General features: G+C 41.7%; 2 protein-coding genes across 2 annotated transcripts; both read right to left on the bottom strand.

The window, feature by feature from the left end:
* Window positions 1-68,391: 68,391 nt before the first annotated feature.
* PSAT1 (phosphoserine aminotransferase 1) lies at window positions 68,392-88,467 on the bottom strand (the record flags this gene model as incomplete). The annotated part of the gene is made up of 9 exons (XM_084278410.1): window positions 68,392-70,067; window positions 71,116-71,253; window positions 73,808-73,936; window positions 76,749-76,918; window positions 77,749-77,921; window positions 79,528-79,733; window positions 82,056-82,116; window positions 83,956-84,511; window positions 88,333-88,467. The coding sequence occupies 9 exons, from the start codon at window positions 88,465-88,467 to the stop codon at window positions 69,962-69,964; spliced, it is 1,674 nt and encodes a 557-aa protein (XP_084134536.1). The 3' UTR covers window positions 68,392-69,961.
* Window positions 88,468-91,625: 3,158 nt separating this feature from the next.
* CEP78 (centrosomal protein 78) lies at window positions 91,626-116,208 on the bottom strand (the record flags this gene model as incomplete). Its single annotated transcript, XM_084278553.1, has 16 exons — window positions 91,626-92,365; window positions 93,897-94,050; window positions 95,490-95,656; window positions 97,419-97,496; window positions 106,757-106,900; window positions 107,927-107,972; window positions 108,916-109,051; window positions 110,012-110,029; window positions 110,657-110,765; window positions 111,467-111,531; window positions 111,776-111,889; window positions 113,362-113,536; window positions 114,305-114,408; window positions 114,858-114,930; window positions 115,564-115,739; window positions 115,956-116,208. The coding sequence occupies 16 exons, from the start codon at window positions 116,206-116,208 to the stop codon at window positions 91,841-91,843; spliced, it is 2,337 nt and encodes a 778-aa protein (XP_084134679.1). The 3' UTR covers window positions 91,626-91,840.
* Between the last annotated feature and the right edge of the window lie 27,971 nt (window positions 116,209-144,179).

Genomic DNA, 144,179 nt, shown 5'->3' with positions numbered 1-144,179 from the left:
ATCAGAGTTTTTCCTAATTCATATCCCAAGCAACAGCCAGAGCTCTGCCTGCATCTACACATATATCTCCAGCAGACTTCCTGCTCCCACCAGGCACAAGCCTGTTAGGCTGGTAGCAGCTTTACTACTTTCTTGGCAGCAGTCCTAGTTTTCTTGCTTTATTCCTTATTAAGTGTACTTTGGGCAAGAGAGTAGGATGAAATAAAAACATGGGGACTTTTCGTCTTCCTTTATGTTTTATCCCACCATTTTCACATGCTAATTCTGGTCTCTAAATCAAACATTATGGAGTCTTGCCATTTTGTTTAATCACACCTGGACATTCATAGCCAAGGAGTCCTTGACCAGCCAGTTCCAGAGGCTATTATGTCTTTCAGTGAAGAGAAATTTCACTTGCCTGATGACTATTTTTATTATTATTAATATTAATTATATTATTGTTGTTGTTGGCATTACATACCTTTTACAGGCAGAGAGCCTGCCTTACTCTGCCTCATCCAGAGCTGATAATCCAACACTCTGTGTGTGTAGATATGCATATATGTATGCAGTGTGTACACATAGACAAATAAACTGAGTCCATAGCCTTGGAACCTTTAGAGGCAGCTAACTGCCAGCAGCACCAATTTCCTCTCAAAAGGGAAGAGAAAAATACAGGTGCAGAGTAATTTTGTGTGAGTGAAGAGCATGGTAAGAAAACTCAGAGGAAGACTGACCTGAGAGCCACAACAGAAGGGTACCTGGACCCACCAACGCCTCCCGAATATCCCAGCAAACACATTCTACTGCCTCAAACCATCTTCCCAGGTGAGAGGCACAAAGTGGCTTCTCAAGCACTGCAGCAAGCAATATTACCGGCTCCGTTACACAGACAGAAAATTAACATGCGTGCTCCCCAACCAGCTCTGGGCGAATAAACCTGCCGCCTGTCAGCTCGCATCCTCGCAGGCAGGAGGTAGCAGCTGGGGCAGCCACCAGTACACGCTGTCTGACAGCACCCTCTCCAGAGGCCTGATATTATTACAGCCCTCACCTCTCCCTCCACGCGTTGAATTAACTTGTTCTGACTGTGTGACAGCTCTGACGACTGCCTGCGTGGATGCAAGAAGCCGGGGTCACATGCTGCTGCATGCATGGGCTGTCACCAACAGTGCCACTAAAACCAGACAAAACCTTGTCAAGGGAGATAAACTCCTCCAGAGGCAGAGGTAAGCGACTCAACTCATGGCACTGCTTGTGAGGGTTTTGTTCAGTTCAAGGACAGTATCCGCTGACAGGGGAGCTGGATGCAGGTGGAAAGGCGCGCACACATGCTCGGACACGGGCGCTCGTGCACACGCGCGGAGTGAGAAATGCAGACAGAAGCAAAGGCAGGAAAGCTGGCAGGGGCTCAGCTCGCTGTCAGCAGCCACATGATAAAACGGGCAAAGAAAATAAACTACCAATTCTCCCCACAAGCCTGTATCAGAAGGAAAAGAAAAAAAGAAAACAAAAAAAAAGAAACAAAGGCAGAGGAAAACATATCTTCCTACCTTGAGGTTATGTTCTGTATGTGACCAGAAATGAAGCTAGTGAGCAAGGCAAAGGGTTTCCAAAGGAAAACACCCTTCTGAACTAGGCAGTTGGCACTTGCCGCAGCCTGTGGTCCACCTGGCACAGCCAAACCTAGCAGCAAAACTGCTTATTAGTTATTTTTTCTTTCTTGACCTCCATTCATGAACCTACATCCTAAACATGAAACCTACAGGTCATTGTGCTGTGACAACACTTTCAAAGAGAGTTCCTATGGAGTACGCCCTGCCTTGGCTCTTAGCTGTGCTCCATGGGGGAGAGAGTGGTTTGGCTAAAAAAAAATCTGTTGTCTCCTTTTGATTTGAATTACAGAAAGTTTCCAGTCTGCTCACTGTCTACCCTAAAACTAAAATACCAAGGAAATTAGTTTACTCCCTGTCTTACTTGCCACTGAAGCACTATGTGACAGAGAGATACAGCTTTTTTACCTGCTCGAATGAAAACATTCAGCTTACCAAGCATGTTTGATCAGGATATATTGAAAGCACTTACTGGAAATTATGTACACTTTGGAAGGTATATTTAATCCAAATACGGTCTGGCTGCTTCATATTCTTGCCATGACTCAAAGAAGCTTTCCCACAAGCTAAACACCATGTAAATGGAAGTTACAGCTGCTATACAGTACCATCATCACACAAAACAGCTGGAGTACACTGCTTTGGCCCACTGACTTGGTTGACATAGGGAAAAGAAAGGATATGCTTAAGACAGGTAGCAAGTGATTTTACAAAAAAGACATTTTTATGAGCTTTGCAAACAAAACTTACCAATGCAAAGGGTTCTAGTTCCATCCAGAGTAAATTAAGTGTTATTTTATATCTTTATTGCATCAGTAATAAAGATGAGTTTAAATGGACACGAATGAGCATGTGTTAAAAAAATGTCAGGGAAAATGTATCACTCAGAGAAAACTGATAATAAGAGGGGATTTCTGTATCTCTGACCCTAAGCAAGCAGTGACCAAATATTATCCTTTCTCTATATAGCTCCTGTATGGAAACAATTAGTGTTCTTAATTAAAAGATCCAAACCAAATAAAGAAAACAGAATAGGAAAACTGGCTGCAGTTGGCGCACGTTCTAGCATTTCCTGGAAAGGATTCAAAGTCTCAACAAGTTCCTGACCCCAATTTGACCCTAAGAGCAGTGCTAGTGGGATGGAATGGACCTGTTTAACTTCCGCTTGTGCCATACTCTGTTCTGAAAAGCTCAGAAATAAGAGGGCTTCCAAAGCTTTATCTTCCACGAAATACCAAAATATCAGTGAACGAATAATGAGCCTATTTCTGCTTATTTTAAAGACCATAAACTGACAAGTGATGCGAATGTGACACCCATCCATAAGAAAGATTGTAAGGAAGATCTGGTGAGCTACAGGCCTGTTAGCCTGACCTCAGTGCCAGGTAAGATTATAGGCAATCGCAGAGCAAATATGTGACAAACAGAGGATCAGGCCCAGCCAGCATGGGTTCATGGAGGGCAAGTCCTGCCTGACCAACCTCATCTCCTTCTATGAACAGGTGACCTGCCTGGTGGATGAGGGAAAGGCTGTTGGCATAGTCTACCTCAACTTCAGCAAAGTCTTTGACACAGTCTCCCACAGTATTCTCCTGGAGAAGCTGTAAGCCTATGACTTGGACAGGTACACTCTTTGCTGGGTTAAAAACTGGCTGGATGTCCAGGCCCAGAGAGTGGTGGTGAATGGAATTAAATCCAGTTGGCAACCAATCACAAGTGGTGTTTCCCAGAGGTCGGTACTGGGGCCCATTTCTTTAATGTCTTATCTTTATTGATGATTTGGATGAGGGAATTGAGTGCAGTCTCAGTAAGTTTGCAAATGACACCAAGTTGGGGAGCAGTATTTATCTGCTGGAGGGTAGGAAAGACCTCCAGAGGAAGCTGGACAGGTTGAATTGATGGGCAGAGGCCAGTGGGATGAAATTCAACATGGTGAAGTGTCAGGTCCTGCACTTTGGTCATAACAACCCCAGGCAACACCATAGCCTTGGGGACAGGGTGGCTCAAAAGTTGTACAGAGGAAAAGGATCTGGAGACGTTGTTTGACATTTGCTTGAACATGAGCCAGCAGTGTGCCCAGGTGGCAAAGAAAGCCAATGTCATCCTGGCCTGCATCAGGGATAGCGTAGTCAGCAGGACCAGGGAGGTGATCACCCCCCTATACACAGCTCTGGTGAGGCCACACCTTGAATACTGTGTTCAGTTTTGGGCCCCTTACTACAAGAAAGACATCAAGGCCCTGTGGCATGTCCAGAGAACAGCAACAAAGCTGGTGAAGGGTCTGGAACACAAGTTTTATGAGGAGCGGCTGAGGGAACTGCAACGGTTTAGCCTGGAGAAGAGGAGGCTGAGAGGAGACCTTATTCCTCTCCGCAGCTGCTTGAAAGGAGGTTGTGGTGGGGTGGGGGTCAGCCTCTTCTAGCACATAAGTAGTGATAGGACAAGAGGAAATGGCTGCAGGTTGCACCAGGGGAGGTTCAGGTTAGAAATTAAGAGAAATTTCTTCTCAGAAAGAGTGGTTAGGCATTGGAACAGGTTGCCCAGGGAGGTGGTGGAGTCATCATCCCTCAGGGTGTTCAAGGAAAAATTGGATTAAGTACTTAGGGACATGGTTTATCTAGTAATACAGTGGTAGGGGAACAATTGGAGTAGATGATCTCGGAATGATTCTGTGATTCTGTGAACATTAGCATCCTTTTCCACAAAATCATTTGGAGTAAAATATTTTCAGGATAGAACAACAGATAGTAGTGCAGGTACTTCTAACAGCAACAGGTACAAACAAAAAATGCAAAGCCAAACATCCGAAAGACTTGAAGGGTTGTTTGGGGGATTTCTTTCCTGTGTTGGAGCTCTATACATGTGTCGTCTTCCAGAAAAATATCTCAAGAGAACAATCTTCCGTTGCATAGCAAGATGTGACCTTAGGTTAGTGGCCTTCCCTAACTTATAATGAAAGAAAAGAAAATGAGAATTAAGCTACCACATACATCAATTCATTCTATTCATTCACAGGAAACCTTTCATTTTCAGAGGAAAATCTGATGTGCAGTGAGTCAGGAGCTTCTGAAGTTGAGGATCCTGTTAGAATTATTTTATTTTTTTACTTCTTACTTGGTATTTTGTTCTATAAGCTTAATGAATTGTCATTCACATTCTTGAGTCATCTCTCACTCATCATACCTACCAAACAGAAAAGGTATTCTTTTCCATTGACCCCCTCAATTTTGATAATATTCAGCCTTCTTCTAGAGTATAATAATCCTTTTTATTTGATGGAAAAAATAATCAATTTTATGTCTATCCCTTAGGAACATGTAATGAAAACCCTATAAAGCACTGGGATGTACACATATCTGACTGAGAACAGAATGTGACCAAATCCGACTCACCAACTTTTTCTGTCAGTGTACCAATTACAAATAATTGGGATACTCCTGATCCTTATTTAGCACTGAGGTAGTACAGAGTGCTTGGTCTGTAGGAAAGCTTGTTTCATTCAGACCAGCATGTACTCTGAGCCTTGTACCTTTTCCATCTCTGTGAGCCAGCAGTGGAGAATTGTTTCTTTTTATGCTTCAGATTCAAAAATAACTTCACATTCTAACTCTCCGAGACAACAGCCTCCCTATCCATTGAACAGCAATCAATCTTCAGGTTAGCATGATTTTTAACTGCCCGCAATCAATAAAAGATGTAATTATTTTATAGTCTTAGTGCATAATGCCAGTAGTATGATAGAGCTCCTTCATCAGCAACTGCCTCCTGCCTACCACGGCTTCGATGAGGAATTATACCTCTTGCATTTTTGTGTTTTCCACTTTGGACACTACTGTTGACTGAAGCAATTGAAGACTGCAGTAGTGACAGCACAGTGCAACACATTGTGAGTTCAAGTATTGTATGCCAGCAGTTGTGAGTGGTTACATTGTTGTGAGCAGCTGATAACAACAGTTCAGTGCATTTGAAAACTTCAGCTTCTCTTTCCTTACTATGCAGAAGTTGGAACAGAAACATATTGCAAAAGGAGATCGACACTTAAAAAAAGGTTTTTAGGATGCTAGTGAGAATGCCACTACCACCCAGGCTCTCCGCTTTCTGCTGGGGGCTGCTGGGTCTCTTCTAAGAATGTGACTGCTCTGTTCAGCATTCCAGATACTCTCTAGGAGGAACTTACCAAAAGTACTTCAGCTGTGTTTCTATGTCCTCAAACACCGCAGCCTTAGTGTTAGTCCTGTGAACATGTTTTGTAACACGGCTTCCGCATCAAACCATGTCCATCCTGGAAATAAATTTCACATAAAATTGCTTTCTTTGTTATTGTCAGATTCACCTCATCCAGGTAACAACAATTAACAACAATTAAAGTGTTAGGAGTGTGCAAGTGACAGCGTCTCTAGTTGACCACAGCAAGGGTGGGCTGCTCCGTGTCAGTTGCTCAGCATGAACATCTCTCCATGACAGTTTTAGAGACAGTGGAACAGTACTTGCAGAATAAAGTTCCTATTCTTGCTGTTATGGACAGCTGCCTAAGGATTTAGCCAGAAAAAGTCCTAAAGTTGCTAAAAGAGGGCAAACAAGATAAATAGTTACATTACCTGCTCAGCTGTTAGCATTTTCCACATAGAAAACCTCTGGGTTACTTTACCCTATTAACTTTTTAGCCCTTCAAATCTTCTGACCTGAGAGGGTGCTTCCCAGGTGCCCTATTAAAAGAACATCACAAGACTTCTGCTGCTCTGGTTTCACCAGGTGTTTCATTTCATTTGGGGGGAGGGCAATCTCACCTAGGGTTAATTCTGTTATCTCACGGAGCCTTAACCTGAAAACCCCTGACAGCGTGCCCACAGCTGCAGGATCTTGATGATCATGCCTTTTAGCGTATTTACAGTAGGGACATTTTGTATAGATATATGCAACAACTGCGTTGCAATCTGCATTAACCCCATCAATGTGGCTGTAGCTCATATTGAAGTAATTTTGTGATTGCACTTGGCAACATGTGGTTTTATGATCATACACTATAAAACAATTAGAAAACATATAAAAATAATACTTTAGACATTTTTACTCATAGATAAGGACTCCTAAACATCTATGTTTCATTGGATTATGTTACAAGCTTAAATATTTCAGGGTTCTCAGCAGGACACCTGAATCCAAAAAATTGCTGTAATTTAATTACATGTCTTAATGAGATTCTCTAGACTTTCATCAGCCTGGAGCTTTATGGTGAACTTCTGAATGTCAAAACTCCTTTTGCATAGCTGAATCTTGTTCAGAATCTGGCCTTGATGAAACTCATTTCAGTAAATTAGGCTGAGATAAGCTATGCAAATTTTAGATCATTAAAGGGAGAAAGAATCTTGTGAAAGAAAGTAATTGTTACACCATTAAATAATACCATAAAGAATTCCTAGCATTAAATACGTAAATTTACAGAAAAAGTCCACAATGTCCGTGTGAACTTACTGTTTGGTGGCATCCTAGCTATTTGAGGCTCAGTGACTATCAGTGCAATCTTATGATAATAAAATAAATGGTTAAACAATTCCAGTTTGTCTTTTATGTTTGCAAAATCACATTTTTTCCTATCAAAACCAAGAAAGAACAAAAGCAAACCGTAACGTACACACACACACACACACACACACACTTCCTATTCAAAACAGATACGTGCCAGTATTATCTTCCTATCTGTACAGGGTATTCAACTTTCTGCCAATTTTGAGGTACTCCCTAACCAGTACCAGTACACCTCTTACGTACTGGAGACTTCTGCCCTTTTTCACATATTCCCAGAACCTTACACTGCTTACATTGTTTTGAAGCTATGTATTGTAGAAAGCGGCAAAGTCCACTCTCCTCCTGTGTTTATACTCTTATGTGTATGCAATTCATAAAATATTTATATGTGTCTCCTCTCTTTTTCTTTTGGAAAGCAAAATAAAGCTATACATTAATTTCCCTTCTCAAAGGCATGTGTGTGCGTGAACACGTATGTGGGGTGGTGTAATTAATTTACCTTGGGCCACCTTGGTAGTGGTGACACTCTCACTACATCTTGATTATGCCTGCAATTATCCAATTCCAAAAGCTACTTCCATCACCTTCCCACTGCTTCTCTTTCCTCCTTCTGTCTCTCTCTCTCTCTCTCTCCTTTGCCTTTTACAGATTATAACCATTTCCTGTTGCATACTGGCTGAGAAAGCTCTCTCAAATCCCAAGTGCAAATCAATAAGTTATAGTGATTCATAAAAATAAGACTGTCATCATTATTGTTCAATTATTGCTGGGTCTGTGGAAAGATTCTTCAAGAGCTGGAGGTTTCTTCACTAATATTTATAATCTGCACCGAACAGTGTTAATGAATGAGTGGGTGTACATTAGGCTGAAATGCAGTGGTATTTGATTTATACTAAGTCCAGGTCTGATTGTTAATGTTAAATCCATTAAAGTGTCTCTTAGATCTACCTTAATGTACTTCCCTGCACACAATAGCATTTAAACATTCCCATTTACTTAGCTTTTCATTACTGGTTGAATATTTGTCTTTATTACATCATCCTATGATAAACTGGACTTTGGATATTTTGAAAAATAGCCCTTTATTAAATCTTCACTTGTCAGAAGCATGTTTTATAAAAAATAATCAGCTAATGCTAAAAATATAAGAAGAAATGCAAAATAGTCAACCTTCGTTCATAAAAGCAAGATGCTCAAGGAATAAATCAACATTTCATCTTGGGAAAAAGAAATTCAGTTTTCATTTGGAAGAATAAAAGATACTATATTTACCTAAGCTGTCACCTCCTGCGTGTCTCAGAGGGGGGAATTCTTCTCTCTAGATCAAAATTGCTTTCCCATGAAAAAAGCCATTAGACAAAAGTGTAAATAGGGGAAAAAAAATGGGTAGGGAGAACATGCAGGAAATCATCAACTTCCAGCTCAGGTCAGGCATTTCACAGCAATTCCTCAAAGGCCATCAAGTATTAAATACACAGGCTGACTATAGCTTTTCTTCTCATCTACAAGAGTTTTCCATAAGCCCAGGACTGCCAAGTCAGCCTGGAGTGTATTTCTAATGTTGTATCCATGCGATAACCCTTTTTTTCTTACCTGAATACTTCTACTGTTGACTAGAATCAGTTAGTCTGTCACTATCTATCTATTATTTCCATCCCCTTTTGCTGCAGGCTTGATTTTATCTTAAGAGGAGTGATAGCTAATTTTATAGAATGCAGATCATTTACAAGTAAAAAGTTATCCTTTTCTGGTGCAGGAGGCATTAAATAACATCCTTTTTTTCCTCACATTACCATAGTACTTCTACCCAAATATTTACCTTCCAAAATTTCTCTCAAGTCAGCAGCCCCATCTTCGTCACTCTTCTGAAGCACCCTTGGGCTCTGATATTCCAGTTGTCTCCTCTCACCCCTGCATTTTCTTGCCTAAACTGATATCCAACAGACATTCTCCATCCAAATACCAAATACCAAACGCCAAATACCAACTACCAAACACCACATAGCAAATACCAAACACCAAATACCAAATAAATACCACATACCAAATAGTTTTGTGCAGCCTTTTGTTCGTGTCGGAATACATCCTTAGCTGACTGCCACACACATTAAATGAAAATCAACAGCTGATTTTATCAGTCCGAGTAATGCCACTGCTGTGCAGCGTATGTTAGAGTTAGATTCAGAGCTGTGCCTTTCCAGCAATGCAAAAATCCCTGGAAGCGCACTTTAACAGCTCCCTGAGGGTTTCTTCTCGCTAAGGATATACAAAACACACAGGGTGCATAGAGCTGCATAGATATAAGGTGTCAATCTCTGACAATAAAGATCAGCCTAGAAGTCCCAAGCACTTGACCAACCCTGACCAAATGTCAAAGGGCAGTTTCCATGCCTCGGAAAGGACAACTCACAACTGCCCACAAAGGACCACACAAGCAAGAGTGTTTCCTAGATGGCTTTAGACTCTTGAGCAGTTGTTGCATCGTCCCTCACTCAGAGCTCTGTCTAGAAATACAGTACAGATCCAAAAGTAAAAGTTGTTGTGAATTAGTCCAATGTATTTGGAGGAGACTTCCAAAAGTTCCAACAATAAATACCCCCTTTTAAATGTATATAACAATCTAAATAGCTGCTGAGATTATCACTGTTTGTATTAGGTTTTCAAAGTTTTCCTTGTTTTGTATCCTTAAATTCTGATCTCTTTGGAGTCTTAGAACTAAACTCAGTTTTTCAAAAGTAGTTCTGCCAGCACAGGGAGCCCAGATTTCTTTGCCTGCGTCACTCTAAACTCGAGCGACTTGGAAATTTGTCCATTTGGTCTGGTAAAAACCTCTGGATATATCTGAGCATAGTTAACAGGGAGTTTCCTTTAAATCAGCGCCTCAGAATGAAATTATTTTGTCTTTCTTGCTACATAGAGATTTTTCATCTTTTTAGTATGTTTCTTCCCTTAGGCTGGAAAAAATATGTCCTTCTTCAAAGAGGGCATCTGCTTTCCCCAGCCACAACAGGCTTCACTGGCTCCCACAACTTGCAGGCAAAAAGAATTTGCAAGGGATGCAGTCTCACAACTCCAAGTAGGAGATTCACTTGCAGATGAGTGTTGGTTCATGATAGTACCGTGGATCCTGCGGCAATCTGTCTCCCAGATAAGACTCCAAATTGTGCAAAATGTTGCAGTCTCTGCTTAGTGGCAATTTAGCAACTAGACAGCACTGATAAGAAATCCATGTAGATCCCTGAAGATCAGTTCTGGTCACACAATGGGTATTTGTTAGAGTCTGAATATGTCAGAAAATCCCATTAAAACATCACACTCTCCTGTTGTTGTTGGGTGTTTTTTATTCCAAGGAATTATACTTTCTGAGCTCATTCCAGTTAGGATGGTAGGGAGAAAGGGTATGTCCATGTTACATGAAAACCACAGCGGTTGCTGGCATCCTTAAACACAGCCATAGCAGAGGAGCTGAAAGAGAATGGACTTTTGGAAACAAAACAATCTTCTCCCTGCTTGGTCTGATGGCTGAGTTTTCGCATCTTGCTTTTCAGAAGTTAGCATAGAAATTTCATACCAAAGGTGCCAGGGAATTTTGATGTTTCTGAGCTGTATTTGTCCCCTGATGACACTGGCCCAAAAGTCAGATCGACTCAAAGACTAATTAAGCAGTCATTAAGTTACACTGCCACCCCAACCCACCCACAGTCCCCAGATCATCTGTCAGTGGGTGTATGTTTAGGGAATCCTCTCCTAACCATTTTAGAGTTTCCACCATCACAACCTAATTCCCAACATAAGATTATTACTTTCCCCAGTAAAGAGTTGTCTGTATATATTCTCTTTCAGACAAAGCAGTAGCCAGTGCCTTGTATGAGAAAAATCAGGTATGTCTTGTTACAGGATTGGTGATAGCACTTCCTAAACAAATTATACCTTTATGAATTTAATTTCTTCTTATTACTAACAATAATTCAGATCTGTTTGCAGTAATGTGAATGGAGAAAAGCCAAAGCACAGATGACAAGACATAAAATCTGAGCCAAAGCACGATATAAAACCTCAACTATTTTCTCACCCTCGTGGAAGTTCCTTCCAAGGGAATGCCGATTCATTAATAAGGCCGTGGAGGAAACTTGCTATGACAAGTTACTTTGCCCACAATTAACTTGCACAGGGAGCAGTGTTTGGCTTTGGCTCTGCTAATTCGCAGTTATCAATCTGCTGCTCCCACCTAGTGTGCTTCTAGAAGGTCCTTTGGTGTCACAGGCATAAACACGCTCATGTTTCTGTATCTGGGAGGTATTTAGAAAAGAGAAGTGGCTTTCTGTTAGGTATGCACTCTCTAGCTGAACAGATACTTGCCTTCTTACGACTTGATCCGGTTTCCAGTGAACACAATATCCTTCCCATTTATCTTGGTGGTAGGCAGATCAGAGATATAATTATCTTTCTGTGGCAAGGAAAACACTCGGGGCTAGTGAGTGATAGGGACACCTCCTACTTCTGTGTGCACTAGAACTCCCACCACAGTAAATCCTCATTGTTTGTGGTCCCTCATGGTAAAGCTCTGCATAGCAGTAAGTTTCGTTGCTTGGTGCAACTGTGCACTTTAAGGGTCTGGACTGGACCCAGAGCTAAGAACAGTATTGAAACAGCATAGGTAGAAACAATAGGCTAGGGAATTCTCCCACTAAAATATGTTCTGAAAGCCCAGATTTCAGTGATAATAATGCTCATTTTAGTTGAATAACTATTTATAATTCATCATTTTGTTAACAAAAGAGAATGGTAAATTTGCCCAAAAGTTGCACTTCTCAGCCTGGGTAGGGGAAAAAAAAAAAAGGTGATTCATTTATTAAAGAGCAAAAACAAACTTGGAGGAAAAGACAGACTTAGAGAAATAAACAGACTGTGACAGGAAGCAGCATTTGTGTCATGGTTCAGCCCCAGAGAGCAGCTAAGCACCACGTGGCCACTTGCTCACTCTTCCCATTCCGGTGGAACTAGGAAGACAATCAGAAGAAAAGTGTAAAACTCATGAAAGGAAGAGGAGAATAACAACATTGCTAATAAAAGAACATACAGAGCAGGTGATACAAAATGCAGTATCCTCACCACTCAGAATGTGATGCCCAGCCTGTCTCCAATCAGTGATCCCTCTTGCCTCGGCAGCTCCCTTATACTGTTGAATTAATTTAATCCATGACTTTGGGATCCACCTGTAATAACAGTCTTTCAGGGCAGGAAAGATGGTGTATGCTGTTGGGTTGCTATATGCTGCATCTGAAACTCATGTCTGGCTTATCTGCCATAGCCCATGCCTCTGGTCTCACAGCCTGCGGGATGAAAAGGGACATTTCGAAGATATTGAAAACACTGCTCTGTTTCCATCATTGCTGCACTTCGCTCAGCTTCATCAAAGTTCATTCTTCATTAATGTGGGTGATTCTTACAATAATACTGCTGATTCAGACTATAGCAATTGTAGCAATCAGGACATACAATGGCAGGGTTAATTAGCAATTAACATCATACAATTTGATTTATTGGCTATTCTCACCCAAAATCAAATACCTTGAGGTATACATCAGACTTCTCCATTTTTCCACATCACCTACCAAATGCACCCAGGTCCTTCAGAAAAAGCAGTCCCATGGATGGGTTTGTCTTTGTCTGAAGCAAGGCTAACCCAGACTGTCTGCCCCAATATTCTGTATGTCTATGGGGACTTTATTTCCTTCTACATTGCATGGAAGTTTTGATTGGGCGGGGTCAGCTTGATTTGTAGAACCTTCACATGTTAGTTAACCATGTGGCCTTTACTAAATGTGTATCCCAATGTTTTAAGGTCCCACCACCCATTGCTCCCAGTGTAGCCTTTTGCAGCCCATTGTATCATTCAATTTTCCCAGAGGTTGGTGTATGATAAGGAATGTGACACACCCACTCCATGCCATGGTCTTTGGCCCAGGTGTCTATGAGGGTGTTTCAGAAATGAGTCGTGTCATCTGATTCAAATTGTTTTTCAAAACCCAGAATATTGTTCCGAGAAGTGACCTGGGCATGGTACATGTTTCCAGCCATCCAGTGGGTGCTTCCACCATTGTAATCACATAGTGCTTGCTGTGTCAAGTTTGTTGGAGTGTGATATAATCAATCTACCAGCCCCCCTCGTATTTATATTTCAGACTTCATCCTCTATACTACTGAGGCTTTATCTGCTTCAATTTCTTGATTGCAGTGTCTCACATTCATAGGTGACCCGTGAGATAGTGTCCACGGTCAAGTTCACCCCTCAGTGAAAAAACATCTATATGTTGCATCTCTTCCTTGGTGGCCTGAGGTGTCATGGGCCAAACAAGCTACAAATAATTCACTCTTATGTTGCAAGCCCAGATCTACCTGAGCCACTGCAATCTTAGGAGCGTGATTCACCTGCTGCTTGTTCTGATGTTCCTCAGTGGCCGCACTCTTGGTACATGTGCACCTATATGACATACTTTTACAACCAGGTTGTCTAGCTGGGCAGCAATATCTTGCCACAGTGAGGCAGCCCAGATGGGGTTGCCTCTGCAATGCCAGTTGTTCTGCTTCCATTGCTGCATGGTAGCCACCATCCGTGGGTCAGGATGGAGGTAGAGCATAGGCAAATTTTCTCATTCAGCAATGTCTAGAGCCAGCTGGATGGCTTTCACCTCTGCACACTGGCTGATTCACCTTCTCCTTCAGTGATTTCTGTGACAACTTGTGTAGGAATCCATACTGCAGCCTTCTACCTCCAGTGCCTTCCTAAAATGTGACAGGACCATTCAGTGAACAAGGCATATGGCTTCTCAATTTCTAGCAGGTTATTATACATTCTGCCTCTTCGGCACACATCACCTCCTCCTCTGGGGATATTTAAAAATCTTTTCCTTCTGGACAGTCCATGATCACTTCCAAAATATCTGGGCAAATGGGGTTCCTATTTGAGTTCACTGTGCAATCACTGTGACCCACTTTCTCCACGTGGCATCAGTGTCATGGTGTGTGGAAGGGGCTTTCCCTTTGAACATCCAGCTCAGCACCAGCAGTCAGGGTTCCAGGAGGAGCTGGGCTTCAGTACCAGTCACTTCTGAAGCGGACGAAACCCCTTCATATGCTGCCAGTATTTCCTTTTCCATTGGAGGGTAACGGGCCTCTGTATCCCTGACTCCAAAACCCCATGGACTGACCTTGAGTTTCCCTCGGTGCTTTCTGACAGAGACTCCAGGTAGGGCCATTCTCCCCGGTTGCAGTGTAGAGCGCATTTTTAATATTGGGTCCTGTCTGGACTGGTCCAAGGGCTACTGCATCAACCAGTTCATGTAAAATTTGTTCAAAGGTTTGTTGCTGCTCAGGGCCCCATTTTAAATGATTCTTCTTCTGGGTCTGACATGCCAGGCCATTGTATCCACACAGTCCAATAAACTCAGCTGTCCTTTTCCTCCACCTGTCTGGAGGCAGGGCACCTCTAATCCTGTTGATCTTATTGGCTCCTCACTTCTTGTAAAAAGGACTTCGAGTCCCTTTAAGAGTATCATAAGTATGATCAATCCTTCCACTCTGTCTAATGAACTGCCAGCTTGAAGCTGGAGTGGCATTTTCCTGGAAAAATAAATACCATTTTGTAACTGGTTTACCTTGTAACTCGTACTCATGACTGTAGGTTTGCAGTATTTTTTCCATCCCACTTTCTCATGTCCTCACTGTGGTCACACAGGGTGTCTCATGACGTGTACCCTCTATATCCTCTCTCTTGAGCAGAGGAATGCTTACTCCTAACAGCTGTGACTGATACTGGTACTTATGGGTGGGGAGTAGGATATACCCCCTTCAAGTTGGTGGATCTTCCAGGACAATCTATCCACAGCCACAAGGGAGAAGGATGGCAGATTTTCTTCATATTGACAGAGCAAGCCATTCATTTCATCCAGCACTGGTGTGTCTTTACCTTTCCAGTCCATTACTGCCAGTGAGTTGATGTATGAAAACAGTGCACTACATACAAACTTCTGCTACATGGGTATGTCCATTGGATTTCATTGGGATCTGTGGCTAGCCGTGCATTGTCTGTGTCATAATAAAACATCTCCCATGTGATGTGAAAAAAACCACCTCTCCATGTGAAAATACAAAGTGCCATTGTGACCAGAGACTATTTAACTAATATAAAAAATAACAAATTTGCTTTCACATACTCTGGTCAGATTTTTTGTCATCTCAACCCTTCATGCCCCACGTTGGGACCTAAGAAGAACTGCCATGGTTCTTCAGAAGAAGAAGGTAGTAAAACTCATGGGTTGGGATAAGGATAGTTTACTGGGACAGCAAAGGGTGAGGAAAATAACAATACTTATAACAGAATATATAAAACAGGTGATACCTGATGCAATTTGCTCACCACCCAGAGCCTAATGGCCAGCTTGTCCTTAAGCAGTGATTCCTCCTATCCCACCGGCTTCCCTTTTATATACTGAGCATGATGTCATATAGTATTAAATTTCCTTTGGCTAGTTTGGATCAGCTATCCCAGCTATGTTCCCTCCCAACTGCTTGTTTAAATTAACCCAGTTGAAAGCAAGGACAATTTATCATATTTAAAAAGAAGTACATCCTCTGGAAAATAATGATATCCTAGTTACCTATTTCTATTCTGTGACATGCTTTAAGGACAGAAAAGGAGCTCTCAAAAATATATGCTTTCTCACCAATGCCACATTGTTTAGAAACAAAGCCCTAACAGAAGGAACATCTGGCAGAGAATAACTGTTTAATGGGGAATGCTGTTCTGCAGAGACTTCTCAGGAAAGTAAATCGGGACTTGACCGAATGTTTCCTATTATGCTTTTCCCAGTAAAGCAACGAGTTCCTCAAAGATTGGTTTTCTTGTCACAGAATCAAAAAATTGTAGGGGTTGGAAGGGACCTTGAGAGATGATCGAGTCCAACCCCCCTGCCAAAGCAAGTTCTCTAGGACAGGTCACACAGACAGGCATCCAGACAGGTCTTGAACATCTCCAGAGAAGGAGACACCATCCACAACCCCCCTGGGCATCCTGTTCCAGAGCTCTGTCACTCTCACTGTGTTCTTCAGCATGTCGGTGTAGAACTTCCTGTGCTCCAACTTGAAGCCATTGCTGAACTCAGTCCCACAAATCCAATGGCTTTCAAGAAAAACTCAATCCTAAACATGCCAAGGGAAAAACTTTGTCATGTAGCCTGTGAAGTCAGTAGGACCAATAAAAGTACGCAAAGATACACATCATTAATAGTCTCACCCTATTTACTTCTCAACGTATGCCTTGAGTTTTATGGGCATTAGCTGTGTAACTTTACAACAAAACAAGTAGTTTGCCACCAAAAGTAATTTCTGATTATATAGGCAGTCATTTTGCTTTTAGCAGTGTTTTATCAGGATTGTACAACTCTCCCCATTCACTGCTTTAATAATTTAATATGTTGTCCATTAGATTGGGAAAATATTCATTAGAAGTGTCTACAAGTATTATATCCAAATGTGAAAAATAGATCTGAATTTACATTCCCTGTGTGTTGGTTTCTTGCATACCATCTAACAAATAGACCTAGCTCTATTCTCCATTATATTTTATCTTGGTGTAACTCAGCTAATTTAATTAGTTAATGTAACATCTTTTAGTATGTGTAGAGTTAAACATTAATTTTTCCTCAGAGGTACATAATGCGTTTGGGCAAGAGATCAGACTCTCTGAAACAGTAAGTTCCTAGGGACATATAGGACACCACCTCCAAAAATATACAGATTTCTAGTTCCTGCTAAGCCCCTAAATCCTGACAGTTTCAGTTAAAGTTGGCCAAACACTTTTATGGCTTGGGGCCACCTCAGCAAGGGCATGCAAACATCCACTACTGTCTGCTAAGATGTCTTAGCCCGCTTCCTGTAAAACCTGTCCTAATAACTGCTTTTAAATATGCATGATGAAATAAACTTTGTACATGTGCACATTTGCATATATGCAAAGGCTTCTGCATATGAGTATAAATATGAGTGTGCGTGTGTGCGTACAGATATATATATACACACACACACACACACAAAGAAGTATCTAAATACGGATGGATGTCCTGGCTTTTACTTTAATTAACCTTAGCCTGTGACATACAGTATGCATGTGAGACACAGGACTGATATGAACAGATGAAAGTAAGGTTTAATTTTAAAAAAGTTTCATCTGTGATTAATATTGCATCCAAAATGATAAAACTTTGAATGGTTCATCTATCTAGTGGTGTTATTGGCAGGATTATACACAGAGCAGCATATTTTAAGAAAATAATGCAGTGAACTTGCAGGAAGCTGACTTTAAACTTGCAAAGAAAGCCCTGCTCCAAGAACTGTATTATCCTCTCAGCCATATCACCATTTTTCACAATATGGCATGAGATATTGCAGGTGCTTTGAATACATCCTGCATTAACAAAAAAAAAAAAAAAAAAACCAAACCAAACCAAAACAAACCCCCTCAAAAAAAAAAAAAAAAACCCTAAAACAACCCAACCAACAACCCAAGAAAACAGCTGTCATTAACTTACGGTTGACCAGGAATTTGAAGCGAAATGTTGAAACCATAAGGTGCTTCTGGATGTCTGTAGTATATGACAGAAGTAGTTTGACAGGCAACCCCTACAACTGTCAGGCAGGCCCCCAAAGCAACAAAGCAGAAAATAAAAGTGCTCCCAAACACGTTTAAAATGATTCATCTCACTGTTTCACTTTGAAACGAGGAACAAAAATGGAAGCATTCCTATTCCCTATTGAAAGTAATCACAGTTTTATATCCCGCAGTATTTACATAGAGAGAGCTGTTTATTTAGAATCCTTGGTGATAAGGACACGGCAAGCTCATAACTTATTATATATTCTCTTTTCATTTTGTCTTTTTTGGGGCGAGAATTATGTATATTTTATGATAACCCAAAATGACTTATACATAAAAAATACAGACTTTAAAGATAAAAAGGATTAGTATCAGGTAATGCATTTTCCATGAGTGGCTATAGGGCTCTCAGTTCCAGAATGCACCGGCTGCATACAAATGAATTGATAAAAGTCTGAGGCTGCGGATGGGTAGAAAGGCTCATGCTTTGCTGGAGATGATTCTTAAAGTTACAATAAATCAGACAGACAGTGTCGGCCTTTGAGGATAAACCTGTGATGGCTTGTTGTGCCTCTTTGAATCGCCTCAGAGGCCCAGGGACTAAAAAGTGCCTAGATGTCACATTAAATCTACCGGGAGGATGGAGCACTTCAAAGAGGAACGCAATCAGATCTGATGGAAAATACATTTTCTGAAAGCTACTGACAAAAAAGTAATCTTTGATGTGGATGTTGAATAACAATTGATATTGTCTTTCCTGACATTTTTCATTATTGCTGTCTTATACAGCCTACTTCATGTATTAAAGCAATATTAACTGTTTGACAGGGACAAATCCTCAAACTATCACATAAGCAATTGTTTCTGAATTGTCTTAGCCCACTGCCTGTAAAACCTGTCCCAATAACTGCTTTTAAATATGATGGTATACTCTTTCCTTGACTAGCTAGACAGTGTCTGAGCCTTGGCATAATACAATAGAGTCTAGGGGATATTAAAAGTGGTTAGGTGGTTATGAGGTGTCATTTGATTATAAGCAAGGCACAGCAGTGTTTTCTGAAGGTGACTTTTAATGAGAGAGATCTATAAAAACTTAGTCCTTATTATTCCAAATCTACAATACACATTTATAGCAAGTATATCTACAGAGAAATTTTGAATCTTCTGCAGTTTGTGCAGCTTAAAACAAGAAAAAAAAAGCATACAGGAGATCTTTGTTATTTATGCAAAGAAATAAAGCAATCTGTAGCTGTACAAAATGCTATAAAATATACTGTAGATAAATCCCCCAGTTGTTACTGGAGAAAAATTCAAGGAGATCTAGAAGCTATGTGTCATTTCAAAGGACTGGATCCCTCCTGAGGTTTGATGTCTTAACTCTCTACTGTAACAATGTGCTGCTTTACCAAAAATCTTTATATATCCAGAACCCCTGATTACTAGATGACCTCAAACTACTGAGCAGATAGGTGGAAAGGTAGCTCTAGGTCTAATCAGTCTGGTATACAGGGGTTAACTGCACCAGCACCAGGGAAAGGCACGTCTACTGAGAGCCCAAGCCCGGGAGTAAATTGCAACTGCGAGATAATCTACTGCTCTCAGGCTCTCACAAGTTACTGGCATTTCTGTTGTGCTATATAACAGTGAAGCTGTGGCTATCCTGTTTACTTCCAATTTCCTTGACAGCCTTCAGTTTTTCACACTCCTGGAAGATGGTTTAACCAGCGTTTTCTCCCTTATCAGGACTACCACTACCAGAGCCACCACCAGGAGCCTTCTGCAATCACTCACTTTTTTTCAGATGATTGCTCCCTTTTATGGAAGAGTCCCTCAGCAAGGTTTCCTGTAGAGTCCCTCCCAAGAGACAATGTTTAATGGTGTACAGTTAACCTGTTGTATAGCATGAACCGAGAACAATTCACTTAAAAGGCTCCATAGAGTAACTGAGAGTAAGCAGCATCGCTGTCTGGCTGCACACCACATTAGATGTTTTCATTAATAAGTACAAGAATTTGAAAGACAGCATTCAGGTACACCTCTAATGCCCTCCAACTGGGAGGAAAAAGCCACGCTTCTGCATCACCCTTTGCTCCACCTGGGTGTCTTCTTGAAGGCAGTCATCCCAGGAGGATGAGGGTAAGTGGCAGTGCCACTAGCATTTCCACAAAACCCAGCCCATGTGTAGCTAGTGTCAGGTTGTCTGATTCCCTACAGACTGGGCATTCAAACATCCTCTGTTTCTGCCCAGAAGGCAGTTGCTGTCTTTCCATGAAGTGGAGACAATGAAACCTTCTTATCTTGGCTGATTTGCAATTGGTAAATTGCTCTACCCCTGCCCTTGCCCCACCCAACCCCCCCCTCCCCCCCCCCCCCCAAAAAAAAGAGAGGAAAGAAAAGACATCAGCTACATTCTCAGAAGCTTCAAAGGTTATTCTTTGTTATCTCCCACCCCTGACTGTTGCTTTCTTATTTTAGAGTTGGCTGAGGCCAAATACATCCCATATATACTTCAGTCTAAAGTTCACATTGGCCCCTTCAGGACTCCAGCTCCTTGACACTTCAACCTCAGTTCCACCAGGAGGGATTTATTTTCTTTCATGCTCTCCACTGCTCTATCCCTAGTGGGATCTCATCCACTCCCAGGTTTTCTAACACCTTCCTTCCGAGTTATTGAAATGAAGCTGCTTGGCCAGCTGAAACTTCTTTGAAGTCTGGTTATATTTCAGATGTCAAGTCATGAGATTTCCTCTCTCTTTATTTTAGACTGTTGCCTGTGCTTGTAAAAATCTATGAATTACTAAGTATTAAAACCCCATATACAGTGAACTGCTGGTACTGATTTTGCAACCCCACTGTTATGTGGAGGACGGGAAAACCACAGAAATTACCATAATGCATCCTCTGTGGAAATATTAGAAGGATTATTGTTGCTGGGGGATGGGGAAATAAAGATCCATTAGTTGGCAAAAGATGTGTAAAAAGCTTTTAGTTATGTTTTTATGCCACTGAGGTCACACTAACGATCCTGTCTCGGCTCAGGCCATGGATTGACAGTAGAGGAAGTCTGGCTAGTACCACATCAGAAACGTTCCAGCCCTGTGATGCAAAGTAGTCAACCCTTATGAACCCACACCAGTACTTCAAATTTGTCCGAAGTTTTCTGATGGGTTAATACTGTGCATGCAGGCGTTGTGACAGGGTCGTCCTTGCCTGTCTTCCTACAGCCAGCAAGCGTTTCATCCCATGGGCTGCAGCTTGGGCTGAAGTGCTAGCACATGCCCTCACCTGACTGGTGCTGCTGCTGGCTCTGGTGGGGGTCTGGCAGCACATGGTTCTTACGGGAAACACGGGGCAGCTCCCCCCCTCTGCTTTGGGGATGAATTACATAAAGCACAGAGATAAAGTGTGCGACTGCAAAGTCCAGCAAATCAAAGTAGGAAGCAATCGGCACGTCAGTGTGCAGAAGAAATGCGGTCTTGCACTAATGAGAACAAAGCTGAAGTTTGGCAGCAACTTCAGCTGAACGGTCACCACTTGGTACACAGGGGGAAGGAGAAAGGGGGGAAGGGGCCGAGCCATGACTCTTCCCATGGTTTTCACAAGTGCAGACCTGCTGCAGAAGGGACCAAGTTGATCCTACTGGTTAGCCAAGGTCCAGTACAGCATTAGCAAGTGAGGGCCATGACATTTTGCAGGCTTTGAATCACTGCTACCAGAAAGAAGGAGCCAAAATTTACCACTTAATTTTGCTCATGTCTCTTTGCAGCCTCTGTGCACACCTCTGCACATCGAGCTGGGCTTAGAGATTCACAGCTTTCCTGAGCAGAGCTGTGAAAGGATGCAAATTGCTCCGTAATTACTCAGATGCCTTACAGAGGCCTGTGCTACTCAATGTCCAATTTATAACCAATCAGCCCTGTACAACAAGCAGCTCCATGTACAATAACAGCTGATTCTGGCTGGCTCTTGGCTCTCAGAAGTTACATCCCTGCAGGATATAACAAGACAGTTTTATAAAGCTGTGTGGGTAAAAAGAATCATCAAGGTCACCATTTTCAAAAGCACCTAGAGCTGAAATGCAAGGCTAAGCAGATGGTGTGTGGCACAGAGTCAAACCTTTCCTAACAGTGGTCCTTTTTTTCCAAGCTCCTCTGCATGTGTTACTTGTTACATAAACTCAGCTCTGATTTCAATATTTTGCCTTAAGACCATTAAGCTGCAATGTTTTCAGTGACCATTTTATGAGCATATAATCCTACCTTTAAACAGGTAAGTGCTTATAGGTATGTAGAATTTGTATGGCAGCATGTACTAGCACTCAGAATTCTGCATTTCCCATCTCTTCTTGAAATACACTGATTTGCAAAGTAGAGCTACTGCAGGAACATGGAATATCACCTTCATGCTGGTTAGCCCAGGACACTGTGGACCAGTATCCTTAAGCAATTTTTTCTTTTTCATCACTAATTTACACCTAGATGTCTTTTTGGCTTTGCGGATTTTATTCATACTGTAAATATAAGGACATGTGCAATTAGCAGTTAATTAATCACATAAATCCCCTACATAAATGTAGTGGGTTGACTCTGTCCAGCAGGCAAGCACCTTCCCAGCAGCTCCATCACGCCCTCTCCTGTGGGGTGGGAAAGGCAAGAGGACTCATGCACAAAGACGTACTTCAACAGGGGAAGCAAAAGCAGCGCTTGCAGGCAAAGCAGAGCAGGTCCAGCATGCATGATGGGTGCTTGGGAAGGTAGACACCATAACCCCAAACGTGCCACTTCCTCCTCCTGTCCTTGAGCTTTCACTGCTGAGCACAATGTTGTATGGCATGGGGTAACCCTTTGTCCCGTCGGGGTCAGCTGTCTGGGCTGTGTCCCCTCCAGGCTCTTGCCTTTCTACTCGCAGCCTACTCACTTTGGGGGGCCTGGGTGACAGTAAGAAACAGAGAAAGCCTTGGCACCGTGCAAGCACCCTTCACCGACAGCCAGAACATGGGTGTGTTATCAGGACTGTTTTGGGCACAGATGCAAACCACAGTACTGTAAGGGCTGCTCTGAAGAAAATGAACTCACTCCATCCATCCATCCATCCATCCATCCATCCATCCATCCATCCATCCATCCATCCATCCATCCATCCATCCACCCACCCACCTCGGGGTTTGGATTCCTCAGGCTCAAAGGAGCAGCCATGTTCTTAGGAGAGACCCAGCAGCCCCCAGCAGACAGCGGAGAGCCTGGGTAGTAGTGGCATTCTCACTGGCATTCAGAAAGGGCATGTTCCTTTATGCCTAGAGTCTAATGCAAGCATTTCTCCATTGCTGACCCATTTCAAAGGTTACTCCCCTCAGCCTATTTTCTTGAGGTTGCTGCCTTCCCCATAGGGCCTTCCTCCCAAGTGATACCTCATCAGGGAATGATGACCTGCCTCAAACCTGCCTGAGAAGGTCTCCAATGAAACTCCAGTTTGAGGCGTCCAGTGCCAGTCTGACTGAACTACAGAAGATGCTACCTAGCTGTACAAAAAGCTGTTTCTTTTCTCTTCCTGGGGCAACAAGACTTGTGACCCAACATCCTGACATCTGTCAGCTGAGGGAATGTAAGACCCAGCTTTAATTTTTTTTTTTTATTTCAGATTCATGCAAATGGATCTTCTGCCCTATAATTAATTTGCTGCTAATTACACAATTACTCTCATTTATAGTATCATTTAAAAATGAATTGATGTTAGCCCAGCCTAATTTGTAAAATAAATTAAGCAAATTGTTACTTGATTTTAAATCAAGTAAATCAACCCCTCTATTCAGCTTGCCTGCGTGATGCCGCAGCTGTCTGTGATGCTGCTGGATGTGGTCGGTGTTCATGTGGCCAGTGCAATGGCCAGGACCCTCACCCTAGTACAGCAAGGGAAAGATTAGGGGCTGTCAGTGTCTCTGGTTGTGTGGTATTATGCTTTTCCTGGACTCCTGTTTAAGCTGCCCACTTTGGTCTTGCTCATTATGAAGATTTATACCATCATCTAGTGGAACTCCCCTTAAACCACAACCCATTAACTCTCCTAGTCTGCACTTTGCTTGCAGCCTGAGATGGAGAGAGTAGGCAATGAGGTTCTTGAATTCAGGTTACTAAATATAGGAGGATTTTTGACATCTCCCAGAGCAGGAAAATTTGCCATAACCACTGTAATTAAAATCTTGCTCAATATTTGCCTAATGTCACATTAAATCTATGTAATGCTGCTGCTTGTCTCCCCCATCCCACCCATCTCTCAGTGTTATTTTTCAGTATCTGGAGAAACAGCTGCAGCAGCAGCCACAGCTAAGTTGTATTACATGGAGAGGGGGAAAAAAAACCCACCTTACTTACAGAAGCACATTATAAACCAAGAGAATAAACAGGCATCCTATGCTCTCCACCTAGGATGATAAACCATGCCTGAATAAAAGAGGTATTTCATCTTAATTTCTCATCACAGTGGAATAGACAGCATTTCCTCTTGTCTTGTTACAATCACTCTTGTCTAGTAATACACGTATGCTTTTATCAGGCATAGAAATGAGTTACAGTTCTCACAGTTAATTCTCTCCACTCTGCCAAACAGCATCAAAGATCTTTCCTTGCTTAATCCAGGAGTCCCTCCAGACATCTTCCAAATGAATTTGTTCTTCTTAATCCAGAAAAAGCTGGGGAATCACCTGTAGTCCCACACTCCATCAGGGCTTCCAGAGGAGCTTCACAAAACTCTGAATCAGCAGAAGGGGCACACACACACACACACACACAGAGCTTCTATGCCACGGAGCTGATTAAGAAACTAAATCAGAGGCAGCACTGACTTTAGATGCGCACATCAGTCAGAAGGAGTACTTCCTGTTCAGGGCTCACTCCTCACATACTGACTTCTGGCTCTGTATGGGCTTCTGAAGCCATTGATCGAATGCAATCAGACACCTCCCGCCAAACCCATTCAGCTGGGGAACAAGCCATGCACCTTCCCATCCCGCTCCCCCCGATACGCTCCTCTCCCCCAGGTGTGCTCATCAAGCACACCCAATGATGTGCACACAGCCTGCTTCCACACCACTGCTCGTTTCCCATGTATACGTGGCTGTTGGACCCACGGGGTACCTGCAATGACTACCCCAACATGGGTGGCCCATGAGGTCGATGTACCCCTTGTACCCAGGATCTGTACCAGGTATCCTCTTCCTGTTTCCGTTTTGTGATGGTGCCCAGTGCGCAGCTTCCATCAGTGCTGACACCACTACCTCAGAGCTGGAAAGTCACCTTCTACTTCTCTTTGATACGTGCAGTTATTTTACCACAAGATGTTTTTTCCTCCCTTCTACCACCCCAGCAGTAACCACCCTGTGCTGCGGGGAGCCCTTCTGGGGAAAAGTGCTGACCGTGCATCCGCGCTGTGGATTAGTTTGCTTTTACTCTGATTTAACACTAACATAATTTTCTGTGACCAAATGGCTGATGCCTCACTCCCCCCAAGGGCACGATTATACCCCTTCAAGCCCCAGCATACGAATTTCAGAACAGTCAAAAGACAATGTAAAGGAGAATAGTAATCCAGTATAACAGCACTTGCTTTTTAATAAAGTGTGCTACAGAGCTACGGTGCAGCTGTTTCATCTAATCTGAAGCATCTGCAGTCCATATTAATAGTTAATTTAGCCTGCTTTTAAATCACAGAAACCTGAACAACAACAAAAAGGCATGACCTGTCTCTCCTGGAGGAGCCGAGTCACGTTCCTCCTCAACTTCTCCATGTGACAGAGCACTGCTACAATTAAAGCACAATAATTTGCTTGCTATTCAAGTCAGGCATTAGTTCTAGTAATGGGGTGCTTGGTGGCGAGATGGATTTCCTTGTTAGGAGCTAAGCACAGGATTAGCTGAATTCTCCATGGAGAAATCTTGATTTGTTCAAGGTCTTTCATGTTTTCTACAGAGAAGGGATTATGTCTACTTAAAGAGGGGGCTTGCTTAAAAAGCTACAAAGTATAAGAAAAGGATTTAGGGCAGTTGGGCCTGTGGTTAAGTAGCTGAGGGGTAGAGGGAGTTTTAGAGCAGAGGATTATTTAAAGCCATAAAGTTCAAAAAATAATTGGTTTAGCACTACTGGGTCAATGCAGAGTAACATGCTGGAAAGGCAGTTAAGCATAAGCTAATATTCATTTTACTTTGGCTAATTATTGCAAGGATTCAGAGTAGAGGGTGAATGAAGAAATGTTCTAGCTCTTTCCTTTGGGGTCCAACCATACAGCACATTTCTGTGCTTCTTTGCTTTTCTATATATATCTGTTGTGACATATATTACCAGCCCGGTGCAAGAATCGCAGAGGGCTCTTTTTAAAGCTCTGACATTGTTCGCTTAATGAGGCCATGAAGTAGACCATTAAAAGCCTTTCAGAAGAGTTGTAGAAATCACAGTCCTCCTGCCGCATCCTATCTCCAAGGCAGCTATGCTCCTTCTCCCCCTCCTTTCAAGGCACTGCCAATTTTACGAGTCCAGTTTGACTCCACGCAGGTTCTGGCAATCATTACAGCCTGTGACAAACCTAAAGGGAGGAGTCCTGCCCTCCCCTTTGTGCAGGGCAGTTGCACAGCACAGGGCGGGCCTCGCGGAGAGCCTGCTGACTCAGGAGGCATGGCGACCACCACCAGGCCTCAGTACACAACATCCCTTGGCTAGAGGGAAGAGGTGCAAGGCTGCGTTTCACCCCGCGCTCTCACCTTAGTCACACTACACATTGATGGCTGACATCGCAGGCCAAGGGAGTTCAAATCATCCCACCACAGCTGGAGAGCCTGGTAGACTGAGCATGGGTTTTTCCAAGAGAAATAAGCCATGCCTGATGGATTAAGAGGCTATAAAGGGGAGATATTTCCAGAGGTGGAACAGCAGGATGAATCATTACGATCCAAGCACAACACGCACTCGCAAAGAACTTGTTGTGTCGGGTGGATGGTCTGAAAAGGCTGCTGAAAGCTGTTCAGGCTGGGCAGCAGCTCATCAGCTAGGGCGCAGGGAGAGGGAAGGCTTCTTCAGCCATTCACTGATGCTAGCTCAGTGGGTTGGGTGATCACTAGCAAACAGAAACAAGCATTCATTAGCGTGGTGGGAGATAAACTCTCCAGGCAGAAATGCTCAGAGCTTGTTGAGCAGGATGGAGGAAGGGTAGGAGGTGGCAATGCTGTGTTTAGGATATTACAAAGCAGCAAAAAGAAGCGAAGCACTTGGATTTGTGTGTCACGTGGTGCAACTGGAATGGATTTGTCCTCTCTCATATATTCACATACAGTGTGTTGCATTCAACCCACAGCCCAAAGATACTGTCAGATGGGGGAGGGGGGTAGTGGGTGGGGAAAGGGAGGGAGTTTACATTAGAGCCCCCCAAAAATTTGAGGTCCACGGGTGAATAATGAGGCAAGATTACTGGAGGTAATTCTACATGATAGCTTGGCTAAGTGACAATTCAGTGCATGGTGGGGAGACATAATAGGAGATGTCAAATATTTGAAAGGTATAAAAACAAAGGCAATAAAAGGAGTTATTTGGAGCAATGCATAAGGTATAATGACAGGTGTGGAAATAGAATCAAGAAGACGTGCAGACTGTCAGAAAATTTACTGGGATAACAAATAGTCTCCGTGTAAATTTAAATATTCTGGAAAATTAAAACTTGTATAGACATAAGGCTAAGAAGCATACATTAGGGAAAGACCACAGGTGGGACAAAGGAGATAAATCTTTCTATTTCATATACATATGAGTCAAGATACATGGGAACCTGGACAAAGCAGGTAAGACACTCAGGCCAAACACGTAACAGTGCTTATTGCTGCAGATTCAACTAAGCGCCTGAAATCCATTAATATCCCCATGTTCATCTATGCAGGGATCTCTGCAAGGTAAGAGGACACAATTATTCCCATCCTGTGGGTCTCAAGCTAACACAGAAACTGAGAGAGAAACTCCCAGGGAGCTCTGGCTTTCCCATGCTCATGTTGACAAACTTGACCTAGCTGAAGCCAAGGGTTGTACTTACCAATATAGTTAACATCTGTCAAATAATGTTTACCTTTATTTCACTCTCAGTAAAGAAACACCAACAGTCAGCTGGTGACTTTGCATACTCTGCCATGACCAGTAGACTGTTTTCTTTACAGATTTGTCCTTGGCATGATTTCATTTCCCAAGTCCCGCAAATAAGGCATTTGTCTTATGATAATCCAGGTACTATTCCTGACACTTAGCACAGGTTACCTATGTCAGACTTTGGAGAAACCACTGTTTCTCATTTTCTCTTGACCTACTCCACCTTGAAACTGAAATATCAACATTTGCAAACACCATACCATGAGGGAAAACTAATTTATTCATTTTTTTGCAAAGTGCTTTGGATGAAAGGCACTATAAAATTCAAAATATTGTTTTTGTCTTGCAAGATTCATGCTACTGAATGGGTGAAAAGGTTCCTTTGAATAAAAGCTGATGATTTATCTACCTTTTAGTGGCTTCCTTTGTTCCCTGAAGCTGCATATTTAAACTTTGCTAGGCAGGAATTTATTATAGATACAGGAGAATAGAGCAGTCTTTTTAAAACTCAGCTGCTCTGCTCACACCAAAGTTCTGGGATGAAGTAAAATTCAATATACTGTCATTATAGACATTAGCTTTTTCTGTTTCAAGATATTTATGGATTAAAACCAAAAGATATTTATGGAAATATATTTGTGGAGAAAAAACAAAACCTCAAAACAAAGCCAAAAAAATTCCCCCTACAGTCAAAGTCATTAAGACTGAGGTAAGAGCATCTAGCCCCCGTTTATTATCTCTTCACAGATTATTCTGTGAGTATTTGATGAAACTCTTTAAAATCCTACTTTACTAGCCTCACACAGTAATTTGCCATGACTGCCTTCTAGCATCATCCATGGCATCCCTTCTGCATGAATACCCAGCAGCCATACTAGAGATGCCAGTGAATTGTCATTACTGGCACAACAAAGAAGCATTTGGCTGTGTCATAACTCCCAGTTCTCAAACCAGGCATCCTTTTTTCACATGCTGATTCCTCTTCAGAAGTGGAAGTGACTGTGTGAGGGACTGCAAACAAGAAAAAAGCGTCCATACTAGTAATGGATTATAACTAATCTGATGGATGGGTAGTTTTGTGATAAATTGAAAATTGTGCAGTAGTGGTGTTTATTATTAATTTTGCTTCTTCATTTTTCTTAACTATAAATCAGAATAGGACTGGAAGGAACAGCTCAGGTCATATACCTGCAGGAATGTACAAATTACCCACTCTACACAACACAAGGCACAAAGCACTTTTGGAGTCCTTTAACAAACTAATGCATCCTGAAACAGAACACAAATAGTCCCCCAAAAGAGAAGGCAGCAGCACAGCATGCCAAGCAAACCAAACCAGACTTATTTTCAAGCACAGCCTTTCCTGTACCCAGGGAGGTGTCTGAACGAGGAAACACCTGTAGCCTCCTCATCAGGTGCCTGGATGTGTTGCTGCCAGCCCGTCTCAGGAGCGGTGTGATGCCTGCCCCACAGAAACCTCACAGCCCTGCAATCCTTCTCACTGGAAAAACAGCTTGAAGGGACAGCCAGAACAAATCATGTGTAGCCATGGTGACTAAATGCAGCTGGTATCTATCGGAGAGTTCATCCCCTTTCCCCTACACATATAAGCATGCAGCCCGTGTAATACATTTGACACACCTAGGTATTCCTGTCCTTACGATTTTATCCTTCCTGGTCTAAACTCTCTTGGTTCTTGTGTAGCCTTTTGTTACTTAATTAACATTTAGAGTTTCCAGAGGAGTATCTCCATCATCCCAGGTACACGGAGAGGGACAGCAAAGGAACAGGGCATTAGGAGAGTGTTTGAAGCAGGAAGACTAAAATTTAAATCTGAGCACCATTCAGCTGAGTTAAAGAAATAGAAGCAAACAAAATTCGCTCTGCTAGAGATTTGTGTTTTCCTACACCTGTGAAGAACAACTACCATCTAAATAATAATAAGAAAAGGAACTTCCTTGTTTGAAAGAATGAATTGGATTGTACTGTACCACATAGATGTCTGCATTTCATAGCATACCCAGTGAGACATCCATCTCAAGTCTGTCTCATCATTTCAAATACTTCCGTGTCCAAATTGCCTTCTTTAAGTAGGCTTTTGTGCCAGATATATATATTTTAACTGGACTTGTATGGCACAGTAGAGACATCCAGTGGTTTGTTACATTATTGAAATCATGACTGTCACTGAAGATATAGTACAGAGCTATTTCCATTAGATAATGGTAATTTTAATTTGACCTCAGACACAAATTTAAGATTTGATATTAAGCAGCACTAATTCAGGAACTTGCAGTAATTTGACATCAGATATTTAATTTAATTTGCCATGCATCTAACTACTTTCTCATGATTTATGTGAAACACAAGCTCCTTTTATACTGTGGGGTAAATCTTCCATTGCCATAAGTCAAAGTAACTTTGCTGAAGTTAATGGAGTTTTGTCAAGTTACTGTCAGAGGACACGGCCCTATCTATTTTTGAGAATTGGGAAGGCATGTCTATTAGGAGTTTCAGATTCCTTAGCAGAAAATTCTGTTTTGGCTTGTATTTATCATGCTATCCATTTAAGAATGCTGGGAGACAGAATATGAGTGTCAGTTCACCCATCTTGGGCATCTCATTAAGTAGCAGCAAATACATTATGGCACTTGAGGAGGGACAGAAGATTGCTGGAAGCAAGAAAAGCTCTGGCAGTTGAGAGGAATAAGGCAGCCCAATAGAGAGAGACAGAGATTTAGCAGCTGAGTGATGGGACCAGAGCTCTGGAAACATAGAAATAAGAGAGAAATGCAATTTTGAAGGAAGGGGAGGGGAGGAAGAGACAAGCTAGCATGACAGTGAACCTCGGATCAGAAAAAGAGAACATCAGAGAATCGGAGTCAGTTCTGACTTGCAGTCTGTAAAAGTCCATTTACAGTCAGTGGGGCTGTACAGAATAAAAGCCAGGGTTACTTGGGAGGACTAAAACCCTTAAAAAGACAAAGAAAACCCTAAAGCTAGCAGGCCATAGAGAAACAGAAAGGTATGCAGCCTGTCAAAAAGGTTGCAAGGCTGTAATTTATTAAAGTGTTGCCTTTGCTACAAGCTTGAACCACAGCATGTTTAACCCAGTAAGAATCTTCTGATGGACTTTGGATCAGGCTCTGAAGCAGCAACGCTCGACCAGCTGATAAAGTAAGTAAGAGCACACATATCTCTTCTATTCACAAAAGCAAGGAGGAGGTTTTGAATGGCTTTGTTTCAGACGAGCTATTTACAAACAAAAAACAGGAGCTGATGCACGCGCAGTGCCTTGTTAGAAGGAGGTTGAGGGGAGTTAACACTAATCAGTGTTAATTAGCAGTTGGCATGAATACCACCAAAAATTTAAATGAAACACTGAATATATTCACTAGTCTCAGTGGTTTTTCACCCTTTTAATAGATATACATGCCTGTAAGAGGGGAAGTGAGTACTCCTTTAAACCAAGGGTCTGTCAAGCCTAATGTCCTGTTTCTGGTGATGATGATAAGTGTACAGTCAGTGGGGAGTAACAAAAGGACAAATAGGTCCTTACCTCCCGCTCTGCTGTATACTTGCTGGTCACTACATATCCACACCCGAAACAATTTTTGATTCTGCAGGCAAAATACAGGAGGAAATAAGCAGCACAGTATAGGGCAACATAAAGCTGTATACTCCCTAGGGCCAAGAGCTTTTTTCAGTCTGACCCTTTTCCTCTAGTTAGACCTCCAAGTAGATCACTCAAGACCCTCTTACTCTGTGGATGAAGCAAAATTGCAAAGCTTTTTCATCCCGTGCTTTGGAAAGCTACATATTAGGGGGAAGCTGTAAAGCATCCCTGCAATGAAAGAATTTGGCTTCTGTCTTGGCCATGATTTGGTACTGTACAATTATCTGCAAGTCTTTCATTTCTGCACCACACTGAATTCCTTAATCCTAGCACTTTTCATTCAGACTTGTTAGCATAAGCCAAGAATTTTTCCACCCCCTATCAGAGGTGCGTTCATAGTCCCAATTTTGAGGGCAGGTAAATGGGGAGATACTTTGTTCGACTGAACAAAAGAGCTCTGCCTGCAGTAATACTTTTTAATGTCTTCAAAGCGAGATCCTAGGCTGAACTTCAATAGTTGACAGAGTGCTCTGTTGACAGAGGTGACAGGGCAACAATTTCATTTTTTATTGAACTGTGTCTCAAAAATGCAGTAAGGGCACAAATGATAAACAAACATTCACAGTGAAAAATAGATCACCAGGTTTCCAGGACAATTAGCACCTAACACATTCTTCTCAGGAGACAACTGAAATAGTACAGGTGACATTCAGCACTAGTTTTTCTTTAGTGTCTAGCAGTGCTGGTGAAAATTGCTGGCTTGACATAGGTCAAGAGTCTACAGCATTATTTTTTTTTTCAAACTTTTGATCAGACAAGAAACAAAACAAAAATACAGCCTTCCCCAAACCGCCTACTGTCCCCCTGCATCAGCTTGGCAAAGTAAGAGCAGTTTTAGAGATAAACAAATTAATATTCGGTCTCTATGCTTTTTAATATATTCCCCATCCTGTTGATCCCATGATCACAAACTATTCACTTTTCTAACAGTGTCATTTTTGTGGGGAAAAGAACTGCCTTGTGTATGCAACCTCATTTTGCACAGACATCAAATTAAATGGTGTTCAAGTAGATACCAGTGAAGAAATCACTTGCACCTTTGTTAAAAGTTATCAGAATCCGATAGTGCAGGTGTGTGCATATGCAGCTAGCTTTGTACATGGTCAGTCCTCGGACCCTACATAGCTCACAGAGTTTCATCACCATGTGTAGTTGTGTAAAGACCAAAAACTCTGAATATGTTTCTTTTAAGACCTCTCCTTGTACTTTGTCGACCAGAACAGAAAAATTGAGTTACTTCATGGGCTGGACCTTTAGTCCATGCATGGACCTTCCCGTTCTCTTAGATTCCCATATATGCTGCTCAAAAGAAACTCAGAATTCAATAATAAAAATAGGTATCAAAATTTGAGTTAAATTTGAATATATTCAACTATTCTTATCTCTTGGGAACTGAAAATCTATTACTCGTTACAAATACCAGAAGATTTAAGGCATAATTGTATTCCTGATGGGCTCTAACCCACAAAACCAAAGACAGATACAGTGACTTGACCAAGGGAACTTCTACCTCAGGCCGAGAGCATGTTTTTTATCCCATTTTTCATCCTTTTAATGTAAAATTAGTAAGAGATTTCTTTTAGAGCTTCTCAGGAAAAAAAAATTTTGGACACATTTTCTTTGTTTTGATGTCTCAGCAAAAAGACAAACTCTATCACTATTGTTATATGTCTTGGGTTAATAAAGACTTTATTAACATTAGAGACCATTTAAAAGTAAATTGTCATATTTCAGAGAGTAGAAAGCTTGCTGTAATCTGTGCACTTCTCATGAAAACCTCAGAAGAGAAACATAACGCTTTTAAATAGAGGTCTTTTCATTGTATACTGGCTACAGAAAACAGTAATGAAAGAAAAACAACAGCTGAATACATAAGAAATACCATTCCTTTCTCACATTCAGGCTGCAGGGCAGCCCAGGGTACAGTCAAGGCAGCAGGAGATTGCAACTGGCCTCTCTTCTGAACTCGTGGGAAGCTTCTAATACCCAGGGCTTTGAACCCAATTGTTCTATCTGTCAAAAGACTGTCTTTAACCACCTCTGTTTGTGACTGTCAGCCCTGTCACATGAGATGACTCTCCAGATACTTACTTAGACCCTGTAAATTATCTGTAGCAAGGTAGGTGGTATGCGAAAATTGTATTGTTTACACATTGGACCCCAAAAAGCACAAAGCGGGTTAAAGACAACCAGCATATATCTGACTGCCTTTCATCAGCTCAGATGCTGAATGCTCACTGTCATTAGTGGTGCAGAACCCTTAAAGGAAAGAGAAATTCTTCTTCCTTTGCAAATGAGGACCCTTAAGCAGAAGAGAGGGTAAGTGATTTCCCCAGGTCATGGGGAAGCATGACAGTCTGACAAGAACTCTCTCTGGATCTCCTTAGGTTTCAGCTCAGGGCATGGAGGTCGTCCCCGATATCCTCCTAATAGCCACCTCTCTGGGACACCTGCAGTCTTTCTGGGTTTTGCTTCGTTACTAGTGACTAGTTAAGGAAAAGGCTAAAGGATTTTTCAGCAAAGTAAATCTGCAGCATATCCAGTCCTTTTAAAAAGTCTGCTTTGAGTGGACTGGACAGCTACATTAGAAGAGCTGTGATATGATGAATAGAAAAATGCAGGGCTCAGATGAAGTCTTGATTAACTTGTCATCCTAATCGCCTCTGGAAACAGAGGGAAGAGGATATTTTATTTTTAAATTTTCATCTAGGTGACATCTAGTGCAGCAGAAGAACATTTGCATTGTTTTCCACTAAATGTGTGAGTGGGAGAAAATGAATGTGAGACTTCTTGGTGTTTTCTGTGTGACAGGAAAAGACAGAATCAGAAAAGTGGTTTTTGAATCTGTATGCGGGAGATCAGGCATTTATCGCAGGAATTATGTTTTGAAATTGATTTAGAAGAACAAGCGCTGGCTGGAACCTTTCCTTAAAACCAAACCTAATTTTGAGATTTGAAAGAATCCTGTCTACTTCAGAAGGATAGAGAAAAAACAAGAACCTTCCTTGTTCCTTTCTGCTCCTGAATTGGTCTATATTAGCAATTACTTTCTGTTTTACCAGCTTTCTCAGAATTTTCAGGCCCATGTTTCAGAATCAAGAATTTCACGTGGTTATGGGGCTTACCTGAATTGGTTCAAAGCTTAAAAGACAGATACAAGGAGGGAAACTTGATACCTGTGACAGAACACTGAAGAAAGTTTAAAAAAAAAAAAAACATTGAATGGGAGAGAAACCTGGAGCAATTAAACAGTAGTTACCAAGAAAATCTTATGCCTGCCTTTTCTCTGCCTAAAAGTAACCAAGAAATTTGGGCTATGACAGCTACTTAACTTTTTACTTACGGCACCATAAAGTAGTGTCAAGTAATACAATTAATTTCAAACTCACGCCGCATGAGCATCAAAGCAGTAGCATTGGCAGCAGATGCAGTTACAAAATAATCAGTTACCTGCCTGGTGCTGGAATGATGATGGTTTTATTGCATAGCTGCCTGCTAAACTGGTAGCCTTTGTCAGCAATACTTGTTATAAAGAACTGTCATAAATATGTTTATATCAGTAGTCAGTTATACCCAACTTTTCTGCCTCACTGCACGGACACATCCTTCTGCCATGGACCGAACCCTTTCACAATCCACTTAAGCCCCTCATGTTTCCATATACAACCACTGCCATTTGAGCATGGTACTTTACTAAACCACATTCTGCAAGGAAAAAACTAAATTTAAACCCATCCCAGGTGCAGAAATGCATCACTTGAAGGGAACTTTATGCACTATTTCCCTGCTCACAAATGTGAAGACGTCTGTCCTCCTCTGCCTGTACTCATTCCCACCAGCTAGCCACAGCTGCCAGAGAAAACCTGCCTGCTCTGTGAACAGAAAGGGAAACTGGTCTCCAGCCAGCCCCTCCCTATCATTGTGTTAACAGCCATATCCCTGTTCGTCCTCCATACCCATCTGTGTTGCGTGGCTTGGAAGGTCCTTGGTAAATGCATAGCACTGGGTGACCAGACTTTTGTTATACTTAAAAAAAAAAATGATCAGAATGTTATCCTCAATCCATGCATAACAGATAATTTAAGGAAAAGGAGGAGTAACATTATACAAAGCCGCCGGTCACCTGCAAACCACAGGATGAGTCAGGAGAGGCTACCCCCTACCTGCTGCTCTTCTGTTTTGAGGGGTGAGAAAGAAATGGAGGATCTTACTCTCCCTCCAGTAGCCAAGGGTTGGTCTGAACAGCCTTAACTTGCTGGAGGGCTGTGAGTCCAAAGTATTTCAGAGGCCCTAAAGTCACTCAAGGGGTACAGTAAAACAGTAAGACTGAAGACAATCTTTTGAAGGAAAACTGTGGAATCCATGGAGGAATTGCATGTTTTCCCTGAAAAAAAAAAAAAAAAAGAGAGAGAGAGATTGTGACTGTTTTTAGGGATCAGTGAGTGTGAGAAAAGCAAGGAAGTATGTTCTACCTATAGCGACTATCTTTAGTGCCAAGCATAAGTGTGGTGGAGTGATTAGATTCAGGGGTATTCATTGTGCCCACTGCCATAGTGGTGTATAAGCCTTAGGTAAATAAAATTTACAGCACCTTAGAACCACAGTTTTAACAACATTTTACATTGCAACTCTTTCAGTGTAGCCAAAGGTCAGAGTGACTTTCTCAAGGCACTGACTGTGAATCACTGGAAACTCTCAGGATGACACCCTGATTTCCATCATTCCAAAGGATCACTTTTGTGATTCAAAAACAAGAAAGGAAAATACTTTTTTTCTCTCTCTGATTCTGACAAAGTGAGCCAGTTTTAATGTCCTCTTACTATTTCTGAAATCTGGATATGTCCCAAAATACGCAAAGGCAATCAGATGAAATACAAAAATCACAAACACGCATTTGTCTTGATATAACCATAGGAATCTGTCACTGAACAAAGGAATCAGAAAAGAGAAAATAAAAGGGGTGGAAAAAAAAAGACAGTCCACAATGTTGGAAGAAAAGAAATGTTGATGCAGACACACAAACCAATAAAAGCAAGGAAGTTCTGAATCCAGGTCACTGCGGAGTCCTAAACACAGGCCTATTGTGTTTTGATGCAGCAGCAGCCCATATGGTCTTCCATTAGAGGGTCTCAAAGCAGTGGGCAGTTACCATACCATATGTGCTGACTGGAACAACTGCAATGATTTATGTTAGCACACATAAGGACTTTTTTCCCTTCCCATTTTGTTTCTTGTTCTGTTAGTTGAAGCCTCAGAATGGACAACCTTGTCATTACCTGTTTCTAGCATTAATACTAAATTTGTCTCTGAAAAAAACTGAGCAAAACTATTCTAAGGCCAACAGTGCAGGAATACGTGCTTAAAGGCGAGGTCTCTAACCTGGAACTGCATTTTTCCACCACATAAAAGATCCCAGTTTCTACTTTGGCTTCACACTGCTTCTAATCAATTCCCTGCTAGGAAGCAACAAAAAGGCAATGGCCAAAAATGAACCTGATGGAAATCTACCTCTCAGAAACTGAACTTCACAATGCATGTTTGTTTCTCAATTTCCCCTTTTAAAACAAAGCAACTGACAATAAAATCAAACAAACATTTAAAATTATATCAGTGAGTAAAAAGGTCTGCTTTCTGCAAGCAAGAAACAGTAACGTAGCGGAAAAAAGGCAGCATCTTCTCTCATTTACCCAGGAGCACAAAACAGAGCTTATCAATGACTTTGCTACCACGAGTCTGTGTATAAAAATCACCACACAACATCCAACAAATGTACCATTGAGTCCTACATCCTGTTTCTGTGAGCACTGCATACTTTATAGAAAGATCATAAAAAGGACAAAACAGCCCTGTCAACAGAGGAACAGATACCTTTTTTTCCTTTCCATGCTGTTCCTCCAGCTCTACTACCCCATCAAATGTCTTAATCAAGCGTAAGAACTGCAAGGTGAGGTTTCAGGTTGTTATTTACAGAATAAACCAGTTGAATAATTAATTCAGCTGACAGTAGTTGAGTTTCCATATTTATAAAACGTAAAGAAAAAAAAAATGGCTTAGAAGGAGATTTCAACAGCACAAAGACAAGAGGTACTCAATCCCACATAACATCTTGGACAACTGCCAACGAGCCATATCAGTTGCTCTCCTTCAACTCTTATAATCTTCTGATTTAATTTTCCCTACATTTTTTTCTGACTCTCAGAGGAAAGCTAGGTGGTCCAAAATCAGGTAGTGTTCTAGGCTGTTGATCTAGAACACATACACACCAGACACAAAATTGAGGTAACTCAACAAGTTGTGTGTACATACGTAGATGTGTACAGGTGTATACTGTGTGTACACACACTGATGTGACATACACAATGTACCAGTAGTGTCACAGATTATTTCTTTATCAGCAGCACATTTTGCCATTGCCCATGCACAGAGGAAATTAAATCAGAATTAAACTGTTCAGATCTTTCAGAGAATTGGATGCCTAAAGTAACAGAAGTCTCTGCCTAAAAGCCAACTCCAAGAAGGAGCTGGTCTATGAACCCAATGAAAATTGCAAGAGTTTCTGTTAGAAGCAGGTGAACTGAAGCTGGACAAAGCAGAAAAGACAGAGGATAAAAAGAGGATAAGCCCTAAAAGAAGTGTTCACCCAGGAAAGTATGTAAGAAGGAAGTATGACTTTCTATGGCTAGAAAGACAGCCTGCTTACCGCAAGCAAAGAAGCAGACTTGCTTCATCCAGTGAAATAACTTCATATGCCTTCCATGTAAATGTCATTCCAACTGAGTAACCCTGAACCTACCAACTACTGCTTTTAGCAGAAACATTAATCAGTTGTGTTTTGAAGTTGTCTAAATCTCAACCATATGGTCTTCAAAGCACCAGATTTCAGGAAGCACAGAGCTCTGCTTTGGGGGAGTGGAGGACAGGGCCAGATGAATGCAATGAACTCAACAGAAATATCAGAGCACAGCTCCATGACTCGTTGAGCAAGTCCTTCATTTGGCTATGAAATAGGCAGGGTCAGTGCAGCCACAAAATACTTCTTTCATCCATTTTCATATTATGACAGAATGCCTCACAGGGAGGCCTAAATAACTTAATTTCATCAGCTCTTAAAATGCAGTCAAATGTCATGCAGAAGTTGATGAACTTGGAAAAGAACAGCAGTAATCACCCTGGAAAGAAAAAAAAATATATTTTTTAATCCCTTTTTATTTGATCCTAATCACTCTGTGCTATCGTCGGTCAGTAAACACAGGATTGGAAGATAAATAAATGCACCCTGGCAGTTGCCTCAGCTGCCACTGTGGTGCTTTCTGACACATAATTAGAAAACAAATGGCAGATTAGCTTAATAATATTCATTAGCATCTAATGAAACTGAGAGTGTTTCCTGTTTAAAGCATGTTGGGCTGTTAGTTGAATTTAAGTAAATTCTGTATTTCCACCCTTTAGCTATGAGAAGAAGACTGGGGGATGGGGGGGAGAAAGCATACGGTTAACCCCTTCTCTCTTGGTCACGTTCTGAATTGATGATGTTTTTCCCCGGATTCTTTCTCCTAGTTCTCAGGGAAGGAATGGTTAACAGAAAAGCAGGGCCTCCTGTCAGGCATTGTTGTTCTTCCGCACCCCCTCCCTCCTTTTTTTTCAAATTATCCTAAGGATTTTAATGATATTCAGAAATCATAGCTGTCTTGCTGAATCGCTGTAGGACTGACCTCCCTTGACAGTTCTTAAATTATTCAGCTATCAAGGGCCTGCTAAACATTAAATTAAGCATCCTCTCTCCCCTGTCCTAAACCATTAAGTTATGCAAATGCACAGATAATGGGGCATATGACAGCTGGAGGCATTAATCAGGCAGCTCTGTCTCTGGGCTGTTGTTATGTAGAAACCGCATCTGCCAACAGACAGAAGAGACACAATTAGATCTCACTTAATGGAATGAGAAGAAACTACTGAGCTCTCTACACTCCTGTTAGGTTGTAGACCTGGGAGGGAATAAGACACTTGGGAAATCTCACTCGCTCTCTGTTTCTCTCGCTCTCCTTTTTTTTTTTTTTAGTACCTGTTCTTCCAATTGAAATGAAAAATTACCTGTAATTGTTATCATTTGCAAACAGAGCCTGTCAGAAGACCCACCCGCTGTTTACAATGGATGTTTTTCTTGTTCCCTGCTAAGGTTCTTTGGGGAATTTTCCTTCATTTGTTTTTTTAACTAATGCTCTGTCTTCAGGCGGGGGGGGGGGGGGGGGGGAAGAAGCAAACAAACAGATCTCCCTTTACACCATTCGAATTACTGCTTTAAAAATGAACTTGCATGCTCAATCACAGCAAAGAAGCATATTGCCGAGGCATGAGTCGGTTTGCCATTTGTACCGATGTGATGATTTCTTTCCTATTACGTGATAATTATTGAAGACAAGTGTTTGCACGCAGGCTCTTCCATCCCATCACTTCTAACACATTTCTCCCCTCTAATGGCTTCTCCCCCATTACAGGGGACGTAGTGGGTGTGTGGCCAGAAATTGTGGGGTGTCCTGTGAGTTTCCTAAGGAGGTTTAGAAAGCAGCCTGAATAATTTAACGTAGCTTACTTGAGGAGTGGCTTTAAGAGTCCTTGTTCAGAATTTTGGTGGCAGTGGAAAACGGGGAACAAACACTAAGCTGGGGTAAGTACGCAAACATGAGGTGCTGCATTGAAGCAGAACCTCTTCCCTATACAGACTGATCCCATGTCGTCTGCTGAAATTTCTGGAAAACTGCATTAATTAATAAAGTATCTTATAGAATTTTCTTATCACAAAGTTTTTCTTTAACCCATGTTAAACATCCCCCTTCTCCCTGAAGGAATACCCACTAAAATGACTTTGTTAAATCCTTTAGACAAAATCTTTAATATAGGCATTTTCCTGTGGAGAGGCTGTGCTTTTAATTCAGATGATGTGTTAATTTGTTTAATAAACACAAAGAAAATCTATCTTGTCTCATACCAAATTTGTCTTTTTGGAAAGCAGGTTTGTTTTTTTTTTCTGGGCCTTATGTGAAGACAAAAATGTTTGTAAAGTACTGGAGCAGATTAGTGAGCATATATCAGCTTGTATACTGCCCTTCAAATAAGCCCAATATGTGCTACACGCAGTCAGTAGTACAAATCTTTTTCTTGCCCAGCTGCTGTGATCAGAACTCCTGCCAAAGGTTTCACAATCCAAACTGTTATCTAAACATATTGGTTGAACCTTTAAAATTGATCTCTACCCCTCCACACACCCTCCAAAAACAATCATTGCTGCTTTCACCACTGAAAGTCAAAGACCTGAAGCTTAACTGTCACCTACAGGTGAGCAAAACTACGGGAGGAAAACAAATCCCAGAGCCCCAAAATACTAGGTTTTCCTCAGCCATCTGCGGTGAAAAAGAGAAAGCACTAGGACAGACATCCCAGATGTTCACAGCTGCCAGATTTCCACATTTAGAGGAAGCAGGAATGATAGGAAAGACGAGCTCCTTCTACTACTTCTGTGACTGTGACTGAGAAAGGCAGCGAGCGATCTAAAACCTTAAGACCATAGATCATAAAAAGTCGTAAAGCAGTATTAAAGTAATGACACAGGTCTTCTAATTACTTAAGGTTCATCCTACTTTTCTCTGTTCATATTACCTTGTGTGTACTGGGAATTTGCCTAATGGGTATACTTCATCCCTGTCCCCACCTTTCAGTCAAAATACAACTTTTTCTATTGGTCCAATAATCTTCACGTTAGGAAAATGTAAGCTAGACATAACATGACACCCCATAATCATCTTAATTTCATTTTATTTTCTGACAACCACGATGTTTCAGACACAACTTCAACAGCGCGGATTTTGTGATGTGTGTGTTCCCCATGATCATACTGACACAGTTATGATTTCTCTTATTTCCAAAGTGCTCTTTGAGGTCTGGAATATGAAGGTCTTCAAAAAACTTCTCAACAGCAGAGATCACATGCAAGCTATATGCTGCTTTGTTCATTGTTGAGTTATTGGATGTCTTCTCATTTGGGTTGACAAACCTTCTACTGACGAGTTTTACTTTAAAAACAAGTGGTATCTAGAAGTATTGTGGCAAACAGCAAAATATTCTATAAATAGCATAAATAATTTTCTATAAATAGCATAAATTCCTGAAACTTACACTAGAGAGGATGGGACAGATGCAGATAATCAAATCCACTCTTTTGTGACATTTGACTGCTTTCTAGTGCCAATTTTGAAATTGTGCTCTCTTTGAAGCGGCCATCCTTTAACAACAAATCCATTTATTTGTCAAGTTCCTCCATGGCAATACATACTAGGGCTTTATAACCATTCATCAGTTTTTCAGTTGTACGTTTTCAGAAAAAGCTAGAGGAGTTGACCCATCTGAGCACTTGTTCTGGGCGAGAAAAGGTATACTTGGCATTGTAATTAAATACCTCTATAAAAATACCTAATGAAGGCATACGTAGAGAGAAATTGCAACCATTCAGAAATGTGCCTTAAGCAATCTTAGCCTTCAGAACTGCTTACACCCTGATGTGATATGTAAACCACAAAGGTATAATAAGTTATTCTCCTTTTCTGGTCACTGGTTATATGTTACCTAATATTTGGAACAATGTATGTGGGAATGATTTCCTGGGTGAACTTCATGTTGAAGATAAACTGCAGACACATGTTTTGGATTATATTAGAAAAATATTAAGCAGATCAAGAGATAAAATATTTCATGAGGCAAATATACGTTTTCGTACACACTGGCCTGTGGCGGTTTGGCCCTGGCTGGAGGCCAGATGCCCACCAAAGCTGTCACACCCCTTTTCATGTAGACAGGGGAGAATATATATTGAGAGGCTCGGGAGTCGAGATAAGGAGACATCATTCTGCAATTAGTGTCATGGGCAAAACAGACTCAACACAGAATAAGAAAAAAAGAAATCTATGTAATTTACTACACTACACATAGAGAGAAACCAGACTAGGAAGATGAGAAATAAAACCAAATCTTACAAAACCTCCTCTCACCCCTCCCTTGTTTGTGAAGTCAACTTTATTCATGATTTGTCTCCCTTCCTCCCCCCCGCAGTGGCACAGGGGAGATGGGAATGGGGGTTTCACTTAGTTCCTCATGAGCTGTTTTCCTTTTTAGCCAGGGAACATTCCTCACACCCTTCCCCTGCTCCAGCGTGGGGTCCCACCCTCAGGAGACAGTCCTCCAAGAACTTCTCCAAGAGTCCTTTTTCCACGGGCCTTCAGCTCCTCACCAGCTGCCCCAGCGTGGGTCACTGCTATGGGGTGCAGTCATAAATCATAGACTGTCTCTCAGTCTCTCGGTCCCAGACTGCTCCAGCCTGGTCCCCCATGGAGTCACAAGTACCCCCGCAGAAAACCTGCTCCAATGTGGGCCTCTGTCTCCATAGGCTGCAGGTCCTGCCACGAGCTTGCTTCAACAGAGGTCACAGCATCTTCCATATGTCTCCATTTGCTGCAGTGTGGGGCCTCTCCATGAACTGGAGGTGGGGTCTCTGCTCCCCATCCTCTTCCATGGCCTACAGAGGGACAACCTGCTCCACCATGGCTTTCTCCACAGGCTGCAGGGCAATCTCTCTCTCCGGCAGCTGGGGTGCTTCATCCTCACCTTCTTCACTGACCTTGGTGTCTGCAGAGTTTCTTACATCTTCTCACTCCCTTCTCTGGCACCAAAAACCATTCACTTGCATTTCTTTTCCTCTTAAATGTGATTCCCAGAGGTGCTGTGCCTGTCACTGATGGGCTCAGCCTTGGTTAGCAGTGCATCCAGCCTTGAGCCTGCTGGTGTTTGCTCTGTCAGGCCTGGGGGAAGTTTCTAGCAGCTTCTTGCAGAAGCCACTTCTGCAGCCCCCACTCCTCCACCAGAACCCAGCCATGCAAAACCACAACAGGCCCCATACAGAAGCTAGAGATCACAGCATACATCTGTGTTTTAAAAAGGAAAGTGCTGCTCATAATGGTAATTACCAATTTTAAACAATAGGAAGTATTAAAAAGGACTAAAGGTTGCAGTAGCCTAAGAGAAGTGTTCAAGTAGTCACCTTGGTGTTAATTTCTCACTGACAGACTTGTAACCATGCCATGCTCTCAGACTGCTTTAGAAAGGAGCACGATAGTGTTATCTTTACAGGCTTTCTCAGAGAAGAGTATGTGTTCAGCAAGACTTCCTTAGATGAGACTAAACAGTGAACAGAGTAACACTGAAATTTTTGACTTGACCACTCTTGTTCAAGAAAGCCTTCCCTCAACGATTTTAAATCATTTTCTATTGACAAGCATCAGCATAATAAAATATTCTGCAAACATGTGTGAACATTTGGCATTTTTAGTATTTAATATCCAGAAGAAAGCTGTACTGACATCTTCATACGTGCTTTACACTGCATATGTAGGCACATTTATTTTGAGATGAATTAAAAGTGTAAAATGCTTAAAATGTGCAAGTGCATATAGTTCTATACTAGGTTTCTAAATTTGAAAACAGAATTTGCAGTATGTTGTTTGCCTTGAATTTGCAAATCTTTTTTCTTATGTGCTGAGTGGTGATGTATATCAAGCCAGGACTGAATATGTAGATTACTTGTTGAATGTAACTTCATTATAGAGAACACAATTCCTATTATGCAGTACAGATATACTATTTGTGTTTCCCTATTACAGTGTAATGACTGGAATGTTGTTTATATTTGCCTCTCTTTCAGATACAATTTTTTGCTAATTTATTACCAGTGGCAGAGTATGAGTTGGGGTGGTTCTCTGAGATTTAGTGCTTCCTTTCAGAAACTCAAACTTATCTCTAAATAACCTTCTCTCACAGCTTTGCCACTGATTTTCATAACATCAGGAGTGGACTCAGTGTAGTAATTTACAACAAAATTACATTGGTTTAGCTTATTAGGGCAGTAAACAACTTCTTGCACTACTGTGCAATAAGAAACAGTCACAAACATGGAACAATTAGGGTTTGCTTTGTAATTTATGTCATATATATCAGCAGAATTACTATTTTAGTCTTCCATGATAACCTTATTTCTGATTCTGGCTGGTTCTTACCTACAGGTTCCTAAGCATAACCTGATACTGCTTTCTCTGATGCTTTCCTTGATTGCTTTGACTGATTACCTTCTTCACTGTTCAGTACAACTTTTTTCTCAAAATATAAGAACTGCCTCTATGTCTCTACTCATTTTATATGCTTTCAGGCCTGGAACATGATACTTGTCAAGCTAAGCTCATTTTCTATTGCAGAATATTTGATAAATGTCAACATTTCATACAGGTTCCTATCTCTATTAGTAATCACTGGTATATTTGTTTTTATTGTTCTGAAAAGAAATACATGGTTTTGCCAGTTTTGCTCACATCATCTGTGTGTGACTGCTATTAGACTTTAGTTCATGCTGCCCAGATATTTTGTTTTCTTTTCAGGTCTGTTTTTATCTCGGTCATACAAGAATTCAGAGATTGAAATCCTGGTTCTTGAACACTTTTGTCTGTTTTGATGAAAGGTTTTCTCATTCCCACTTCTCAGTTTGCCTGAATTTACCTTGTCACAGGTCCACTCTGTCCACCCCTTTACACCTCTTGTCAAGGAGCATACCTCCAAAGCAGTAGTGACCATCTTCCCCTCTTCACTTTCCTTTGGGACTCAGCCCTTACCTACATACTTGTGACCACCCTGCTCCCAAATGGATTTGAAGTCCAGGCAGATCCACAGTTCATTGTCCAACTGTGCTGTTTTCGGTCAGGATGGAGTTAACTTCTTTTGTAGCAGCGGATGGAATGCTGTGTTTGAGAGTTAAAATGAAAGCAGTGCTGGTAACACCCTGATAGTTTTAGTTGTGGTCAAGCTGTCAAGGACTTTCTCAGCTCTTCATATTTCTCTAGTAATGAGAAAGGAGGTGACGAAGCCAGGACAGGTGACAACAAACTGGCCAAAGAGAGTATTCCATGCCAATTACGTCATGCTCAGGATAAAGGGGGGCTGATGGGAGGAGGAGCGGGCGGCTCCAGGACATCCAGTTTTATGGGGGACGGTCAGGTTCCAGGATGGCTCTGGGTGGCACGGCCACACAGTTTCATATATTTTTTGCTCTAAAGTCCTGTTAGCATTGTTATATTTTATCTTTCTGCTATTTTAGTAAACTATCCTTATCCCAACCCACGGGCTTTTGGTTTCTCGGTTTTGGGGTTGTTATTTGCCCCTTCCTTTTCCCTTCCCTTGCCTCACTGCCCCCCCCCCCCCCCCCTTCTCCCACTGCTTTTTTCCTTTAAAGAGCAGGCAGCTGCGTGGATCTCGAATCTCAGCCGGGGTAAAACCATGACACCAACACAAGACAATATTGGGCAGTCCTCATTTTGGAAAGGAGGAACAAAATCACACCTTGTGCCCATGTCTGTGTACAAAAGCAAATATTGCCCTTAGTTTTGCCTCAAGAGTCCTTCTTGGACACTCGTGGGCAAAATTCCTACCATATCAACAGCTGCATCCTTCTCAAACCTGCATCATGCTGTTTCTGACCCTTCTGCTCTCCCCGGCCATTAGCCAACAGAAATTAATGCCAATACACTGGTCTTCCACATATTGGCAATCCTTCATCGACTATTCAGATCAAGCCAATTAGATTGAGAAAAGCCAGTCACTTTTTTCTACCTCTAATCAGGGAAGAAATTTGGCCCTGTAATTAGGCTTCACCATACCAAATTTCCATAGTGCAAACCAGTTAAGTTGTTCTGCTTCTTCAGAGTGTCACTGCTTTGTCTCCTGTACTGTTCCTCATGCTGTGCTGCAGTAAGAATTTGTGCCCTCCACATCCAAAGCTGCAGGGGATTTTTAAAACAGTCTGTTGGTCTACACATGTATGCAAGGACAACCCACACAAGTGTCATTTTCTAGGATGTGATCTGTGTGTCTTTTTGCAGTTGGCATGTGAACTTACTCAGAATGATTTTCAGGGTCTCCAGGTTTTCTATGAAACTTTTACAAATTTGTTAAACCATCCAGTGGTCGTTCTCTTTCTATTTTCACCTGTCTGATTGATTTTTATAACGCCCCAGGCAACAGCAGATTTCCAGTAAAAGCAAACTGGGTCACATCATTTATTTCACTCACTTCCTCAAGATGACTTACTGTTTTCCTTCTTCAGATTGTTTTATTTCATATCACATTAGAGGTTAGGATTCCCCCCCCCCCCGTTTTTTTCAGCCTGCGTTCTGTGATCACAGCACTCTATATAAGTACATATCCATGTATCATATATATATATACAGAGAGAGATATAAGATATTAATATAATAAGATACATAATGTATATGAGATATGTCTTATTTATATTTTGGTAAGATGTTTTGTATATACACTTATGAATATGACATACATTTTATATCTTGACACTCAAGATAATTATGGATATCAGTACTTTTTGTGTGAAGAGAAGTTGAACTCTAAGCCTTCAGGCCTCCCTAAGTCCCGAGGCATACTGAAAATGATAATATAATAACCCATGGCTTGGTTTGCCATATTACTTAATTAATCCAGCTGCTCTAGAATTGCATTCTTCTTTCACTGGATATTAAACCAACTTGTCAATCGTAATTGCAGAGCTCCTTTTTCCATTTCTGTCTTGCTCAGACCAGTTCTACCTAGCCTTTTCTTTGCATTCTACCACTTTATGTCATTTTTAGTCTGAAGGAAATGCAAGGTTGAAATAAAAAAATGGCTAGCAAGTTTATGAAATAATAATTGCCATTTTTAAGGAAACTTCATATTCCAAAATATTTTAATTATAAATATTGTAAAAGTTACATCTGCAGAAATGTAATAAAAGCCTTGCACTTACTCAGTGCAATTATCCTTATAACACATCAGAAATAAATAACTTCAAGTTTTAAATACATTCTCACTCTGTTGTGCTGAAGATGTATCAGTCTCTTAAAATGTGCTCACGGTGTAACTCTGCCATGTGCACGGGAAAATGACTACTTATGAGGAATATCAGGTACCACTGAGTACTCGCTAAATTGCTTCTTTCTCTGTGCACAAGCGCATAAAGCTCCTTTTAAAAATGTAGGTGCATAGCTTTCTTGCCTTCATTTAATATTGCCTTCCCTCTTCTATTGACATTGAGCGGGAAAATACATGCAGAAGGTGATACAAAGAAAAAATGTGCAATGTAGTAATGAAGCAAGATAAATGAGTAATGTTTCTCCCTCAGCACTTAAACCACAGGGGAAGAACTGCCTGACTCTGATATTCCCACTCTTCTGAGAGACATGACCTTTCTGTCATCATTCGTGCTGTTTTGCCCACCAAATATGCCAGAATTGAGGGCTGTGAGCAGCAACCTTCCAGACCACATTTCAGCCTTTACCATAACCGGGAGTGAGATCAGACCCAAATGAAGAAGCAGACCTAGAGGCACACAGTTTTGCCAGCTAGAGACCAGAAATGGGCCTCAGCTTTTCCTGTAGCTCACCCAGAACAGTTCCCCATTTTCATTTCTTGTTGAAAGATGCGGTCTTCACATGTCTTTTAAGTCTCTTGTCTGCCTGAAGTTTTACACCAGTAATTTTTCGTTCATTTGCCATGGAGCTGAAACTTAAAATCTACTGAATCAATGCTAAGGCATGTGATCTGCTCTTCTTCTTTATCTCTCCACGCATTTGTTTTTTCTTATTTTCTGGAGTGTATTTAGTGTTCCAGTCTCTGTGTGGAGTATTACATTTTTTAAATAATGCAATATTGCTGACAGGGTTTGCATGATGGAATCATTGATATTGATGTGACAGCCTTGATGTCTCTCTGCTTATTATTATGAAGTATGTCTGCTGTGATGCAGAAAGCAGTAGTCTTGATCCCCTCTTCACTCTACATGATTAGTTGTGCTGCCCTAAAACAAAATCCTAATTCACTCTGAATAGTGACAGTGAGCTTGACAACCATTAACACTCATCCTCAGCGTGAAATCCATTCACAGACTTCTCCTTTCATTCCCATTTTTATGAGGCAATAATCTGGTCCAGGTGGATACTTCCATCACGTCCTTGACTCATCCGTCACCCCACAAACTGCAGGCAGCCAGGGTGCCCCCACCGCGCAGAGTGAGCACACCAGGCACCAGGGCGCATCCGTAGGGGTGAGAAACTTACAGAGACTCAGGCATCACTAAAAGGAGAGGGCACCATAAACTCAAGTGCTGTCGTGAGTTTTCTTAACATTTCTCAGGTGCTGCGTCCCAGCTACAGCCCAGAGCTGTCACATCTAGTGATAGAAATTTCCTTCTGACTCAGGCCAGACCCTCTGGGACTGGAACAGTTGTCTTTCAGGGGCAGTTCTGATCCCAAACCCTGTGGAACAGCCCTCCTGCCCAGGAAAGGGCATGAGAAGGCAGCGGATGCAAACCAGGAGAGGAGTGACAGACACTGGACTAATAGCCCAAAGTAAAGAGTCCTGCATCCTCTTATCCATCTTCTGAGCACTGGTCTTCATTTAATATTTTCCCTTCTGCCATCTCAGCTTTTTAATACTATTCATTTCCTTGGGTGTGGAAATAGGATGAAATTCTTAAGAGACTTATGCAGCTGGAATCCCCATGACTGTCTTGACAACTGCTTAAAGAACAAACAGAAACAGTCTGAGGCCATCCTTGCCAGCTTCCAAAGATGATGAACTATGCCATACGCACAGTTCCTGTACAAGAAGTTATAATAAATCAGACTAGTAGCCTCATGTCTGATGAAGACTGTCTCTCAGCCTGAGAGGACAAATATCATTTCGATGCCAAGTTTTTAAGCTATGTTTCAAAGTTACTGCCAATGAATAAGCTGCTGCACTCCATTCCCAGCCTCTCCGATCAGAAAATGAATTACGATTGCATGTACTTAACTGAGTTTCAGAACAAATTAAAATGAGTTTACAACCAGAATTTTATTTTTCCATCTGAAAGAAGGATCACCTTCCACTCCACAGACCTGTAATGCACATCGTACACACAGAACACAACCTGACAATGAACCTCGGTGCACTTCTCTGCCATGCTCTGAGAAGTTCATGCTCCTGAAACAAATTTAGCCTGGTTTACCAAATCCTTTTTTTTCTGCTTCAGGCCTATGGAATTAGTGGCTACAGAAACACAGAGCTCAGAGGGAAGGCCACATCGTCATAGGTAGAGGAGCTGCAGGGAAGAGCCTGCCAACAGCCACTAGCTGTGCTTACAACTACTTTTTCTTAAAATTTCCCACTGGCGCAATGGTCTTGTAGCTCTGCCCGCTTGTCCATGGCTGGGTTTTTAGTGCTGCCCAGAACTTCCCAGACGGCTAAAAACCCAGTGGCTTGTGCTGTGTCCACCACTATTACATGACCTATTGCAGACCTGGTGTGGCAGTCATGTACTTTTAGAAAAGGGACAGCAGAGAGGAGAGCACAGGCTGCCTGCGAGCTCCTTCTGGTACCTGTTCTAAAACTCTGGCTATGCACTGTTTCAGCAGCAACAGTTAGTAAATAGCACAGCAAACCCACCTGGCTTGTGCCTATCCTTTTGTAGTTGAAATAGTTCTTAGTTCCTGATGCTGTTAGAATACACTGAGTTTCTCAATACTAAAAGAAATTACTTTCAGGTTGTTTTGCCAATCCCTAAGTCAAGCAGATCCTGCATCGGTATAGTCTAAACACACACTTTCATTAAACATCTAGGTTACATGTTCTTTTTAATAGCATGGAAGTTAGCCATGTTTCAAGAGATTTTAAATGTCCAAGATTGTGTGCCTTTATTTTATTTCCAAATATTTATTATTACTATGAATTACATGTGTAAGCAAGACAGCTCTTTGATGGAGTTTGTAAGTGTTGCTTACCTAGTTATGATTCTTTCCAGGTCTCAGCTGAGATAGAATTATTTTTACTTCCTTGCAGCTGGCATGGTGCTCTGTTGTTGTGTGAGAATCATGTTGATAGCACACTGATGTTTTCAGTTGTTGCTGGGTAGTTTCAGTGTCTACACTAAGTCAGGGACCTTTCAGATTCTCACAGCCTGCAATGGTGGCGGCGGTGGTGGTTGTTTTGCTGTTGTCGTCATCATTGTTGTCGTCGTCGTTATTGTTTCAATTATTAATATTAATATTATTACTATTACTGATCTCTTCCTGTGTTACCATATTAAACTGTCCTCATCTCAATACACAATTTGGGTTTTTTTTCCATTCCCCTCCCCATCCCCTTCATGGGCAGGAGAGGAGTGAGCAAGCAGCTACATGGTGCTCAGAGGCTGGACGGGGCAACGCTGCAACAAGTGCATAACAGCATAAAGAAGGCTGGGCGATTCTGCACCTGGGAGAAGGATATGAAACCATCAGTTCTGGATTGATATGTAGAGTGCAGAGTAAACTGACCAATTTACTCAACTCATCTTACCACAAACTTAATTGCACTTTGAAGTATTGATTTCTAATAGCATTAATTACTTTTGCACATTTTTGGTCTACGAAAGCATCAGGATTAATGGTATTCTGATTTTTAAATGCTTTAAGCAATGTTACAATGACAAGGTGGCCATGTGGCTGGCCACATGGCTAACTACTCCCACTGCTCCTACGTTACCACTTTGATGCATTATTGTATCCAGCTCTTTTCCCCCATCTTTAAGTCAGATGATAGCAAGCTTTTTTTTTTTAAGATTGCTTTGTTTTCTTTGCTATGTTGGTGAAATTCAAGGTCCATCCTCTAGCTCTTTGGTGGCCGGTGTAGGCAGCCTCAGTTCACCTCTCAGCCTCAGTGGACAAACCCCAAGTGTACAAGGAAAACTAATTGTGGAGAGGCTTCTTCAGAGCGATGGCTGACTCACGTTGGCAAGGCCAAGCAAGCACACTGCTGTACTTCTGCTGTGGAGGAAGAGGGGCCTCCCAGCTATCAATCAGCCAGCAGGTTTTCTCAGCTCTGCTTTCACTGCAAACTATGAAAGACTGTAAAGATGGTGCAGCCATGCTTTTGATAATATTTTAGGCCAAGAAATTTTGGAAGAAAATGGTTTTAAAAGTCACTCTCTATCATGTCTGTTTGTGAAGAACATGAGAAAGCTCTGAAAAACACTGTAAGTGCCTACAAAATGGTGTTACATTTTAAAAACAAGAGAATTAAAAATAAGTATACCTTACTACGAACATCAGAGGCACAATCTGCAGCATGAGACGGTTGAACAGAATTTTTCTATTGGCAAAATTGCCTTAATGTCAGCTACAGGCCCATGCAGTGAGGGAAGACTGTCCCTGATACGACTTCTGTCAGCTCAGCTACAGGCTCAGGCAGTGAGGAAAGACTGTCCATGATACGACTTCCAGAAACAGGCTAAGAGATTATTGCACTAGCGGCAGTTAGTAAAGGAAAAAGTAGAGGGTGGAACTCTCATTGAGCAGTGTTAGGTGGCAATTTAGAAAGTAATGTGGCATGTGATAAAAATATTCTTTTTAATCATATGTAATGGAGCCATGTTCATTCTACGCATTTCTTTTCTGAAACTTGGTTTTTAAAAAGATCTCACTGGAGAAGTCGTCTGCGTCTAACTGCTGTATTAACCAAGTCTTTGTCTCCCTCCTGTGTTCACTGCCTGAAGTTAACATGAATTTGAGAATGAAGATCGCTTTCAAGTATACAGGCACTCCTTTAAACTCTTTTTTTTTTTATACAAGTCATATGTATAGCAACATGAATATTTCACAGATAAAGTAAATACTTCCTAGACAAAGGGCACTTCATATCTGATAAAAGCCGGTCAGAAAAAAATTGCGAACTGGACTGAATAAAATCGATTAAGTCTCTTTGTGATTCATGATTGATTTTTTTTTCCCCCTGCTAAAACACTGCATCTAACATTTCTTGGTAACCCGCAATATACTGTTTTGAAAAAACTTATCCAAGACCTCTAAACCTTTCTTTCAACTGACAGACTGCTGAATTTACATGATCTCATCAAGCAATGACTTTCAAAAGCATTAACCTTAGAAGGGGGAGAAATGATTAATGCACAGATGAAACATAACATTAAATCTTAAACTAATCAATTATTAAATTCTGCAATATCTTAGTAAAGTTGCCTGTTTTTATTTCCAAAGGGAATATATGGAGCTAAGGTAGATATATCATGCATTTTTGATGCACATACGCATCTATGCCGCAACTCATTAAGTACTGTGAGACTCCTTTCAAAGAAGGATATTAGTGCATGGGAAAGACCCTCCAACACATCACAGAAAAATCTAGCCTTTCATTTTTCATTTATTTTCCCATTTCTCATATTTGTAATGGTCACGACAACTGTTGCTGTGAAACACCTAACACGTGCTTTGTTGCTATATTTTTAAGTTTTCTAGTGTTTACGTGTTCCTCTTTTTACGGGAATCTGTAGAACAGAGCCTTTCTCTTTCTCTGTCAGGGAACAAGTTTCCTATTTAAATCACATCACATTCCTTGGAAAGCACAGCATCTGACACAAGAACATTTGAACATCCAGGAGAGAAGAAAAATGTCACCAAGGTGTATGTACCCTTTTGTATGAACTCTTAGAAATTTCTAGAGGACTGTTCCCAATATTTCCAAGAAAAAATATGACACACAGAGACTACTACTAAGCCCATCCTATCAGCAATGGCTAGTAATCTTCCATTTCTCCTTGCTGCTGGCTACCTATACCTTTCCTAAAGGAAAATGAAGACTTTAAGGCAAATCCTTTTCTCATATATGCTTTAGACACATAGACCTCAAAGCTGGGCCTGGTAGATCGCACAAACTGAGGCAGATAATTCAACCCTAGAAGTATTTAAAGCGTAAAATTTACCATTTTTGATGAAAAAAATGTCTTTTTTAGCCCTTTTGTAAAGCTTGGATATATTTTCTATGGTTTCTTTTCCCATTTGCTGCCTACCCAAAAGGTCACAAGAATCTTCCAGCTAATTCTTGCTTTGGTTTGGTAAAATAAGGAGAAATTAAACAAGATCTTCAGGCAAAGAATCTTTTAATTTATCCATCAGTCTGCAAATAATTTGGTATTACATAGCAAATAGTTACCTAAAACAATTTTCACACTCCTACTATTATTGTGAGTGATTTGGAGGTTGTTAAATCATTATAAAACTTTTAAGGATCATACACCAAAATGCTATCTGATGCCTATGCTTTTGACCCAAGGGAGGAGTAAAAAATTTTTCTTTTTCCTCTCAGTTGCTCTAACAGAAAACATCAGCAGTTATCAAGCCCTTCAATGCTTTCAGTTACAGGAATTCTCTCTCATTCAGCAGTCTGTGATCCGATTTTCCATAAACCTCCACCTCTGTTGACTTCAGCAGGATGGCGCACAGCGCTCGGAAGCTGTAACCCATCACCCTGTCTCACCATTCCTATTTCAAGGAGAAACGAAATAGTGTTGTTAGTTTTACAGCTTTGAAAATCCCTCCAACAGGGGCATAAAGAGAATATCGAAGTATTTCTTGTAATAACCTTTTCTTACCTAGCTAAGGAGAAAGGCAGTATGCAGGAGCTAGAATGAGCTTGCTTCACACAGCTGCTTCAGTGGTTGCCCCCTGCACCATACCTGCATTTGAGTATTTTCTGTCTTCCTAACTCTGTGCTTCCCTCCTTCTCCATCTTCTTCTTTTCGTATAGTAAATGCAACTACAGTGAGATGCAAGTAGTATTTGTAGCCCATCCAGAGGGTCAGATCATGAGAAGACAGATGCTGATGGGGTGATTTGTCAGTGGGGTGAGGAAGGGCTCCCATACTTCTGTCATATGCCTTTTCTGATGCAATGAGATAGAATGGTCTTGCGCCAAAATGTAGAGTCAAGTCAAATTCTTTTCGATCTTTGTTAAGGGTTTTGCTGAAGTGCTGAAATATTTAGCCCACGACTCAACAGTCTCTAGTAGGAACAGTACTTAAAATGAGTTTTGAAATGGCAGTAATATTGGTGCTTTTCTTTTTTCTTTTTTTTTTTTGGCATTAGATGCTACATGAATTTAGCTGCAGTTAGACAAGCCAAGCTTTCAATTACTGCAGACACCGTAGTGGAAAGAGGACCAGCATGTGGGCAGTAATTTTCAGTGTTTGTTTTACTCCTGTATCCTTTGATAGCCAGCTGGTGATGGATGGGAAGCAGTGGAATGATGCAGCCTCCCTCTTCTGAAAGCTGTTTTGTACAGCAATCCAGATACCAATAAAACCCTGTGAAATACCACACTTTTACGAACTGCTAAAGTGATATGACTGTTATATGCTGATAATGATAAATTGAAGGAGTAATTGGCAATAATTTATTACCCCTTCCCTTGAAAGAAAATTACTCATACAGCTAAATGCTACCAGTATATTATGAAAATGAAGTCATTCTCTTCCCAGGCCATTCTTCTTGCAGCTAGAAGCCATATCTGCTATTTTTGCATCTTTCACTGCTGTCCAATTCTGAACTTCGTGCGAAAAGTACTGCTTATTCTCCTTCTTTTTTGGTTTGGTTTGGGGTTTGGTTTTTTTTTGGGGGGGGCGTGTTGTGGTACACAGAATAAAGATTTTAAAATTTAAGTCGTCTAACAGAAATAATACCACCAAAATATTTTTGCAACCCAAGGAGATTGAAAGGAAACCTTTACCTATACAGCACATAATGATGCAGTATAATTTCCTGAACAGGTCACTGATCCAAGACAGTAATGCAACAGACATCTTACCAAGGAAAAAAATATATATTTCTGCATTAGTTAAAGAGGGAGAGAGTTATCTGAATAATTTAAAAGTCATCCTTAGTTATAAGAAGCAAGATTAGCACACACGAGCACATCTTTAGCTCTTATCTCTGAAAACACATCAAAGGTTACCTGCTTGGGATGAAAAGGAAAGTCATTAGATCATGAGTCATTGAGTGGAACCACTCACCCCAACAAAATTGGGCTTCTGTCATGTTTGTGACTGCAGAGGTGTAATGCATAGACAAACAACACAGACTGTCTTTCAGAGAGTGAAAGGAAAGGGATGGCCACATGCCTATTGACAGTGGCATGAGCTCCTGAGCATTCTTTTTTATAGGAAATGTTTAATTGCTCTTTATTGAGCAGAACCTTTCCTTCTGCTTGTAAAAGAATTTATTGCTTTCCCCCTCTGGTTCATTCAGAGGAAGTTAATAGTCCCAGTTTCCTCTGGCAGCAGAGACAGTTAATGACTGGGAGACTATCATAAACAGGGTTTATTGCCCAAATTACAACCCAGTTCCTAACCAGCCTTCCCTGTTCAGATTGCCCTCTTGGCATTTTGGTGGTTTTCTGACTTATTTTCTGGTTCACAAAGACAGTTCTCTGATATTTAAAAATTTTATGTGCTGCTTTTTTTTTTTCTTTCTTTTTTTTCTTTTTTTTTGTAGTATTCACAGGATATTGCTGCAAATTCCTAAGTTCACTGTGGTAGGTGTATTTATTAACTTCATCACACCAGTCAAAGTGCTTCGCAGCGAAGGTGATTCTTTGGCATGCAGCAAAACCTACATTCACACAAATAAACTAGATCCTCCTCTTCCCTTGTGTTGTTCCTCTCACTGTAAAGTCTAAGTGCTGTTATTAAAACATACGTACAGGAAATACTACTGTATATGCACATACACGCAAATTGTTAAAGTAAGAAAAAACGAATACAGTTCTGCGTATGTGATAATTGCTCTTACTGTGACATCATAAAAGCACATGGAGGCTTGCTATAAAAAGACTAAAATCCCTGCTCTGTGGCAGTAGCAACAACATCTGGCATAATGACCAAACGTAGCTGGTATTGCGGCTGGAACGCACAAGGGAATGAGGAGACTTAAAATTTAAGATAGGTTTTCTCTAATTATTTAGCGCTTCAAAACAGGAGAAGTGTTGGACAAAAAATTTAGAACTTGGATTTCTAGAAAGGGGGAAATTTCAGGAAAGGGTATTTTGGGACTACATACTTCACAACTTCTTTGCTATCACTTTTCACAGTTAGGTCCTGGATTTTACAAACAGAGAGATAGGAAGCAGACAGTGACTCAGAGTAAGATGCAGCAGCAAGAAATGTAAAATCCAAATTCTTCCCAGGACAAGGAAATCAATAAAAATAGTGTATAAACTCAACTAGTTAGTTACATTGTCATAGATGGTCAGTAGTAACAAAACTCAGCCAAGATCACAGGCTTGAAGCATGACAAAGTCTCATCATTAATTCCTAATGCTGTTTGTGCCTCAAAAAGTCTCAAAAATTTTACATCACTTAAAAAATCCAGGATAGGCAGAAAAGTGTCTCAAATTCATTGGAAGTGGGAGAAAAGAGTGATTCTTTTTAAATGTACCACCTGATTCCTAAGCCTCTGAGCACCCAAATACTTCCAGCTCTGTTGGGCCACTTGCCTGACGCTGCTGTACTCAGTAATTCAGACCAGTGCTCTTTGAAATTTGAGGCTACTGTATAAGCCTGAGTATTGCAATTCTGGAAACAGATTCTATATCTGCTTTCAGATTTTTACTTTAAATGTTGATATTTTTGTGCTCTAAATATAAATAGCTAGGAATATATTGTGTCTTTTAATTGCTCCTTGAGCATAATGAAGCTTCTAAAAGGCATTTGGATGTTGAAGGAAGAAATTTAAATATTTGGAGTAGAGATAATCTTTTGTTTAGTTACGGCTAAGAGCATGCATGTACACGAGCATGCCTGGTTTTGTCAGGGGTGTTGCAATAGGCACAATAAAAACATCACAAAACTAGAATATGATTTATTGGAATCTTTAATTAATATTTATAGATTTCTTCAATGTCATCAGCTACAGAATGCTGCAGGAGTGAATTAGAAATAGACAATAGCAAGTGAGAGAGCACCGTACAACTGGGGGATAAAGGATGAGTCTCCCAATGGTTGCTTAGCTATCATGGCGAGCTAAGATGTTAAAAATAAACATAGTATTTCTAAAAGGCATAGGCTGCTTTGAAGTGCAGAATTTTAAGTCCAGTTTCAGCCTTGCTTTATTCTTTCCCTACAGCATCAGAATTCTCTTTGGCTCAGAAACTCGTTTCATAAAGGCTGACACACAGAATAATACCACAAAAAAAAAAGACTGCAGCTGATGACAAATTCCTTAACGTTTTTACTTTGTGTTCTTACTGTGACATACAACAGGTGATTTCCCAAGGCAGGTACCACATGCTTTAGGGACCACAGTACACATACAGATTCTCCAGAAGAGCCACCCCACTCCCCAATTTCTACCTGAGAATTGGAAGCACCAGCAACAGCTGCACCCCAAACACCCTACAACAGTTACATCAATCTGTGAGTGAAAAAAAGCACTTTAAATTAGCCCTGCTGAGCAGCACCACTTTCAAGGGAGCTCTCCTTCTAATAAAAGCCATCAGACGTGAAATTGGTGGCTCTGTGTCTTCAGCAATCAAGTGCCATCATTTCACGTTGACAGCAGACAAAGGGATTAGTAACCTCTTTATAGAAAATCAAACAGACATCCCTTGAGTAGCACGTGAAAGTAAAATCGAGGGCTGGGTGGTTGTCTTGCAGCGGTTGCTTATTTCAACAATTCCAGCAGTGGGAAAGAAAAAAGGCACTCTGAGCCCAAACCAGGCCCTTATAAACAGCAACAGAACAGCTGCCTCAGCATTCCTACTCCTTTACAGCTGAATCCTGAGTGTCTTCTCTAAGTGACAAGTAAGTGATAGGATGGCTCGGAAAACAGAGCCTAAGGCAGGAAGTGGCATGGTACGGAGTGGGGACCTGCGGAGCACCACTTAGGACTAAACCGCAACCCAATTTTTCAGATCCCACTGTCCAAGTGTAACGCTCCTTCAGCCCCACTTTATGCCTCAGCTCCTCCCAAAACAATATACTGGCACTCCATGTGCCTGCAAGGTAGGTGTCTGATAGTTCTCTCATGGTGCAAGGCTGCAAAAGAGAGAGGTAATCTTCAGTTGGGGGGCTTGCCTCTGCTTAAGGGGAGACATCCCCTTAAGCAGCCCAGTGCCTTGCCACCTTCTCTGGCACCTGAGGTCCCTACTCCATCTAGGCTCAGACCCCACAGACTGGTATTATGGTAAACTCAATATCCATAACTCCACTCACACGTTTCAGAAAGGCGGACTGTGTGCCAAAAGCCCTTCTCTGTACAGTTATTTTACACATAGTCATTAACAGGACTTTTATTTTTTAAGTGAAACAAGTTTGAAACAGATTAATCCGATCCTTCAGTCTCATAGATATCATGTGTTGGATGAGATAACCGGGTTTGAGTTCCAAGAGGCAGATAAATTGAATTTATATCCTCTTACTCTCAAACCAAGAAGAGGTGCACAATTTAAAAAATAAGGTATTACAAAGTATGCTTTAATGGGCTATTAACAGAGGCATAGCATAACGGTGTGGCCAACAGCCTTTACTTTCTACCACTAAACACAGCATTAATGACCAATTAAAGAATCCCCTGAACTAGCTCATTTGCTGATAGAGCTAGGCTTTTAAACCGTATTTTAGAAAACTAAGTTGTTATCTTGAAGCATATTGGAGAATAGTGTGCAGCAGAAAGACCGATGCCAGAAGTAATAACAAGCCAGTAAAGTCTGCAGACGTTCACTCAGTTACACCTCCAGCATTATCCACCACCACCTCAGGAAAAATATATCTGAAGAATTAAACAGTCCCCTTAAAGCGAAGGACAGAAGCAGTGCGGCTGCGGGTAACAGGGACAGCACCGTGCAGGCTGCTGGGGGAAGGAACCAAATTAACTTCCAGCGGCTGACTCAAAAGTCCCTGCCTTTCTCAAGGCCTGGCTTCACTGAAAAAATTGTGGGTGTCACTTGCACTGATGGCTGTATGCTTGGCCTCAGGAGTTTGGGAGATTCCAGGGTGTGCTGTTGATTATTGCCCAAGCGGAAGGGTGCAAGGTGGACATCACAGTTTAGGTGTAGAGCTTGGAGACTCTTCCACCTCTCCACAAATTAACAGCAGCTCCAGCCATGCAAGGCTATCAGCTGGCAAGCTGAGATATCTGCCCTTTGGCCAGTGTACCCCTAGTTGTCACAGGTTAAGAAAGAAAGAGGAAAGCCAAAGAAAAAAAAAAAAAAAAAACACACACACTTCAGACCCTTTTAAAAGCAAAAGAATAATCAGGTTATTTGGTCCTCTTCTCTTGCTAAAGTCCCACTACTGAGGCTGCGGTGCTGCAGAGCAGGCAGTGGGAAGCACCCTGCCTGGAATCACACAGAATCACAGAATGTTAGGAGTTGGAAGGGACCTTAAGAGATCATCTAGTTCAACCCCCCTGCCTGAGCAGGATCACGTAGAATAAAGCCTGCATTGTGCTCACAGTGACCTCATGAATGATGGGAGACACATGCCAGTTTAATGCAGCTCTGCAAATAAAAAGGATATTTAAATTTTCATCCTTTAACATAGAGCCTTGCCATCTCAGCCTGCTCATCAGTGTTCATTGTGAGCACCCAGCCCACCAGTCAACAAAGGAATCTGATTACATCGGTGCCCAAGGCCTGACTTCTCACCCATGTCCTCTGAAAATGGGGAGTTTTGGTACTACTGGTGCTGTAACCATTTCTGTTGTAATCACCAGTCTTGTAGGGCAGAGGGAATGACTTCAGAGGAGCTTTAAATGTGTGTTTTCATGTGAAAATGGTTTTGTTATTTAGCAGTGGATAGATACACAGAAAGTAGAACAGTCCCACCCATAGGACATTCTCTCTACAAGGCTCACATTCTGCGTGGGTTAACAACAGCAGACATCCACAACTGCACTGAGCAGTGTGCCTGTGCTTCCCATAGCAAAGGGGGTTTCTATGGCCATTAAACACCATTGCAGACAGGATACAACATCCACTATGTGATGCACCATGCTCTCCCCCACAGGGCCTGAACAACTGTGTTTTGTAACATGCCCAACTTTGGCCAACTGAACGGCAATGATTGAAAAGACACTTCTTATTCTTGTGTTCCCCTAATCTCTGCTACTCTTCCAAGCCCTGTTTCTAACTTCCTTTGCCCAGAATATTGCCTCTGTGAATCCAAACTACCTCTGTCTTCAGTATCTCTTATTTAATAGTATTTTGTTAATAAGATGATAAACCACTGCGCTGCATTTTGTTATAAGCAGCACAAATTGAATTTATAGCGTGTATCATAACTGTCCCTCAACTAATAGAAATAACTTTTTCTTCTCCTCTACATGAGCATGGGGTGACTGGCCAAGTTCTGAGTTGTTTTCCGTTCATTAATTCTTATGTATCCCACTCAATAGACAAAACAGTGTCATCAGCAGCATTCAAAGCAGCTGTGTAGTTTCTGGGAGCATTGTCATCTCTGTGATGAACTGTAGAGTAATCTGCAACGTACTGTAAGTGACAGCACATCACCTTCTATCAGCCTCAGTGGATCAGGCAGCCTGACTGAAGGTTTGAATGGTGAAAGAGTTTCAACAAGTGCGATGACTCAGAATATGCCTGGGGTGGTGCATAACGAGGGCCACTGCCAGTGAGGTCTCTGGACTAACTACTTCAAGTTTACATTTTGTTGCTGTAACTAACAAACAGACATCAATTCTCCTTAATAGTAGTGTGAAACAGTAGTAGTTCCAATCATTTAATGAGCAGCAGTAATGGAATGGGGGCCATAAAATGCTCCTTCAACCTACATTTTAACACTTGTTATATTCTTTTCAGGCAATAATCACTACTTTCTAGATCTGAGTTTTCAGTACTATTGCAAGATTTCAACTAGGGACCGGAATTTTTGAGACTTCATTTTAAACTACAGAATACCCCTTATAGATTAAAAAAAGTTAAATCATAAAGTAAGCATCACTTTAAGAATAAACTTAAAGCAGCTCCCACACTCAAGAGCCTGGGACATTGCATTCCATAAGCTCCCTTAGACCACAGGTTCTTTTCAGATGGGGTGCATGATGTATATAATCTGTAAAACAGCCTAAAGATACTCTGAACATAGTCAGTCAGACATGTAACAGACTATTCACTGCTCTTTAAATCCTTAAATTAAATCAATTTTTCTTTCACGGTTCCATGCTGCAGTATCAAGAGCTCATGATTTCTCAGAGATGTATTGCTAACTTGTCAGGGACAAGGAACTGCCCCATTTGTAAGCCAGAACAAAAGCTGAGGCAGGAGGCTTAGACCTCGTAAGTCACATCAGAGCTGCGGACATCTCTGATGATGCCCCAGTTCACATAAAATACTGCTCATCTGGCTCATCCCTCATGTGCAACTTACACTCTGTTGCTGTGTTGCATTCTTGGACCTCAGCTCTACCTGGAGCTGAATCACACTAATCTACTAATAGTCTACCAAATAGATTTCTTCCTGAACTCAAATTGGACCCATGAAGCGAAAGCTTGTTAAGCCTTGTTACATGCTAATGCATTTGCATTTCTGATCTTTGTCCAGAGCTGAATTTTCCAGATTTATTCCCACCTGAGCATTGGTAGCTTGCTTTTACACCAAACAGGGCCCTGTCCCAGTGTCTTCTGCATGCCCAGGTGCAGAGTGCCAGTAAGCCCTACGAGACACTTCTGCACAGAGCGAGGAGAAGCGCAGTACTGTGAACCGCTGATCCCCTTCTGCTCTTGTGGACCTGTCCCTTCAATATTTCCTGCAACACAGAGAACTTCCCAGCCTTTCACGCTTTCTAAAGGGCCAGCCTGTTTGTCTTAATCTGAAATAAAAGGCACCTGACTGAAACACAAGGGTATTCTTTGTGTGAAAAGACATAATAGGGAGCTTTTCACATCCTCTGGGGCTTAACACACCAACAGTCTGCACTCCAGATTGTTTATCTCTCCTTGGAGCATCTTCCTCTCAATACAGTTTTATTATTCTGCACTTCCTGTCTACTTATGACTCAACCTTATTCTAGAACTAAACCTCTTCAGAAGACATTTTTGTGCAAAACGTCCTCCCTTTCACAGAGACAGGGAGAGCCACACGCAGTGTGTGCTGCTTCATGTTGTGTGCCCAGACATCCAGTCCTTTAAGCAGAATCCTCAGTGCCATTCATTCTGCATGAGCATTCTTAATAAAACAAGCTCCACGTTTTCTACAATCAGGAATGAGAATACGAAATTAAACAACTTGTCTAACCAAGTGGAATTTTTATGAAAGTGAGAACTGGAAGCAAAAATACTGGCCCTAAGTCTTCTGATGCTGTTCGGTTTTCTTCAGAAAGGATTCAGCATTTTGGCTCAGTATTTGCAGGTGCTATTTCAGTATTGTTCAGCCAAGGCTTTTCTCATCTGTGAACCACACCTGTTCCTCATTTATGCCCTTCTCAGCATGGACGGAGAATCACACTAAACTTCCAACATTGTGCAATGTTCAGAACTGTTTTGCAGGTGGTACAAACCTACACCAGCCGAGCTACAAATTAGAAACCTGCTTCATCACAGAGTCACAGACTGGTCTGGGTTGGAAAGGACCTCAAAGATCATGCGGTTCCAGTCCCACTGCCAGGGGCAGGGGCACTCTCCACCAGACCAGGTTGTCCAAAGACCCATCCAGCCTGGCCTTGAACACTGCCAGGGAGGGTGTACCCACAGCTTCTCTGGCAACCTGCACCAGGGCCTCACTGCCCTCAGAGGGAAGAATATTTTCTGTATGTCAAATCTAAACCCATCCTTTTAAGTTTAAAACAGGTGCTCTTTGTCCCATCACTGCAGGTCCCAATAAAAAATCTTTCCTGTAGGCCCCTTCAGGTACTGGAAGGCTGCAATAAGGTCTTCCTGGAGCCCTCTCTTCTCAAAGCTGAACAAGCCCAACTCTCTCAGGCTGTCTTCATAGTAGAGGTGCTCCAGTCCTCTGATCATCTTCGTGGACCTTGCTCCAATAGCTCATTTTTTTTTTCGTACTAGGGACCCCAGAGGTGTACACGGCATTCCAGGTGTGGGGGTCACCAGAGCATCATTTCATATACAACCAATGTGAAAATGCTTGCCTTTTTTTTTTTTTTACAGAATGCAATATCTATGGAAGATCTGTAGAGCTCTTTCCATATCAGACAAGTCAGTCAGATTTCATTGCCTATGTAAAATAATGGAAATCCACATGATCAAAACACCAATTAAGACTTCATGACAACAAGGGTACCCAATGTTCACCTGTACACAATATCTTTTAAAACCTGAAGGACCTGTGTTTTATTTTTGGGATGCATTCCCAAATGCAGGAAATAGTGGGGCTTTTTGATTTAGGTGTGGACCAAAGCTTCCACCAACAAGTAGCAAGACACTGAACAAACCAGAACTTGGCAGGGAGCTAGTGTCAGAATCCCAGACACACGGTTGCCCTCTCTGTGCCAGATGCGAAAGGGATTCAAGTAGTATTCTGGCTCCCTGAACACAAACAACTTTGTTCATTTAGCATGAAAAGGCCAAAGGTGTGCTGGTGGACTATTTTACACTGTGGATTGTTTTTCAGATACTGAAGTGTACACTCAACCATCAGTTAAATACCCTAGCTGTCAAACAATCTCCTTTTGAAGTAATGCTCTAATTAAAACTAAGTGCTATATGGCATTCAGAACACAATGTGACTGCTTATAAGGGAGGTGCAAAGAAGTAATTGAATGGAGAATTTGGTGCATTGGCAGTTACTGTTACAATACTATCACATAAACTACACATTGTGGGGTGGGCACTTACTCAATGTGGCTCTGCATTCAAAGCAAGAGTACAGTTCCATGCTCAGGTCTAACCAACATATATAGGTGTGTTCTGCTTCCCAGTCTAGCCACATTTTTGCTACATCCCTTATGGTGACATGAATAGTCGCAGAGCCACAAAGTAAGCAGTACTGCTCCTGGATAAAGGCAGCAGGGAAGCAAGGCAGAGGGCTACTTCTTAAAGTACCCTCTTAAAAGTACACAAATAGGTAAGATGTCTAGTCCAAAATAACAACTTTATTACCTTCTTAATGTTTTTTTTCTGTTTCTTTCTACTTCTCTTCTTTAGTTTTACACAACCTAATTGCAAAGCCTTGCAGTACAACCACCTATGCACAAGCTGTCACGCCACATTTACCTTGCACATACTTCACCACTAACTCGGTTCAGTGCTTCCCAGAGAAGTGGCAGAGAGCACAGCTCTGCTGTCAATGTCTATCACCTGTTCTCTTCCCACAACATAAGACCCCTCACTCCAGAGCAATGTCCTGTATTGTCTTAAACTACTTCACATTGCCAGCCAGATTTAGGGAATTGAAGGCAAGCTTCCACACCACACCATGGAGGAGAAGTTACAGCTCAGCTGACTGACCAGAATATCTGCACAGCCAAAGCCTCTAATTTCAGTCCTCAACACTCAGACATCAGGTCAAGCACAATGACAGCTGAGACAAGCATTAACACCTGCCTAGTGCTAAGCCAGAGGGCCTGTAATTAGAATAAAAATGTGTCCAAAAGCAGCATGATTCAGGCTGCCCTGGTAGGGAGAAAAAAAGCCACACACCAGTGTGACACCACACTGGCAGGGCAGTGCCAGCCCAAAATGAAGTTTTTCAGCCTTGATAATACTTTAGTTCTGGTTTCCCCAGCTACAAAAGCTATCACTGGAGATTGAAAGCGTCACACAGTTTGTTTCAAGTCCAAAAACTACTGCTCACGCTATGGAAGAACATTTATTCCATTATACAGCAAGAAATGTTTGGTTTATTAGCAAATACATCTCTCAAATATCTTCCATTTACATCACAGAACTAAAACAAAGACCCATGCTTGATAACGAGCAAATCTATTCTAGGCAGTTTAATGGCAATTTCTCTTACAATACTTAAACACATTCAGCCTTTCTCACGTGATTTCTTGTTAACTTTTTTGAAATTAACCCGTTTACTAAAATACTCAGTTTTGGCTTTTTGTGTAGAGATGTAATTAGAAGTTTGTGGGATTCAAGAAACTGCTCAGATACTGGTTTTGTCATAGATACATTTATTTCTTAGCTTAAAAAGTAAATACACATTCATGAGCTACCAGCTCTTCTATATATCGTCTTGCATCTCTTTGATCACACTCCTCCAACCATTCAGTAATCCATCGGTAATTATAACTTCTTAGCTTCTTTAGCCTAAAAGGGACCAATTTATCACAGACTGTCATGAATCCTGGTTTTTAAATTACCAGGAGTCCAATTACCAACAGGAATGGGGATACATCTTTCCAATTAAAGTGACTGATTTCATGTAAAACCTTGTAACGTTTTACTTTTTAATTAGGTACATCCTTATCGAATACAACGAGGTTCACCCTCGTTTTATTTTTCCACCCAAAGAATGAAATACAGCAAACATTAATCATATACAAATATTGTGCCAGACCTAATAACGCTTCAGCCTGCTTTGACAATTTCGAATCCATCCGTGTATATTGTGTTCTATATTGCTGGTTTATTCCAAACATTTACTTGAAATTCAACAATAGGCTTAAACCTTTCAGATCTAAATATCCCCAGGTACATCTAAAATATTAAGCCAGTTACAAGAGGAGGAAAAAAAGAACCCAGAAAAATGAAGAAAATACAAAGTGTCATCTGACACAGGCATGACTACCCACACTGTTGTCCAGTTGAAGCATTTATCATGACTAGAATTAATACTTAAATAAGGTTGAGGCAATCCAGACATAATTCTCGTTAGTTCTTTTGTGCCAGGCTTAGAGATGATACCACAATTACCATGAAAACACCCTAAAGTTGACAACTGACAGGGGTCCCTGGTGGGACAGGGTACCTTTCAGATCTACACTTCACAGAATCACTAGGTTATAAATGACCTGTGAAGATCATCAAGTCCAGCCATACCTGTCCTCTACTAAACCAATCCCCGAACACCTCATCTTCCTGTCTTTTAAATACATCCAAGCTCAGTGACTCAACTGCCTTCCTGGGCAGCTGGTTCAACATCCAGAAAATTCTTCTAGTGAAGAATCTAATCTGAACCTGCCCTGGCACAGCTTGAGGCCATTTCCCCTCACCTGTCACTTGGATGAAGAGTTCAACACCCACCTATCTACAACATCCCTTCAGGTAGTTGTAGGTGGTGATAAGGTCTCCCCTCAGCCTCCTCTTCTCTCCTTCTTCCAGGCTAAACAACCCCAGGTCCCTCAACCGCTCCTCATATGATTTGCCCTCCTGCCCCTTCACCAGCCTGGTTGCCCTTCTCTGGACACACTCCAGGACCTCAATGACCTTCTTATGGTGAGGAGCCCAGAACTGGACACAGTACTCAAGGTGCAACCTCACCAATGCTGACGACTACAGGGGCACAATCACTTCTGTGGACCTACTGGCTATGCTGCTTCTGATACAAGCCAAGATGCCATTGGCCTTCTTGGCCATCTGGGCACACTGCTGGCTCATACTCAGCCTGCAGTCAACAAACAACCCCAGGTCCTTCTCTGCCTGACAGCTCTCCAGACAGTCTTTCCCAAGCCTGTATGGCTGCACAGGTTGTTATGCCCCAAGTGCAGAGTCCTGCACTTGGCTTTCTTGAACCTCAAATTTGCTCTCACTTGGGCTAGAGCACTCCTCCCTGTGCAGAGCAGGAAGAGAGGGAGGGTGCAACCTCCTCAGCAACTTTCTCAGCTTAGGCCAGGCTGAGGAAAGACAGCAGCCAGGGATTTTTATGCTACAAACTAAAGAATGCTAGGAACCACTTTTGTGAAATCAAACACAAAAGCTAGGAGATGTAATAGAGACAACTCAATAGGAGAGGAATTGAAGGCACTCTTCACTGGGAAGACCTCCTCTTCTATTTCCCTCTCTATATGCACAAGCTCAGATAAGATTTACTTTTTTCAACATTTTAAAATTTCTCATAAGCAGTCATACCACATCAGGAAAAGCCCTGCTTCCAAACAGTGCATTTATTGACCCAGCTTGAAAGTGTTGACACAAGGGAAAAAAAACAGAACTCTCAGCAATGCTTTGATGAAATTCCTCCTATTAATTTGATGAGGGGAAGTTAGGATTTCTCTGTCCCCCACAGCTCTATAACCTGATGACATCTTTCAGGAGTGTGGCTTTGAAAGGTAGAACTGTTGCATCAATGACTGAAATGTATCTCAAGTAACTAATTCATTCAGCACATGCTCCAGTCTTCCCAGCCTTACTGCATGCCCTTAATGTACTAAGTCCATCATTGCCATCACTGAAGAACAGTCTTCATTCTGCATTTCGCTTTTACACCATTTTTGCCTTTCTGGGTAAAGAAGCCCAACTGGCAAGATGCTATGCACATTGCAGAAGCAGCAAAGAGGTTCCCTGTTGGTATCTCAAGACAGCTACATGCAGCAGTGCAAGGTTTGCCATCACACATAAAAGTGTGCCAGCTAAGAGAAAGGGAAGGCTGGCACAGAAAGGTTTGTTCACTTTTAGGAAGAGATACAAGCCCCAGCTACTGTTGAAAACAAGTGCTCAAAACTCAGAGGAAGTAGAACTTTAGAAAGTTGGTTTTGGGTTTGTTTTTTTTTTAAACTTTAGAATATTTTTAAAAAAGCTTAATATGGAACCTGAATTAGATCTTCATGAATGGCAGGGCAAAAAGGTTCTCAAAGCCTTCTCATAGCAATACTCCTGCTAGGTGTAGGAAAGACTATTTCCAGAAAGTAATATAAAAACATAAATGAGGGAAGCTTGCTTTAGAGGGAAAAGAATGATACTCACATCTAAAATTCTAACATGCATTATGCATGACTTCTCAAAGTGACAAAGACTCAGACACACTAGTACTTCATGGCATGCTGTCATTAAGTTTTATTTTCTTCACCCAATTTATTTACTTTGAGTTACACTAAATTAACAAAAATCTTGTAAAATTATGTCATAAAATGCAATCTTAAAGTGATGACTTTTTTAGATAGGAATGTAACTTAACCCATGCACAAGTCCACTGACTTGCTGTGTGGTTTCACCAAGAAAGGGACAGTCATCATTACAAAATTGTTAACACTGTACTGATGTTACATTAAAAAAAAAAATCAAAAAAAAAATCCCCATTCTGTAACAAAGAGTTTACAGTCTGAAACCAGCTGCAGTAATGCTAAGCACAATGATGCTAGCCGATAGCTTCTATGTAAGTTAAAAACAGGAGACCAGTGTCAATATATGGCTCCTGACAGTAAATTCACAAGCTGATAAGGAAGAGTAACTGAAGGGTACTGTATCACAGAAGATCTGAAGATCTCTGCACAGTCACAGTTCCTTCTTCAACCCAGAGTATCAAAGTCTGGAATAAGCCAGAAGGATCAAAAGCAAGAAATTTGGACTAAAAATATGATGTAGGAAAAGGCAAAGAAGTCAAGGCTTATTTACTGCAGCTGGGCAAGGCTCCACATACAAAAGGCTAAGGAACTGAAGCAATGAAAAGGCAAGGAAAAATACTGGAGCAAGTAGACAGAGAGGACATTTGAGAAGCACCAGACAAAAAAGTCTGCTGTGATTTGGGGCAGGAAGTCAGTGCAGAGAAAATCAGACCCAAAAGGGGAATACAGCAATCTAGTTTGGCATAAAGTTACAGATTAAAAACAGGTTTGACAGGAACAAATACATATACTCTAATATAAGAATATGGAATTAATAACCTAGAGAAGTTTAATATATAAAATGCACAGGGAAATAAACAACATCTTATAAATTGGTTTAATTACAGACTCATGCATCTTAGCTTTAAACCAATAAATGATAGCATGAAAAAGGCCCAGTCCTACAGACTTTAACCACAATGGATATTGCCACACAGAACTGTTATGATAGTGCTTAAAGCATAGGAGTACAAGTCCAAAAGCAAGGCCCTGAAGTTAGGAACACAGATATTAACTCCTCAATACTGCTGGTGGCACTCTGTTAGAATAATCTGATAAAACAGCTAGATATACTTGGAGAACACTTAGCATTACTTCCAGCTTCATGGTGCAGCCAGAGCACATGTAAAGTGCTAGAGAAAGGTTCACAAATTTTGCTTCCTGAAGTTTAATGAAAACAAGGCATTCCTGAAGTAGTTACCTGTGACTGGAAGCAAGAGACTCAGATCCACAGCGTCTGACAATGCTCTACTCACATTCTAACTACACATTAAGAATACTGTTCCACAAATTTTGGAGCCAATCTTGATTACTGTGGGGATCCTCATACCTTCAGTGAAGCCAAGACTGCCAAGTCATTGCAAGATTAGGCCTCATTAACTAAAATAGCGAGAGGAAACTACAAGATATAAGTTGTGCACTACAGCCGTGCAGTACCACAATAGCTTTCAAACTCTTTAGCTTTTATTTTGTAGGTGTGCAGCATGGCTCTAACCCATGGGTATTTATGACTGATGCATCTGCATGAAGCTTTTCATGAATGTTGCAAGCTTCTGAACATCTTCTACAGTCACTGCATTATAAAGAGAGGCACGGATTCCTCCCACAGACCTGAATTGAGAAGAGGAGAGAAGAAAATACAAAGGTTTTTTAATATTCTAAAAAGGCCATTAATAGCATTCACAGACCTTTAAATGTAGCCCTATTCCAAAGGGATATAATTCACATTTTCTGTGAATGAGAAGCAACAGTTAATTCTTCAAGGCATGCATGCGATCTAGAGAAGCTAGTTACAGCTCCAACAGTACAGCCCTGTGACATCAAAAAGCTATCTTTTTTAATCCCACAAACACCACTGAACACTGGAACTCTTGCAACCAAGACATTGTATAAAGCCAAGAAAGTACATAGTGACAGAAAATGACTGGAGGTCAGATTCTGTGGCCTTTGCACAGAGCCAGGTTTACCATACTGGAAGGAAAAGCAGAATTAAAGAGAAAGCTCTCCTTACCACACCTAGGCAGTAGGTGAGTCACCAGCAGTCTCTAGACTGCCATTCCCAAGTGGTGCCAAACCAATACAAGGAACAGCTTGTGAAAGAGTGAGTGGAAAAGGCTGGTGAGTCCACACACACTGCCTGCTGCTGTACCACTACAGCAACAGTTTACAGCGAGTCCAGGGGAAGGCCACAAAGATGATGAGGGGGCTGGCTGGAGCACCTCTCCTGTGAAGAGAGGCTGCTAGAGTTGGGTTTGTTCAGCCTGGAGAAGAGAAGGCTCCAGGGTGACGTAATTGTGGTCTACCAATACTTAAAGGGGGCCTACAGGAGAGTGGGAGAGGGACTGTTCACCAGGGAGTGCAGTGATAGGACAAGGGGCAGTGGTTTCAAGCTGAAAGAGGGTAGGTTTAGGTTAGACATTAGGAAGAGCCATGAGGGTAGTGAGGCTCTAGAACAGGTTGCCCAGAGAGGCTGTGGAAGCCATCTCCCTGGCAGCATTTAAGGCCAGTTTGGATGGGGTTTTGGGCAACCTGCCTGGCCTAGTGGGGATGTCCCTGCCCATGGCAGGGGTGTTGGAACAAGCTGATCTTTGAGGTCTCTTCCAACCCAAAGCATTCTATGATTCTGCACAGGGAAAGGATTCACCTGACCGACACCCACCTATGCCCTTTCAGAGATATCATGTTAAGTTCCACAGCTTTCTCAAGAAATTTCTTTTCCAGTGCTTCATCACCCTTGATACTGCCAATACGGAATGGGACATTCATTCTGCTTCGGTTCTTCTTCTCCACTGGGCATCTAGAAAAGTTGCAGAATGTAATGATTAACCCATTTTTCGTTGAGTTTACATTCTCAGCTACACACACAAACACTTGCAACTGTTTAGCACCAAAGTCATCCCTCCATAACTGAAAAACATCGTCACTTTTTGCAAGAGAAAGCAACCTTCCTTTTTTAACCAAGTATAATAATTGAAAAACAGTAACGAAATGTTTACAGACATATTCAAAATTGTTGCAGAGGAGCACACAGGAGACTTGTAAAGAGACACAATTTAGAAAAACATAATGAAAACCACCACTCCACCCACAACAGTCTCAGTTACATTCCCTAGGGTAAATGAGGTTAGCTGACAGTGAACTTTTAAGTCTCAAGCAGTTTTTTCTGTTTATCATCAAAGTATTGGAACACTTATTTTTATTCAGCTAGTCACAAAGCACTACAAGAACTGAGCTTGACTCCAATAACCAGAGCTAAATTATAATAAGGAAATTCCCATGGACATCAAAATTTATTACTGGTTTCAGACCACTTTCTACACTAGTACTATTCAGAATCCTGAATATCCTAAGTAGAAGAGACATCTCTAGGACAAATCTTGCATTGCATACATGGCCACAACATATGAAGTGCATCACAGCTCTTTAATGTCTTGAAATTGTTTTAATCTGAAGTGGAACATTCAATGTACCTTTAAAGAAGTTTCCTTGAATTAATTTTTGAAGAATGGAAAGGGAGGAGGTTTAAATATTTTTATTTAGTGTTTCTAGTTACAAAGGAGATAAGAAGCCTCCAGATCTATTCTTTCCTAGGGCTGTGGTGTAGATTCTTGCACGGATTCATTAGAAATAGGTTCTTATAAACTGTATGTAAATTTCACACCTATTATTATTCTATTTGACAAAGAACGGGTATCATTCTTTTGTAGTTCTTCCCTTGTTCCTTTGTACAGATATCTCCATTATGAAGAGACAAAGAGACCGATCCTAATATCTGCCTATGCAAATTTTCTGCTTCAGATGGAAGCAGGAAAACACTCTGCAAAGGCATATGCTTGTGAACATTCCCATATTTGAATAATTGTAGGTATGCTGTAGGGTTTGGGGGTTTTTTTTAGAGTATCTAGTTGCCATTAGGCAATGCCATGTAAATCAGTTACCACACAGACTTTGGAAAGCAAACTGCAAATGCCACACGGGACCTCATGGAAGAAAAGCCTCCACTCACTAAACGGCTTGTCACGCTGCTTACCCAGCGAAGCATGCCACAGATTAGGTGGCACGTTACAGCTGGGAAGGCAGCTTCAGATAGTCAGAGATACAATAAAATCAAAAATAAAAAACCCCCCACACCACACCTCATTATTTAGCTGCATTGCTTAGTAGGATGCACGCAGCTCAGCCAGCAAAGCTTGCTGTGCCTTCCCAGCTGACTGTTCACCGTCCCGTCTGCATCACGTTCCCCACTCATGGTCTTGCCCACCAGCTTGCCAGAAACAGATGTCTATGTCTCACAAAATGTTTTCTCAAGGCTTCATTTGCTTACCGAGGTTTATGAAAAACCCTCAGGATTTCATTAGAGTAGGATCACAATCCTGATCATGACAATGCTAAAGGCAAAGCTGTTCTCATTAACTAAGTAGATAAGCAGAATGTATTAAATATGATGATGAAACTATATCCCCGCCAATTAAGGTTGCAGACAGCTTTAATTTAAAATCCAAATTTAATTTGCCCTATTCCAACTTTGACTTGAAAGTTAATTAGGTCCCAAAACTGCTGATTTTATACTGAAGATGAAGAAAAATATTTTGCAGTTTCATAGTCAATTACTAGTCTTTGAGCTTGGCAAGTATTGGAATTTTTCTGAATTACAGCATCAGCTGTTAACTATACATATTTTGAGTCCTGTGAGCTCAAAGATACCTTGCAACAGTATATAAAAATCAGGGGGGAGTAAATCTGCTTTGTAAAACCATCAAAAATAACTAAAGAAAATAAAGTGTACAAAAAGAATATTACATTTCACATGAAGCACATTACATTTTGCCTGCATCTAGGTCTGACCTTTCTACTTCAGCAAGTGTCTCAGAACTTACGGCTATTAGCTAAAAGAAAATGCTCTGCTTAACATAGAAAAAGCAGAGCCTTTGACTACTAAAAGAGATGGTAGAAAGAATGTGATGCAGATATAGTCCCTACAACTTCTAAGCCACTTCCTCTGGGTTTGGACCATTTCCCCCAAGAGATTCAGTACGCATACAGCCTGGTCTTCACGTACCCTTCTCCTAGGCTCCTGCACTTTATTCTAAGTTTAGAAGACACGTTAATAATACACTTCACAACTGGTCTACACAGATTAACTTGAACTAGGTTCCTACTGGAATGAGGCTCCTCCTTGGGTAGTTACCAAGCAAACGCGTTGCACAAATTCCTGTAGGATTCTACAAGACTTCTATATGCTGAAAAGGTAACTTCAACAATATACTGCTATCAGACTTCTAAAAGCTATGAATATGCTTGTCTCTGCATCAGATATTGAAACCAAGGGGGAAAAACCCATAACAACTTACACATAGAATCCATTAGATTTGTCTATAATATCATAAATCATTCGTGATTTGATTAAGCTAAGTTTATCCATAGCTGCAGCTCCACCATTATTCTTTATCCATTCCAGCACCAGTCCCATGATATAAATACTGCAACAAGAAAGAACATTTTTCAGTCAGATTATTAAAAAAACCCAGGATGAAGTAACAGTCCTGTTTAATAGTTCACAAAATGCTTCAGCAACACGATGCTACTGTTTGGTGTTTACGGTGCTTAAGATTAACACTGAACTTGGACTATTTTACAAATTATGACAATTCAAAGCAGACAGTGAGGTTTTTTTGACACAGATGAAATTCTGAAATTCAATCCTACACAAATCTGTTGGACCAAACTTAATCCTTTGCACCACAGCAGGACAAGTCCTGCAGGTTTTCTGTAGCCCTGAAGGGCTCCCAAGTAGCACCCACCCCATGCAGCTGTGCTAGCAAAGACACAGGGAGAAACTCAAATATATGTGCTTTAATAAAGCTAGAAATCTAATCCCATTTTCTTAAGTGTTAAAAAATCCCTTCCCTGCCCCCCCTCATGAACAGTGAAGTTTGGCAAAACAAAAAAATGATGTATTACACATAACTATTCATTGCCATTCCAGTTCTAAGTAGAGATCTGGAAGCCTACTGGCATCATGTGGCTTGTGACCAAGTACTTCAATGCTAGTTACTAAGTGCAACATAAAAAAATCCCCTGGGCCTTTTGCCTTTGTGCTTTTGCTACAAAACTCAGCTTGTTCAAGTTCAGGCATTTCCCACGACTACAACACTTTACATAATAAACCGTTCACAAGTTTTTAATGGCTTGTTTCCAATAAGTTTGCTTTTATTAATCCCTTCATTACAGATTCCAAGGGAGTGCTCAGAACGCTACCCGACAAGTTTCCCCAACGCAGGTCTGGCAGGAGGCTGTTTTAAACAGCACTATTTTAATTTCTCAGGGGATGCGAGCAACAAATCTTTGAGCACTGCAGAACAGCTGAGCTTACAGACTGCCTTTTATACAAAGCACATTATGGCTTTGAGAGCACAGTCGTGCCACATTTACAACAGCATAGAGGATTCAAGTACAGCCTAGGCCCTTGCCAAATATACAGGGCCACACACATCTCTTGCCCTCACTTCCCTGAGCGAGAGATCTTGGAGGAAGTTTAGAGAACTCAGCCTTAAGAGCCATCCACAAGGCCTAGCCAGCTGAAATCGTTTATCCTTCTTCCACGTCAGTCAAAATAACATTTCTGGAGCAATTTTAAATGCTAAATAAACCCTTGGAGCCTGGAAATGAGATTTTTATAGCAAATTCATTGTTAATTTCAGCAAAGCAGATTAAGGTCAAAGAGTCAAGCTCTGTAGTGCCAAGAGGTGAAAGCCATTAGCATCACCTTAATTTAATTTAACATCCTGCTGAAGTAGCTTTTGCAAATTCAGTTAATATTTCCTGCCTGTTTGCCAGCAAGCCATTAGAGAGTGCAAGGAAAAGAGCAGAGAAAGAGAACTAAGAAGCTCTGCCAGTTCCTTACAAAAAAAACTGGAACAGGCATTTAGAGCCAAGCCAGACAGATGTGCAGCCTGCCAGCATTTCAGTCTGTGCTACACCCTGGATCCAATGTGGGTCTGCAGCATGAACTGAAGTCTGGCAAGAGAGTGATTGTGAGGAGAACAACTGTTAGTTCAACTTTTTTTTTCAGGTTCCTTAATATCCCACTACCCTGTTAATGTTACTGACAGATACCAAGTTACAGCTAAAGCAGCACTTTCTTTTTAGAAATTCTTTGCACTGGCTAAAATAAAGCTGCAGAATTTAATTTGGTTTTGCTCTTCAAACCAGAGGAGCAAGGCTGTGTTCAAGTGCTGAGATGAAGCAGAACTTTGCTTTTTTTCAAATGGAAATAGCTCTGTACTTGGAAAAACATGAATGGCTGGATTTAAAACCTGGCATGTACAAGTACACAGTGTCCAAAACAGTATGTGTGACTTGGCAGTCAGGAGAATAATCAATCACGAAATAGAGGCTTTATCAATCACTGGGAAGAAAGATTCACATACTGCCCACGTTACAAAGGTCCGTTCAGAGAGAAAATTTCACAGTGTTCCCAGATTTGTCAATTTTGGTCACCATGTTTTCTTTAAAATAATAATTTTAGTGAATATTGGTGTAACAGTACTCCAGATAAAGAAGGAGTAGATACTACTGGCTCAACACCTCAGTATTCCAGTAGTGAAGCATCATTTAACTGCCTATTAGAAGACAGGAGATACAAATGTAGACAAGAGTCGTAGTCTGTTCTGCTTCTTGAATACATGAAATCACCAGGTACATGTGGATTTTATTACCCTGATTACTTGCAATGATTATGAAGCTAGACCAATTTTATTTTTGGATGCCAAGCCAACCACTGGGAATAAAAAAAAAAAGAGAAGTGAAGCTGTACTAGAGAATAGAGCAAATAAATTACTAAAATGCCTTTAATTTTTTTTTTTTTTACAGGGATAAGGATACAGAGGTCGAAATGCTGCAGACAACCTCAGGAAGAAACTGAATAAAAACTGTACTGAGTGTTCCAGAAATCACTTAAGTCTTACAAGTTACACACTTGCAACAATACAAGTATCACCACTGAACTGACTAGAGCTGTGCTTGTGTAAATCATTAAGCTTCTACAATGGACAAACTTACTTCTAAAGATACTATGCCCTTTATGTCCAAGCCCCACCCGGCAACACCAAAACCTCCTACAGTCACATGGCTGGAGGCTTCCTGTGTCTTCACAGGAATCATGAGAAACTCCACCATGCCAGTGACTTGAAGGGAAACGCTCAACTGCTGAAACTTTTCTTGATGAGAGCAGCAGATGGCAGTGCAGTAGCTTTTTGAGCGGAGAGATACTGCATAGCAGGGTAAAGCTACCTGTAGCACGGAGGAGTGTTGTACAGCGAGCCGTTCATTGCTTGTGTTTTGTAATCCAGCACTACAGGGCATTCTTTCAGCGCAAATCCCAGCAAGTCCTCACGCACTATTACAACAGTGACTCCAGCACAGCCAACATTCTTCTGAGCACCGGCGAAGATCACCCCAAACTTTAAAAGAAAGAAGAGGAAGACTCACTGGCAGACCTCAGTTAAGCAACTCATACACCAGTATCATTATACAAGTCAACTGGGCAGTTTGGAGAACATACTGAAAACAAACAAGTTGTAGGTCAAGTCAGGAGAAGTTCTGATTGCAAAGTGCACACACAGCTACAGTTGTTATCCCACCTATGTCTATTATCAGAACCATTAGCTTCATTTAAGGGAGATATTTCAGAACAGGCATCATACATTTCCCCCCTGTTGATGAGCACAACAACAACTTCCCCTTCTGTAGGTCAAGCACACTACATCACTAGTCAGTTACACTCCCCACTCCTAACACACTTCACAAACATAAGCAAGAACTATGTTCCACCTCTCTATATGAAACATGGCAATTGAGGCACAGGAAGTTTTAGCAGCTTAAAAGGGGACAGATTCTTTTTTTTGTGTAAGCAGCAGGATCAAAAACTCTGATTCACAGTACCTTGCTGTAGGCATACACACTACCTACATACGAGATACTATGCCGATTCAGCAGATATTTTACAGTGAGAGCATTGGTGAAGACCACACAGTGAACAAATAATCTTGGACAGCTATTAACATGAACACTTTCAACATAGTTTAACATGCTTTTGCTGAAAGAGGTCAGATAGAAATGTCAAACTTCAAATTTCAAAATCTGTATCTACCATCAGATGCCTAATTAACAAAATATTATTTTCATAATTTCATTACTCAGCATCTCTGGCCAGCCAGAGACTTCAGAGTGCCTAATAATGTGCACTGAAGTTTGAAAATGCTTTGTGCAGCCACTGTGTACAAAGCTGTACCTTAGAAACATCCACAGGTCTGGATAGGAAGTTTGAAGACATATCACAAACCAAGACTGCTCCTTTAACATCAGGTACAAAGTCAAACTCCACACCATGAACAGTCTCATTAGCGCAGTAATAGACATAAGATGCATCTGGATTAAGATTCCAAGTGCTTGGATCAGGAATGTCTGAGACAGACAAAAAAGAAAGCCAAAGGTCACTAGAGACAAGTAATTTTCCAGGCATGCAATTTTACTTAAGCACAGGACTTAAGTACAGACCCAGAATGATTCTGCAGTATAAAGTATTAGTTATCTTGTTACCAGAAGGATGTAAATTATCTGCAAAAGAAATCTACTAGAGCATTCCCAAAACTGTGGTGAGCCCTCATTAAGCTTGCAAACACTATTCTGGTATTCAGCCCTTACTCCTCAAGGGTTTTTCATCAGGTTTGCAATCCCAGAGCACAAACTAATACCCTCAGGGTCCAAAACAGCATTTCAGAGGAATTTAGACAGTGGGTCCACAAATCCTCCTTTGCAACCACTGAAGCATCCAAATCCTCACTGACAGAGTGCATCCCCAGAAACATTCCAGTCTTGCCCAGGCTGAACACCAGGCTACCTCCCTCCCTCCCATTTCAGCTTTGCAACTGATTTACAAAACTAAGATTTCCTCTGTCAACAGGCAAGGCACTGGCATGCCCTGACAGCACAAAACAGGTTTGGTATAGAACAAACGGCTGCTCTTCCTTTCTTCTCTCCACCAACCCACAAGCAGTAACAAAGTGCTCCTATTGCCTTCACCATTGTTTACTGTCTCTGCCCTTATCTACAGCTCCCAAATGGCAAATACATTCCACTAAACTGGGAAGGTGTAGGTTCAATTCCTTCCTGTGCCTCAGAGGCTATAATCTTACCTTCCAGGTTCGTGCCCTAATCACCAGTTAACATACTAACTCACAGGGAGGGGGGGAAGATATAATTTGTCTTTCCTGTTGCCACTCTTCCCAGTTCAAGTGTTATAATTCGGACCAGGGAAAAGTGAGCAGTAGAAATTAGAACTCGTGTGTCCCTGCTCTAAGAATTATCTACGCCTCTCTAGTGAGAAGTTGTATGCTTAAAATGTTTTTGAAACAGACTGCCTCAAAGATTCCCAATGCCTCAGTTAAAGTTAACCTTTTTTTCTTCCTTCTACACTACAGTCATTCAGATTATGTCTAGGAACAAACTTCAAGAGGAAGAGTTGAAAATGGCCCTTCTATTCCAGAGCCAACTGCCTGTTATGACGCATGAGTGGAGGAGATAAGTATTTGGGAACCCCAGAGAGAAGGTAACAGCATGCAGCTCTCCCATCTCCTGGATCAATGAGGTTAAGATCACAGATATGCTTCTAAATTTTAGAACAAACTCATAGTGATTGCACCTGGAATACCTTGGAATATCCCTGCAAATAGCTCAAGAACTAGTTGAATAACAAAACAAAATTTAAAAAAAAATATAGACACCCCACACCACTTCCCTACTAATACACATTTGCTTCTTGCCACCTATCTTGTGGGATCTCCTCAACCAAGTTTCACAATTCTTTGCTGGTGGAGACTGTTAAGCCATCTAACACATCTTCAGTGATGAAGATGGAAAGATGTGGCAGTCAGCCTTTTGATTCAGAGTTGCTGGGTACTGAACTCTATAACCAGTTAACATTTAATAACCAAATAGATAAGCTGAAACAATTTTTGGAGCGATTCAAAAAGCTAAACATTCACATGGATGGATGTAATCATCAACTTACTGGTATAGGCTCCTAGTTTTGGATGAACAATATTCACTTTGGCATACTTCTCTGCCTCCTTTGCTGCTTTTGCTGACCAAGCTCCAGTAACCACATAATCTGCGTGTCTCCCCTCCTTCAGACCGATGAGGTTAAGTGGGACTGCACTGAACTGACCAGATCCACCTCCTTGGAGGAAAATAACTTTGTAGTTCTCTGGTATATTTCTGCATGTAAGAAATAACCATTTGTATTATTCCCAGCAGACACAAGATGTATTATGCATTTAACAGCAACTGAGGACGAATATTGCCATTTTAGAAGACTCTTGGCTAAGAGATTAGATCAAACCCCATTAATTTACCTCAGCACTGGTCTTTGAGTAACAACTGAAGTATTAAGAGTACAGTTTTGCTACAAAGAAGCTCTCCCTCTCTGCCTTGGGCAGCATCAAACAAATGCACTCCTGAGTAGCTCTTCTACCATAGTACACATAAATTTGAGAGATATTCCAGCAGAATTCATGGTCACTTCTTAGTTTTGCCTATTGCTAGTTTCATGGCTTTATCTGTCAGGCCAAGGACTTCACACTAAAGCGCTCACAGCAGAGTTCAGCTTTGAGACCCTTCAATTCAAAAGGGCAACTGCACAGTAAGTTGCATGTGCAAACCAAGTGCCATAAGGAGTCGTTCACAAAAAAGTTACTCATTCAAATTATTCATTAAAATCAGCCTGTCAATAACTCTGCCTGTTGACTAAGAGCCAAGCTTTTACATTAAAGGACTGTAATTAACTGCTGAGATCATTAATTCTAATATACAATGTATTTATTTAAAACTTTTAAAACTGTCCCACATTTCAGGTGGGAGAAAAGTTCCTGCTCCATGATTCTAAAAGACATCCATACAGCTTATGTTAGTAAGGTCAGGTTGATGACTAATGTACACATCATCTCTGTATCACCAGAGGACTGATTTCTATTGTTTCCACTTGTTTCTTGAAGTAAGTTGATAACCTTCCTGAACTCTAAGGAAGCGACAAAAGTTAAAATTTCAGAACAAAGTCAACTAGTCAGCATATAGTAGACACAAAAACCATCTTAACCTAATAAAGCCCTTTGTCACAATCAAACAAATCAGCACCAGGCAAAGGTTCTCTCCAAGATAATTACTCTAACACAGTGTCCAAAGGAAAAAACCCAAACAACACAGCAGGTGCTTTCAAGGAAATGTCTCCACATGAGTCATTACTGGTGCAGATAGTACAAACAAAATGAAAAAGGAGCAATTCACTTACAGCAATTCACGCAGGAGACTTTCAGCTGTGTTCAAAATTTTTGTGAAATCTGATGTCCGATGGCTCATTTCTTCAGTGGAAAGGAAAGAAGAAACGGCATGAAACAAAATGGTAATACACAAATGCAATCTAAAAAGTGTGTTAAGAACTGCTATAAGACAGACCCAAAACGCCTGAAGGCTCCTATTTCCAGCTCCAACTCATTTTTGCTGAGCCTTCCCAAACACACACACAGAACTTACACCTCTAGTCATGTCTCGATCCAAGTAAATCCAGTCCATTCACATTGGGCATCCACATGAACTTACCACCCCTACGAGCATTTCTGTTGATAAAATATAGTTTACACCCTAAAAAGGTCTATGCTTTCCTCTAAGAATTTTTTCTGCTACTAATACTGTAGCAAGTGTAGAGTAAGGTACAAGCGTTTGTTTTGGGTTTTGTTTGGGTTTGTTGGGTTTTTTTAAAAAATGTTTCCAGGCAGGACTCCTAACTAAACATTAAGGACACTTCATACTAATTCCTTCTATTAAATCCATAATTTTTCTTCCATCTGTAAAAGCATACAATTTAAACACAAATCCCAATTCTGCAGAGACTGCTGCACAATCTTTTTTAGCAACTGGTTTCACAGGACCAGTAAAATGCTGCCCATCATCTTGTCAGAGGTTTTCATGCAACTGGTGCTGAAAAGCCAGTCAGCGACCCATATGGCACAGAAGACACCTCCTCCTTATGACAGGAAAGCACTGCTTTCCGAATGGGAAGGATGCTATACAACAAACACATGCAGAGCCTTTTGCCACATACCATGCACGTGCGTGCATATATGTATGCACCTAGACACCCTATGTAGCTTTTTTCATACTGCCTATGCATTTATGCATACATACATATCCCTACCAAAAAATCCAGAAGCACTACTGATTTGCATATGATTAGTTGTTTAAGGGCTTGGGGTTTTTTTTTGCTTTAGTCATTTGTTTTGGATCACTGAACATCTGGATAGGTATTGTTTTACAGTCTCCTGATGAACAGCAGAAAAGAAGTATGCAAAAGTATTCTCCGGACATATATATATATATATATATATATATATATATATATATATATATATATATATATATATATATCTAACCAGAATAAAGCACTAAGGCAGGAAGAGGTGCTGAAATACCAAGACCAAAAATTCTTATTAAAGGATTTGGTCAAGCATTTACATTCTCAAAGATGCAGAATTTTTAAACTCTTACCTAGAACACTTATGCCGAGTCCTTTGTAGTTCACCAATTCTTTCTGTGCTTCTAACAGTACCTAACAAAAAAAAGAAAATCCACATATAAATGAGGGAATTTTCCACTGCCCTGCATCACTGATGCAACATGCATATGCCAAGTGCTCCACACTGCAGTAAGCTGATGATTGCCAGGCAAGGTTAACAGAGGTATGGTCACCAATACAATTCCATTGTACCTAGTAGCTGAAGGCTTTTCATAAAATAGCCCAACTAAAACATGGCTTCCACATCAAGCATATGATTTAAGTTGTTCTTTCAACAGCTACATCTCCAGATTTCTAGGAGGTGGATGGCACTCCCAACCTTTTACAGGACACAATGTGTGCTCTAATCAAGCATCTTAAATGCTCACCACTCTGCCCCATGTTTTCACTTGACTTGTGTAAGACAACTAAGGGATTGAAGAAAACAAAGAAAATAATCAGCTGGAGGAACCAGATACCTCAAACTGACCCAGCAGGACAAGGCCTGGTTTCACAGAAAGAAGTCCCATACTTTCTGAAAACAAGCCTTCTTGATATTATTGAACATTAGGAAAGAAACAAAGAAAGGTTTTAAGACAGCCAGAAAGCACGGGTCACTCCCCTGAGCCCTAGCCAGGCAACGTGCAGCTTGGGGAGGTCTTTCCATTTTTCTCTCTTGTCCTACAGCTCTTGAATATCAAAGCAGAATTTGATTCTAATAATTGAATCAGCAACGTAAAATCTTGTGTGAGAGCCAGAACATTCTCAGTTCCTCCTAAAGGAAACAGGAGGGGATGGGGACCCAGTAGAAAAGCCTCCAAACCAAGTGCTGTATTCACGTGCCCCAGGATCTGCCGCAGAAACACATGCTCTGCCCGGTTGCAGGACAAGGAGTCTACCTTGCTGACCAGGCACCTGCGCAGCCAGCCAGCTGTAGCCAAGAGGTTAGCGGGAACAGCTGTGATGCTCTGGATGTTAGATCATGAAGTTTTAACCACTGCGTTTCCACACACAAGCTTCTCCATGCCAGGAGAGGGGGGGACGTCAGAGAGAACACACAGACTATTAGAAAGTGTTTGTTAAACTGCTCAATAAAACCTGACGGTGACATCCCGTATCTCACTATCTGCACGTGCATTTATGATGCACCGTACAACAGCCAGGAATAACTCTGTCCATCTTCATGCTGAGCACTCCATACGCCCACATCCAACGTGAAATAACCAAGGAGATACAGTAGCCCATCGAAGAGCACTGCATTTGCAAGAGGGGAGGACAGGTTAAGAACAGGCAGCTCAGCCATGCTCTCTGCTCAAAGCCTACACTCGGTTCTCAGTACTCCCTGCTGGAGCTGGGTACTGCAGCAGCTCTAGAAAGGATCGAGCCAAGGGTTCAAGACCAGCACAAACATTTCCACAAGAAGAGAAAAGGGGGAGGAAAGGTAAATTTGTTTACCTAAGGAGAATCGTTAAAGAAGCAGCCCAGAAAACGGTGAGGAAAACTACAAAGGAACCCAGGAAAAGAAGAACTACGTCCACAACACAAAACTCTTAACTTGGAAGTCAGACACATACAATTTGGCAGAAACCACCCCCTCACCATATGCAACTGGCTAATCTATGGCTGCTGATGCAACTCTCCGGAGGGTTGAGTCTGCACGATGCTCATTATCATGCTCTTCGGCAGAGGCTGCTCAGAGAACTACTCCGTGATTTATCAGCTGACAACAGCCGTACTCGGCCCGGGTACCCCCGTGCACCTGGGGGCTCACTTTGCACCCCAAAACTGGCGCAACCCTCGATGAGCAACCAGATGATCAGGCAAACTCCGGGAGAGCAACCCCGAAGCACTGGGGAGCGCGACCCAAAAAGAAAGCCCAAAACAACAACCCACAAGAAGACAACAACCGAACACCGCGGGGCATTTCCCCAGAGACCCGGAGACGCAGCGAGGTTCCGCTGCCCTGCGGGCAACGCTGCTCACCGCCGCTCCCTCGGGCTCCCCCAGCCCGCCTCCGGCCTTCGCGGGCAGCACCCGCGGAGGTCCCGGACCCGCCGCTGTCCCACCGCCCCGTCAGCGTGCAGGCAAAGCCCCCGCCGCCGCCAGCACGGCTCCCCCCGCGGCACCGGGGCGACGGAGACCGCACCCTCCCTCCCTCTTCAACGCTCCAGCCCGCGCCGGGAAGGGTCCCCGGCTCCCCGCTACTCACGGAGCGCGGCAGCTTGGCCGGCCCGGCCCCGAAGTTCGCCACCTGCCGCCCGCACTCCATGACGCCGCTACCCCCGCCACCAACGCCGGCCCCGGTACCACGAGCGGCGCCGGCCGCCCCGCCGATATAAACCCGCCGCCGCCGGCCCGCTGATTGGCTGCTGTCACACACACCCAGGGGGCGGGGCTGCAGCCACCGCGCCCCGGGCACTCGCTCCTCCCCCGGCAGCGCCCCGGCCGCCTATTGGCAGCGAGACCACGGGGAGGCAGCGTGATCGGGCTGGCGGCGGCGCGGGGCGGGGCGGGGCGGAGCGAGGGGGGCGGTGGATGGGGCCGCCCCGCGCGGAACCGGGAGTTTGGGCGGTGGGTCGGGGTCCACCAGGAGCGCGCCCCGGGCAGCGGGAATGCGGGGAAAGGGAAGGGAAGGGAAGGGAAGGGAAGGGAAGGGAAGGGAAGGGAAGGGAAGGGAAGGGAAGGGAAGGGAAGGGAAGGGAAGGGAAGGGAAGGGAAGGGAAGGGAAGGGAAGGGAAGGGAAGGGAAGGGAAGGGAAGGGAAGGGAAGGGAAGGGAAGGGAAGGGAAGGGAAGGGAAGGGAAGGGAAGGGAAGGGAAGGGAAGGGAAGGGAAGGGAAGGGAAGGGAAGGGAAGGGAAGTCAGTCGTACTGTAACCTTTAGTGTGTGCTTTCGTGATGTAGTTGCTGCTGCAGAGCTGGGACACTTACCTGAACACAGTAATCTGTATGAAGGCATGAGAAACTAAAAGTAGCAGTCCCCGGTTGCCCTGAATTTCAGGCGATGCTGCACCTTCACAGAATCACAAAATCACAAGGTTGGAAAAGACCTTTAAGATCATCACATCCAACCATTCCCATCCGATGCTAAACCATATCCCTAAGTACCTCATCTACCCTTTTTTTGAACACATCCAGGGGTGGTGACTCAACCCCCTCCCTGGGCAGCCTGTTCCAGGCCCTGACAACTCTTTCAGTAAAAATTTTTTTTCTAATATCCAATCTAAACCTCCCTTGCACAGCTTCTTGCCATTTCCCCTTGTTCTGTCTCCTGTCACCTGGCTGAAGAGACCATCACCCACCTCTCTACAACCTCCCTTCAGGTAGTTGTAGGTGGTGATAAGGTCTCCCCTCAGCCTCCTCTTCTCCAGGCTAAACATCCCCAGCTCCCTCAGATGTTCCTCATGATCTGCCCTCCTGCCCCTTCACCAGCCTGGTTGCCCTTCTCCAGACTTGCTCAAGGACCTCAATGTCCTTCTTATGGTGAGGAGCCCAGAACTGCACACAGTACTCGAGGTGTGGCCTCACCAATGCCGAGTACAGGGGCACAATTACCTCCCTAGACCTACTGGCCACACTGTTTTTGATACAAGCCAGGATTCCATTGGTCTTCGTGGCTGCCCGGGCACACTGCTGGCTCATACTCAGCCTGCAGTCAACCAACACCCCCAGGTCCTTCTCTGCCTGACAGCTCTCCAGCCAGTCTCCCCCAAGCCTGTAGCGCTGCATGGGGTTGTTATGTCCCATGTGCAGCACTCTACACTTGGCCTTGTTAAACTTCATCCCATTGGTCTCAGCCCATCAGTCCAGTCTGTTCAGATCCCTCTGAAGAGCCTCCCTACCCTCAGGCAAATCAACACTTCCTCCTAGTTTAGTGTCATCTGAAAACTTACTGAGGGAGCATTCAATCCCTTCATCAAGGTCATGGATAAAGATGTTGAACAAGACTGGACCCAGGACTGAGCCCTGGGGGATGTCACTCACGACCAGCCTTCAGCTGGATTTGGTTCCATTCACCACCACCCTTCGGGCCCGGCCATCCAGCCAGTTTTTAACCCAGCTGAGGGTCCACCTGTCAAGGCCAGTGGCAGCCAGTTTCTCAGTCAGAATGCTGTGAGAAACCGTGTCAAAGGCTTTACTGAAGTCCAGGTAGACAACATCCACAACCTTCCCCTTGTCCATTAAGCAGGTCACCTTGCCATAGAAGGTGATCAGGTTAGTTTGACAGGATCTACCTTTTGAAAACCCAAAGAATCTTGAAAGATTCCTTACCTTCTCTAAGGCAAGGAATCTGCGGTTGTGCAGTTTCCCCAAAGAGCCCATTCACAGCGGAATCACTATTTGGATTTTGTTGAAAGGGAATAAAGCCAGAATAGCTGTGAAAATTAATTAATTTGACAGAACGGGCAGCAGAGCTGGGACTTCCCTTTGGGTCTGCCAAATCCTAGGCTAATATCCCTAACAGCTAAACCTTTCTTTCCACAGATACCTTAGTGCAAGGCTCTGTGGAACACAGCATTTATAGAGTTAAACTGGCATCACAGAAGGGAAGACTACCTATGTCATCCAGTCCCTTCCCATTGACTTAGGGACCCATACTGCCTTGTGGTCAGTCTTCGTAAGTGATTTTAATGGCAGTAGCAGGAAAACAACTGTGACAAAATGATCCATTAGGTATGACTGAAAACAGATGGGTTTCATGGAGTCCCATAATCGTCAAACATCTTGAGCAAGACTACAAATCTCATAGGCAGCTGCATAAAGCTCTTGAACACCTCTGTCTGCCCAGTGTTACCCATAACACTGGCCCTACTTTAGTCATAGAATCACAGAATGGTTTGCGTTGGAAGGGACCCCAAAGATCATACGGTTCCAACCCCACTGACACAGGCAGGGCCACCAACCTCTAGACATGATCTAGACAAGGTTGCCCAGGGCCATCCAACCTGGCCTTGAACACCTTCAGGGATGGGGTGTCCACCACCTCTCTGGGCAGCCTGTTCCAGCACCTCACCACTCTCTCTGTAAAAAACTTCCCCCTAATATCTAATGTAAACCTTCCCTCCTTTAGCTTCAATCCATTTTCCCTTGTCCTGCCACTGTCTACCCTTTTAAAAAGTTGATTCCCCTCATGTTTGTATGCTCCCTTCAGGTACTGGAAGGCTGCAATGAGGTCGTGTGTGTCCCCCCCCAGCCTTCTCTTCTCTAGGCTAAACAAGCCCAGCTCCCTCAGCCTCTCTTCATAGGGGACGTGCTCCAGGCCTCTGATCATCTTTGTGGCCTCCTCTGAACCCTCTCCAACAGTTCCACATCTTTCTTGTATTGGGGACCCAGATCTGGACACAGTACTCCAGATGGGGCCTCACGAGGGCAGAGTAGAGAGGGACAATCACCTCCCTGTCCCTGCTGGCCACCCCTCTTCTGATGGAGCCCAGGATACCATTGGCCTTGTGAGCTGTAAGAGCACACTGCTGGCTCAGGTTAAGTTTCTCATCCACCATGACACCCAGGTCCTTCTCAGCAGGGCTATTCTCAAGGAGCCCTTGTCCCAGTCTGTATATTTATCTGGGATTCTGCCGGCCCAAGTGCAACACCTTACACTTTGTAGTGTAAGTACAAACTACCTACATCTGCCCAGAGAGGCAGATTTGAACTCTGACCTGTATAGGAAAAGGTTTCCTGAGTAGGAAGGGGTCAGGTCACAGAAGCCGTCAGAAATGGTTTGGGTTGGTGGTTCAGGTCAGGAAGCCTGGCCACTGCTACAGGAGGTGCTTCGGCATCGAAGCAGGATCAGTCTTGTATCCCAACTGTGTGGTACAAACCACAAGGTAAATTACAATTTTGGAATTAAAAGCATAATTTAAACCTCTGGCATGAAGAGCTAGGAGACAAAAATAGATACCAGCTGGTGCTGGTATCAGCTCAGAGCACAGGCAGTAAATATCGAGTAATTGTAGTTTTTCAGTTCAGGGAAGTGCCATCCTAACCAAAAGGGTCAAAAATAGCAGCTCCCCTGAGATCAGAGGACAACTGTGCTGGATCACATTGTGCATTGATGGGAAGTAAATAAAATTGATAAAGATGTGTAAATCAGGAATGTTCCTCAACACAGAATAGTCTGGTTTTTGTTACACGCAAGGGAGCATCGTGCTTTCAGTCGGAGAGAACGTAGAGGAATAGTGAAGGTCGCATCAGAGTTTTGTTACTATTGAATTGAGACTTCTCCTATTTTAACACTTCCCTGCAGCAATAACAATTTCGTATTTTTATTACATCACGATCAGTAAGCTGACGATATCGATACTTATAGTCGCCCAATATAAAAGGTAAGCTTTCAAAACGATGGCTTCTGGGAATGCTTCTGCCTTCCAGCATTTGGAAGAGAACCTGACCCTTCAAGGGCCACATATCCCTGCCCATGAATGTTAATTTGTGTAATTAACATAAAACCAGTGTCCTGTATTTACTATGAGGCACGACTGGAAAAGCAAAACAAAACAGAATCAGGTGAAGTGTGAGATTTAAATAAAGTTCTAGAGCTTTCAGTGAACCTTCACTGCGTTCGTTGTGACTTGGTATTACAAAAAAACCTTTGTTGACTACAGCTGGAAAAGGATCAGCTCACTCAAGGAGAGCAAGTATTTCACAGAAATACACACAAGAAGTACACACAAGTTCTCTGGTACAATGACAGACAAACTGACGTCATTATTAAAAGACAAATAATGCTGACTGCATCGCAACCTGGCAGCCGATCCAGGAGACAGTTGGTTTGTCTGGTCCAGCAAACTAGACAGACTATCAAATTTTGGTGGGACTTAAGAACGAGATGCAGGGAGTTCAGAGGAGGGTTTGGAGTTATTTTGTTTTTCAGAGATCTGCCTCCAAATATGGCAGTTATGAGGTGAGAAAAGTGAATCTCGGGAAGCCCAGATGAAGGTAGAAAAGAACCCGCTTGCAGTTTATAAGTAAACAGTAATGTGCTCTCTAGCAAATAGCTGTCATATTGATTCCAGGCTTTTATGTCAAACAAGAACACAAATACATAAAACATTAACTAATAGCAAGAGGTTGAAACAGTTTATATCTAAACTGAGGGTGAAATGGTTACATAATCACTTAAAATGTGTGCATATGCAGAAAAAAAAATTACCTGTTATTAGAATAGTTTATTCTTAAATATACTTTATATAAAAAATAATTTTACTTACACACAGATTTTTTAATTCATTTTTGAATTGTTACTAAACACTACTTCTGAAATATTTGTGATAGCCTTAAAAATACTTTTCCCCAAGTTCTTTACATCTGTTACCTCTATACTGACTTCAGATCCAACATTCAACTGTACGTGAAGTGTGCTCACTCCAGATTCTCCCAGTAAGAGTGCTACGCAACAGCACCGGTGACAAGATGGAGAATCCTTCATGTTTCTGATTAGATAGATAGATAGATAGATAGATAGATAGATAGATAGATAGATAGATAGATAGACAGACAGATAAAATGGCTAAGTGCTAATCCCACTGGAAAAAAATACACCCACCTCAGTCATATAAAGGTGGTGAATTTTGGTCAATTTTGGTTTAAATTGTGCTTTTTGACATAATTCATACTTCAAAAGCAAATACTAGTAGTATTTAACACAAAGGTATTTATGGCACCTGCTTACAGGCACATTAAATGTCTTAAGTTCTTTACAGTACTTTTAGGGACAAGTAACAGATTCCTGATTCCTGACCTCACGAATCCGAACACTTTTGAACCTGTAACTTCACCCAGCACTTCACAGCGATTGGCTTTAGAGCTTTAGTTTGTATAAGGGAAGGAGTAGCATTTTTAACAGAGCAGCTGGCTGCATCTAAATTGTTCAATCGAACCAAAACCAGGAGCAAAGAATCGTGACTTAAGCAACAGGCCCCAGATGCTTGGGAGACCACCTAAAAAAAAAATCACACAGATTAATATATTACCTGCTATTATTCTGAAGTGACGAAGTCTGTATAAATAACGTACATTCATTGAGCAATTACTTGTGCAATATTGCAATAGCCAAGGTAATCTTGTGCTATTTGCACAGCAGAAAATTTCCATTTGAGGATTCACGAGTTTCTTCATAATTGTCAAGCAGTTGGACTCAGGAGCTTCTACAGAACGGTGTTCCAGCACTCCCAAGACAGATGACAAAGTAAAAAGAAAGTTACACTTTATTTCACCCCCACCCCTCCACACCCCTCAGTTCAGCCCAAATTCCATCTTGCCTAATTCCTGTATGTGAAAAATACCCTCTGTTGCTCCATCGCCCTGTCCCCTTCACTCTGCCAATGAAGTGTGTGTTGCCAAGAAAAAAACTGAGTACACATCAAACAGGTTAAAATATTATGATCATTCAAAATCTCAGCGAACACTGTAAGTGGTGAAATAAAGACAATTTGTTTTAAAAAAGAAATTTTTTAAAACGGCAGCTTTTTATGACCACTACACCATATGAGGAGTTTTCAGCCTCTCAGAGATAAGCATTTTGTGTCAGATTCTACCACCAAGTCTCCCCGAGTTCACTACTGCAGTCTGAGAAGTACCTTTTGGATCAGGACTGACACAAGCACGTGAAGAAACCTGTACAATTCTGTCAAAGAAATGAAACCGACCGGTCCACTCAAAAGCAAAATTCACTCTCACTGTTGAACGTAGTGTTAATCCCTGAACCAACACCACTTCGGGTTGCTACAATTCTTCCAAACACAGGTTTTTATGTTGCTTAGAAATACTTTTCCAAAAACTGGCTTTAAAGTTTAGCACCTTCCTCATGTCTACAAACCCTTCCAAGGAAGTTTCATACATGTATATGCAACGCAGTAGTTGGCGAAGGACAAGTACTCTATGAGGGCCTTGGCAGCCTTCTCATGGCACTCAGGCAAGCACGCAATGTGCAGACAGATATGGCTTTATTTTTCAGGGCCATAGTGAATGATGCATATTATCATTACCACTATTCCTGGTGAAAAACATACTGCTTTTCCATGCCATGTGAAGCAAAGCAAAACCGACATTAGCCTGCACCACAGCTCAGCAGCAGCCATCAGCTGCCTGTATAAAAGGACATGATAAAGCACCAAAAGGGGACAGCGAACCCCAAGAGTTTTAAAGTTATGACATTCTTTTAGTTTCATGTTCTCTCACATTTCTCTAGGTCCTGAGAGAAACCAGAGTTGGACCAGACATCCTTCCAATGTGTACCATTCTATAAGCTGCAGTCATAGCAGCATGGAAGAATGGCTGTATTTAAGTACTTCTATTAGGGCTGTTTCTGGGCTTATTTTTGAACCCCTATCTTCCAATACCTTTGGGAATATCATACCCACTGACTGTTAGGCTTTAATTGATGTTTGCCCTAAAGCTATTTTTTCTACTTCCATTATAATACAGTGGAAATAAACACTGGAAAAATAATTTGTACTTGGATTAGTTTTATTAGCTCCAAACAGTCAACACCCTGTAACAACATCTGTGACACACAACAAAAGCCACACAGGAGGAATTCTCTGCATGTTACACAAACTGACAGGTACCGCTCTACCAGCGTGTCACATGTTTCCAAAAATAAAAATCTAGTGACAGTTGATGCAAACGTGAAACAAGAATACTAAACAGCATGCAATGTTTTAAAAGTTTACAAAGTCTAGATTAGTTTACAAAAAAATTCACAAACTATACTGAGGCATCCAAAATTTGATTTTAATCTTGCAAACCTAAAGCACAGTCCAAACACTGTAGAACCATTTCAAATGCTGGTAACACTGTGGATACTTTCTTGAATTTCAGAGCCAGATCCTCCAGTATCAGTTCCAGAGCGGTTTATGGTCTGCACTCTGCTTTGGTCTCCTCTTGCCCCATCATTTGCAGCCGCTGTTTCATTTGCTCTAGGGATGTACTTCTTTGAGGAGCAACTTTTGCTTTTTTCACCAGAAGCACCGCTGGATATTCTGCTACTGTTACTTTTAATATGTGCACTGGAATCAGAAAATGAATGCGGATTGGTAACCAGCTGCCCTTCGGAGTGATGTCCTCTTCTTTGCTCATTTTGTTTGACTCTCCTTTCAGAGAACACAGGAGTGCTACTTCGAGGCCTATCCTCTTTGTTCTGGTTAATTGTTTGAGCTTCATTTTCAATCTGTGAGCCTGGCTGGTGCTGTGGCCCTGCAATCTGAAGGTCTTGCACGTCTCTAAGAGCAGAGAAGGCATTATTTGCAACCATCTGGGATTGAAATGTGCCAGGAAGCGAAACTTGGGTGTCCCCAGCTTTGTTCTGAAATAAGAGATTCCAATGAAGATACTGATGCAACTATAGGAAAAAAATCCAGTATTGCAACTGCCATATACTAAAACCTTCATAGGAGAATAGTCTTCACATAATATATAAAAGAATCAGACATAACAACAATCATATATTACTTTTCAAAGCAAGCAAGATTCAGAAGATTGCTAGGTGATAATGTCAGAGTAGGAAATACTACAGCTTGAACTTTATACTACAGTATGCATGGTCATATACATAAATAAAAGTGTCAGTTCAGCTATACTGAAGCTGCCACAGCCTAATCATGCCTATCATTCTGAAATACCTGCAATTCATGATGTTACTCACAGTTCACCACAATGTGGTCCCAACAGTCTACCCCACAATACCTAGATACTACAGGAATCCAAACTAACCAGTACTAGAAGATAAATGTGAGTGTGGTGTGTCAGCTGAAGCTTTTTGTAATCAACCTTTGCCATGTACACTTAAAAAACCCACTTCACATTAGGGCTGCTAAATGTAGCGGAATTAGAAAAACAATGATTCAAACAAACTACATGAACAAGTTAATGTCACAGTGCAGAAAGGTCCTTCACCTGAAAACACTGTGGCAAGGCAATCTATGTCAGAGAAACTATAAGAATTACTCTATTAAATACTCAAAATAATTCAGGCAGATTCAACTGTAGAACTGAAATTGCTTTCCACACCATTAAAAACACCCAACACTTTCTACTATTACGTTTTACAAGTGTGTTTTCATGGTGTTCTTGAGGAATCCGGATCACTTAATAGGGAAGACATTAGGTACAAGAAAGATACTGGAATGCAGAATGAATCTTAGCATGACAGTTGTATCCAACTTGGATGGGGCTGTTGGCTGTTAGCATCTTAATTTTTAATTGCTTTAAAATCTAAAGCCTGATTTTTATTTTATCAAAGGATCTTTAGTACATCCCTCAAAATACCCAGAAGGCTTTCTATTTATTGACTTCAGAGTAGAAACTATCAACTGATGTTGTTAATACTGCAGACTTGAGTTGTTGGAAATTCATGGCATGGCCCACATCCAGTCTAACAGGACCAGGCACATACATAGCAATAACTTAAAAAATTCCTGGTTTTCAACAGGCATGCTGTACTACCCTCTATTATCAAACTAAGTTTTTCAAGACCACTATAGCTAATTATGCACTGTTTCTAAAATACCTAGTCATGATAATTTCCATTTTTAATGGATCCATACTACTACTGGAACTTCATGTTTCTGAATAAGAAACAAGGTAATTGCCACCAACATTTTTTTATAACATTACAAAATACTATGGTTTCTGTTCCAGATGGTAATCACTTAAAAAGCTTACATTAATCATTGAATTATTATGATCTGTATAAATACAGCTACAGCAAAAGACTGCAATAACAACTTCATGGGTCATTTGGTGATCATTATTTTCAGCCAGAGGGGGATAATAGCTGAAAAGTACATTAAATAGCAATGAGTACATTGCCACTAGCATTCCCTCTATAGACCTACTTTGCTATTCTGGGTATGTTCTTGTCTTTCTTCTTCAAAAGACTTCTCCTTGAGCATTTTAGCAGGCTTACTGAGAGTAGCATTCATTTGTGGATGCCCCAAAAGACCAAAATCTGACTGGTCTATCCCAGATAATGCAGCAAGTTGTCCAAGTCTGTAAAATAAAGTTTAATAGAAAATGACACAAAAGATTCTTATCCTGGGAAAGGTCTAAACATTCAAAATCAGTGTAAGAAACAGTCTATTTGAAGCTTTGAAGGTAGTTTTTCCATTATTTTATGAGAAGCCCAAAATAGCTTAATAAAGATGAAAACAAGTGGCTAAACCTATTTTCCTATCTTTGCACAAATTAATCTGCAGGTTTGAAACTGTCATTCTTGACTCAGCGCTGTGAAACCAAGAATACAGTTTTCCCAGTCAGCACTGATCTCAGAGCAGGGTGCTAGCAAGCAGATTCCCTCTCAGGTAGAGCAAACATCAGAAGTGCCACTTAAGCAGAAGATGGGTGCACGTCTCCCAGACTACCATAATCTCTAACTGCCACATCCAATTACAGGCTTCCCAAGTCCAGTCATGGTGTTTCACCTGCCAACTTACAACTTGGCCAAACCTACCACTTGGGTGTTTTAAGTCTAGGTAAGAGGTGAGAAGTTGCAGCTACCAACTGACAGCACCATGTCAAACAGAAGCTTATTTATAAGAGCTGGCCTTGTGACTGGGATTCTATAACATTCAGAGTAGCTCCCCGTTGTCATGAATAGAGATAGGACCCAACTGAAACATTTAATTTCTATGGAGAGAACATTTTTTTCCTTCCTTCTAAGCTTTAAATTCACTCTTCACCTGATGGCACAGAAGAGGAAAATATCATCAGGGTGAACTTTACATGAAGTTACATTATTACAATGTGGAGGTGGATGGAGCACAAATAATGTCTTCTGTGGTTTTCTCTGGGCATGCACAGTAAACTACAATGTATCTTCATATGAGCCCATCATTCTCCTGGACCAACTGCCACATCGAGCTACATAAGCTTTACAGAGTAGGTTTGAGACCATAACACTGAAATTCTTTGACAAATGGGAAGGACGAAACATCCTCTGCAGTCACAGCGGTAGAGCCGTAAGACAAATATTAATCAATACTCTCTGAAATATTTCAAGTACTAATATGTAAGCCAGAACTCAGGTACTAAGGCCTGATTCATTCATCTATATTTCCATACATCAATTAGTAAACAAGCAACAGGGCACCTTCTAAGGCCAGTTCAACCAAATTTTGAGCCTTTTGTATTATAGGAATGGTAAGAGCCAAAGGTGACCTAGTGAAGACTTGCAAACATGCTTTAGCAGAAGCTTGCTTCTCTTTTGGAAAGGGCTGTCTGAAAGCCATTTCCACACTAGATACATGAATTCAGCTGGACAGTGCCTGGATACTGTTTCTCCCACTGAGAAAGGACATACAGGTAGTTTTTCCTCCTTTGCTCCTTGCAAGTACAGTCCTAGAGATCTGGGGGAGGAGGCAGCATACTTCATTGCAAGGGTAATTTTGGATAAGATCTCAGCAGGAACAATAAGACTTAAGACAACCTACCCAGCATCTTTAAGGAGATCTAAAAAAGCATGAAACTTTTGGAAAGAGTTCTCAATGCTGCCTAGAACACTTTCATCTTCCAAAATCGTGTTGGTTACTGACTGTGCCTGAAGCAACTCAGATAGGGAGATATTTTGATTCCTTAATCTTGCATTTTCCATTTCCAGCTGTGGGGAAAAAATTAAAAGAATAGGAAAAGAGTAAAAGTGTGTTTTAAAAAAAACCCACAAGAACAACAAACCAACCAAAAGACCCCAACCCCAACTTTGCAAACCTATACAGCAGCATCCCAAAGAGAAACACCCAAAGTAACAAACCTAACTTCCTGTACCAGAAATATTTAGGGCACTGTTATATTGAGCTCTGTGCAGATTCATTTATACACAGCTGCAATTCTCTGCTACCATAGTGACATCGCTGCAGGCACTGAAAACTGCCATCTCAACACTGTCCTCAGTATGTACAGAATGCTGCAGACCGACTGTAAGCTAAAAAAGTAGCTTTTATCTCACGTTGTTTTGCATGTATTATACGACACATTAACATCAAAAACTTTCTTAATAAAAAAAACATAATGAAGACCAATGTTCTCCCTCATTTTCACCCCTCTGTATCAGCATCTCTCCTGCATCTCTCCCCTAGAAAAACTGCATCCCAAAATTGAAAGCTTAAAATGATCCAGTATTTCTTCTCATTGAACATTAATCAAATCAGTGACAAGCTGAAAGTTGAATGGTAACTGTAGGATACACAGGATTTTGTGTGTGAAGGAAACATTAACTCAGACACTTGGCTGAAGATTACATCTATGCAATCACTTGCTACCACTGGCTTTCCTTCTTTCATCTTCTATGAGAGGACAAAAAATTACAGACCTGTGTAATGCACTGAAACTGTTTGAACTAGCATCAAAGTGAACAATTTTAGAGATTACTGCTACTTAGTTTATCCCTTCTCCCGAGACAAGGTGCTAGGCCAAAGCAGTCTAGCACAGAAAAAGATTTGTTGCACTGGGTACTTAGGCTAAAAAGCATCTAAGTATTCAAGCAGAAGACATCCAGCAGAGCCTACTGATGCACCGCTGATACAGAAGGGGATGGCTGAACCAGAGGGCTACACTGAACCTTGTGAGCACAAAGTCCTGCGTGGCTATCTGCTCCCTGTAGTGTGGGGCACCCACTTGTTGCTCAAGTTCCAAAGGCTACCCCCACTTTCATTCAACTGCAGACCACATCTAAGATCTAAATCTGTTCACACTAGCTTACACACAATGCTATTACAAGAAAATCTGCTTATTGATGCAGAAGGATCTTTTTAGGTCAGCAACCATGGACAGAGGGGAAATAAGGCTCACAATTTAACTGTGACAAGTTGTTAATGTGCTTCTGTGATAATGTGAAATCACGCTTTGCAACAACTGATGGCTGTTGCCAACATGCTATGCAGAAAAACATCTGGCATTTTTATTGCTTGCAGAAACAAAATTTAAAAATCAAAGGGATGGAAGAAGCCAAATTAAACAACCTTTGCAATAAACAGCTTTTCAGTGCAAGTCATGATAAAGAAGGTGGGAGACCTCAAAGAACTATCCATCTGCTGCAAATTGCAAACAGATTTAATCACTTTCTCAAGAAAAACAAACATCAGGATGCCCCAAATCATAATAATACACCAAATGAATGAAACACATTGAAAGAGGAGCTTGACCCAGAGTTCAAGGCTCTGGAACAAGATCAGGAGAACAAACACACATTACTAAATACAGATTTCATCATCACCCTTAGGCTAGTAAATGATCCATGTGACTTTGAACTGAAACTCTGGAAGCTACATTAGAGGTCATTGATAATTACTCCCAATTAAGCAAGTGGATAGTTTGATTGGTGTCTCCTTTAAAAATAAAGATGATTAATAATTAAGTATCATTACCTCCATTATCCGTTCTTCAGCCTTCACTCTGGCTCTTTGTTCTTCCTTAAAATTTTCCATGCATTCTTCCAGCTCCAGCTATCACAGCACAGATAGATTATCATGACATTTATCTCAAAACATCAGGTCAACATGCTGTATTATACAAAACTTCAACAGATCCAATTAGCAACTGGCACAGAGCATTCCAGGAACTAACCTATCTTCTGAAAAAATACATGGCAAAGGTCTAGAAGTGCATAACTCTAGGAAGCAAAAAATTAATATGGGAAAGCAGAAATAAATGTTGTTCTCTTAACAGATTTGCAATGCAGCAAAAGGTAACACAAGAATGAGTCTCTCAGACCTATGCAATGAGGAATGTATGTTCTTTCTGTACTTCCTCTTCTTCTCTTTCACCTTTTCAAACCTCATTTTTAACTAAATATATCTACCTCACACTCATAATGGTTTATAAAATAACCCTTAGTAGCCATACCTAGACTTCCAGAATGTATTCTTCATCCAGCAGTTTATTCCTTATTATAGAAGCAGGATATAAAATTCTGAACTGTACAAACTGTACTCTTTCCAACACTTAGTTCTTCTTCAGAAAAATTAAGTTTTCCACAATCCCAAGCTGTTTGAGTGAGTCAAGCAGCGTAGTGGAATTAACAACAGCAAAATCAAAGCCAAACTTCTATTCTAGTCTTGCTCAGGAGATACCTACACTGGTATTTTAACTTCTTAGTAATGAACCTCTCATTTCATCCAGGTTTTGATAAGTAAACAACATTTTCTCCTATCACAGCAGAGCACTATCATCCTTAATTACAGCATCTGAAGTGGAACAACAAGTAGGAATTTCTGGTCTTGCGTGCCTTAACAGAGTTTTCTGGTTCCAAAGGTGAAAACTGTTAATATTATCAAGCTGCACTGTTTTCCAGAGGGTAACTGCTACAAATTAACAGCATACAAAGCTTATTCATTTCTCTATTCACCTTGTATATAGGCACATAAAGGTAACATGTAGGAAACTGCATTTTTGTACACACCTTGTCAAACTGTTCTACAGAGGAGCAGAGATCCAAAAAGTACTGAAATCCCTTGTTTGCTATCAAAAGCTTATACAAGAACATAGTACTGCACTTCATACAAGCAATCAGCTGAGAAGACTGGTCTGCAACAGAATGCATAGTAAAAATAATCCTACAAACGCAAAGAGGTCCTCACAGGTCTTGTAGGATGTGTGGGGCTTCTGCATCTGACTTGGAGATGGAAAAACAATATAGACAGTGACAACTACTTCAGAGTGAAAATAGCAGATCACTACTGCTTAGTGAAGCCCACTCCTAAGATCCCTAGACTAGCATCAACGAAGCTAGCCCTGGAACTAAAAAGCCAGTCATATCCTTATTATCTGAACACACAAGAACGACTCTCAGAGGTGAGAAGGTATAGGAAAACCACATTTCAAAGACAGCATTTGGGCAGAGATTTAACAGCATGTAACTGTCATGATATACCAAAATCACTTCCAGACATGGAGTGAGGGGCTTGTGTGTGGAATCCCTAAGGAGAACCCTCAACCACCATCCCAATCTTACTGCAACCTAACTCAGAATGCATGGAAATTGTAGAAACCAGAAGCACAGCACAGAAAGTAGTGACCATCATGTTTGACATTCACAACCTGACATGTAAGATGGAATCCTGTAACCTAGCTTTGAAGATCAGACACAGGTATCACAGACTTGAAGGTTTCTTACAGTTCCATTTCTGGCATGTGCATGCATATGTGTATATGTATTTTAAAGTTTCTAGGGTGTAGGGTTTTTTTTTGTCAAGCAATTCTACTTTAGAAATCCTAGTTCTATATATGTTGTGGGCAGATTTTAGACAATTCTAAAGGCGACAGGATGGACCTTGTGCTTGAAATTGCTGGTTTGTATTTTCAAAGGGCAAAGGCTTAGAAAAGAGTTAAATTATCAATTTTTTTCTTTTTAAGGAGACGTCTTGTAGTTTTGCTCAATCTTCATATATCACACTGCAGATGTACACAGTATTTGATGGTTATGGGCTGACTTCACAAGAATTTTTAGAAACACCATAGCTACCTCACCTCATAAGTAGCATCAGAAGCCTACATTTAAAGGAAGATGCCTTGCACCTGTGCAAATTATCTGTCACCATTAAGCTACAAGTACATACATGTATGTTTTACTCTCTTATTTGCTTTTGAGAAATAGACTAAATCTGCTAGGTCTTCGTGCAGGAAAAAAAGTATTAAAATATGTCAGACAGAGCTAATAGAACATCCAAGTTACAAGACAGCGGCTTAAACAGTGCTATAAGATATGCAGCCATAGTCTAAAAGAGTATTTTGATTTTCAAATTCAGAGTATTAGGAAAAGCTCAACCCTTACAAGTGCAGGAAATGTAGAAACAATTTTGGGGTTACTAAAATTTGTAGTTTACCTCCCAGGAAGCTCAAACTAATCAGAAATTATACTTTCTTTAAAAATCACTCTATACTACAGCTAATACCGACAATTAAGTTAGATAAGACAACCTTTCCCCAAAGCACAAAATACTGCTGGCTGCAGTCTTGCAAGTAATATTTCTCCCTCTCCAAACACCAAGAATATATACATCAAGTATTTTCTGAAAGCACCATACTTGCTGCATAGGTGGTTTTGGTTCAATATGCATGTGACATGGAATGATATGATTCCAGACACAATGCTCTTGATCAGTGTTGAAGCCACTGCACAGCTCAATGTCAACACATTGCACACGAACAGTAATATGATATGAAATCACCTACAAAGAAGAAAGTACCAGCAACATGTGAAAACCTTGCAAATCTTGAAAAAAAAGTTGCAGGAAGAAAAAGCATAAAAGTGTAAGCCTAAAAAAAGTATACACGTTGCAGAATGGCTTGAGCAGCAAGGCCATGAGCCTATGGAGCAGTTGTCCAAGCAGTCGCCTGTGTAGCTTAGTAAGACTAGGCCCCACGCTGTCTTGGTGAGAACAGAGGGGGCAACAATCGGTCAGTGTATTTTTGTGTATCATGCAGCATGGCCACAAGATGTGGGAGCAGGAGGTGTGATAAGGATTCAGTGTTCCTGGGACTGAGAAAGAGACATGATTCCCAGGCTGCAAGATGGTTGGAGTATGTAAATGTAACTTTTAGTTAACAGCCAATTAGAATACGACAGGTAGAACACGTAGTAGGAATAGTATAAAAGGAAGTGTGTGCCTGCAATAAAGTTGAAGTGCTCTATCAATCACATTGATTGGCAGCATTCTTCCCTCTCGTCGCGGCAAGTGGCGCCCGAACAGGGACAGGAACGCGGAGTGCATATGGACCTGTCCCCCGGAGTGGACATGGATCCAGAGTGGGGAGAGTTCGGGAAGGCACCAGGAGCAGCGACCGCGGAGCAGACCAGTGAATGCCAGACATGTGCATCTGATTGAACACTTGGGACCATCCTGATAATGGGGGCTCGTCATGAGCTGGCCTGATAGCAGGGTCCCGCCGTCCGGGGCTACAAACGCGGAGCTGCCAGGAGTCAGCACCATAAGCTGCTACGAATCAGCAACAGGAGCTGCCAGGAGTCGGCAGCACGATGGAATCTCCATGGAGTGCAAGGCAGCTTTTAATTTATTCTTATGCTTTTTAGAAAAGTGGCAAGTAAAGGACATTATCCTTAAAAAAGGAGTTAGAAGGTTTGGTAGCGTTCGGAAAGGCAGAAGTCAGGGAGGAAAGGCGAGGCGGCAGTGAAACTCCACGATATGCGAAGAGAGTGATTAAAAATGATGGAAAGTCTTTAAAACCCCTCCTTTTTGTGGAGAGAAAAAAGAAAACTGATAACAAGCCTTGACAGAGCTTTTTGATTTACCTACTTGGGAAGCTATTGGAACTCAAACCTAAGTCGTTAGTAACTCTCTGGAAATTAAGTAAAAGGACTTTAGTGGAACGCGTTGCTGCTACTTCAGCCTCTGCAGCTTTAGCACCAGTTCTGGGTTCTACAGAACCGATTTAAAAAAGGAAAAAATCTACTATGGAGAATGTGTTTTTGTTTCTGGGTGCTCTTTCGCCTACCCTAGTTACTATGCTAAGTAACAATGCCATGTTATCAGAGCAAAGTGATAAATCTGTCAGAACTGACCAGGAAGGGGAGTGAGTAGTGCGCGTAAATCTGCCACCACGGCCTGCGCCCTCCCCACTACTATACCTTTGGAAGGACAATGTGGAAACACATGTACAACTGACTGCCTTTAACTTTTACTGAGCCTAAAACACCCCATGACGCAGTCGAAAAAGTTAACTGGCACCAACAACTTCAGCCTGTCCTTGAAAAGCTGGAAAAAAGCGGAGTGGGCGACGGCATGCCCTGCTGCGAAAGGGTGTGCAGAACTGCCCACCCACCCACCTGAAAACCTACTGAGAAACTACCTATATGAAGAATCACCAGCTAAGGCACAGAGCACTGTTGCCCCCATGGACAAGGAACCTCAGCAGTGGAACAAGAATTCTATGGAGATGGACACATATCAGCTTCGACAACCATCGGATCAGGGACACATTTCATTTCAATATCCATCGCTCCCACCCACACCTCAATCCCCAGCGAACTCATCAATACATCACTGTCTCCTGACGCCCGAGACACTCTGCAGAGCCTGTTCATCCCAGCCTGGGCACGTAAGATGGCGTCACAACGGGAAAAAGGGTTACATCAGGGTATTTTGATTCCTACTGACTTGCGGAACTTCCTGGGGAACAGTTTATGTGGGAATGCGCGGGTGGTGGAGAGTGTTAATACTGGGCTGGTGGGAGGTGGATGGAACACGGAGACTGTGCGGCGGGTCCTTACGGTCCACCAGGTCCTAGTGCTCACCCAGGGCTCAGTCCCGGTGACCTTCGGGGTTGTGCTGTGGCTCACAGCACGGGGAGAAGGGCGCTGCGGGCAGCAGCCGACACCACTGACACCAGGCTGCGCAGCCAAGTGCCTTGGCAGAATTGCCGTAGAAGTGGGAGAATTGCCCCCCCACACCCCTCACTCACCCACCCATACGGACTGGATGTGACAACTCGCGTCTTGCAATGTTGTTTGTTTGATGACCTGCTTTGCAGCGTTTGTTTGTATGTGCTGCGGGTTCAGGGATGTGTTTATCCACTGAGAGCAAGGTTCCTTACTTAGCAGAAGGATTTTTGATAGCGATCATTGAACTTGGGGAGCTTACTTTAGAATTTCAACCTGAAAAACAGAAAATCCCCATTTGGGCTGATTACTAGCTACTTACTTGGACAAGAATAATTGCCCATTTGCAACGTTTAATACAGCAGTAACTAAGGGGCATATAAAGCCTTCTGCAAGTTTGTGGACTATGCAAAAATTTTAAGAGACTGGGTTTTTTGGGTTTTCTTTTCTTTTCAAAATGTATTACTGGGTCTTGCTTCCACAAGGCATAAAAATTCACCATGTGCCAGACTTATGTAGCCTGGACACTTGCTCCTGACGCATCCTGATCTAATCTTTTATCATTACGTGGATGAGAATTTGATTACAGAAAAAATGTGGACATTGAAATTTTGATTCATGAGTTACCAGTGCAAGGGATTAGAGATTATTGTGTTTTCTGGCAGTGTGAGCTACTGCACAAACGGGAGAATCCAGTCAGTGTGCTCTGCTGTAGCAGCACTTGACTACCCCGTGAAATCAAACTGGACAACAGCTCAGAATATATGGCACAAACATTGCCTACGTTACAGGGACACCACATTTGCCTACAGGCAAAGCCATGGTAGAATGTATGAATCAAACTCTCACAAAGCTCTTCATGTTTTGAACTAGTTATGTCTCTCTCAGAACACTTTGGTACCTCCAGTGGCGAACCATGCAGCAGGTTTAAAAGAAGGTTTGAGGAAAAAAAAAAAAAAAAAAGAGGGGGAAAAAGGGAGAGAAAGGTCGATGTCAAGTGTTATTAAGAACGAAGTTACAGGTACTAACTTGGGAAGGAGATCTGGCTGTGTCATTACAGATACGGGAGCCAAGCGGATAAAGCCGTGGATCCAGAAGAACTCAAGCCTGCATGAACCAGGACGAGATCCTGATCCCAGTAACTGAAGTCAAGTGTTCCAACTGCAGCCACAGTGAACTATGAACTTTGCTGCGGGATATTTTGAATGAGCTGACAGTCATTGAAAAATGCATGTGTTTGTGCTAAATGAAAAGTAGGGAAATAGTGATTTCTGAACAGCCTAAGGTCACAGACTGTAATCTGTGCCTGTAGGAAAACGTGAGGCTGATGTTTATCTGCACTTCTGACACTACTGATTGGCAAAGCAAACAAATGCAACAGCAAAGGTATCAAGGCACTTACAATTGGTTTCATGACTGGGGAATTTCAGGATGGATATTGTCGATGGTCAAATTTGGATTATTTGGTTTGGTCATTATGGTACTTGTCTTAAATTTACTGTCATGTTTATTGAGCTTTCTGCAATGGGCCCTTGCAGAGACCTCAAAAAGCAGTTTTTGTAACACAGATACTAAAAGGGAAAAAATTGGCAAGGAGGACAGTGGGCCTGCCGGCGGCCTGGCTCTCCTCACAGAAGACAATATCCTTGAATTTCCAGGAGACAGGAAAATTACTCATGTTAAGAGGTATTTGGTAATTACATTCTCAAACATAGTGACCTTGAAGACAGAGGTACGCACTGCCTCAACCCAAGAAGGAGTTGTAGGAAAGTATTTGGAAGTAAGTGAACAGGTCGTTAACCAGGCATAATAAGACGGACAAAACACAGCAGGTGTGCAGATAACTTTTAGACATCAAAGGTAAACTAATTATGATTAGCTATAAGATATGCTTCTCAAAACTCGTTATAAGTACTAATTAATCACTTTGGTGTGAGCAGTACGTGTAGCCAATTAGCAGTTTTTAGCTTGCCATGCTTTACAGTATGGCTTTCTGTTTATGGGATGGTTTTTAGATTCAGTTAAATAAGGGCTTATGTTTTTGTCAGTTATTTTTGCCTTAGTGTTATTTTTGCCATGTACTTCACAGTATTTCCCTGGCAGGATGGATAACGCTTTTTGCAAAAATCTGGCTAGTCCATAAACAAGAAGGGGGAATTGTAGTAATGCAGTTTGAGAGGAATGGTGTTTCTGGCCCATCCAGATTTATTTCTCACCCCCATATAATCAGACCTGGGGAAGCTAACAGAGACATGTCAACAGGAGAGCAGATGTCTGAGAACAGGAGCTTGTCAGAAACTCCACGAGATAACAAACTGCAAGAACGTTAACAACTGCCTCAAAGAGGAACAAAGTGACTGTGTGGCCTCAACCAATTATTAGCAATAGTGAGACAATGAACAGAGCATCCAACCAATAGCAATGTAATGTAACTCGTATACTGATATAGAAGCTTATATAAGCTCTGTCTGTGTTTCAATGAAGGAGCTCACTTGATCATATTGATCCGAGTTGAGTCCACAAAACTTCGACTCCTGCAAATCAGCACCGGCCCCTGGGGGAGCAGCTGCTGCTTCGTGAAAGAAACTAACAAACTTAGGCTGTTGGCTGAGTAAACAAACCAATGCTACATCTCTTGCTCTTAGTGGCCTGCTTGCTGATGTAGATAGTGTGAGACATGCTACTTTGCAAAACAGAGCTCCTGTTGATTTTTTACTGCTCGCACACGGCCACGGTTCTGAAGATTTTGAGGGCACGAATGACCATTTCCAGTCCATCCACAAAGAGATTCATGCTGTTACTTATTGCTATTGTAGTAAGTCTTTGTTGCTTAAGCTGTATATTAGCTTTGGCTTTTAATCATTACAGTTGTAATTATAATAGTACGCATAGCATATAGATGTATTATAAGAGGAACTGAAAAGGCAACTAACCAGGCACTGCTTCTACAAAAAGAAAAAGGGGGAATTGTTGCAGAATGGCTTGGGAAGCAAGGCCATGAGCGTATGGAGCAGTTGTCCAAGCAGTCGCCTGTGTAGCTTAGTAAGACTACGCCCCACGCTGTCTTGGTGAGAACAGAAGGGGCAACAATCGGTCAGTGTATTTTTGTGTATCATACAGCATGGCCACAAGATGTGGGAGCAGGAGGTGTGATAAGGATTCAGTGTTCCTGGGACTGAGAAGAAGACATGATTCCCAGGCTGCAAGATGGGTGGAGTATGTAAATGTAATTTTTAGTTAAGAGCCAATTAGAATATGACAGGTATAACACGTGGTAGGAATAGTATAAAAGGAAATATGTGCTTGCAATAAAGTTGAAGTGCTCTATCAATCCCATTGATTGGCAGCATTCTTCCCTCTCGTCGCGGCATACACAGGCTGAAGACAAAAATCAGGTAGTTACACAGAATTTGTACAGTCCCCTTGCCTTCCACAGTAACTCGAAGCCACACTGACTCTCCCATTACATAGATACCTGCAACAAGTGAAGTTTTAACTTTGCTTACATAAGGACAGCTATACAGTCTCAATATTTATACACATGAACAGTTCATTCACCCAGTGTGGTGCTCTCTGACAACCACCATAATAACCAGTCTGACTGTAGGTCTTGTTTTTACCAAGGCAGTGCAGATTCTCCAAACAACTCAACTGCTAACACTTCAGAAACAACCCAGTTATTCAGCCTAGTGTTACTTTAGAATAGTGCTAGATTACCTCAGCAGCATTACTGAGCCACAGAAACACACCCTTTGTTTTCCTTTCCTTTTGTAAGAACACTCCTTGTCAAGAAATTGGCAGCAACAGCCTTGCTACTGCTCATTTTTTAAAAATTCTCAGAGAAGTAGAGGGAATAAGAAAAAGTGGATGGAAAAAAATTGTTACTAAGCTCAGTTATAAAGCGTAGCGTTAACACACTTATTTTCACACAACAATCATTAGAGCAATTTATGTTTTAGCAATAACATTAAATTACATTTACAAAGGAAGTATTTGGAAGGATGTACTACAGGCAGTAACATTGATCAAAAGATTTGTGAAACATGATTCAAGGCTGGAACAGAGGAACTATACATTTGGCAGCTGTGTGTATTAAGTGAAGTTCTTCCTTATTAAGGCCCTGATTTGACAGTATGCTCATAGCATACAAATCTTCATTATAACTATTCAGAGACTGGAAATCCAGTGCATATTTGACATGCATCTTTTGAAGAGGAAGCCTGTGTGACATAATGCAGGATAATTAAAAATTATTCTGAAACCCTCTTTGTGACTGGTTATTAGCTTAACTATAATTTTCTGATAAAACGTGGTTTAATTGATATAATTTGCCTTATTGAAGTTTAAGGCACAGAATGTGCTTCCCACCTGTAATTGTTGATACTTTGTTACGCTGATCTCATGTAATGATTTTGCCAAATCAGGGTGGTGGATAACATCATCTAAATCTTCTGTGTCTTCAGTTTCAGATGTAGAAGTGCTTTCTACTGTCACTCTCACAGGAACACCTGTCTAATTACATCAGAAAAGAAAAACATACCCACACACAGCATTACACTGTGCAATAAAAAAATCAAAGATTAAATAGCAACAAAAGCTTAATTTAAATGCAGTATTTTCCCAGAGTCCCTTACAATGCATATACATTGTCTAGCCAAGCAAATTTGAAATAAATGTGCATAGAGGTAAAAAGTCGTTATGTGTGCATGTATGTGGTGTACATGGCAAGGATTCAGGAGCAGAAGCCCGTGTTGCGCAGATGGTTCCAGCTGTCTCCACCTGGACACACTGCAGGGCATGGCTGAGCTCCTCAGCTACACAGAACAGAGGGAAATCCAGGCTCAGAGAAGGAGGTGGTGCTCCACAGTCCAGCCCAGGGACGGGTCCACACCAAAGCAGAGGGACAAGCCCAAGGAGCTGCAGTCTGTGGATAGACAGCCCATGCTGATACAGGTTTTCCCAGAAGGACTGGAGCCCACAGGGAGCTGACACCGCAGCAGGGGCTAAGTGTGCTGGCAGCAGCAACCACCAGACCCCTCTGTAAGCAATGTAATTCATCAGTACACACTTCAGCTTTTCTCTGGTGGGTGGGGTAGGAGATGGAAATGCGATGTAAAAGAGGAGATTTTTTTTTTCCCCATCCTAGTGTGTTCACCACCACAGTTCACAGATGGGTTCAAACACAAGTATATCATCCAACAAAAGCAAGATGAGGAAAGAGAGGAAGGGGTTGAGGCAGAACCTTTCAGAGAAAAATGCTGTTAATTCTCCTTACTGCTTCTGGATTGGTTGTGCCATTGTCAAACCCAGCTTGCTCGTAAGGCTGAGAAACCAAGAGGCAGCAATACAGAAAAGGGAGTTAGTATCAAAGATGTTTCAACCAAATGCTGGCATAGACTATTACTTTGCACTTCCGTGAGAAACTTTAAAAGAATGTTCCAGCCTTAACTATTAGACAATAAGGTTCTGTTGAGAACACTTTCATATTTTTTCCAGTATTCATCTACTAAATAAATTGTCATATTAGAGAGAGAGTACCTGAGTCTTCACTGGGAATTCTTCAGTACTATCCACCGGTCCCCCTCTAAAATTAGGGAAAAACAAACACACTTTTGAGAAAAGTTTATAATGTCATCATTGCTACTCCCATTTCCAAACTCAGAATTCTAGGACAGGTGAAGCAATGAGTAAAAACAGCATCAGACACTGCTGTATCCCCCTAACACTCATTACAGCTTCATTTACTATTAACACTCATACTTAATCACTAATTAAAGCAATATGAACGGACACTAACTTTAACATCGTCAATAGGCCTCTTGCTTAGTTAATTCTTATAAAGCAAATTTGGTGTTCAGCATTTTGAAAAACAAGTTTAATAAAAACAGTTATGATAAAGCATTAAGTATTTTTTTTTTGTTTAATTATTATATAGCCTCTATTTTCAAAGACCAAAGTCTAGGGAATATATTTTCTCAAAAAACCAAACCAAACCTGTTTGAAAGGGAAGCATGACAAAAGTATTCCAGCTTCCATGTGTAAAAATTCTTTTTCTTTTTTTTTTTTAAAATAAAAAAGGTTTTTTTACTTTACAGAGCATAGATGATCACAATAGTTATGCTGGCATTGGGAAAGATGCAGCAGAAGGAAGAGGTAGAAAAAATACCAAGGCACCCCAAACTGGACGCCAAATCAACTATAGTACAAGCTTAGAAAACAACTGCATCTTCAGCAAAAAGATAACAAACAAACAAGGTGGGGGCTTTCATTCTGGAGGGGGCTTTTACTATACCTGGATATTCCTATGCCCATTAAATTATCCCCTTTTGTGCGTTTTAAAAATTTACTGGAATAGAATTTATGTAGCGTGCTCAAAATTCATATAAACAGAAAATATAATGGATGCAATATCAAGTTCCATGCCTAACTTTCAAAAACGCATTTCAAAATACTAACACTGCTCTCTACTACAGTTATCATGCAGGTTTTACACTTCAGTATTTTCCCTTGTGCGGTGAAAACCTAACCTGCATCTCTTTGCACGTTCTGCCGTTCGCCAAGGAAGGAAGCCTTTTGTGCCTGGTGGCAGTGGTTTTGGTGAGTAACTATCTTTCACTGAGGTGTATTTTTTCCCAGGACTTAGGGACTTTTTAGATGTTAATCCTGTATTGAACAGCAATAACAAAGAAAATATAATTCATTAGAGCCAGTTATTTACATATAAATTCACAGCTTATGGTTCGTAAGTACAATCTTCTATATAAATAAAAGGGACTGTAGAAAATCTACCTTTCAGTCAAATTTCACTAAAGTGTCAAAAACTTCTGTTCTGCTTCTCAAAAGGAGGTGTGGACAGTTCATCTGCTCGCAGTTATAAGCTGGAATACTTTACTAGAACGTTAGGTTGATCTAAGTAAGATACACAGCTATTCAAGGAAGAAAGCAAACCTTTGCAGCTAAAGAGGTTTGTCCACATAACTAATTTCAGATTCCTACCTCTGTTGTCTCAAGCCGGGACCTCAGGCAGTCCGCACGGACAATAAGCTGCCCTCTAGTGTCTTTAATGTGAAGAACAGGTGAAACGCTTGAAGCTAAAAGCTAAGCACTCAGGCCAGCCGCCTCTGCGGAACACCGGAATATCCTCGTTTAGGAGGAGCGATAATGAAAAGTCACGCCCACTAATCCAGACTGCTGGTGTTCTTGTTTAAATCATGCGATATCACTCGAAGTAGATTCAGAATAAATACGCAGTGTGGAAAATCTCTCTACCACAGGGTCTGCGTAAGTCAGAAACTAACAAGCCCAGAAAACTGTTTACTTTGTGTTTCACAAACTACTGAGCACTCAGGTTACTCTCTGAGATCAGTAAATCAACTAATTTTGTCATGGTGTAGAGCTGTAATTAGTAATGGGATCCCAAATTTTAGTTTGTTCTCAATGAGTAAACAGTATAGAAAGTAGTTTGCATCTCCTGATTCCACCCCCCCCCCCTTTTAGAAGAAAAACAAGGGGAAAAAACCCTGCACAACAAAAAACTGCAACTATAGTGAGGGATTTTCTGCTTCCATCACCCTGATCACCACAGTTTATTTGCACAAAGACTTCAACTTGATTTATGGTTACTTCCCTGCTTCCAGATAACTACAGCAAAGACGAAAGACAGCCAAAGGTATTACAGTGAGATTTTTAGTAACTTACTAAGAAATATTTAATGTATCACAGCTATTGGTACTTAATTATAAATATTCAAGACACCTGTGTTATTTTAAACATTCTATTTACAAAAAGGTTAACATGAAGTTATATAAATGTTAGAACATTTTGTACATCAGTAAAAAAATGCATGCTTATTTATTCTGGCAGAGGACAGTCCACTACAGAAAAGCTACATCCGAAGAACTCATCAACTTACTACTGCCAAGCTTCCTAGAAGTGAAAGCTTGTGAAAAGGATGCACTCAGAATAAATATGTGCAATACTGCCAGGTATTTATGTCATCATATGCTACCATTTTTCCAGCCACATATCTAGCACCACTGAAAACCAGAGCAAGTTTCCTACAGAAACCAGTGTTGATGGAAGGCACATTACTAAATTAAGAATAAATGGAATTTTCTTAAAGACAAGTATTCTACATACTTTGACACATTCTACAAAACATTGTACAAAACATTTAGATGCATTTTTATAAATAAAGCTCTTGAACACTAAAAGATTACTTTGTAGACAAAAGTTTACTATAGCCAGAGAAAATAAAGACAGTGTTACCAATACGAATAGTAGCTTTTCCTTTCCGACCACTTCCTAGGACAATAGTTCTTTTCTTTGGTCTAGTTTTCAAAGTATCCTTGGAAGATGGAGATGCCAGCCACTTATACTGGAAATGTTTTGTTATGTTTTTTTTTAAAAAAGAAAGAAATTGTTTTAATAATTGATATTTAAAGAGGTGGTTATTTAAGATTAGAGTGCTTTTTGTCAGCTATATGGAGAGAACTGCTAGTTACAGGAAACTTAAACCGTAAAAATAAGGAAAAACAAAAAACTCATAAATGCCCAATTCAAACACTAATTCTTTTCAAGGCTGTGTTCTGCATTATCAGAAAGCGCTCCCTGAACACCACTATAATATCCTGTCCAATACTTCCCTTTCTCCTGTGCAGACACTTCTCCTTTTATAGTAAAAAAAAATGGCACCAACCCTATTAAAAGGAAACTCTGGCTTTTGCTTTACATTCTTAGAAACCTGGCTTGCTAGGAATGACTGGCTTAGGCCAATGTTCTCCAAACTAATAAAAGCTTCACTAACAGGATTTTGTATTACCAATAAAGTTAGTAGTTCAAAAAACATAAGAAATCATACACAATGCCCAACACAATATCATGTTACTGCTAGTGTCTTTAGTTTTTCCCTTCATAGTGTTACTTCTGGGTTTTTTTAAACTGCTTCAGTTAGACTTATGTTTATAACTAGCATAGCTGTTTTAGATTCATTCTGAACAAAGTTGTTATTTTAAAAAAAACATGCAATGGCAGCTACAAAGAAATTCCCAAACTCACTCCAAAATGCCCAACACATACCTCCGAATTAGCACTATTTCCATTCATAAGAACTCTTTCAATAATGTTTTTCATTGTAACGTGATCTAGAACGAATTAAGATGCCTTATTAAGAATTTCCTGTATGAGACAAGTATCTATGCAAACAAAAGGTCACTGAATAAGCAATACATACTACCTATCCCACTTGCCTCCCCATTTTAATAATGTTTAGTGAAATACTACTGAAGGTTTTTTCCTTCCTTAAAAGGAGTGTATTCCTAGAGCTACTGGCAGAAAACCAAAACAAAAAAGCCCACAAAGAAGACAAAGGTAGGTAGAGATACATACCAATTAATGGGTTTTTTCTTATGTCAAGTACCACTAACGTTGTATTAGTTTGAAGAGCATCTAATAGTGACCTTGCTCCTTCATTGGATATTCCACATTTCTGCAAATCAAGTGCTAAAATGTTTAAGGAGGTAAAAGAAACAAAAAATCAGTGGTGTAACCTGTAGTCAGTATCTAATACAATTAACCACACCTGCTGAAAACTTCTATTTCATAGAACATGAAGCATGGGAAAAGACAATGTGATGATAAAGGCCATACATAAAAACAAGCATATAGCTCTCAGAGAAAACTTAAATTTAAATCAATATTATAGATCAACATTTGTTCCTAACTGCTAAACAACTGCAAAGGAAGGAATATAAAGATCACAGTTAAGTCACCTGTTTTGACAATTCCTATTAGATGCAATATTCCCAAGAACTTCAACCGCCCAAGGTAACATTGTATGTACAAACACACAGCTTAGGTCTAAACAGTCCAAACTAACTGTTCCTCAGTTTCGCCCCTTGCACACATCAGTAAGCTACATCATGGTTGTGAAACTGTATTATTGTGGTTTTGCCATTTATTTCATGTTATGCATGCAGAGAGTCACAGAATAGCTGAGGTTGGAAGGGACCTCTGGAGGTCATCTTGCTGGACCCCCCTGCTCAAACTGGCTCACTTGAAGCCACTTGCCACATACCATGTCCAGAAAGGTATTAAAGACCTCCAAGGATGAAGACTAAAACCACTGTGGACAACTTGTGCCAGCGTTTGGTCACCCTCACAGTAAGAAATGTTTCCTGATATGCAAGAGGAATCTCCAGTGTTTCAGTCTGTGCTCCGTTCCCGCTTGCCCTGTCACCAGATGCCACTGGCAAGAGCCTAGCTCCATCTTTACAGCTTCCCTTCAGGTATCTGTACACCTTGACAAGATCTGCTCTGAGCCCTCTCTTCTCCAGGCTAAACAGTCCCAACTCCCTCAGTCTTTCCTGAAACAAGAGTTGCTATAGTCCCTTCATCACCTTAGTGGCCCTTTGCTAGACTCTCTGTTGGACTGGCAGAGAGGAGTCAATCTAGAAGGTTCTTGGAGTGTGTGGGAGATAACTTCCTGATGCAGCTGGAGGGCTGTGTTGGGCACAGTCATCAAGAGATGATAAAGCTCTTGATTCTTGGGAAAGGAAGGAGGAGAGTTGGTAGAACTGACACCCTGGCCTTCAGGAGGGTGGACTTTGTCCTGTTCAGGAGCCTGGTGGGTAGACTCCCCTGGGAGGAAGTACTGGAATACAAAGGAGCTCAGGAAGGCTGGACCCTCCTCAAGAATGAGGTCCTGAAGGCACAGGAGAAAGCCATCCCAATGTGCCAAAAGTCGATGTGTACATCAAAGGGATTTGATTTTAGGTGAGAATAGCCAATATAATTAATAAATTAGAAATTGTATTAGAATAATTGCTGAATAAACCATTATTGTATATTCATTATTGCTATAATTGCTGTATGTTGCTGTATGTTGTACCAATGGAATAGCTACCTTTGTCATAACTGACAATTTTAAGTTTTCTGCCTGACACTGTAACTTCAGAGTCAATATTCCACAGTACCTTTTAACCAAAGATCTTCTCCTAGACAGTTAGCAAAGGTACTTGCTCCTCTATCTCCAACAAGCATGTTGCAGTTGAAAGTAATCCGCCTCAAGCCACTCATACAGTCAAGGTCAGGTCTCCTGTAGCGTAGGCTTTCAGCCCAAGCTTCACCATGTCTTCTCATTGCCTGGTGCTTTGCAAACACAGAAGCCATTACCAAGCACAAAGGCAAAGGCATTATTGATGACAAAAAGATCGCAAATTATCTTTGTAACTGATGTTTAATGGCTTGAGTGCTGATACAAGAAACACAATCACACCATTTCTGAGCTCAAGAAATACAACTGATTTTTAAACATGGCAGTTAAGTCATGTTTGTTCTGATTATCTAATTTGCAGTGCAAAATATCAAATCTGGTCACAAAACATCTCATCACCTTCTTTTGGCAGGCATTTTCAATGCATTTCAGATAGGAAACACACATTAGGAAATTATGTGCTTTCACACAAACCAATGTTAATATTAATTAGAATATTGTACTAGTCACAAGCTTACATTAGTTAATTTGCAGCTTCTAAACTGTGAACTCAATTATTCTTACCCAATGTTTAAGAATACTTCAGACATTTTTCAAAATTTGTGATAATGAAAGAAGGGCTATCCAAAACAGGGGTCAGACATTTACAGCCCTAATCCTTGTTTGAAGAAAATGTATTAGTCTGAGCTTTCACTTGTTTAAATGACGTTTACTAAGAAATACCGTATGTAAATCCCACATCAGTAAACTAAGCTACTTTTGGCATACAGAGTCACAAATTCCACAGGACTATTTACATAATTCATGCTGCTTATAAAGTGCTTTGATGGATTTAGAGCTTTAAAGTAAAAGAACAAACCCCACTAATACTAATGTCTTTAGGTTCTTTTAACATTTGGATCCATTAAAGGTGATTAAATTACCTTTAACACATTTGCTATATGTTCTGCCCCTCGCCATGTGAGGCTACATCCCGTGAAGTTTACATGTCTGATAGTAGCTGAATTCTTCACACTCTGACAGATTGCTAAAGAAAACAAAAGCATGCATGTTATCTATGCACACCATAGCCAGATAATCAGAACACACAGTTATTCAGGTGAACCAGCTTAATTAGGCAAAAACCTTGACAAAGAACACTTACTATAAACACAATTGAAGCGCTCTAAGACTATATGAACAAGCTAGAACATACCTGTTTACTTATTCAAACATGAACAAATCAAGAAAGAGTAAACCACAAATATTGTTGTTCTAAATAAAAGCATAAAAATCATTATACAGTATGGCTATTTGTTATCATCAAGTGAAGGAATTCAAGTCTTTAAATGTTGTTAAGTTACACAAAATACACTGAAGATTGTTATTTCAGACAGACAAATTTAAAACAGGAATGAAAATACTGAAATACTTACCTATTTAAAGGACTAATAAAAAGAGATAAGTGTATTTACATGCTTTTGGTTCTGAACTTACTCTCTAATCCTTTATCTCCAATTGGACAGTGGGCTAGAGAGACACTCTCCAGAGATGAAGCTACGGCCAAGCCCTTCAGAATAAAAACAACGTTTGTTAACTGGTTTGAAAAGCAAAAATAAAGAGAAAAGACCAAGTCACCAAAACCGCTCTGAAGTCTTTCTGTTCCCTAAAAGAAACTTTCTCATGGCTTCAGAGGAAGGTCAAAACAAGCGAACGTTAAACCTCAGTTTAAGCTGGTTTACTTCTTTAGCCCAGGAGGAGCTGCAGCACATGGGCACAAGCAGCACCTTTCTTTCCCAGAAGTCACTCACAAATGACATGGAGAAGGCTCCAGTAACACATCTTGAAGACCTGTTTTATCTTCTTGGTGTCCCACAACTTCCCTTCTGTTACCTCCATGCTCAGTAGTTTCAGTCACAAGCATAAACTATATGCCCTAAACACATGGCAAAAATGTTACTAAGAGCTTTCCAACAAGCTTTGATGAGCCAGGGCAAGGGAAGGTTATGAGATTTTGACAGGTTCAGCAAGACTAAGTGATACTAAATGCTTCAGCAGAAGCACTCATACAATGGATAACACAAAGGTATATTATAATAGGAACACCCTCATTTGTGACAAATACTGGAAAAACATAGTTGCTGCTTCTCTACATTCTAAGCATTTTCCATTTATTTATATATATATACTAATACATTCTCACCTTTGTTAAAAGTATTAGATCTCTCTCCCTCAGAAGCAAACCCTGCAGTTCTAATTTTTTTAGTACATCTGATATACTGAGACAGCTTTTGAGAGCTTTGCACAGTTGGCCAGTCAAGTCTTTTGATCGAATTGCTGGAATTCTCCTTCTAAAGTAAGTTTTATATCTTTCAACACCTAAGTAAATAACAAAAATTACACATCAGCAAAATCCAGTCCCTATTGACTTAAATCATAATCACAACTTGCTATTTTGCTGCTTTGCTTAAATTAAAATAATTCCTTAGGCATTACAATTCCTCCCCCCACGTATTCAATCACACCAAAGTTCTATGCAACTAATTCTAACATGATACATCTATGTATTTATCTTTTATAGTCATCACTACAAACCTGATTCTCCAAGACCCTGTTGATGAAAACTTCTTATTCCAATAGAAGCCGAAGTCTTATTTTGCCTGATAGCATTCAGAAGTGGTACCCAATCAGCAGCTTTGATGCGATCTACAATTACATCAAGAGCTCCCTGAGTCTGGTTAGCCTTCACTGCTTTCAGAGGCACAGAGCCTTGAAGTGCACAAAGATGTTCATAATATGAGTAGAAATCCAGCAAGCATTGTCTTCTTATTTTGACTGACTCAATCATTTCTTTTCCGTAACAAGTATCTCTGTAAAATGAGGAGGGGGAGATAAAAAAGGTGTCATTGATTTTATAACACAGGCTCAATTCAACATGCATACCCAAACCATGAGTATGTTCATGCAGATATGTATAGCACTTCCAGGTTTTTGATGTCAGCTAAAACACTGATCTTGTGACAAGAAAACACAAGTTTACTACTTGTGTAAACAGAGCTGTGGTGATTCAGCCCCAACCACCATCTGGCCAGAAACTTATCCTGTGCCCCATGCCACCACCCAGAACACTACCCTGTGTCTTCAGAAGCAAGTCCTCTGGCAACATGGCACTCCAGAAAGAATCAAGTCAGACAATGGAACCCATTTCTGGAATAATCCCATAGACACCGGGGCCAAAGAACACGGCATCAAATGGGTATATCATATACCCTACTGTCGCAGCTTTGCATGGCTGAGTCCTCGTGAGAAAGGTGGGGCTGCTGGGGTGGCTTCTGCAAGAAGCAGCCAGAAGCTCTCTGCAGGCCTAACAGAGCAAACACCAGATGACTCAAGGCCAGACCTGCCACTGACCAAGGCCGAGCCCATCAGTGACAGTCATAGCACCTCTGGGAATCACATTTATGAGGAAAAAAAACCTGCATGCAGCTGCTTTTTGCCCCCAGATAAGGGATTGAGAAGAAACTGCAGACACCAACATCAGGGAAGAAGGTGGGGGCAGATGGAGAGGGACAGGGGGAGGGGATGAGGTGCTGCGGGTGCTAGAAAGACAGATTCCCCTGCAGCCCATGGAGACCATGGTGGAGCAGGTGTCTCCCTGCACCCCATGGATGACGACGGGGAGTAGAGATCCCATCTACAGCCTGTGGAGAGACCGACCCATGCCAGAGTAGGTTTGCTGGGGAACTTGTGACTCTGTGGGGCACCAGGCTGGAGCAGTCTGGGCCTGAAGGTCAGCATCTCATGGAAGGGAGCTGTGCTGAGGCAATGGGTGAGATGACGCCCCCACAGAACGGACTCAGAGATGTTCGCGGAGGACCGTCTCCCATGGATGGGATCCCACGGTGCAGCAGGGGAAGGGTGTAAGGAATGCCCCCCCCCAGCTGGCCTCCACCCAGGGTCAAACCACCACACCTACCATGCACCAGCCTCGGGGAAAATTGAGAGGTACAATGGCCAGAATAAAAAAACCCAACCAAAACCAACCTGCACGTTTATTCTCCCTCACAAATACGTATACCTAAACCATAGAAAGCCTGATGTTCAAGCACTATCTGCTGTGAAGTCCTTGTCTTCCACCTAAAATGTAATTTTGTAGGGTCAGCACATGCAGACTGATGGAAGTCATGGACATTCCTTCACCAATATCAAGGGCTACAAATGACTGCTCCATAGAGTGCTAGTCGTGAGCTTCTCTGCTACTTAGTCAAAAGTCTAAATTCTCAAAGCACAGAGCAAAACATGTATATTCCTAAATATTTTTGCCTCTGCTTGCTTAAAATACTTATCCTAACAAGTTTAGGAAAAGCACTTTTCAGGCATAAGTTTTTGTTACACAATAATACCTATGTATCAAAACAGTACTAACATCCAAGTAGAATCTCTAAATGCTGCTGCAGCACAGCTATTAACAATAAGTAATTCCACAGTCTCAATCAGAGTATTTGTCAGTATATTTAGAGGACCCATTTATTTATTTATTTATTACAGCATTAAGTATCCCACACATTATATCAAATATTGTTCACACTGCAAAATTTTTTTCATATTGTTATAGAGAAGTTCAGTCAATCTTCTGAAACACTGCATGTCAACACTGGATGAAAATGACTGGATATGTACATGCATGTGAAGGCAGCTATTTGTAAGAACATAATTAAAAATAGAAGTAATAGTATTGGTATTTGGATGACTGAAACTGTAATAATAATAGGAATATAAACTCTAATCATAGTGCCTCTACACTGTTTTATTTTAGCTCTGATTTACTAGTGTTAGATAATGACCACACTGTGGCCACAGAAACAGTAGCAAGTAAATCATAATCCAGCACTTTGGCTTCAGAAAGTGACCACCAGCTGCAAAGCACCAATGACTTCAGGTGATGCACCAGCACACACCTGACAGTCTTTTACGTGCAGAGTTTAAGCAATACTCATGCTGGCTTTCATTGCAACACCTGAATAGCACACCTATAACTGAAGAGAGGAGTCTGGCCCTAGCACTGAAGTTTAAGCCACCTGCAGACAGAAGGAAAAAGGCCAAACTAATCAGACCTGTAACAGCATCCTCTAGAGAGAGAGCTGTGTAAACCAGACCTCTGCTGCTGGGATTCTGACGCAACCCTAAGTTATCCTGACTGGCTGCGGGCTCATACACAGCGGACAGCCGTTTACTACGTCTTTCAATGCAGACCCAAGAAGGCAGCACATCACAGCAGCCGGTGGCAAAGTTAAAAAAACACCCAACGTGCCTAGTAAAAGGGAGAAATTCAGTTTCACGACAAAGGGCTTTTAGAAAGCCGTAAGTTTATAGTGATCCAAAAAACAACTGGGAAAACTTCCGGGGGGGGTGGGTGGAGGGAGGAGGGGAGAAGACCCCTGACCACAGAAACAATGGCCATGCCCTACCTCCGGAACTGCAAGGCACACACAGGAAGCTAAACCAGGGGCACGCTCGCTGCTCAGACGCTTCATTAAGCGGGGCCTGCTGGGGCTGAACGCTTCTTATTTGCCCCGCTGGATCGCCGTATTTAGGCACGTAATGCCGCACCCACCTAACGCGCGCAAGTAAACAACTCGGGCCACAACTGGGGGGTTTCTGTACGCTTCACCCGCTCCCCGCCAGCACCGGCGCGGAGAACTGCTCCGGTGCCCCGCTTCCCCAGCGAGTACACCGGGAAGCCAGCACGACCTGGGGCCCGCGCTGCTCGCCAGCAGCCGCGGGGATACGACAGAAGCGCCGGGGGAGAGGCGATGGGGAGCGACCCGCCCGTACGGTCCCTACCTTCCCGGCTGGGGCCTCAGCCAGCCCCTGCCGACTCCCAGCCGAGCCACCAGTCACATACACACAGACACACAACCCCCACCCTACCGCTCCCCAGCTTCTCCACCGCACGGACGCGACCGGGCGGGGGTCGCCCGCCTTCTCCCTCATGCCCCGGCCCCGCCCGCGAGCCGCCGCCGGTAACGTCGCACCTCCTCCCGAGCCCGCCGCCGGCCGTTACACGGGAGCCGCCCGCCGCCGCGCCGCGCTCAGCCGCTCGCGCGCGCGCCGCGGTTTCCCTGGGATCCCAACTGCCGCAACGTGGCCGCCTCCCCGATTGGCTGCGGCCCCTCCGCCCTCCGGCGTTCAGACATTCAAAATGGCCGCGCCCAGCAGCCCAGCCGGGCTGTACCGCCCTGTTCCCGCCCCACCAGCCGCGCTTCGGGGGCGGGGGAGAGGCGGCCTCTCCGGCGTTACCTCAGCGCGCAGCAGCCCCGCCCCGCCCCGCCCCGCCCCGCCCCGCCCCGCGGCGATGCGCGCTCAGAGCGCCTGGCGGGAGGCCGGTCAGTTAGTTCTGGCAGCCGGCGCGGTTGTAACTGTCGACGGCGGGCGGCTCTGCGCGGCCTCGGGGCTCTCATGCCTCCTTCCTGCCGAGTCCTGGCGGCAGGACCGGGCGCGCCGTTCTCATTCCCTTCTCCTGCTGCGCGGGCTGGCATCCGAGCGCAGCCCCGGCCACGCACCTTGCGGGAGTGGGTGACCGGCCTGGCCGCCGCCCGGGGCCGGGATCGGCAGGGCGCGGTGGTCGTGCTGCTGCACCGGTGCTCCTGCTGACGGCAGGGAGAGTTTCGTAGGGTATATTCTCCCTCATCCCGACGTGAGCGCGCAGCAGAGCTAGACAGCAGAGAGCTAAAAACAGCTGAGGCTTTGGGCAGAAGTCCTACAGCGAAGCAGAAAGTACGGCTTCTGCCCCTTTCCCCCCCCAAAAAAAAAGCCTTGAATGCGGCGCCAGAGCAGAGCAAGCGGTACCGCGGCTCAGCCTTGGGTGTGTTGTTGAGCACGCTGCGTTGCTTTACCCTGAGCAAAGCACGCGTAAGGAGTGCGCGCAAAGAGCTGCATGGGCACGGGAGCGGTGTGCATTAGAGCTGTAGCCAGCTGGTCTCTGCAGCCCGAGGGGAAGTACGTTTCTGTTTCACAGTTGACGTGGCTTCAGGAGGTTCTGGAGTTCAGTGGAGTGTGTGGCAAGGTGTGCCGTCTCAGGGAAAACGGCTCCGATGCAGCCCGTGCCCTGATGCTGGAATCTGCAGTTCACGCGTGGATAGGGATGACAGCGACCCAGGAAAATTATTACTGTAAGTTGGTGGCTAAGAACGGTTACTAATTGAGCATACATAAACATATACGTGTCCCTTTTCCAGGTCCAGAAAAGGTAGCCTGTCCACCTCAGTCTAGACCAGTAGTTACTGTCTTTTGGCAGGATAGATGCTACGTCGTTACTCGGAGCCCCTTATTGTCACTGTATGCCATCTTTCAAACCATAACCTTTCCTCAAATTTCACTGGGGACTTAGTTGCTGCTGTAGTTGTCATGAGCTAGTTAGCTGTGCCCTAGATGTTAGATAAGTAGATAGAGTCAATTTATTTCCAATTCAGTAGCTAATAAAGTACAATTGAATTTACTAGTTAAGATCTTAACAACAGCCTGTGCTTGACTAGCAAATACATGTACCTCTACCGATATGAACAATGCCCAGTTTGATAGATGACCTCTTGTAGGAAACTGGAGAGTCCTAGTTCAATTAGCAACTCATAATTGCCATGACACTACTTCCCACATGCTCCCAAAGGAAATCCCATTAATTTAATAATTCTGGAATCAGTATATATATAACTGGATTCTGATTTATTTCTTGATCTTTAAGATGTTGGTATTTTTTTACTTTTTCTGCATCCACCAAAGACGATATTTTACTCTCCTATCTTCCTGTGATGTCTACAAGAAGGGCCTGCTACCCTTTAACAAGTTATTTAAAATGTTAAGCCTCTAGTCTGCTTGTAGGCAGCAGGATTTAAACTCTAAAGCTGAGGAAACTCTGGAGAAATGAAACAGGTTGAAGACCCTAGAACATTTTGACAGCACTGTATGTTCGCACGGATTTAGCATTACACAGTTTTTAACAAACAGCAGAAGCAACTGAAGTAGCCTGTGCGTGCCACAAGAATTACTTCTGAGGTCACCATCCATACAAGTTGTTTCACCATGACATTTTGTGAATTGAGCATAAAAGACAAGGGACACGGGCACATAATCAGCCAAATGGCAACAGCAGTTTCTCTTTTGTCATTGTATGACAAAATATTTCCAGAGTTTGTCATAGCTCTCTGGGTGCCAAACTCAAGCAAAATAAAATTTAAATATTCTCAAGAATCTGTACTTTCAAAGATTTGCTGGTTGTGCTATGCAGTTAAATCACTTTTTAACAGGGACTTAATGAGTAGGGACTCCTTCCCTGCTAGCCCACGTGCATCTGAAATATTATCCTTGATTATTATGTCCATATTCACTTTCAGGTTTTTGGGGTTGGTTTTTTGGGTTTGGTTTTTTTTTTAATTTCTTTGCTCATTTCTCTCTACAGTCTTCACTCAGGCAGGATTTTGCTCTTATATAGGATGACATTTACAAACCATCTTTTATCTAGAAATCAAAGATCTAAGATGATAACCACATTTTCTAAGATCACTTGAGGGTTGAATTTTTAGCCATGTTCCTATTTCCTGTGGCAAATTAATCTCATGTACTTGACATAATATTTCAGAAGTAGTAGTAACTTGGAGTTCTGTGCATTTTAAGCTATGAAAAATAGAAAGCATCTGTGAAGATTCCGGGTGGAACCGACCTGGTGTTTGCAGACATTATATGCTGGAGACTCTCCAGCCTTGCATTTTGTTGTCAATTTCAATGTCAATTATGCTGTTGACTGTAGAGACTGAGATTTCAAGATGAATTTTGAATCACAGCTGCATGGTCTCTGCCATGTAGATGAATTGAAATGCTTATCTGTATGAGACTGATTAGTCATGTTGTGCACCCAAGAATAAGCCTGAAATGAAAGCAAGATGAAGAGTGATTAAGACTGTTAATATAGCTCTTGTTACTTTTGAGGCATGTCAAAACCATTATCCATGTTCTTTATTGGATACCGCCTTGAAACAATCACACTAGATCTCTGAAACTGCAGGCTGCATGGGTCATAATTAAGTTATAATTGTAAAGGAGTTTGTCTTGCCAGTAAATAGACAACTCCAAAAGCTGAAATTCAAAATTGCAGAGAACCTGCTCCAAGTTGCTCCCTACCAAACTTTGTTTTCTTTAATAACATTGAACATCCCTTTCCTCAGTATTTGATTCAGTTGGTGTGCTTCTATTTGCTCCTCTAAAGTTTAAAGATTTTTTTTTTTTTAAATCAAATTTTGGTACTCAGACATTGGACACAAATCTGCCAAAAGGGCTCAGTACTGAGGAAGCATCAAGAATCTTCGGTATGTATGAATCATTGTGTAGGCTCTAAAGTCAGGCTTTATGCAGTAGGCAGCTGTAATATGTGTAATGATGAAGGTGCAGTTGATGTCTCATTCTGCATTCCAGTCTTTCATTTGTAGGGTTTTCATAGCCTACAAACCGAAGTAATCCTCTTTTATGGTCACTGTGTGCTTTGAAAATAACAGAAATGTTTGAATGATTGATCAGTTGTTGAGAATTTAATAATACCTTGTCATTCAAGAATTGTTCTAGATTTCCAGGAAAAAAACCATCATATGGGCAAGCTATGACCACTTTAACCTGAGCCACAGAATTATGTGAATGGGGTATGTACTAAACTCTCTCATTTTGCAAATGATGGAAAAGGCCTATTATCTTCCTGTCGTTCAAAAATATTCTCCGGTCTTTTGTGGTCACAGACTTGCAGATAGTTAAACAAGTCACATGTATGCAGTGGTGAGAGAAGGGAAGACAAAACATACCTGTATTAGGGCATCAGTTAAGACTTAACGGTACTTACTCCGGACACTTAGAAAAGAGGCTGATTTGCACTGTTAGTGACTGACAAGATACTAACAGGATGCTTTTAATAGCTTTTCTTCATTTATTCATTGCTGTATATAGGAGCCCAACTGACTCCTCAATAGTGAAACCTTTTTTGTTTGTATATCTTTCAGTAACCATCCATACAGTTAAAGTAGTATTTAAAGATTTTTGAGCATGTCACATGTAAGACATGCTTGTAAAAAAGTGTATTTTAGGGTACCTGGGTTTTGGAGTAAGCCATTTTGCTGTGTTTCTTCTATTGATATTGAGTCATTGCATGCATAGCACTTCTGACAATGTTCTCACAATAGTCTTAATTTTATCTCATTAAAGAATTAAGAAAATAAGACTTTAAATTTTTACTGTAGTGTTCCGTGTTTTCTCTTTGGCTAGGTTTCTCATTTTTATGTCTTATGTCATGTATTTTGTGACTACAACCACTACTGGCTTTTCCAGTCAGTGACAGTTCCTGTTACTGTTTTAGATCTTAAAAAAATACAAAATTATTTGGTGAGGTACCAAATATCTCTGCTCTAGAGAACAGTCCCAAACAGACCTAATTCTGCCACTTTGGCAAATGAGGCCTTTCCGCCATTGCTGAATATGTTAGTTCAACAAATTCTTGTTCTCACTGTTTTCTTCCTGTGTCTTTCTAGGCCATATGCTCTTAGGATTTTTGTTTGTTTGCTGTTTAATGATGAATAATTTTAATTTTTTAATATGATTTAACACGACAAGTCAGTCTTGCACCACAGCTAACCTTAGCTTTCTTAAGAGGCATCAGGGAGGTAAAAAAGGGCTGTGCACTCTACCCTGTTAGTGGGTGGGCAACAGATGTTTTCTCTTGGCTTTTTGGAGATGTCTGGCAGGTATCCTGCTTGGTTGGTGTTCTTCCACATTATACCTTACTGCATAGTAGGTGTTAGAGGAACAACTTAACATTTTGTCTTTTTAATTTATTTTTTTTATCTTCTATATCTAGCCTTTTGAAGTCAGCTTCCAAGACTAAATAGCTAGCAATTTTCCTGTTTTGCAGAATGTCAGATGGCATTGAATGTTAAGTGGCAAAAGGACAAAAAATGAAATTTCTGAAACAATTGGAGAAAGGGCTGCTGCTAGGGTCTGTTCTTTACAGCTCTTGTCCAGGAGCATGAGGGGATATTTCGCTGCTAGGTGGCAATGTTCCTCAAGGAAAGATGTACTGGTAGAGCCTGAAAATCTTTTTGCTTAAAGCAAGGAAGAAACAATTATTTCATTGTGTCATCATTAGAGAGCTTTATCATGTTTTTTTTAAGATCATGGTTGCACGCTGACATGCACACAGTGTTGCTTGGTATTTACATTATAGTGTAACAGGACATGGTGCTTTAGCACACAGAAAATGCGTAAAACAAACCACGAAATCTCAGTGTCTAACTCAGGATAGTCCAAAGGCATGTCAGGTTAAAAAAAAGAAGTCATTGTTTGTCAACTTTCACGGTGAGGCATGCTGAGAGATCCAGAGAGGTGTGAAACTTGGTATAAAGAAGTTCTTCTGGTAATAAGCAACTGTACAGAAACTCTTGAAACATGGAGCGGGCACTGGAGGCGTTGTAAGGGAACACGGTTTGGACATCCCAAAAGGAAAAAAGTGGACAAGGGGGAAGAACAAAATACTTGCAGACTAAGGGGGTGAAAAAAAGCAAAACTGAGAGTGCAAGAATAAATACTGGTTTTGACATCTTGCGTTGTATGTAGGCCAAATATATTCAGTTCTTTTCTCTCTCCGATAGCCAACCCTGCCATCCAGTCCATGGATTAGCACCCATTTTAGGAGACTGGGAGCTCAATGTCCATGTGACAAAGTCTGAATGCAAAGCTAAGGCTGATAACTGGAAATAGGATTTTTCCTCTTTTGTCTATGACTGGGTTTGCTTTTTGTTCTCCAAAACTAGGTTTCTAGCCCGCAGTGTAATTTGTCAGGTATGTACAGAAAACCTTTTATCTCTTTTGTTTCTCCTTGTCATTCATTGTCTCCCTTTTCACTTTAGTTTATTTTTTTAATTTTCTGTTTTTCAAAATTGCTGTTTAACAAAATCAACGACATAGTTACAAAAGTCTTAGGAAAAAAACATGATTATTCCCCAAAAAAGTTGCACTGGAAACTACCTAAAATTGAGAGTCATACATTGTTCTGATGTTAACAAGAAGCTGCAATATAAAGATCACCCAGAAGATTAAGTGCCCCAAAGTTAGGAAATTACTAAATAGTGAGTGTGGAGGATATAAAAAGAAAGTATCACCAAAAATAGCATCATCATTTACTGTGTATTGATATATATGATACATTAAATACCATACATAGTGTCAGCCTGGATGGGGACAGCAACGCTCCAACAGGAAAGTGGGAGAGGGACTGTTCACCGGAGAGTGTAGTGACAGGACAAGGGGCAATGGGTTTAAGCTGAAAGAGGGTAGGTTTAGATTAGACATTAGGCAGAAATTCTTTACTATGGGGGCAGTGAGGTGCTGGCACAGGCTGCCCGTAGAGGTTGTAGAAGCCCCATCCCTGGAGGTGTTCAAGGCCAGGCTGGATGGGGCTTTGGCCAACCTTCCCTGGTGAGGGTGTCCCTGCAGGGGGGTTGAAACTAGTTGAAACTTTGCGGTCCCTTCCAACCCAAACCATTCTGTGTGTCATACTGTATGTAGGATAAAATATATAACATGCATATATATAATTATATGTAAGTATAGCTATAAGGGTACACATTAAATACATTATGTATGTGAAATAACTTTTTTTTTCTGTTGAAACATAATTGAAGAGGTAACATTTATGAAATAATGAACATATAAGAGTTACACACCCTAAGCTACTGTTCTTGACCTTAGTTTCTCTCCTTGCCTGAGAACCATTCATTGCCTGGGCTCCATTGCACAGGGTCAGTCACGCTGTTGTGATTCACTGCACAGGCCTGCACAGCTTCAGCTGCCAGGGGAAGTTACAGGAACAGTAGTAATTACTATATCCTAATTTTGAAATATGTAGTAATTTTGAATGTGAATGCTGAAGAAGGATGTAGAACAGTTCTTTTCATTAGGGTAGCTTTCGGGTGGGCTTTTATCAGCTGATGAAATGCATGGATCACAACAGACCCAATCAAATAGGATTAAATGGTTGGAAGGAGGAACACTGTCCATCCACATTCCAGCTGTGCAATATTAATGCATGACATGGTATTGCAGAGGTATTCTAGTGCCTGAAGAACACAGAATTTTCCAGGTAACGCATCTCCCAAGAGGCATAAACATGAACCAAGACACACAGGTAGCTATTGCACTTCTGCACTGCTGCTGAACTGCCAGACACTCGCTCTGAAGAAGATGAGGCAGAGGTGGCTGGCAGCACAGGATGAAGCAGAATATAGCTCATAGACGGCTTTCATTACCAGGCCTGTACTTTGCTATACAGGGTAAGAGAGCTAAATATCATTGGATTAAGTCAATGAAATTGAATTAATTCATCAAATATTTAGTACATAATTACAATAATAAATTTACTTCTTCTGTTCAGTTTTCCATCATTACTCATTTAATCACTTACGACACTTTATTCAATATATAATGACTTCTTATCTTCTGTTAGCGCCAAGTCCCTGTGTGACATTAGACTCATTTTTTTTGCATACTTGCATAATTCTTCTTATGCCTTTGAATTTCAGACATATTCTGTCAGGGTAATCCATAGGCCATTTTATATTCCTAGTTATAAGTTTCTTTCAAAAAGAGAGAAAGAAAAGATCAACAAATGTGTTCTTGTTTCTGACTTGAAGTTTGCATGTATTTTATTAAAATGCAGAAGGTTTCTATTGAAAGTTCATAGCAAAGCCCGTAGAAATTCAGAACTTTAGAAAGTATTGCCTAGTCTTCTGAAAGTTAATTTTTAAGAATGAGAGCAGTACTTTGTGTTGAGGTAATATTGTCTACTGTATTTTGCTAGATAATTTACATTTTCCCAAGGATTAACTAAAATTTCATGTTAGTAAGTTTTTGTGTGGTTTTCTACATATCCATCTAGATTTGCATCTAAACTTTAAGGTTCAGAGAACTATGTACTTAAAGCTTTGGATCAGGATCTTTTGGGGAAACCACCACGGTGAAATCTGGGTTATGATGGTTTATTGGCAACAGTATTCCATCACTTAATCCCTTTACACTAAAAGTTATATTACTTAGTGGGTAATGTCTGTTACTTCCTTTTTTTGGTTGTTGTTTTTACATCTACTTTGCTAATAGCTTCGTATAAATAATTCAGTGGGATTGGAGGCCATTTTTTGAAATTTGTTGAGAATTTTTAAAATATTCATCCTTCAAACTGAAAATACAACAAACATCCTTCTTGTTCAGACCAAGGGTCCCTGTAGCCCTGCTGTTTTGCTGGGTGTGTTGGGGAGGATATTCACACCTTGTCCTTTTGCTGTCCATTATTGAACTGTTACCCAGTATTTCGTGTAACTCATTTTTTCAAGTTGCTCATGTTGTCTGCCTCTGTGGGCAGCAAGTTCTACCAGCTCAACACCTGCTATGGAAGAACTTTCATTTTTTACACAAAATCTCCAGGTTGTTTCATGAAATGTCCTTTAGTTCTGCAAATGTGGGAATATAAAAAGTTCTGCATGCATGTGGGCAACCACCTTCATGATTTATTAACTGCAGTCACACCTTTCATCAGGCTTACCTTCTCCAAACTGAAGTCCTGGTCCCTCTGATTTTTTTCTCCACTGCATCACTCTCCTAGTTGCCCCTCTGCGAGCTGTTCCTAGCTCCACTATGTTCTTCTGGAGATGCAGAAGACAGAACTGGAGGTGGTACCCACAGCCGATGGGCTCACCGTGGTTTCAACAGCAAGGAGATGCCTCTGGCCTGGTTTTGGCACCTCTTTGGCAATGGCCAGCACCCTGCGGTATTTTCAGCTGCTAATGCACATTGGGACAGTAATTTCAAAGAGGTGTTGATCATGACTCCTAAAACTCCATCCTGAGTTGCAAGTTTAAGCATTATGAAAGCATTTAATTGCATGCATTCCCTCGTTCTGAGTAGAATCATGTTTGCAGTGCTGCACTTTCCTAGGCTTCCTCAGTCTAAAAGAGTAAAAGCCTAATGATAGGCAAAAGAGTGCTAATTGTAAAGGAGAGCACAGAACAGGAAATACCTCTTCTGTGACAGTCCACAGCCTTGGCCCACACTTCATGGAGAGGCATTCGTGTGAGTTCTGTGGTACTGGTTTTGCAGGAGGAGAAAAGACAAAATGATAGAAGAAAAACTTTTTAATATAATACAGACTCCATCTTCTTCATATAAAAAGTTACCCTGTTATTATTACTTATCCTACAAGGGAGAGTCACCTTCTTTTGATTTACCATCAATCTTTGGCATTATGCAGAGTGCTGATTTAGAGGTCACACAACACTACTTGGAGCATCCATCTATTATGTGTCAGTGTTTTAAAGAGCATGAAAAAAAAGCAGGTTTTGATTCATTTGGCTAGATGAAGCAGAAAATTAAGGAAAAAAATTAGTATTACTGTTAAAGAGCCTCAGAGGAATGAAGTTTTTCGGGAACAAGAGCTGGTACTATTAATATATATATTTAATATAATCCAAGTTGAAAAACTGAACACTGAATAGATAAGGAGGCTTCACCTGTTACAGGAAGAAAACTAACATGACTCACTGAGAAGTCTGCAATTCTACTTAAACTTTCTCAAAATGATAGTTGTGTAGAAAATTGGAAAACTGGAACTTTAGCAATTAACTGCAGTGCATAAACGGTTGATGGCATTTAGGAAACACAAAGAGAAGCATCCCATTTTCCCAAAACAGTAACATTTTTCAGAATTGTAGCCAAGGACAAACTCATTTTCACAAAAGTAACATAACATTTGCCTGACTCAAGGGAAAAAAAAAAGTAGTCTGGCAGCTAACCAATCTTAGACTGATTGTTTGAAATATGTTAAAGGACAATATCCAGCATCAGAATCAGTGCATCTGGAAGTAGGAAGGGGGTGGAATGAAGGAGTGGGAGCAGAGAGAGTCTGGGAGTATAGAAGTGTAGGAGTATAGAATACGCTGTTCTGAGATGGTATTTGTTTGATGGCGCCTAAGAATTGCCTATATAAATATTTTTGATCAGCAAGTAAATAATTTTTCCCCTGGATTTCACTGCCAATAATGTTTCAATCAGGAAGTTAATTGTTCTTTTCTCACAGATTTTTCCACTGTTTTCCTGACCATCATTTCATGCCCTTTTCTACTGCTTGCAGCTCTAACACCCTATTTCAATTCTCTCCAGAGAAGTCATAAATAAATCATTGTCCTGGCAGAGAAAAGAATCTAATAGGAATAGTGTTTCCGTGTGTTCTCCAACATGCATTAACTGCTGAATATAAATCCACTATACAAATATATGCCTTTATGTCTTTTATGTTACTTTACTAACAGATCATTTTGTTTACATTATTGAGCATCAATTGATAGCATGCAGATTCAGACCCTCTACCCAGAAGAAACACTGTAGATAGAAACCATGCTGACCCTGTGCCTGATGCAGTTTGAAGGTATAATGACAGTGAGTGATGCAGGAATTATTTTAATTTATTGTAGTTAGTGCCTGCTCATTGTACATTATCACCTGAAAAGTCACAGAATCACAGAAAGGTTTGGGTTGGAAGGGACCTCAAAGATCTTCTAGTTCCAACCCCCTGCCATGGGCAGGGACACCCTCCACGAGATCAGGTTGACGAAAGCCCCATCCATCCTGACCTTCAGCACTTCCAGGGATGGGGGTTCCATAGCCTGTTCTAGGCAGTCTGTTCTGGGCAACCTATTCCAGTGCCTCACTGCCCTCAGGGTAAAGAATTTCTTCCTAACGTCTAACATAAACCTGCCCTCTTTCAGCTGAAAGCCATTGCCCTTGTCCTGTCACTGCACTCCCTGGTGAACAGTCCCTCTTCCACTTTCCTGTAGGACTCCTTTTAAGTGATGGTCAGCCATGATTAGGTCTCCCTGGAGCCTTCTCCAGACTGAACAAGCCCAACTCTCTCAGATAGTCTTCACAGGAGAGGTGCTTCAGCCCCCTGATCATCTCTGTGGCCCTCCTCTGGACTCGCTCCAACGGCTCCATGTCTTTCCTGTACTGGGGACCCCAGAGCTGGACGCAGTACTCAACATGGGGTCTCACCAGAGCAGAGCAGAGGGACAGAATCACCTCCCTTGACCTGCTGGCCACGCTGTTCTTGATGCAGCCCAGGACATGGTTGGCCTTCTGAGCTGCTAGTGCACACTGACAGCTCCTGTTGAGCATTAGCATCAGCAGTCCCAAGTCCTTCTCCTCAGGGCTAGTCTCAATCCATTCTCTGTCCAGCCAGTAGTTGTGCTTGGGATTGTGCCAACTGTCATGGTTCAGACCCAGGCAGCAGCTGAGCACCACAAGCCACTCACTCACCCCTTCCCTGTGAGAACAAACAGAAAAAGCCCGGTGGGTTGGGATAAGGGCAGTTACTGACACAGCACCAGGAGGCGAACAACAACAGAGCGTGTGGCAGAATGCACACAGACACGGTGGTAACACAGAGGACTTCACCAATGCAATGCCCAACGGCACTCACACTGTGAGTAGATCTGCCCCTCCTCAACCAGCCCCTTTTATGAGGACATGATGTTATGGGGTGTGGAAAACAGCCTGGGCCAGCTCAGCTCATCTGTGCTGGATCCCTGGGGAAGTTAACTCTGGCTTTGCTGGAACCAGGACACCAGCTGACATGCAGGACCTTGCAGTGGCCTTATTGAACTTCAGGCAATTAGCATGTGCTCATCTCTCCAGCCTATGAAGGTCCCTCTGGATGGTATCCCTTCCCTCCAGCATGTCCACCTCAACACACAGCTTGGTGTCATCAGCAAACGTGCTGAGAGTGCACTTGATCCCACTGACCATGTCACTGACAGAGATACTGAACAGTGCTGGTCCCAGTACTGACCCCTGAGGAACACCACTCATCACACACCTCCACATGGACATTGAGACATTGACCACAACTCTTTGAGTGTGACCATCCAGCCAGTTCCTTATCCACCAATGAACCCACGTCTCTCCAATTTAGAGACAAGGATGTTGTGCTGGACAGTGTCACATGCCATGCACATGTCTATCATCCTTCCCTTGTCCACCATCTCTGTTGCTCCATCATAGAAGGCCACCAGATTTGTCAGGCACTCTTTGCCCTTAGTGAAGCCATGTTGGCTGTCACCAATCACTTCCTTATTCTCCACGTACCTGAACATAGTCTCCAGCAGTATCTGCTCCATGATCTTACCAGGCACAGAGGTGAGACTGACTGGCTTGTAGTTCTCTGGGTCTTCCTTTCTCTCCGTTTTAAAAATGGGTGTTATGTTTCCCCAGTCAGTGGGGACTTCACCAGACTGCCAGGACCTGTCAAAAAGGATGGAGAGGGGCTTGGCCACTTCACCTACTGTTTCCCTCAGGACACGCAGATGTAACTCATCAGGCCCCATGGACTTGTGCGCCCTGAGGTTCCTTAGGTGTTCTCAAACCTGATCGACTCCAACACTGGGCAGTTCCTCATAGTCCCAGTCCCTGCCTTTGCCCTCCATGACTTGGGCAGTGTGGCAAGAGCTCTTGCCAGTGAAGACTGAGGCAAAAAAAAATCATTTGGTACCTCAGCTGTCTCTGTATCCTGGGTAACCAGATCACCTGTTCCATTCCAGAGAGGGCCCACGTTTTCCTTCATCATCCTTTTGTCATTGATATAACTGTAAAAACTTTTCTTGTTGCCCTTTACATCCCTGGCCAGGTTTAGTTCTATTGGGACTTTAACTTTTCTAACCTGCAAGTCCAACAAAGATGTACGTTTTACGGTAGCATGTGGCCTAACACACTATGCTGTATGTAGTGAGTTGACCTTGGTGGGCTGCCAGACACTACCCCCCTCAGCTGCTCTTTCTGTCCTCAACAGGACAAGAGGACACAAAATAAGAAGGCAAAGCTCATAGCTCTAGAGAAAGCCAGGGTGATCGCTTACCAATTACCAAGATGCACAAAATGGATTCAACCTGAGTAAGATTAATTTGATGCCAATTAAAAGTAGAGCACAATGGTGAGAATCAAAGACAAAAAATAAGAACACTTTCTTATCCACTCTCCCTACTCTTCCCAGGGTCAACTTCACTCCATTTCTGACTCTTCTACCTCCTTCCCTATGAGCAGCGCAGGGAGATGAGGAATGGGGGGTAGTGGTCAGTCCATAAGAGCTCCTCCCTGGTGCTTCTTCCTCCTCACAGTGTTCTCCTGCTGTGGGATGTGGTCCTCCCCATTGGAGACAGTTCTTCAGGAAATGCTCCGGTGTGGGTCCCTTCCACAAAGTCACAAGTCCTGCAAGGAAACCTGCTCCAGCATGAGCTCCTCTCTCCATGGGTCCACAGGTCCTGCCTGCAGCCTGCTCCAGCATTGGCTTCCCACAGGGTCATGGCCTCCCTCCTTTGGGTATCCACCTACTTCAGCATGGGGAACTCCATGGACTGGAGATGGGTATCTGCTCCACCATGGACCTCCATGGGCTGCAGGATAATCTCTGCACTGGTGCCTGGAACACCTCCTCCCCTCCTTCCTCACTGACCTGGGTGTCGGCAGGGCTGTCTCTCATTCATTTTCCCTCACTCCTCTCTGCTGTGCAGTGCTTGTTACCCGTTCCTAAACAGGCTTTCCCTGAGGTGCTGCCATCTCGCCTGCAGGCCTCAGCAGTGCCCTGCAGTGAGCCCGCTGGAGCCAGCTGGAACTGGCCATGTCTGGCCTAGGGCAGCCCCGCAGGCCCCACATGCTGCCTGCGCCTCAGGATACGCAGTGGCACACAGAAGCGAAAATATGAATGTGTGGTTGTCAGCGTAACGCAAGGCACACGTGCTTCTCAGTCCCAAAGGGGTTTCATCCTGAAAACTAAGTCTGATTTTGGTTTTTTTTGCTGGCCATATATTCTCAAAGAGAACTGTTACTACCTTGCTAACAGAAGCAAATGGATACCTGCAGGAACAGTGTTCCCAGAGACAGTACACACCTACAACACTTGTTAATGATGAAGTCATTCTCTCTGCAAGGAACAGAATACTTGAGAGAGCAGCTACTGCCTGCTGTATTTCTGGTCAGGTCAGAAGAGAAAAGCAAACCTATAAATACAATGAATGAACTATACAAAAAATAAAGAGCACTTAACCACCTGACTTTTTATATAAAATGATCTTGACAACAAGGTACGTACAGTTGCCATCAGAGTTAGTGCTAAGAGATCTTACTGCTAATGAGTCAGTGCATAGCCAGAAGAGACTAAGATAAGGAGAATATCCTGCTCCAAGTACTGACTAGAAGCTCTGTTTTTCAAGTGACAGAAAGGAAAGGAAGGGAAGGCAAGGACAAGGGCAAGGGCAAGGGAAAGGGAAAGGGAAAGGGAAAGGGAAAGGGAAAGGGAAAATGGAAAGGAAAGGGGGGGAAGGGAAAGGGAGGAAAGGGAAAATAGGGAAAGAATGGGGAAAAGGGAAAACAAAGCTTGGAAACTGCACCTAGAGACAGCTTATAATGTTGAGAAGAGTGGGAATCACAACATGGCAGGGGTCAGAAGGGACCTCTGGAGATCATGTAGTCCAACCTCTCTGCTAAAGCAGGATTAGCTGGAGTAAGTTGCGCAGGATCACATCCAGGTGGGTTTTGACTATATCCAGGAAGAGAAACTCCACAACCTTTCTTGGCAGCCTGTGCCAGTGCTCTGTTATCCTCACAGTGAAGAAGTTTCTCCTCATGTTGAGATGGCGCTTGCTGTTTTCCCATTTATGCCCATTGCCACTTGTCCTACTGGTGGGCACCACTGAAAAGAGTCTGGCCCCATCCTCTAGACGCCCACCCTAATTTAGATATATAAGGAGTGATGAGATACCATCTCATTCTTCTCCAGACTAAACAGACCCAGCTGTCTGTCTTTCCTCAGAAGAGAGATGCTCCAGTCCCCTCTTCATCCTTGATGCTCTCTGCTGGACTATGTCCAGTAGTTCCCTGTCTTGAACTGAGGAGCCCAGAACTGTGCACAGGACTCCACGAGTGGCCTCAACAGGAGAGTAGAGGGGGGGAAGAACCTCCCTCAACCTGCTGGCCACACTCACTGCACCACAGGATACCACTGGCCTTCTTAGCCATGAGGGCACACTGGCAGGTCAACCCTAACCTCTAGTAGTGTCTGGGGTTATTCCTCCCTAGGTGCAGGACCCTACACTTGCCTTTGTTGAATTTCATTTGTTTCCTCTTCATACCATTCTGCACCCTGTCCAGGTCTCACTGGGTGGCAGTGCAGACCTCTGGTGTGTCAGCTACTCTTCGTGGTTTAGTAGTTTAGTATTGTCAGCAGTCTTGCTGACTTTGTTCCTTCAGGTCATTGATGAATATGTTGAATAAGAGTGGACCCAAAATTCACCCCTGGGGCACACCACTGGCTACAGGCCTTCATCTAGACTCTGCACCACTTACCACAGCCCTCTGGGCTCTGCCATTCAGGCAGTTCTCAGCCCATCTCACTGTCCACTCATCTAACCCACACATCCTGAGCTTGCCTCTGAGGGTGTTACTGGAGACAGTGTCAGAAGCCTTGCTGAAGTCAAGGCAGACATCTACTGCTCTTCCCTCATCCAGCCAGCCGGTGATACTATCACAGGCAGCTATCAGAATGGTTAACCATGGTTTTCCCTTGGTGAATCGATGTTGACTGCTACTGATAACCTTCTTTTCCTCCACAGGCTTAGAGAAGACCCCCAGAATGCTCTGTTCCATCACCTTTCCAGGAATGGAGGTGAGGCTGACTGGCCTGTAGTTTCCTGTGTCCTCCTTCTTGACCTTTTAGAAGACCAGAGTGACACTGTCTTTTCTCCAGTCCTCAGACACCCCCTCTGTTCTCTTTGACCTTTCCAGATAATGGAAAGTGGCTTTGTAATAACATCTGCCACCTCCCTAAGCACTCCCTAAGCACTCATGTGCCCATGGATTTGTGGTTGTGAAGTTTGGCTAAGTGGTCTCAAACCCAATCCTCCTCGACCAAGGGAAGGTCTTCCTTTCTCCAGACTTTCTCTCCTCCCTCCAAGGTCAGGGGCTCCTGAGGGCCAGCCTTAGCTGTAAAGACTGAAGCAAAGGAAGCATTCAGTAACTCCACCTTCTCTGTATCCTCCATCACTAGGGCACCCACACCATTGAGCAGCAGGCCCACATTTTCTCTAGTCTTCTTGTTGCTGACATGTGCTTGAAAAAGCCCTTCTTCTTGTCCTTGGCATCCCTTGCCAGATACAATTCCAAACAGGCCTTAGCCCTTCTTGTCGCATCCCTTCATTCTGCGACTACATCCCCACCAAGTGGTTCCCATTTCCACATACTGTAAACGTCTTTCTTCCCTTTCAGTTTTTTTAGGAGACCCTTGCTCACCCATGTAGGTCTCCTGACTGCTTGGGTTCCTACTCTTTGGGTTGCACTGTGCAGAGTGTCCTGGTGAATCCTCGTAACACCTGCGTGGTGAACAAGCAGCCCATGAACAAAATGCTTAGCCTGGAACCTGAAAGGAAGCCCCTGGCCAATCAAGCAGCCAGGTGTTGGAATCTGAGGCAAAAATAACTTCTTGTGAGTTGCAGCTTCACGTATTTATGGAAGGAATTCCAAACAGCCACAGGAGCCTACACTGTGATCCAGTGAGTCACAATTGGAAATAAATCAAACCTACATAGTACTGTTTCTTTATCTTCTTTATCTGTTTCAGAATTATCCTATGGAAAAAACGGTATTTTCAGAGGAAGCTTTACTGTCTGCTTTTTAAATCATCCAACTGGCATTTTCTACATGTAGACTCTTTCTAAGACCTGCAATCAAGTATTTCAGTTCTCTAGTATCGATATGAGGTGAACTGTTAGGAAGACAAGCTGAACCATTTTCCTTTCATTTCACTTTTATGCATGTATGTAGATCTGCTTGAGCCAAGTGGAGTCTGCAGCTAAGTGCTCTGCAATTTTCACATCGTAGCTGGTGCTTATTTTTATGAAAGAGACAAAAAGTGGAGTGAGATTAAGCACAGCAGCTTGTTGCTGTATCATGTGCAATAGTTTTTTTAATAGTGAACTCACACGCATTTACATATTAATATTTAAAAACAAGTTTGTACTCGTATTCATTATTTATTGCTACTTAAGGAGGAGATAGTCAGGATTTCTAAAATTATGTATTGATTAGACTTTGCTCTTAGAGGGAGAAAAAACCCACCTTCAGTTTATGGCCTGCATTAATGTAGGTTATCAATTAAAGGCTCCATTTTTGGGGGTAGAAAACGTGTTTTGATTGTTTCTTTCAAACAACTCCTAAATACTAAACTGTTTGCAGGTAACAGGAAAGATACTATTACTTGAGCGACCTGTTTCCCCAGTCTTCAAAATAATGTTTTTATTGCAAAGGTACAGCTTGATTTCAAATGTTATCTCATGAAACAGAACCTCTGTGAGCCTCTGTGAGGCTTTAATCAGAAGGTAGCTCAGCACACTTGAATACCTTTATAATTTTGCTGAATTTTACATGAAAGTATCACACTGACGCGTCAAAGTTCATGGTGGTATGTGGTCACAGTTTGTGTGTAGAAGTAAACTCGTCTCTATGATTGTTACTGTAACTTTTAATAATAAACTAAAATTAACCCTCCAGTAGTGTTTTTAAAACCTGGTCATCATGGGGAGTATTACATGGAGTGCATCTAGTGAGTATACCCATTCAGAGGAGACAGTTTGTTAGAGGATGTGAGAGTGCTGAGAGCAAATAAAAAACGGACAGCCAGAAGCAAAATGGATCCTAAATTAAACAAGTCTTATTTGCCTAGGAATAAGGGAGCTGGTAATTGATGGTGATCTTTTACTAACAGTGATGCATTTAGAAGTGCTAGAATAGTTACTCTGTTCTTATCTGCAGCATGGCTGAAGTTTTCTCTGAATTCAGTTTGAATGCCTGTTCAGGTGGTCTACATGAATACAGAGAGGGCTTTGCCATGGCAGGGAGAAGAAAATGTACCTGTGGAGAGACCACATATTGTTGAAACACACAGGGCTTCTTCACATCTGTATTTTTCTCTTACAACTACTATCAATTAGGACAGGAATCCAAATGTACTGGAGGTTAAATAGAAATACAAAAAAAAAGAAGTGCACTCCTAAGCTGTTAATTGCCCTCTGTCCACATGCATTATAAAGCAGATCTGGTACTAATGCATGAAATGATGCAACACGAACAAAGCACCCAAATGGGGCAATGAAGACAAAAATTGAATGTAACGTAGATGAAGCAAACTTTAGTAACTAGGTTATAGAGTTTGTAACACAGAGTTCTAGTAACAAAGGGTACTCTCAGCTCACCACTAGAACTGTCTGTTCTCAGCTGTTTAAGTAGTATATCAGAGGTAAGCCTCAAGGAAGGCCTTGATAAAGCTTTTATAGAGCCTGTGGAGCTGTTTTTTTCCATTCATAAAAGGAAGAGGGAGAGGGATAGCATTTGTAAAGGTAAAAGAATAACTTGGTATTTTAGCAGCAGGAAAACAGAATTAAAACTGCAATTAAATTTTACTTTATATGATATAGCAGGCAGGAAAACTGAACAATCTGAGGTTAAAAACAAATGTCCTCATGAATCTTAGAGAACTATCTCCCACAAAGTGGGAGCAAAAATCAACCATTTTTGTTTGGTTGGTTTATTTTTTCATTATATTGTGCAAATGATTAAATGAGCAACACAATCGCTTTGAAGAGTGCCAGAAGGTGCTGCATTGGGAGCCCTGCAGAAAGATGTTGTAATTTAAGATTCAGTGGTCTCAAACATAGGGTGTCTGCTGTACTGGGACTTGTACTTGAAAAGCCCATATGTTATCAATATACTCTGTAAATTATAATACATATTTGGGTAAACTACAGGTTTATAGTTTATAGAGCTGTTGGAGTGAGTCCAGAGGAGGGCCACAGAGATGATCAGGGGACTGACTGGAGCACTTCTCCTATGAAGACAGGCTGTGAGAGTTGGGCTTGTTCAGTCTGGAGAAGAGAATGCTCCAGGAGAGAGTCCAGAGAAGGGATACGAAGATGATTAAGGGCCTGGAGCATCTCCCCTATGAGGAAAGGCTGAGTGAGCTGGGACTGTTCAGCCTTGAGAAGAGAAGACTAAGGGGGGACCTAATTAAAGTTTATAATTATCTGAAGCAGGGGATGCAGGGGGAATCAGCCAGCCCCTTTTCAGTGGTCTGTGGGGACAGGACAAGGGGCAATGGCTGCAAGTTGGAGCACAGGAAGTTCCACACCAACATGTGGAAGAACTTTTTCCCAGTGAGGGTGACAGAGCCCTGCGACAGGCTGCCCAGGGAGGTGGTGGAGTCTCCATCTCTGGAGATATTCAAGACCCATCTGGACGCCTATCTGAGTGATATGTCCTAGGGAGCTGCTTTGGCAAGGGGGTTGGACCCGATGATCTCTGGAGGTCCCTTCCAACCCCTACAATTCTATGATTCTATGTTGCTATCTATGCTCTTCATCTTTTTGAAACTGTTTTCTTATTAAGGCATTTGTTGTTGGGCCTTTCTTATTGAGAGACAGAAAGATCCCTGCACCAGCTCACTCAGCTTGCTCAGCTCACCCCTACCCCAGTGCAGAACAGACAGTATTTGGTGTGACTTGCAAGAGGTACCAAATACCAAATACCAGAACAGTAAAAAAGGAAGGTGATTTCATTCTATAACTTTTTAACTCCACAGAGAAACTTAAGCATAAATACCAATACATGATATACTAGAGAATTTTACCTATCTTTTGAGTGCATAATACTAGCACCTTAAGGTTCCCTATGGAGAGTCTAGCAAAGTCTTCATGAGGATGAGAATAGTAACAAGGCTTGAAGTAACCTGCACATAAACATTTTGCACCTGTTAAAATAATGAAACCAGAGAAACCAAAAAAGCTTGGGTTATGTGCAAAGGTAGGCTAACATGCTTCCCCCCCCCCCGAAAAATTAAGCCTTATTTGACAAAGACCATGCTCAGAAACAGACAAAAGTGCTTTGATCATGAGTGCTGATGATGACCTTGATCCTAGCCAAACTGAGGACATCATGTTGTAAAAGAATCTGCCCATTATGAGATTAAGGAGCTGAATTTGGTGAGATGAATGGCTAATTTGAATAAGCATATATTTGAATAAGCCTATAGATCAGACTTCTAATTAGAATCATAGAATCACTTGAGTTGGAAGAGACCTTCAAGATCGAGTCCAATCTCAGAGTACTCTTCATTACCTATCAAATCATTAACATACAGGACCTCAAAAAGTAGGTTTGTAAATAGTCAATTTATTAGAAATTGCAGTATCATAGATTCTTATCACAGTATGGTCTGGGTTGGAAGGGATCCCAAGGATCACAGAGCTCCAAACCCCCCTGCCACAGGCAGGGACACCCACCTCCAGGCCTGGATCTACACAAGGCTGCCCAGGAGCCCATCCAACCTGGTGTTGAACACCTCCAGGGACGGGGCGCGTACCATCTCTGTGGGCAGCCTGTTCCAGCACCTCATCACTCTCTGTAAAGAACTTCCCCCTAATATCGAATCGAAACCTTCCCTCCTTTAGCTTTAATTGTGGGAATTTCCCAATCACTTGTCTGAAAAAAAATATTAAATAAAGGTTTCTGAAAGCTACAAGGGAAAGTAAATTCAAGTATTTATTTGTATGAATGCACCAATATTTGCTGATTTGTATGATACAGAAATTCCAGGCCAACATTTCGCTTATTTTCAGAGAACTGATTCTAAGGACTGGTGGAAATTTATTCTCCTTTTGGCTGAAAAATGACTGAACCAAGTGCTACATAAACCACTCAGAACTGGCACACTAGCACTTCCTGCCTCAAATAAAAGGCAAATTTTGCAACTTTAAAAAAAAATAAAAATCTCTTGTTGCATAAAATGTTTTCTACCCCTGAGCCCCTTTTAATTCTACAATATAATTACATCTTCATTGTTAGGTTAGATGCAAAGAACTGAATACTAGGTAGATTTGTCCACCTGTGCAGCATGTCACAAAAAAGTGAAGTCACATAATATAAAGGGTAGTCCCTAACTCATTTTTAATCCTCTGTTTTTTTATCTTTGCAACTTCCTGTAATACTGAACTGTAATTTGGTTAAATGGCTAAGCAGACAGTTTATTTCTTAGCCTCCAGAACTCCCAGTAGCATTTCATTGATACTGACCTGTGACAAATGTATCTGTTTAGAGCTCAGCTTCTGAAAGAATCTTCTGTGAAGAAAAGCATTTCTAGACGTATGGAATTTTTAGATGAATTGAGCTCAAGATTATGACATACTCCTAGAAGTGTGTTCATGAAATACCTAGTCTTTCATAAAAAAACCCCACAAACCCCCTGTGATTTTAGTACAGGTAATTAACTATTCTGAATATTTTATATTAAAATACTAAATGCTGCTTTTCTTATTAAACATCTACTGAATAGTTATGCAAACAAACCCGATATAAACAACAATGCTAATGCTCATTCATGTACTGGGACAGAGAGATAAGTAACCTTCTTCTGCCATTTGTCTCTACAGCTTTTTCTAATATCATCCAACATACATGTAGCGTGGAAATCATTTATCTCTTTAAATCCTTTGGTTTTATTTAATTACATTTGTGGGGTCCAACCATTAAATGTTTATTTTACTCAAGGGAAAGAAAGTGTGACATTTAAAAAAAAAAAAAACAGTTGAGTCTACAGTATCTTTTTTGAAGTCAAAAACCCCAAATCCAAAGAATACAAGTTTTGGCTTCAGGATTTCCTCTTTGAAATATACATCAAATATTTCTTCTGAATGCACTATTGATCTGCTGAACTTAATCTAGATGACCCTGCTCTGGCAGGAGGGTTGGACTAGATGATCTTTTGAGGACCCTTCCAACTCCTAGCATTCTGTGAATATTCTGTGAACTTTCCACACTGCTTGTTTAACATACTGGATGGTGCTCTGTATTAATACAATGAAAAAGAGATCTAAATGCCACAGGTAACACATTATAAAATCTATTATTATTTAATCTGGTTTTATAATTCATAAATAATTTTAAATGGCAACATATTTTTGAAAAAAACCTGCCTTGTTGTTTTAATGTACCTTACAACTGATAAGTTTTCTCAGAATCTGGTGTTGTTGGAAGAAAAAGAACAATTACACGACTTACACATGCCATATTCTTTGCATCTGCAGACAGGCCAAGTCTGTAGGAAGAGATAATGTCTTTCATTAGAACATCTGATAGGTTTAGTTGAAAAAAAAGTAGGTTTGGATTCTAAGTTTGACCATGCTGCAGATTATATGGCTTTTTGAAAGACAACATAATGCAGAGCTTAACATATATCAAAGTACACAGTTCAGTAAAACACATAAATTCTGTGATCTGTTTTACAACAGCTTAAAGAAAAGAAAAAAAAGCTGACACTGCAACTCTCCTACTGCCTGCAACACTGCCTGTATTCACCCATAATTTATACACCAAAGCACTCAACAAAAAGATAAACTAAAGAAATTAGTAAAGCAAACAAATCTGAATTTTAAGTCAGTGTCTTAAGGGTAGAGTATTATACAATTTTATATAGAGTTTCGCCCCCGACCTTTCAAGAGTCTAAATTTAAATTCAACTTGCATGTTATTTTGGTAAGATGATGTTTCTGTTTTCATGTTTCTCCATCCATTGTTTGGGTACTTCTAACAGAAACAAACCACCTGAAAAACCTAGTCGTGATACATAAAATCTTGAACTGGTATTGGTCTCATCAGTATGCATGCCAGAACACATTTAGGATAATTTTTGACTCATGCTTAGGCTGTTTTTCCATGTGTCGGCTCATTTGATATCATTAAAAATAGAATACATATTAGACTCAAGAATATCAGGAAGTGAAGAGAAAGGGTAGCCTTTTATAATTATCTGAAACAGGATAAAAGCAATACTGCCATTTCTGCACAAAGAAACGAGGTATATGGTTTAGTTTAGGACAGGAATGGTTGGACTCGATGATCTTTAAAGGTCTTTTCCAACCTTTTGATTCTGTGATTCTGTAACAAAACTGGCAAAACAAAAGGGGTGTGGGAGAACCAACAAGTCTTTCCCAAATTTAAGAAATATAGCTATTAAAACTAAAATTTAAATCATGTCAGAAGATTTGAAGTCACATGAAAATGTCTTACCTGGAACCCTGCGGCTAAGAGCTAATCAGTATTCACATTACACAAAGCATGTTTCTGTCTATGTCTGACAATCTACTTCTAAAAGTACCTACATAGATATGCAATTCTAGGCAAATGCAACTCACACTATCAAAGAGATTCTTCAGAGGAACGCATAGTACTGCTGTGACACAATGCTGGTGTGACAAGGCTTCCGGCACTCTCTGGTTTCGTGTCACTGTGCATCTAGATGACAACACACGGAGAAATGAAGGGAGGAGCAAGAGCGGCCCTGGTTAGCAACATCCAGTGCAACATGTTCACCCACAGGCACATAGCTCAGCAGCCCCTTTTCGTCTCTTATCTGTATGTCTTCTTGGCTCCTCCACATTTCTGTGAAAAAAAGATGCTGGTGTTACATACAGAGAAAGAAACACTGGCTTGCTGGAAGGTAAAGGATTTACCTAGCGGTGATATTATTTAAATATTTCTCTTTTCTTTCTGTGATTTTCCACCTTGCAATACCAAAAATATACCCATGTTAATTTCTTGTTGGCTGTTTAGCTGTGACATGTAATTAAGCATTCCTTTTGAAAGAATAAACTACCTTGTTCTGAGTCAAACCGAATGGATCAGTCTCATGGATGTGATTTATATCCAAAGCATCTGTAGAGAGAACTGCATCGTTGGCTTGTAAAACAATCGGCATCTTTCAAGCATCCATGTGCATAGACACGTTGTCAGATTATTATCGCAAACCAGAGATTATCAAAAGGTTCAGAATTTACAGTTATCAACATGTCATTAATCCTAAGTATAATTCTCTACAACAAAAAGAAATAATCACAAAAAGATTTACCTTTTTTTTCGTTTGGATCTGAGAATCTTTCATGGACATGTACATGGAGTAAGATTAGCTGTATGCGTCCACAAACATTAAGCCCTAACTAAGTTCTCTCCACTGCTAATAGCACATTACGAGCAACTGAAAAATGGTACTTCTTCATTACTGATATTTTTCTTTTACCTGAGTGCTGTCTTACTCTTCAGAACACAACCCAGGTTTTCCAGTTACCTGTGGGCAGTAGGACAGCAGGGGGAGCTCAATGACTTCTTTCTGGTAAATCTCAGAGACTCATGATTTTTGCAGCACAAGCAGACATCAACAGAAAAAGTTCTTCCCCCCGTAAATATAAGCAGTTTGAACGTGCAACGTAATTCAAAATACAGCTAGAATTTTTCTCAGTACCGAGCCTAGAATTTAACCACTGATTCTCCAGAAAATTTCCCAGTCTCTTCAAAAGTTGTAGATTCATTTTATGTTGGAATAAAAAATTAACTTCTTGCAATCTCTTTAAATATATATATAACTGCCAAAACAAACCAAAAATTTCAGAGTATTTTTTATTTATATTCTATGTAAATTAATGCAAGCCCACAATTCAAAATGTAACTGGATTAGGAAGCAGGCTAATAGAAAAACAGCACCCAGACAGCCTGCTTCATCATCATGCCCACACCAGGGTAACACACAGCAACCGCTGTGCTACTACCAATTGCTGTGTGTTTCAGGCATGAGAACTTTTTCAATTTCTGCCAAAGTTTGGGCTCA

The sequence above is a fragment of the Gallinula chloropus genome, assembly GCF_964237585.1.
Source record: "Gallinula chloropus genome assembly, chromosome: Z".
Lineage (NCBI taxonomy): Eukaryota > Metazoa > Chordata > Aves > Gruiformes > Rallidae > Gallinula > Gallinula chloropus.
This window is presented reverse-complemented; position numbering and strand designations above follow the sequence as displayed.